This window comes from Cryptomeria japonica, chromosome 7 (genome assembly GCF_030272615.1).
Source record: "Cryptomeria japonica chromosome 7, Sugi_1.0, whole genome shotgun sequence".
Lineage (NCBI taxonomy): Eukaryota > Viridiplantae > Streptophyta > Pinopsida > Cupressales > Cupressaceae > Cryptomeria > Cryptomeria japonica.
The window spans coordinates 130,266,590-130,410,768 of record NC_081411.1 but is presented as its reverse complement, the minus strand read 5'-3'; positions in this window follow the sequence as shown (position 1 = coordinate 130,410,768).

Here is a 144,179-nt window from a genome sequence, read left to right as displayed (position 1 = left end):
CATGCTCTCCGCAGTAGTGAAGAAATTTTTTGATTTTGATGCACGGATGTTTCAAAAAATGCAGTTTTTGGTGACTGTACCTGAGTAATCCCAGTTTTTGCAACTTCCGAGGCTTCGTTTGGGGTCATCCAACCTCCTTTTCAGGTGCCATTTTTTTGAAAGTGCGTATTTTTTCATCTACTTTCACATGATGCTATCAGATTGATGCCATTGTAAGTAGAAATTGTACTTTTAGATTTTGGCCATTTTTGGTTCTTTTGGTACTTGTATATTTGCTTGAATCTCAGTTAGATTCATTGCACTATTGTTGAAGTCTCTTGTATCTCACTTGAGAAGTTGTAAAATTTGCATCATAAGTCCACTTTGCCTTGTTTTGCAAGTGGCTCATTGTAATTGTACTAAGTATAAAGTGCCAAAATCATCACTTTAGGGGGGGGTACTTTGATTGAGTGAATTTGTGGGGGGTGTCTCTTGTGATTTTGTGCTCTTGTGTTCCTTCCTTTTTGCTACAATGGGTTCTTCTAAGTTTCCTCTCTTAACTCCACATAACTATGCTACTTGGAAAATTGATGCAAGGAGTAAACTTATGGAAAAAGGACTCACTCATTGCATTGATGGAACTATTGTTTCTGTAGCTGATCCTAAGGCTAATCTAGTTGGTCACTTAGATTGGCTCTCTAAAAATATCATAGCAATTGGTACCTTAAGAAAGTATGTATCAAAGGATCTCATTTTTCATATTGAGAAATGTACTCTAATCAAGGATGCTTGGAAAAAGTTTCAAGACTTGTATGGTCAAGTTGATGAGATTAGGAGATATCAAATTGATAGTGATCTCACCATGTTAGATCCCAAGAACTTTGATACTATACAAGATTATGTCACTAAGGCAAATGAGTTGAGGGCACAACCCAAAAGATTGTGGCATTGATAAGAAGGATACTCAATTGATATTCAACTTGATAGGCAAGCTTCCACAATAATATGCAACATTTGTTTCTAGTTTCCAAACCCATAGGATGACAATGGGTTCAAGCTACACAATGCCTACATTTGATGCTTTCAATGAAATGTTGATGATGGAACAAACTAAGTTGATAAGCATGGGCATTCTTAAGGCTTCTAAGTCTCAAGCATTAGTGGCAAATCAAGGGAACAAAGGAAATCAAGGAAAGGACAACTCAAACAAGAAGAAATGGCAATCAAAGCCTAAGGAAAAAGCACCATCTTCTCCAAAACAAGGAGATTCATCCTCTTCCAAGAGAGACAATTCACCAAAGAGGGAAAGACCTACTTGTGCTTATTGTAAAAAGATTGGTCATGAGGAGCATCGTTGCTATTCTAAGAAGATTGATGAGCTTACACATATCATCAAAAACCATAACATTGATTTCCCTAAAGTCTACAAGAAGGATGATTCATCAACTTCCACTTCCTCACATTCAAAAGGAAAAGGGCAAGCGTTCATGGCTTCTACAAGTGGGAAGACTCACTCTTTTGGAACAAGAAAAGGAAAAGCTCTATGTGCTACTATCAGTCATGATTCAGAGAGATGGCTTCTAGATTCAGGGGCTTCTCATCATATGGCATCTTCGCAGTCTATGTTCTCTACATTTGAGCCTTGCACCATGCCACAGACTTTGATGGGCAATCATACATACATGGATGTGATTGGGAAAGGATCTATTGACATTGGGGATAACTCCTTCACTGATGTGTTGTGTGTACCCCACTTGACAAACAATCTCCTTTCTATCTATCAAATCACACATGGCGCAACTAAGAGAGTTGTGGAGTTCACACCTGACTCAGTTTTCATTAGAGACTTGGAGACTAGAGCTATCATTGCGACTGGGGTGGTTGATCATGCATCTCGGTTATACTCCTTTTCGGATTTTGTTGATGATGATGATTTCACATTTGATGATTCTATACATGATGATCACACTTCTTGTGATGATTTAGATTTTGAGGAGAACTTTGGGCACTTGAACATGGGGATTCTCACATGTGACCCCATTCTTGAGCCTTGTATTTCATCTCCTCATATTGATATCACATCACCTATTGCACTTGATGATGCTGATAGTGCGACAGTTTTGCCTTCATGTAATTCAGTATAGCAGGATATTCATTGTCTTCCAGCTTCAGATTCATGGGATGATTACTTGACAGACATTGTAGGTTTATTTGTGGAATCCTACATTGCAAATATGGGAGACATCATTGATGATATTCATCTTCTCTTTGATGAAGGTGATCCTTCTTCGACTGTTGCGAGGGAACACTCTGACCCTCTTGTTCATTCTCTACATGATCATTCTTTCGAGGTTGACATGATTGTGGATACTTATGTATAGCAGTTGGAGGAGGTATCTTTATGTTTTGAGGAGACATGTGGGTCTTTGGGACATGTTCTACATCCATCTCCACTAGATCTTGGAGTGCCTTTTTCAGCAGTGTGGCACAGTTTACCACCTTTGGAGGGGGTATCTTTCAGCATTGACATGGGGACACTTGAGCAGTTTTCAGAGATTCCTTTCATCATGAGTTTTCTTCCTACATCTTCCCTTCATGATTGGGGAGACTTCATGGATACACCTTTGGTTTTGTTTCTTCCTAAGGGGAGGAATGTTGTTCGACGTTCGTGGAGCAGTTTCTTCATACATCGAGCTTCTATCATTGGTGCAGATTCTTCATTGAGGGAGGATCACAGTTTGACTTCTCTTCTTCTCTCATATTTGGGGGACTTTTTCCTCACATGGGGTTTTGTCCTTCACATTCTTCTATGAGAGTTCTCTTCTATGTTTTTCATCTCTCTTTTGGGGGAGGGTTTTTTCCCATTGGTTTTTTCTCTCTTTCCCCACTTTGTGAGAGATTTCATTGCATTGGTTTGCATGCATTTGCATTTGTACATGGGTACCTAACATGGCCTCGTAGCCGGGACCCATCTTGAATTGCTTAGTTGCATTGTAGACTTAAGTGCATTCCCCTAAGTTGCACTTAAGGGGGAGTGTTGGTGTAAATAATTATTCATCATGGATATTATTACACTTACTTAAGTTTACTTAGGATAATGCATTTCATAGTAGTTTGGGTATGAGACACTTGGGTGTTTGTGCCACATTGGGATAGTGTGTGTAGAGAAATTCCACCTTTTATGGTGTTGATCTTGTTATTACACTATCATATCCACTTATTGTGGAGTGATAATTCCACCTTCGGTGGGTGATCCACCTCATGTGGAATATTATATTATTTCTCCTACCTACCCTTGTTTCTTATTGAGCCACATGTCATGTTTGTGTGCTCATACATATCCCTAGCCTTGCCTAAATAAGTAGGCTCATCTACATTGTATGTAACTATTGAACAGCTATGTTATTGATCATTTCTATTGATGAGAATATAGTTTATTCTTGTCCTATATTGTGTCTCTATTTTGTACATTTCATTGAGCTCTTGATCTTGGCAAAATCCAACAGAATCATATATGGATTGACGAAAGAGTGGATGTATTCCATAGGGGGAGCATCAACATCATAGTGAGAGCAAAATTACATGTTTTACTTTCACTTTGGCATTGTTGTGAAAGGGGGAGAAGAATTATGTGATTGGGAAGAAGAAATATGTGTCTGATTATGTGAACCAGTGGCAGGCTGAAGACAGACAGAGCAAGGTGAATATTTGGTACTGTAAAGCAGGATTCCTATTCACCAATCTCATCAATCTCAGCAACAATCAAAGGCGTTGATATTTGTATTGCCATCAATGCCAAAGGGGGAGATTGTTGGCATTTTGAGTTTGTTGGTATTTTGCATTAAGATTGCATTAATGATATGTTGTCATTGATGTCAATTGAATCGGTAAATGGTATTCATGTTATTTCTGATATTGTTGTTTTTTATATTGGCTAGTAACCGGTAAAAAGAGATTTGTGGAAGTTGTCGTAAACCTATATGTTAAGTTTGTGAGTTGAACCAGTGTAAAGGGTTAAACCTTTGTATGTAATGTAACCGGTGAACCCTATCAGTTGTTAAACCCTAACCGACCAAGTTTGATGGTTTGTTATCTGATAAACAATAATGATGAAGACACGTGTAATCATCCAATTAAGAAGATATTCAAATCATTTTGGCACATTTTTTCTTGTCTAGGGAGGCATCAAAGTGGATTGCATCCAATGCACAGTGCATGATGAGATACAAAGTCTAATGGAGTGGTGATCATGGAGTAGTTGAAATTGCCTTGAAGAATGTGAAGATATTGTCATAATTTCTAACTGTCAAGATTATACCGACTTGTTTGTAATATCGATGATGAGAATTAGGTTTTTGTTGTGTTACTAACCTAATTGATTTCTATTTAAGGTCGATGAATTTTTTTTTTAAGGTTGTTGGTAAGGTTGGTAGAAAACCTGTTGAGTGTATAGTTGCCAAACTGATGAATGGATTTGCACTTTGAGTGAAGGAAGATTGAAGGTTATAGAAGGTCCTGATCAAGCAAAAGTAATGCTATTCAGACAGATCAACTAAACTATTGTTTTCTAACAATTATAGAAGAAGTTAAATCCCTTAACCAGGTAAGCTCTAACAAGCTTGGTTACTCATTAAATCCTCTAACAAGGTGGTCCATTAGTTTGGATTCTTAAATCCTCCAGAGAGGTTACTCCTAATAGGGTATTATGCTTCTGACAAGGCATATTTGTAAATCCCTTAACCAGGTGATTCCTTACCGGAATTAGTTCTTAACAAGGCGAACTTCGAAAGAGTTTAGATAGCTATCCTTGTGAGTCTCATCTCACTGTGGTTTTAACCTATTTGGGTTTTCCACGTATAAACATTTGTGTCAAGTGGTGAATACTTTTGTGGTTGTGATCTTATTTGTTGATTTGGTTAATCTTTGATAAGGCATGTTAAGTAGAAGCATTAAGAGATGAATATGTTGAGCTATGATTAAGCATTGTTGTTATTCACAAGATTGAAGTTGTTTACTGTTAAAGTTGTCATAAGAGTTAAACCGGTTGATGTCAAGTATTCTTATGAATATTGATCTTGACTGAGATATGATTACATTGTTTGACTGAGTTTGAGTTTAGGAACTTTGTACCAGTTTTTCAGTATACTGATTCACCCCCCCCCTCTTAGTATTCTACCAAATACTTATTCTTTCATCATACCACTAGTAATCAATTTTTAACCATAATGCGTTACTAAAAGAATTTTGTCTTCTGATTGGCTCAAATTATTTGAGCGATATGGTTGCCTTCATGTGAAACAAGAATTAGAAGCTACTTATTAGCTAGTTTTTCAGTCACTGTAAGATTGCAGAGGGGAGTAGGTTGATAGGGACATATGATCATAGGTAAAAGAAGGCATGAAAACCTAGTTTTACATATTGTGAAATGTGTAACATTGTAGTAGTACATTCCAGGGCTCTAATTCATATGGCTGACAATATTTAAATAGGGCTTGTTTTGAGTGCTAGATGGGATTTATATAAGTGTCCACATGCCCTGACTGTGCTTCCACATTCTGGATGTGGCAAACGATGACAAATAGGGAGTTATTTGTTGTTTAGCCATCTTACATAATCATAATTTTGAACACAATCATGTTTTGAGAATATATTAGCTTAATTTTGGATTTAGCCACTTGAGTCCTTGCACATTCACAATGGTTGGATTTAAAAGTTGTGAATTATGGGCTTGTGAGTTGATGTTTTGTATTGACAAAAGAAATACATGGACTGCATTGAGGTCAAAGGTATGTTTTTAAAATATTTCAAATATTGATTTTATACTTTCAATTATTCACAAGCTCCAGGTCATTATGTCATTTCTAATAAATTATTTGGCAATAGTTTTGGATGTGCGATTTCCATTGCCATTTAACTTTTATGGTCATTGTTTATGAAAACTCTTTTCTCAAAACCATACTTTAAATTAAATAAAAGTTAAAACTTTAATCAATTTTTCTTGTAATAAACAATCTCCTTTCTCTGCTCATTATTGGTGTGTGGGGGAGAAAGTGTACATGTAACCATTCTAAACCATACTTTTAATCTCCAATGCAAAAAAACTAAACTTACTCTGTAAAGCTTCTATATCTTCTATTCCTCGTACTTGGAGATTGCCAAACACTTTTTCAGTAAGCTACTCATTTTAATACTTGTATTGTACTATAACTTTCTTAGATATCTTTAGTGATTTTGTACTTTCAACATTTATGAGCTTTCACCTACGAGATAAAAGATTGTTTGCATGACTCTTTGTAAAGATTAGAACTCCTAAAGGATTTTTGAAGCCTTGTTATGGGAATTACCGTTTTCCTTGGAATGACTCCTGCACCATTATCTATATTTTATCTTCTTCTCAAATTGTACAAGACAAAGAAAATAGTATACATGGTGGAGGAAAACTTATGTTCAAAGAAATAAACTTCCATATTTCTACAAGGTGCAAGTCTTGCCCATAGACATTCCAATTGAACATAAGCAATCAGCAACCAATTTTGTAGCACTGGGCAGGAACTATGCTAACCTATAGCCCTTGTTTAAGATGGATATTTTCTTGGAGAGAAAGGTTTGAGAAGTATAATCCATATGTAGAAGTGGAATCTAACACCCCATGTTGATGTTCAACCCGTATTTAAGTAGTTGCAAAGAAAGAAAAAAGAAGAAGTAGAAATTACTATCTAGTCTTTGTGTCTATGAGCTTAGAGTAGAGTTTATCGTGTGCTCTAGAAAATTCATCCAAACTTCCTTTTGAATTGTCTCTTTTTCAACAAGAGGAATAATTAATTGACCTTGACAAGAGAAAATGTTAGGCAATAAGAAATGTTAGTTTGCATTACATGTGTGTGAGTGGGTGAATCAGCTAAGCTTTATTAAATTCAACACACACTTTCATGTTGGTATTTTAAATGCTCATTTGCTAACATGTCATGTAAATGTGGGGTGATTGGCACGGTCTATTTTCTAAGGCACTAGCATCGGTCGAATTTTATTGCTAGGAAATTAAAAAGTCATATAGATTGCTAACAACGAAAAAGACATTACCAAAAGTAGTGTGTGGTTGTTACAAGTTTAATGATGATGAGAGTATATTTATGAGAAAATTTAAAAGCATTAAAATATAGCAAGTAAGCTAAGTTGGTTTAGAAATTGTTAATTTTTTTAGAGTTGAAAGGATAGGGAAAATGAAAATAAATATAAAAATGAAAAAAGAAAAATGGGAGAGGTGATTATTTTGAAATCATATCTTCATTGTTGGAATTTTGAAATCCCATCTTCATTGTTGGAGAGAAATTAAGTGGAGCCGAAAACAATCTGTGCACTTATAACTTTATTAATTGTACAAACTAAATTATTTTATGTTTTGAATGAATGTTAATAACCATTCACTCCTTGCACACCCAATCTCCCAAGTACTAACTTCATAGAAACCAAAATAAAAAAGCTAGAAGCCCATTAATAAATTTTAAATATACCAATAGTCACCCACTTTTTTAGCATTATTGGACCATAATTGACCCATTTGTGCAACTTTATTGGTACCCATAGCACACAATTACACAGCCATTTTTCCATAAGTATTCGCAAATTTGAAGTGCACAATTATTGGGGCATCTTTAAGTAGGTATCGGACGACACTTTGAAATGCGTACTTTTGTTACCCTTGTGCACATAACAAATCCCATAGTATATCATTACTATCCAGAAATCAAAACAATATCTATAAATAGTTAAGTGATAAGAAAAACAACAATTTTCTTTTTATCAAATCCGTAAATGCACAAAATGAACTATAACAACTACCTATTGATACATCTCTCCTAAAATACAATAATATTTATCAAGGTGCTTGCGAAATCATGACAGAGAAAACATTGTCACTAAAATCTAGTAAAAGTCTGTGTCTGTAGTTGGGTGGTACTGGTGCATACAAATCAACTTGCCTGTTTTTCTCTTAATGACTTGACTTTGTTTCAGAGTTCACATGATAAGCAATGGAAATTTGTCTGTCAGTGATGAAACTGTAGAATAAAAACATTGTTGTAACTCATGTCTCTTATTTGCACAGATTTCAATACTCTATTTTTAGTAGGTCTTTTTATTTGGATGTGTCTATTCTGGCTTCAAAATGGAAATACAGATTCGTTTTACATGGTCGATTTTACAATAAACTACTACAAAAGATCTGTTTTGAAACCAGAATAGCTTCAGCCTTTATTTTCACCATGAACTGATAAATTCCAAAGATTGGTAGGGATTGGTAGGCTTGTCATGTGAGCTCTGCCATGAAGTAAAGTTGTGATGAGAAAAACAAGCATATGCACTGCCCAGCTACTGAGTTTTGTCAGCGTTCTCACTGTGGCGATTGGCTGTAGCAGAGCAATAAATAGTACATTGAATATTGCTAGGTGTTTACACCTTTGGATTACCTATGTGAAGTAGGCCTAGTTGAAATTCATCAGTTTTGAGTAAACGCGTTCTTCACGGTTTCAGGCTGTCCGAATGGATGCGTGGTGAGAGTGCTAGCACTGGTACAGAAGTAGCGGAACCATCAATGTCAATCCACTGTTAGAATCTTCTCCTCACTGCCTGCCTACATGTGATGTACTGTTAATCGCTCCATGCCGTGAATTATAGAAAGTTCCATTTCCATTGCAATTTTATTCTATTTATAAACATATCTTTTTAATTGCATATAATTAATTTAAAATATTAAATTCACTTTCAAGGTTTAAAATTTTGTAGATATTTTATAATAAGATTGTACTATATCTCAATAGAAAGTTTATTTCCATGAAGTAATTAAACTATAATGATAAATAAAACTAATTTAAAATAAAAGAATTAAAATTGAAACAAAAAATATAAAATATATTTATTATATAAGATAAATTAATGTAATATGAAATTTATAATTTTGATGGAAGAGTGCATTATTAAAATATAAGAGAAGTAAGCACCGTCATTAACTTTTCTTTTTATAGGAATTAATTCAATCAAACAATAAATATATAAGAGATAAATAGTTTAGAGGAGATATTAAGAGAGAAGATTCCTATTTGTATTATTTTAGTTTCTATTTTTAAAAAAATTTAAATGATATAACAAATTTTAAGGAAAATTTGCTACATATTTATAGGTGAATAAAGAGATTAAAGATGTAGAGATAAAACAAGAAGATAGAAGGTAGACTTACCTTGGTAGAGGAGGTTGTACGGCCTCATCCACACCCACGATGTTGACCACTACACTGGGATCTAAATATTTATTAAATCTATTTTTTAAATATTATATTTTTATATACTAGAAAATATAGATATATTATTAACACAATAGTATAAAATTATATATATGTTAAATATATTTATTTTATATAGTAAAAAGTGTATAATCATTCTTTATTATTTGTATTGTTTATTTGATCCTTACTAATAATTGTCCTTAGCAATTTTTTCTCCATGCAAAATTAATTTGAAAATGTGAGATATTATGAACTTATTAATTTTTTTACTTTTTTTTAAGAGTGACATATATCATCACATGCATTCATATTTGCTATACATAATATTTGAAAAGTATATTTGAAAAATTTGTGCTTGCCCTACACACTTCTTTAACTTGTACACATGCATACCCTCTAATAAAAAGCAACACATACCTATTGCAAGGGTTAATGTACATCCCATTATTCTTGTGACCTTTGCATTGATTTTTGAAGCGATGCTTGTATTGAATACCATGGAAAAAGAAATAAAATCCCTTAAACCTAATACATTTAGATCAAATTTTAAGATCTAAATGAAGGCCAACTTTAAACCACACACGCTAAGAAATATATTATGCCAAGAGAATTTCAGTCAACTTTGAGTGTTTAACTCTCTTAAGCATAGAAGTGTGAGCTTAGTGTGTGAGATTTAAGTCATATGCTAAACAAGTACATGACAAAACAAATAGTGCAACAAAAATATACGTGAGTTGACCACTAATTTATTAAGATAGAAAATAGGTTGTACAATATTAATCTTTGCATGCAAGTTGATGCAGGTAGAGGATTGCACGATGATCCATGCAAGTTGGCACAGGGAGAGGATCATTGGTATCCACTTGTAAAAAACAATGCATAAGTATCATGTTGCACTCTACAAAAAAATGATAGGTATGGGAAGAGAACCCCATGTTCCAATTACTGTTCACTTCTTGGTCACAAAAATTCTCAATTATTAAGTTTAAAAAAACCTAAAAAATGATAACTAAAAGTTTATTAATAAATTTCACATGTATTAATAGTCACTCACTTTTTAATTGTTTTGCTCCATAATTAGTCCATTTGTGCATAACTACTAGGATATTTGTTCATGACTACTAGACAATTTGTGCATAAGTATTGGCAATTTTAAGTGCACAGTTATTGGGGCATCTTTAAGTAGTTAATAAACAACACTTTGAAATGTGTATTTTTTTACCGTTGCATGCTTAATGGATCCTATAGTGTGCATCATTACTACCTAGAAGTCAAAATAATAGCCATAAGTATTTAAGTTGCATGCAAAGACAACAACAAAAAATCATCAAAATCTAATATACTGTTTAGAATTTGTGAGTGCATGAAGTTAGCTATAATAACTACTGTTGCTCTTCCCCTACGAAAAAAATGGTGACACATAAAAAAGAAGGTAAAAAGAAAACCACAAAAATTAGATGGTGAATGTATAAATGAATAATATCATCTTGATCGTCTTGCATCCATCTTCCTCCAATAGACACCATAAACACCATAAACACCATAAATAAGAAACTACAAATTGTTCACTTCAAATTAAGAAACGCCATGACATGTAAGGTTTGATAAAATCCTAAATTGAAGAGCAAAACGATGCCATATCTGATTATGACAAGGTCTATCTACCCTTTGCTTCCGATTCCTTTCCATCGAAAATCGATTCTCCTGTATTTTATTTTTCCACAAAAAGTCTATTCTAAGAGATGTGGTGTTGGCTAGAGGATGTAAGTAGCCATTCTCAATGTATCTCTGACTTTATGAGTCGACCTGATACTTGATAGGACAGAGGAAGGTAATTGCCTGGAAGGGTCATTGAAAGTGACATGAGGAAGATTGCCTCATAGATAGAAAGAGGAGGAAAATTGATTACAAGAGCGATAAAAAAATGTCAAAATCTAATATACTGTTTAGAATTTGTGGGTGCATGAAGTTAGCTATAATAACTATTGTTGCTCTTCCCTACAAAACAAAATGGTGACATAAAAAGGAAGGAAACAAGAAAACCACAAAAATTAAATGGTGACTGTATAAATGAATGATATTAGCTTGATCGTCTTGCATCCATCTTCCTCCAGCTACAAATCGTTCACTTCAAATGAAGAAACGTCATGACATGTAAGGTTTGATAAAATCCTAAATTGAAGAGCAAAATGATGCCCTGTCTGATTATGACAAGGTCTATCTACCCTTTGCTTCCAATTCAGTTCCATCAAAAATCGATTCTCCCGTATTTCATTTTTCCACAAAAAGTCTATACTGAGAGATAGTGGTGTTGGCTAGAGGACGCAACTAGACATTATGAGTCGACCTAATACTTGATAGGACAGACGAAGCTAATTGCCTGGAAGGGTCATTGAAAGTGACGTGAGGAAGATTTCCTGATAGATAGAAAGATGAGGAAAATTGAGTACAAGAGCGATAAAAAGACAGAGGAAGGAAATTGCGTGGAAAAGTGATAGATAGAAAATACTAGGCTTAGTGAAGTAGCCATTTCCAACCTATCTTTGCCGGCATCCCTGTCTTATACGTTGAGAAAAAGATAATGTTCGACTACCTGTGATGTGTTAACACAACCAAGTCCATGAAAGGACAGCAATATACAACAACACAGGCAAGCTTAAAATATCATTTCGAACATTGTTTTCGAAAGAGCTGTCCTCTCGAAGTTTCCGACTTCGACTCAGTCAAAGAACTCAGACTTACCAAATTAATCTATTCATTGGAATAGAAAAACAATATTTATTTTAATTATATTAATATAATTATATATTGGTAAATGATAGAATTTTATAAGGTTATTTTTCTTTTATTTAAATTTATTTTTATATATGTTATCTATTTATGTATATCTATTAGTTATTGCAAATATTTATCTATTTACATTCATACATTCATTTATCACTTTGATATTAGCTCTCTTATACTGAAGATCAATATCACGTGTGGAATTGATCTTCAACAATGTAGAATTGATTTATTAAATTAAAAAAAATTAAATTCAAAATTAATCAGTTTTATATATTTGTTATGATTTCACTTAATATAATTTTCACATATGATTAGTTGTTATTTCTTTGTAAATAAAATCATTTAATTTATGATTTCATTTCATTTGATTCATATCCATAATTCCTATGCGTTAGAGAGAATAATTCTTTAGGAACACTTTGTTCAAAGTCATAAAAGAAATCTAAACTATATTTATTTCTTACAAATATTTGTAAATATCAACAATCCTTGACTATTAGCAAAGGGTAGACGTCATAAAATTTTTTGTCACATTAATCCACTATTAGTAAGTTCATTCTTGTGAGATATAAATTACTTCCACATGATAGTTTAACATATTGCAAAATCTAACTAGAAAATTTTTCTTTCATTAAAATAATAATTAGAAACATATTCCTTATTATACATAAAATAGACACAAATTATATATAAAATAAATCTACGACAACTAAGAAAAATAAGTCATTCAATACTTAATATTATAATGTATGAAGTATTACAAACCTTAATAATAATCATATTAAGTGTAAATAAAATAAATGACAAACCACCAAATAAACAAAATTGGATTCTCATAGTAGTTGATACATTGGTCTCTACCTTTAATTTGTACGCTAATCCTTCCAATATCCAATTGTTGACGTGGAAGGCATTAAAACTATTAAATACTATTATTAATCTATTAGTTGTTGGCCGACCATTGAAAATTCTAAGCAAATGAGAGGGGGTGGTGGGAAGTTGCCTTGGAAGGGCGATAGGAAGACGGTGGGGCAAAATTGCGTAGAACTTATTTATCATCTTGAAATTATTGTTATTGTCAATATTATTTTTGGTCAATCTTATAGTATTTTCATGTGATCTCGCATATTGTAGAATTTTGATTTTTAAAATTTAAAATTTAATTTTTTTAATTTATTTATATATTTGTTATAAATTGATTTGGTCCTATAAGGCTACCTGTTATCTCTTTTTCTATATATATTTAAAATAATTTAATGTTAAGAGATTATCATATGATTCATGCCCTTTTAAAACTTTTTATTTAAAGTACTAAAAAAATAGCTAATTTGCAATGTATCAAGGATGCTTTCATGTATGATTGTTGGCATTGATATTCTTGCATTGCCACAAACATATGTCTAATCAAGGCAATCAACTTAGAAGAATTTGAACCTTAATCTAACTATTTCTAAAGGATATTTGTACATATCACTAATCCTTGACATGATAAATAGGAATGATTTAAACAACACGTGTTAAGATTTGACTTAGTGTGTGTATTGTAAACTATGGGTCTCGCCTGTAAACTATATTTTTTCATTTTGGATGATATGTTCCTATTGTTAGATAGCATAAACATATTGACATTGATGGATTTCAATATAATGTTATTTAAGGAAATATCTTTAAGTCGTGTCAACATGTGGTGCATGAATAGTATATTTTGAAACAATAAGTTGGGAAGAAAGTTTTACAAAATAATTTTATTTTAAAGATGACTTATACATTGATGAGTGAGCAAGCAAATTTTAGAGAAGAAATGTATATGATAGGACTGAATCTATGAAGGAAGCAAAAATACTAGCACAACAATTTTGAAGAAACATGATGATTGTTCTAGAGTGATATCAGAAAAAGGGGAAGAAAAGAACAAGGGAAAATAGTTGCTAATTGTTACCCTCATGCACTAGAGCACATGGCTTCTTTTGTCTCCTTGGGAATCTGATGTAGGAGCATTGAACCAATGTTGATTTTTCTGGTTGGCATTGTTTAGTTTTGTGTTTCATTTCTCAGTTTTAGGTTGTTGAGCTATCAAGAAGTAGGATATTATTTACTATCATATTCAGACATTTGGCAATCAAGAGAGTGTTAGTTAAATGAAAAATATTGTATGATAGATGTGTTAGTCTTGTGCAAGAAATAATTATGGTGTTCGGGTGGAAATGGTGAGAAAATAAAGAGGAAATCAAAGTGGAGAGGCATTGGTGGGAGGAAAAATGGGAGAAGGTTGAATGTGAGAAGGTAAATATGTTAGCAACAATAAAGTAGGAAAAATGAGAAGTGGGAGGTGACTCATTTTTCACGGAATCTACAATCTTAATCAGAAATACAGATCTGATAAACTACAACAGTAACAAAGATAAACAAATTGAAAGCACACCACATGACACCAAGATTTTGATGTGGAAAACCGGGTTAAGGGAAAAACCATGATGGGAACCTACCCACAGTAAGATGATACTCTGCAATAGTATGTGCAAATATTACAATGGGGAATGCACATGCATCCGGGCACATTACATAGAGATCACTGCTCAAATGATAATGATCCAGAAGGCCACAACCCTCAAGGAAGTCTCATTGACTTACAACAAGATTTGGACTACAATCCAAAAGAAATGAACTGCAATAATAGCATCTCCAAATGCCAGATGATAGTTCTGGTTAAGCACAATTGTCTACTCTACAACACTAATCTCTACTCAAGGAAAATTGCCTAATCTATAGAAAGAGGGGGAAAATTGTGTAGAAGGGTGACAAAAAGAAAGAGGAAGGAAATTGCATGGAAAAGTGATAGAAAATACCACGCTTAGCGATGTAGCCACTTCCAACGTATCTTTGTCAGCATCCCCATCTTGCACGTTGAGAAAAAGAATTTTTTTGACTACCTTTCATGTATTAATATAATACATTAACATATCCCAAGTCCAGGAAATGACAACAATATACAACAATACAGGTAAGCTTAAAGAAATCATTTCAAACATTGTTTTTGAAAGAGCCATTCTCTCAAAGTTTTTGACTTCGACTCATTCAAAGAACTAACCCTTACCAACTTATTCTATTCATTGGAGTAAAAAATCAATATTTATTTTAATTATCTTAATATAATTGTATAATTGTAAATGATATTATTTTATAAAGTTAGATTATCTCTATTTAAATTTATTTATTTATGTACATCTATCAATTATTGCAAATATTTATCTACTCACTCTCTTGTCTAAGGTCAAACCTACAATGTGTGGAATTAATCTTGAACAATGCAAAATTGATTTGTAAAATTAACAAATAATTAATTTCAAAATTAATTAATTTTAATATATTTTATGGTTTCACTCATATAATTTTCACATATTATTAGTTGTTATTTCTTATTAAGTAAAATTATTTAATTTATGATTTCATTATCATTTGTTTCATATCCATAAATCCTGTGCATTAAAGAGAATAATACTTTTAGGAACATTTTGTTCAAAGTTGTAAAAGAAATCTAAACTATAGTGCATCTAGAACACTTGCATGTTTAATTGTTATCATTAACATTCTTACACTACCATTAGAATAGAAAAATATTCTAAACAAATTTAGAATAGGAATTTCTTATAAATATTTTATATATTTTTGTTATGCAAAATAACTTCCCACCTAATTAATTAGCTTAATAACTAAGTAATTATATGTAAATCTTAATTTTCTAACATATATTTTTATGTTGTTTTTCTTTGTATTAGGGTTCCTAACGCACTAAAAGATTTCTATGTTGCTTTTTTTTGTATTAAAGTTCCTAACGCACTTAGAGATTTCTCTTTTGCCTTTTCTTTGTATTAGGGTTCACTTCTTCTTACAAAGTTGGAGTGAAGTGCTCTCATGTAATAATAAAATTGTTGAGTCAATATGATTATTGATAAAGGAGGAGAAATGCATGAAGATGCCAATTAAGAAGAATTGGCCAACCACCTAAAATTTTTTTATTAAGATTGTTAGCAATAATAAAAATTACTAACTTATAATGAAATAATTATTTATTTTAACACAACCTTCACCCACATTTTAGTGACTCTAATCAGTTCACACCACCACATTGAATATTTCAAATACATTGTCACGCTTTTAGGTTGCAGCTTAAATGTTGGAGCTCATTTTGTCTCCTCTTGGTATTCTCATTCATCATAATTTGGTCATTAATGGATTTTAGTATATTTTATTTATTTCATTCTTTTCTTGGATGGTAACTATAAGAACTCTCCATACTGCCCCAAGAAATCAACTTTCCTTGCACCTTAAGGGTTGTACAAAATTCAAAGTAAATAATACTCAGCACTGGTGATAGCCATATCCTCCTCTGCCCAACTTGCATGTTCTTAGATACTTTATTCCTCCTTCACATCATGTTAAATATATTGAGGATTTCTAGAACATTTTATGAGACAAAAGTCTACTTAAAAAGGCTCATAAATAATTAATGTGTCAAGCAAGTTGTACTATGCATTAGATGTCAGATTCCACTCTTACAACATTTGAACCAAATCGCGAAGTTCAAGCAAGAAAAAAAAAAAAAAAACTATTAAAGACCACTTATGTTCTTTCTTTAATGACATAATTGAAAGCAATGGGTTTCACGTATTTATTATTATCTATTTAAAAATTTCTACATTATTTAAAAACTTATCAAGCTATTTGAGATTGAATGTATTGCCTCTATAATTCATAAATGGAAAAAAAAAATGCTTACATAACTATCAGTGCTCCTGCTTTGTCGTCAACCATTAGCCAATTTCAGTATTGTATTGATTATTTTCTATCACACTTCTAAACCCTTTAACTTGATAAATGATTCTTTAAACTCATTTCTTAACATAACTTGAAATATTAGAAGTGTAAGGAAGCAAAGGTGTGCGGAAACGCTTCCTACGCTAATCTTGAGAGGATGGTTATGCAACTTTCAACTTAAATATTACTAAGATATCAAGAAATACACAATAAAGCATAAACAATATAGCAATGAACACATAACATAGTGATTACTATGGGGAAACCCTTCTGGGAGAAAAACCCCACCCTCCAAAACTCGCACAATGTATTATCAAATCAAGCTGATTACAATACACTTGCAATGCAAGTTCTTACAGGAGCACATCACCACAACTTGAACTCAGAGAGACTCCTTCTAGCATCCAGTCTTGCAAAAAACTCAATTATCAAACTCCTCCCCAAGCCCTCCTTTTATAGTGATTTTACAACCTGGAAACCACTTGTGGTTTTACAAAACCATGGGCTTAACCACCATGCCACATGGTGCCCTTTTTTGACATTTACATTTCCAAAAAGGAAAAGCAACTAGGTTAAAATAGTAATCCCGTCTATAATTTTGTCCCCTAGCTTAGACCCTCTTAAAAGTCACAAAATGAGTCATTAAGGCTCTAAAAATGGCCCACCTATATTCTACTATGGACAAGACTCATTTTTAACAACTCGCTAACCATTTTCCAATGCATAAACATGTGGAAAACTACCTCAAACAAATTCTGGAATTTTCTACAAAAAGACTGCAAGGTTGAGACACATGTTTCTCAACATTCTCCCACTTGTCGAACACCTTGCAAGAGTTAGGGGATCCAAAATATCATGGACTTAATTGCTAGGGGCCGAGAGGCCCATAAACTCTGAACACCATCTAAATTTCTTTGTGCTCACGGGCTTAGTTAATGCATCAACAACATTCACCAAAGTTTTTACCTTTTGTAGCTTCACCTTGCCATCCTCAATCATATCTCTCACAAAATGATATTGTACATCAATTTGCTTGGTCCTGGCATGAAAAGTAGGGTTCTTCACTAGGCAGATTGCACTCTGACTGTCATTGTAAATTGTCACTGCACCCTGTTTAAACTCTATATCTGAACACAATCTCTTTAGCCAGATGTCTTCCTTACAGGCATGAGTAGCTGCCATATATTCTGCCTCAGTAGCGGACAAAGTGACCATAGCCTGTCGCTTGCTCATCCAACTGATTGCACCACCGAAAAATGTAAACACATATGCACTGGTGGATCTTCTTCTATCAACATCACCAGCCCAGTCTAAATCCACAAGCCTTGAATATCTAAGGAATGCTCATTTCCCGTTCCATGAAAACATATCGAGTACTCTGAAGTACCCCTCAAGTATTTGAAAACTCTTTTTACTACATCCCAATGTGCTCTTCTTGGATTAGACATATAATGAGAAAGAACTCCCACTGCTTAGGCAATGTTTGGTCTTGTACAGACCATAGCATACATCAAACTTCCAACAGCACTCTGATATGGTACTCAACTCATCTCTTCCATCTCCAATGGGGATGTAGGACACTGTGAACTAGAAAGATTTGTTCCCATTGTAATAGGAACACTCAATGGTCTTGAATCCTGCATATTGAATCTTTTCAAAATAGTACCAACATACTTGCTCTGGCCTAGCCAAAGCTTTCTGTTTTGTCTATCTCTTACAATCTCCATTCCCAGAATGTGCCTAGCTGCACCAAGATCTTTCATTTCAAAATTTATCGAGAGTTGAGATTTTAACTCTGCAATCAAACCTTTTCCTTTGCCAATAAACAACATGTCATCGACATACAGGGCAATGACCAAGAAACGATCACCATTAGATTTAAAATATATACAATGATCAGATTTAGATCACACAAATCTCAAACTCAACACATATGTATCAAACTTCTGGTACCACATCCTAGGACTCTGTTTTAAACCATACAAGGATTTCTTCAACTTACAGACCAAATGACTTTTACCTTTCATCACATAGTGCTCTGGCTATGTCATGTAAATTTCTTCCTCCAAATCTCCATGAAAGAAAGTTGTTTTCAGATCCATTTGCTCGATCTCTAGATCATAAGCTCCTGCAATAGAAAGTAAAAATCTAATGGATGTCATTTTGGCTACTGGAGAAAAAATCTCACCATAATCTACTCCCTCAACCTAAGAGTAACCTTTTGCAACCAAACGTGCTTTATACTTCTCAATGCTTCCATCTGAACCCATCTTCTTCTTGAACACCCATTTACAACCAACATGCTTTCATCCTTTAGGCAATGGTACAAGGTCCTATATTTCATTCCTCTTAAGAGATGCCATTTCTTCATCCATGGCTATTTTCCAGGACTCTGAATCATTCATACCAAGAGCCTCTTCTACAGATCTTGGTTCATCAATGTTAGCATTCAATGCAAATATGCATCTCCAATCATCAGGAGAATACCCATACCTTTCAGGTGGTTTCCTTTGTCTAGTAGACCTTCAAGCAAGATCTGGTTCAGGTTCAGCTTCAGGTACCTCTTCTTCCTCTGATGATTCAGAACTCATAGAGCTCTCCTCGACTTCTTATCTTTCTAAGGGCCTCAATTCAACTTTCTTTGGTGTAGCAAGTAGTTGAATCACATCTTTCTTTTGTTCTGTTTGTTCTGGCTGCACTGTAACAGAAGAAGGCTTAGTTTCTCTAAAAATAACACTTCTTGAATAAAATACCTTTTGTTCAACAGGATTCCAAAGCTTGTATCCTTTTACACCATAACTGTATCCGATGAAAATACATTTAATAACTTTGTTGTCCAATTTTGTCTGCTTCTCCTTTGGTACATGAGCATATGCTTCGCAACCGAACATTTTTAGATGTCTAAGTGAAGGCTTGTGGCCCGACCACACTTCCATTGGCATCTTATCAACAAGAGCTGATGTAGGAGACCTGTTTATCAGGTAGCAGGCAGTGGCTACAGCTTCAGCCCAGAACTTTTGTTCTAGTCCAGCTCCACTCAGCATACTCCTAGCCTTCTCCATCAAGGTCTTGTTCATTCTTTCTACATCTCCATTCTATTATGGAGAATACAGAGTTGTCTTCTCTCTTTTAATACCACAATCTTTACAAAATGTGTCAAAATCATTGGAGCAAAATTCACCACCATTATCAGTTCTCAAACATTTTATTTTCTTTCTAGTCTGCAACTCAACCATTGCTTTAAATTCTTTGAAACGACTGAAAACTTCAGTTTTACTCCTAAGAAAATAAACCCATGTTCTTCTACTGAAATCATCAATGAAAGAAACATAATAAACTAATCTACCAATAGAAGGAACATCAACTAGACCAAATACATCCGAATGGATTGGATCCAAAATACATGAAGACTTATGAGAACTTGAGTAAAACTGAATGCGGTTTTGTTTACCATAGATACAATGCTCACAAAAATCAAATTCAAGATTGCAATCATTCAACCCATCAACAAGGTTCTTATTTTTCAAGGTCCGTAGACCCTTCTCACCTATGTGGCCAAGTCTTTGGTGCCATAACATGGTCTTCTCTATAGGCAACTTTGATTCGGTAGACAGAGTACCCTTGGGTACCCAAAAACCATGACCATCTATTGAAAGAGAAACCCTCTCCTTTTCCAACTGAGTAGTCTTTTTCACAATCTTATCAGAAGTACTATTGCACTCAACTGTGCATGCATCAAGCTAGTATAGTGTACCCAATTTGCTTCCTCTTGCTATCACCATAGCACCTCTTACCATTTTCACACCTACTTCAGAAAACTGTACATGCACACCCACATCTATTAGCTTGCTAACAAATAACAAATTCCTTGCTAGTCCTAGGATATGCAAGACACCATCAAATCTTCTAATTCTACCATCAGAAAATTTCACATGAATACTTCCATGACCAACAATATCAAGTACTCAGTTATCACCCAAATACACCTTACCACCATCAAAATTTTCATACTTACTAAACCAGTTTCTATTAGGAGTCATGTGGAAAGATGCACCTGAGTCTATTAACCATGCATTGTCACCTGCACGAGTGGCCAAGGCTACGATGAAAGCATCTCCATCTTCCTTCTCGGACTCAGAATCAGAATCTTGCTTCTTCTTCTTCTTTTTCTTCTCCTCTTTGTAGTCCTTTCGAAAGTGTCTAGGTTTGCCACAGTTCCAGCAGATTGCCTTGGACTTCGCAGGAGATTTTGATCTCCCCTTATTCTTGGACTTAGAACGGCCATGCTGCTTTTCGTTCTTGCCTCTTTCTTTTGGTCTTCCTCAAACACTCAGAGCGTCTTTGGCATTCAAAGAAACCTTCCTTCTCATCTCCTCAGAAAGTAGAGAACCAACAACATCCTCCATCTTCAAGATGACTGCAGTGCTCCCTATGGCCATAACAAGGCTGTCCCATGAGTCTGGCAATGAACATAGCAAGATTTGGCATCTTTCTTCTTTATCCATTGGCACCCCAATAGAGGTCAACTGAGTTACCAACATATTAAAGCTTTCCAGATGCTCAGAAATTCGTCCACCTTCTTCCATTCTCAAAGAATACAATTTCTTCCTTAAGAAGATCTTGTTCACAAGTGATTTCGCTTGGTAGATCTCACTTAGCTTCTTCCAAAGCTTCTTTGCAGTAGATTCTTCGTGGACATTAATCAAAATTGAGTTTGCAACGCACAATCTTATGACACCTTTAGCTTTTCTATCCATTACATCATATTATGTAGCTAAAGTCGGATCTGTGGGCCTATGCTTATTCTCATCAATTGCATCCCATAGATCTCGATCAATCAACAAATCTTCCATCTTTAGCTTCCACATCTCAAAGTTTGTGCCAAAAAACTTCTCTACATCAATCCTCCCTGATATACTTGCCATCTTTATGATCCTGCAATACAGAAATGAAAAACTCTGCACAAGCTCCCACTCAAACCTTGATTAGCTTAAAAAACCTTGTACCCAACAAATAGAACCAAAACTAGCCAGGCTCTGATACCACTTGTAAGGAAGAAAAGGTGTGCGAAAATGCTTCCTACGCTAATCTTGAGAGGACGGTTATGCAACTTTCAACTTAAATATTACTAAGATATCAAGAAATGCACAATAAAGCATAAACAAAATAGCAATGAACACATAACACAGTAATTACCATGGGGAAACCCTTCTGGGAGAAAAACCCCACCCTCCAAAACTCGCACAATGTATTATCAAATCAAGCTGATTACAATACACTTGCAATGCAAGTTCTTACAGGAGTGCATCACCACAACTCGAACTCAGAGAGACTCCTTCTAGCATCCAGTCTTGCAAAAAACTCAATTATCAAACTCCTCCCCAAGCCCTCCTTTTATAGTGATTTTACAACCTAGAAACCACTTGTGGTTTTACAAAACCATGGGCTTAACCACCATGCCACATGGTGCCCATTTTTGACATTTACATTTCCAAAATGGAAAAACAACCAGGTTAAAATAGTAATCCCGTCCATAATTTTGTCCCCTAGCTTAGACCCTCTTAAAAGTCACAAAATGAGTCATTAAGGCTCTAAAAATGGCCCACCTATATTCTACTATGGACAAGACTTATTTTTAACAACTCACTAACCATTTTCCAATGCATAAACATGTGGAAAACTACCTCAAACAAATTCTAGAATTTTCTATAAAAAGACTGCAAGGTTGAGACACATGTTTCTCAACAAGAAGTGAAAGAAATTAATTCATTCTCAAATAAAACATTTTTGAAATATGAAATTAGAAATCATAAAAAAGATAAAGATTGGTAAAATAAAGGAAAGAAGTCCCAGAAAAATAAAGAAAGAAAGAATAATTTTTTTATAGTCTACAATATCAAGCCATCTGTATACAGATGGTTTATAGAAATATGGGACTACCCAATACTCCTTGTAGAAGGCATCTAACTATGCTACAAAGAGGTATACTTCTTGAGGAAAAGAAAATGAATAAGACTATGGAATTAAAACAATATCTTTTACAAATCCATGGAGCAAGATATAAGGACCACATACAGCTTTCCTCAAAGCCTCTTTCACTGAATCCCAACAAATTTCAGATATAATATGTTACAATAAAACATACATAATATTTATAAATTCAAAATCATTTATTTTCATTATGCAAATGTATTGTACTCCCTTTCAAATTAAAAAACAAAAAAAAACAAATTCCATAAATGCTAAAATCATTTGTGATCATGGATAATATGTTAATCGATCATAGATATACTATATATCTTCAAAACCATTTTCATTACTTTGTAAAATCATGCACACAATATTTTGCTTCAAGATTCTCACCTTCCAAGTGGTATGCTCGTTTTCAAACAAGCAGAAAAGTTTTGTTGCTATTATTTCCCTTCTCACGAAAAGTTTACTCACTTAAGAACAACAGAATCATCACTAGCTTGGTTTACCCAAAATTTTTCCAAATCTATGTCTCTATCTTAACAATAACCCTTAATCTTGATATTTATATTCCACGTATTGGAATACCAACTCCTTTTGATCATGCATCATTACTTCTTCCAATTGCTCCATTGCCATGCAGTTAAAAGGCATTTATTTTCTTTTATTTTACAATAGAATACATTTTCCTTTAGCAATCACCTCATTCACCTTACCATGGAGTAACAACATCATTCACTTTATTAATCAAGAACACTGCAATTTTCTCATCCTTTTATATCTAGCATTTCTCATGCACAAAAGTTAATTCCTTCTTTGTTGCATAAATTTTATTATGTGTAATGTTCCTATTTTTTCATCATACTATCCTGTGAGCATTGGTCAGTTTTTAGATTTTTTATTTTTATTTTAAGTGAGTTGGGAGAGTTTCAATGTGCTTGGAGAGTTTAATTTTGGGTTTTTTTTAAATTTTTGGTGATGGTTTGGAGTTCAGTTAACTTTTAAGTTTGTGACGATGCTCTTTGTAGCAATTTAAATCTTTTAGATTGTTCTCCACAGTTCTTAGAGGACGCTGCTTTTTTTAGTAAGTGCCCTTTTTGACACCTAGTATCTTTCTTCAATTTCCAACATGTTTAGGCATCTAGATTAACCACTTCTAAGATATCAAAAGGTCCAACATTTCTAGGTACCAATTTTGAGGACTTCCCAAAGGATATGGAGCTCTTCTAAGGTCTCACCCTCAAAATGACCTTATTCCCTTATGAAAAATTGTTAGAATGTCCTATTCTTATTTGCATAACTCTTCTATTTGTCAACTACGTCCCTAAGTCTAGCCTTTATTGACACCATCTGTTCTTCCATTTCCTTAAGTAGTTCAGGACCAACTAGAAGTTTGTCTTCTACTTTGTCCCAGTTGACAAGTGTTGTGCACTTACGCCCATAAAGATCCTCAAACTATGTCATACCTATAGAGCATTGATAGGAGTTGTTGTATGCAAACTCAACTAGGGCAAGAAAATATTCCCTCTTGTACTGTTGGTCCATATAGTACATCTTTATTAAGTCTTATACTACTTGATTCACCCTCTCTGTTTGTCCCTCAATCTGGGGATGGTAGGTTGTGCTAAAGTTCAACCTTGTTCCTAAATTTGCATTCAAAGTGGTCCAAAACCATGAAGTTATTCTCACATCCCTATTTGAAATTATTGTCTCAGGTACCCCATGTAATCAGAAGACTTCCTTAATAAATATTTGTGCCATAACCACTGACCAATCCTTAAGATTACCGAGTATAAAATGAGATACTTTAGTTAATTTGTCTACTACAACAAGTACTATGTCATGCTTGTGCTTGGACATAGGTGACCCTTGAGTAAAATCCATACTGATCACTTGCCATTTATAATTTGGCACATGGTGAAAAAATAATAACCATGTCGAATGAATATGCTTAGCCTTGACTCGGTGGCATTCAAAACATTGCCTCACATAGGCTATCACATCTTTCTTAAGTCCTGACCAAAAATATAAGGGTCTCATATCTGCAACCATCTTATTCACACTAGGGTGTCCCTAATAGGGAACAATAAAAATTTTCTCTATGATTAAGTCCCTTAATCCTCATTTGTTAGGAACATACATCGTCCTCATATATCTAACAAGTCCATCTAAATCAATGGTGTATCCATCAAATCAATGATTGGAAGGAAGGATTGGTATCTAAGGCATTGTTCACTAAGCCGTGATGTTCAGCCCCTTGGAGATTATCTAACACCTATTGTCTTAAGGTAGTTTTCGTGGCTACTATCACTACTAGATGCCTTCTTTTGCTTAGAGCATCAACCACTCTATTTTCCTTGCCCTTGATGTAGTTTATCCCAAAATTATACTCACTCAAACATTCTAGCCATCTTCTCTGCCTTGCATTCAAATTAGGCTGGGTAAAGATGTACCTTAACCCATATTGATCAGTCTTTAACTGAGATGGCTTATCCAAGAGATAGTGTCTCCATATTGGTAGAGCATGGACAATAGAAGCTAGTTCTAAGTCATGTGGTGCATAGTTGACTTCATGTTGCTTCAATTTCCTAGATTCATAAGCTACCACTTGTTAATTTTGCATCAATATCCCTCCTATTCCTTCTCCTAAATCATTAGTGATAACTGTGAATGGTTCATTTGGGTGAGGTATAATGAGTATGGGTGCTAAGGTCAACTTCTATTTTAGTAAGTTCAAGGCTTGCTCATATTTTTTTTCCAATCAAATTTCTCTCCCTTTATTTGGAGTGCAGTTATAGGAGTTACAATCTTACATAATCCTTCTAAAAATTTCCTATAATATCCAGCTAACCCCTTTAAGCTATGGACCTCATAAACATTTTGAGGAGTTGGCCATTTTGTGATTGTTTTGATCTTTTCTATATCAACATAAAATCCATCTTCGGAAATAATATGCGCTAGGTAATGGATTTTTCTTTGGAAGAAGGTATATCTGGACAATTTACCATAGAGTTTATGTTCCCTTATTCACTGCAAGACTAGCCTCAAGTGCTTCTCATGCTCCTCTATAGAATTTGATTAGATGAGGATATCATCTATGAACATGAAGACAAAATCATTTAGACAATCCCAGAAGAAACTTTCCATAAGATTCATAAAAGCTATTGGAACATTTGTCAATCCAAAAGGCAACACTAAGAACTCATAATGTCTATAGCAAGTTTGAAAGGCAATTTTATGTATATGTTTATCCCTTATTCATAGTTGGTGGTATCTTGACCTGAAATCAATTTTTGAGTGTAAGGAAGTTAAGTACCGGGACCACTTCCTACACTAACCTTGAGAGGAGGGTAATGCAAAAACTTTTACAAATCGTCACAATAGTTATAGAAAATAGAAATAGATATTGTTGGCTTGATGATGATGTAGAGTTGTAATAGGTTTATTGATGACTTGATTTGTGTTCTCATTTATGGAAACCATATTTTGTTTGTCATCTAAGTCATTTAGACAAATTGGTAGAGTCTAACTAGTAAAGGAAGTAGCTAAACAGTGAATCGGTAAATACGATAGCAAACCGGTAAACAAGAACAGAGCACTGATCATCAGGCTAGTACGGATGATTAGTGAAGAATTAAGTGTTTCAGTTTGGAACACATGTTTATGACATTGGGATGAGTCTATGACTACAACCGCATCAAAATATTCGATGTAGGGAGCAATTTATAAGCGGTAGAACAGTGACAGTCATGAAGAACACATAACTGGTAAAGAAAAGATAGTTTGATTTGTCACCAATAGTATTTAAGTTATATTTTGCAGTTGTGTTATGTTTTTCCAACATAAGGAAAGAGTATTGTGAAATATGTCTAGGTTCATTGTACCTAGGGAATTGTTCCAACGTACTTAACCGACTAAACAGGGTTGATTATAAAATGATAAAAGTTGTGTGATGATGTATTAGATGAAGGATCTAGAATGGGAATTTGATTGTGCGGTTGAAGAAGGAGTTAGGTTTTGATGTTTAGTCAATGGTAGAAGTAGAGTTGAAGCATATCTAATTAGGCACAGAGGTGCTAGCCACAGATTAGTCAAACTTGTTGTTCCCTAACAATTTCAATAAGAAAATCCTCTCACAAGGTCACTCCTAATAGGTCTGAAGGTTAAAATTATCTAACCAGGTGAAACATTAGCTTGTGTTTTGAAAGCCCATAGCTGGGTAGCTCCTAATAGGGTTGGTCCTAACACGCCTTATTGTAAGAGCTCTTAACCAAACTAAGACAATCTTAACCGAGTGTGCCCCTAACAGGGTATTGTATGACCTTAACCAATCAGATCTCTATACCGTAGATAGTTGATCTTTGTGGCTACTAATTCCCATCGTGGTTTTTCCCATTGGGGTTTCCACATGAAAATCATTGTGGTATGGTTTGCATGTTTTCTTATGTGGTTATATCTCTTGCATGCATATTGATTTTCAAGTTGATAAAAGTGGTGATCAGATTTATAACATTTTTTCTTGCATTGATTCACCCCCCTCTCAGTTTCTTATAAGTTTATCAATTTGTATCAGAGCCTAATTCCCTTAAGGCTTAACCTCTTGGGAAGGATGTCTAAGGCTATCATGGGGGAAGGTTTAATGAGTTACATGGAGCTATCTAATAGGCTTACAAAATCTGAAGAAGCCTATAATGCACTAAAGGTCAAGTATAAAGCTTCATTGGCTAAGAGAAGAGAGCTAGCTAAGTAGTTGATGTAACTCACTAAAAAAAATTCATTTGAGGAAGAAAAAAATAACACCTTATCTAATGAGGTGGTAAAGTTGAATGATGAAAACTCTAATTTGAGGAGAGAGTTGGAAGCCCTTACCATCAGGATGAGTCAAGAGTTGGAAGCCAAAAGAACAACTAAAGACAAGATAAGAGAGAAGGAGCATGATATCTTCAAGCTGAACCAGGAGGTTGGTACCCTGACTACATATCTTCATGAGGAAAAAGAAGAAAAAAAGAGAGATACACGCTAATCTAGACATGGCTATGTCCCTTAGAGAAAGTCTTACAAAGAAGAATGAAGAGCTTACCAAGGAGTTGGATCATGCTAATGAGTTATTGGCTAAATTCAATAAGAGCACTGCTATTCTTAATGAGTAGATTGAGTCACAAAGGCAGAAAGGAGAAAGACAAGGCTTGGGATACACAAATTTTTGAGAAAGTAGAGCCTTTCGATAACAAGGACACCATGCATGAAGCTAAATCTACACCTAAGATTCAGAAGATCATTGGTAAGAAAATATATAAAACAATATGATTTAAGAGTCACAAGGTAGGTCATATTGCTAATGTTTGTAGAAGTAGATCCAATACTTTTGATGGATATAGACCTAATTCTTATGAAAGATATAAGCCTAACACTTTTGATGGATATTTATTCAATTGCAACAAGTATGTGCATAGAGCTATTGAGTGCAGGTCTAGAGTGAACAATCAGAGATATTACAATAACTAGAGAAACCCTACTTGACAGAGACCTTATGTGAACCTGTCTAGTCCTTATGAAATGGAGTATAGATAGAATGTGACGTTCAATCTGTCACAACTATGGTCATGTAGCTTTGAATTATAGGAGAAGAACTGGTAGAGGCAATGTTAGACCCTAGAGAGCTTCTGGAATGGCGTCCTTTTATTCTCACAAACCGCAACACATTGTAGGGTTTTGTGGAGCAAGAATAAACAAACCGGTAAATCAGTCTACTGAATAGAAAGATAAGAAGAAGGTTGATGTAGAAGAAGTTAGAAGTGAGATGAACAAGACATGGAGGAATAAAAGTGAGGAGAAACCATCGAAAGACTCCAATTCTTCACCTAGTGTGGAGAATCCCTCACTGGTAAACTAAGTTGTGTATAAAGCTTAGGGAGAGCTTATTGTTAGATCCATTTTTAGACCCCCTATATAGTGTGTAGTAAGTCAAATCTGCATACTTTGGTGCATCATGATATTATGAAGAGATTTTGTGGTGAAATTGGTATATTAGATATGTTATTCGAATCGATAATAAGTTTTAAGGTTGAATGGTGATTAGGGTATGTTCAACTGGTATATCTTTAAATGCAGTTTGTAAAACATAAATAAAAGTGTTTTATAAGTTTCATTTGTACCTTGCAAACTCAAGAACATTTGGATAGCGACTTAAGGAGAGAAGAAATTTCAGGTCCTGCATTGGTGAAGTTGACAATGGATTGAGGAGATTTGCAAAGAAGTGAATCAGTGAAAGTGCATTTAGTTTAGAAATGCTAGTTGTGAAGGAGTTTAAAGGTATTCTTCTATGATCTAATTCTGTGTTTGATATTTTGCAATGGATACACCACACATTGTTGATGTTACCATAAGGCCTCGATCGGAATTTATGATACACCCTTTTAAATCAATCGAAACCGATCTAGCTAGAGCCCTATCCAGCATTCCCTGTGGAGTTTAACATACAGAGGATATCTGATCCTACATTCATTGCAAACTGGAAGATTTAGGAACTTTTTCAATCTTTACTCAATATCGAACACTATGTGATAAACAAGGAGTTATAAAGGATCAATTCAGAAGGGTTACCAACAAGGGTTTTCATCATGCTATGAACTTTCTTGATGAATTTGAAGAAGACCATATCAGATATGTTTTGAGAAGAATACATGATTAATTTATGTGGTTAGATCGATCATATAAGATTACAAAGAAAGCCATCCATGCTCTCACCAGATTGTGGTCCACCAGTGAAGTTCCTGTTCTTAGACCAATCCCGAAGCATGAAGTTACCAGATTGACTAAATTTAAGCGGCATGGTTGTGCAATGACTATAAATGAGATCAATGATCTAGAGGTAAAGTTTTCATCTATGGTCATCTCTTATAGGGTTTATCATTTGAGAAAAATGAATAGCATTCCGGGAGATGCAATCCACACAACTTACTAGATGTTGAAGGACAATGCCGACTATGATCTTACAGAAGCATTGAGAGAATAGTTAATGCTAAATCTTGAGTCCATCAAGGAAGATAGAGACAAAAATTCAAGTTTGGACAATTGATCATTGGTTTATTTTTCTATTCCCAAAAATTCTTTCCTAGTATCGGTGATGTACAGTGGTTAGAGGATACAACGATAATGTTGCAGATGAAGAACAACATCAAGATGCTCCATAATAAATTCACAAAGGTTATCTGGGGATACTTTAAGGATTTCTAGAAGAAAATGTATAAAAAAAGAGAGAATACCACAACATATTGTGAAGAACTATGAAGATTCAATCCGTTTCATGGTTGATAATGACACTTGTTAGATGGAGGCAGCATATCCTAGGCCTTCATGGGTGATGCCCATGGGATATGAGGTAGAAGCTAATATTTTGACTATGTATGTTGATCATATTCTATATGCACCTATAGATCCTAGTGCAAACATGTTTGGAACATTCAAGGAGAAATCTATAGAAGTACATTCTGAGTTGGCAAAATCGGTAATTGCTAAGAAAGTAAGAAAATAAGTTGAACAATTTGTAGTTGAACAAGGCTTCACTAAAGAAATGAAAAGTTTGAAGCTAAACCGAAAGGAACTTCTAGTGCTTCAACTGGTAGAGAAACAAGGAGCACAAATGTGAAGTAGGAGAAGCCCCCTCCTCCTCCTAAGTTCCAAATTAGAAGAAAAGCTAAAGAAGAAAAGCCTCAAGCACCAAAAGTGAAAGAAGTGTATAGAAAAAGGAAGAAACAACAAGCTCAAAAAAATCTTGAGGCTATTGCAAAGGATATGGAAGAAGATACTGATTCTGAAGGTGAAAAGAAAGAATTAAGGGCTAGTGGGAAGAAATCCAAAGTGGTTGGAGCACCTACTATGAAATCTGTAAAGCAACCAGTATGTAAACTTACTTCACTTGAAAATATGTTGGAGAAAATAAGAAATTATGGTATTTTGGTTCATGAAAAGAAACATTATAACAATTTTGGTGAAGATGAGAAAAAGCAAATTGAACATATTGTTCTTTGGTTTATGAACAAGTATAGTAAAGCATTTATTGAGCTGCAAGTTTAGTACCCGATTCTTTGTATAATAAATTAGAAGCAAGATGGAAGATTGCTATAAAGAAGGACAAAGAATTAATTGAGTTTCCATTGATGCATTTGCAACCGAAGACCTCTAGGGAGGATATTCAAGAAATTATTTCTAAGTCTAGACCATCATTTCTAACAAAGAAGAGGTTGACAAGATTGCTTGTCGGTGAATCTCAATCAATGCATGTTGAGACTGAGAAAGTTTTGAAGAAGTTCTTAGGATTGGTACTTGAAGAAGAGGAACTAGAGAGAATTAAGGGAGAAGATCTCCTTGACACTTTGAATATTTATGATATCATACCTGAGGAAATTGTGTTTGATGACACACCAGTTGACACACACACTAAGAAAGAACCAATAATTATCACTGATGAAGAGATAGTGTTACCAGAAGCTACTTCAACCGGTACAGGTGAAGAGAAAAAAGAAGCAGAGAAGAAAGATGAAGAAAAGATAGATGAAGAAATGACTAAGCAATAGGTGATTACACAAGAAAATTTGCAAACCATTGAGCAACCGGAAAAGACAAAAGCAAAAGAGCCACTGGTAAAGATAGATAAAAAGAAGAAGGAAGAAGAACTTGAATAGAAGGTGACATGCCAATCACTTACATGAAAGAAGATCCTTGATGATGATGAAGAAGATGACACTGTATCCATTCAAGGACCAATCAACATGGATATGTTGAGTCCTACTGAGATGATGAAGATTACATCTGCTATGCAATCTAGGGCACAAAAGAAAATAGTGAGAGCTCAGAGGAAAGAGGCACAAACTCTACAGGTTGGTGTTGATATATTGTCTAGTTTGTTACCAGAAACCAAGATAGATAATTTCACATCTCCTATTGACAAACTAGAATATTTGGTTACATTAGCAGGTGAGCAGATGAAGAGTCTTGAAGAAGCTACTATCAAGAATGTGGAAAAGAAATATGAAAAGAGGAGAATTGAACAATTGATGAAGGATATTGATAAAGACAACATAGGTCTTACTGTAAACATGGACCTAATTAAAGAAGCATTGCAAACCAGAGGTAAAATCCTTTCCACAATTGCCAACTTTTCATTGTTTTGTGATGATCTTGAGAAGAAAATCTAGGAAGCTTAGCAGGAGCTAAAAGTTTTGAATGAATCATTTAACCCCTTAAATGATTGAACAATCACTATTGCTAGATCGGTTAATGCATTATAGTAGAGGCTTAAGGCATATGAGGCTGAATAGGAAAAAAGGACAACTTCATTGTAGGAGTTACAAACTCTTTTAGTCCCTAAGGTTGAAATTTTGCAAAGAGGTTACAAGGAAACATAGGCCATTTTGGCTACACTAGAGATGAGCACACTTGAGGGAATGGAGGAGCTTGCATCTCAGATCAGTACACATATTGAGATCACAGGGACACTTTTGGAGACTTGGCATAATGATTTGAAACTTTTGAAGTGTAATTTTGTAGATGTATTTCTTAAGATAACATTGTAAAATCTGTTGAACTCCTATATATATATTTGGTAATGAAAATTTTGATGTATATTTTATTCATATTTTTCATGTATTTGCTTACCTTTGTCATTGCTATCAAAGGGGGAGTAGTATAAGGTCAAAATTTTGTAAAGGAGAGTTCAGTATAATTTTTGTAATAGCATGTAATTGTTGAGGGGGAGTTTTTCTTATAAATATTTTGTATTTGAGTCATGTTGAATCATAATTTTTGTAATGTGACACTTAGACAAAAAATTTCCTAAGTGTTGTCATCAATGCCAAAGGGGGAGATTGTTGGCTTGATGACGATATAGAGTTGTAATAGGCTGATTGATGACTTGATTTGTGTTTTAATTGATGGAAACCATGTTTTACTTGTCATCTAAGTCATTGAGACCAACTGGTAGAGGAAGCACTTAAACAGTGGACTGATAAACATGACAACAAACCGGTAAACAAGAGCAAAGCATTGATCATCAGATCGGTATAGATGATCGGTGAAGAATTAAGTGTTGTGGTTTGGAACACATGTTTATGACATTGGGATGAGTTTATGACTAACACTGCATTAAAATATTTGATGTATGGAGGAAGTTATGACTGGTAGAATAGTGACAGTCATGAAGAACACAAAACCGGTAAGGAAAAGACAGTTTGATCTTTCACTAGTAGTCTTTAAGTTATATTTTTTAGTTGTGTTATGTTTTATCGACATAAGGAAAGCATGTTGTAAAAGATGACTAGGTTCATTGTACCTAGGGAATTGTTCCAAGGTACTTAATAGACTAAACAGAGTTATTTTTATACTTAAAGAGCAAGCTCTTCATAGGAGTACCACTAATCAGAGATTTAGAGGTAACTCAATAGCCATAAGAATTTCACACAAAACCTCTACCTCATGCACATCATATATAGGAGATACAATACAAGAAAGCATCAAATGATATTACAAAACTATCGGCTAAAACCACCTAATAAGGTGTAGCTGACCTTATCTACCTTCTAGATGCCCTATGACGTGTCCCTCCCTTTTATAGCTCATTTATGTGTTTGATGTATTTTATATTTCTAATTTCAGGAATACAAACTTTCAAAGGCCATAACTTGTGATACGTGTGTCCGATTGACAAACCGTTTGAAGTGCTGAAAAGCCCCCAAAGTTTTCTATTGACTCATAAATCATTACACCATTGACACCCAATTTTTAAGGCATTTAGTGTTGGCAATAGAAACCCATCAGATTCATTTTGTTGTCATTCATGGTAACAAGATTAGATGGAAGTCATATACCAGCATTGGAGTATCTAGGGTTACATCGGCACTAGCACCGACATCGACATTGACATCAAGTACTTCAAGAAAGCCAACATCAAGGAAGATTTATTTAGAAAATCATTTTTTAATTATTTTCAAGGACAACATTGATTATCTTTTGTAATGTATTGTAAGCCGACATAAGGCATATTGTTTGTAAGGATATATAGGCCAGTCTGCTAGGTCATTTTTGAATAAGGGTGACATAAGAGAATATAGCAGAACTATATAATGCGAAGTATATGTATGTAGATCAATTGTGTGTGAATGTTATATAATGAAATGATCTATAGATAGTTTAGAAAGCATTCTTGGAGGAGAAGAAATACCGGTAGAAGTGTTCAGGGTTTATGAACCGGTATAGAGCAGAACTATATTTGTAACTCTTTTTGACATAGTAGATACATTTTGTGAGTTCATTATTATGGTTTCATTTCAGTAGAAACTTGTAGTCAGCGAGACACTTTTTGTGGTGAACAGTGTGCCTTCCTTAATGTGCAGGCCCCCATTTTATGTAATATCCTTTCATATGGCTAGTGAAATGATATTGTAAGGAATATCCTTTCATATGGCTCCAGTACTACAAATGAAGATTAGATAACTGGTATGTAGAACTCATCAGAACAAAGGAAACCCGTAAGGCAATCTAATGCTTATAAATTTAATGGTAGATGTTTTATTTGCAATAAATTTGGGCATATGGCTAAACAATGTAGAAATAGAACAAATCAAAACTACAATTTTGTTCCTGGTCAATGCATAAATTGCAAGAAATATGGTCATAGATTAGAAGATTGCAGAATGAATGTCAAATGTCATGCATGTGGAAAGTTTGGACATTTTGCTAATCATTATAGGTCAAGGAATGACACCAAATATGTCAAATTAATTCAAAAGAACAATATTACATGTTATGCATGCAACAAAATACGTCATATTTCTACGTAATATAGAAGCAAGACTCAACCGATTAGCAATGATAAAGATAATGAGAAAGAGAAGCAGAAGGTAGATGAAATACAACAAGATCACACCAAGAGATGGGTTAGAAAATCTGAAGAACCAAATGGAAATGCAACAACATCGGTAACTCCACCAGTAGAATAGAGCATTCTTGCATCAGTAGGAAATTCCACTAGTAACTGAGGCATAGGCCTTAGGGGTTGGAAAATTCATTGCAAATATTGCATATCCCCCTGGAGGAGATCAAAAGATATCTAGAGAGTTGAGTTCATCATTGTTGAAGGTTCACCCGACATAAGATTGTGAAACTGACATCTGGTAGGGTAGATTGCGAAGCATTTATAACAAAGAGAGATTAGGGTTTTATTCATTGATAAAAAGGGAAAGTGGATTCATTTTCACTCACCCTACATTCAAGCATTAAGAGCGAATTAAAAGCAAATTTTAGGCGAATTAAGAGCGAGCAAAGGCATTTTGAAAGGATTTTGAGCAGTTATTTGAGAAGCACTCAATCTTCCACCAGTGTTCACTTTCAGGTATTCTTTAAAAATGGTATCTGGATATTGAGCTCCTAATTTTATTACAAATATGACCATTGTCAAAGTTAAGAATAGGCTAAGGCTTGTATTCAAGGAGGTTCCCCTGATTGCTAAGAAAGAAGACTCTGTGGGAGCATTTTCTAGGGTTCCTGATGGCATGATGTATGTTGAAGATGTAAGCTCATACATTCACTACACCCTGAAGGATCTAGGCACAAAGGAAATCAAAGGCATGTACCAATCTATGATACTGGGCAACTCTAGAACCATCAAGCCAAAATACAAAGCAATTGAGGATCTAGGGTTAACCGATATTATGTACATACCGAAATTAAAAGATGAGATCATTAGATACATTTTGAGTAGAGTTCATAACGAATTCATCTAGTTGGATCGGCCTTACATGATCACCAAAGAGGCTATTCAAGTAGTCATCAACTTACCCAAAGTTGAAAAAGAACTTGACAAGAAAATTTCCAACAATGAGGTTGAGAAACTCACCGGTGCAACTCATGATAGTAGATCAATGAGGATCAACAAAATCACTAACACTAATGTAAATTTTGCAAGCATGATAATAGGTTGTAAGGTAACTCAATCTAGCTGATTGAATTCTATTGCTAGTACTTGCATTCATGCTGCATATCAGATGTTGAGGAATAATGCGAACTATGATTTATGTGATTGGCTGAGGAGTGAATTGATGTTGAACCTTGGAAAGATCAAGGGAGTTAAGAAAGGAACTTTTAGATATGGAAATTTGATTGTTTGTTTAATGCTTTACTTCCTCAAAGGGCTACCTGGTCTACGAAAGAAGCATTGGGCACATGACATATTGGTAGGTATGCAGATCAAGGAAGAAATCACTGGTCTTGGTACCGACAGAGATGAGAAACTTTGGGGTTATTTCAAAACATTCCAAGAAATCATAAGGTAGAGGGAGAGGTTATCAAAGAACATTGTGGAGAAGTACTCCACGAATATCTGTTTCATGGTGAAGATGCATGAAACCCTCATGGACGTAGTTGAACCAAGGACCATATGGGTTACAAAACTTGGATATGAGGTGGATGATAACATTGTAGACCTCTATGCAAAAATGTTGCTAGATGCCCCATTGGATGACAATATAGAGCATTTTGGCATGACAAGAGAGAAGGCCTTTGAAGTCAAAATTGGCTTCAAAAGGAAGAGAAGGGAGAAGAAAATAGAAAAGATGTCTACATTTGTGCATAATGTCATTCACAAAATAGATACTGAAATGGGTTCTGGATCAAAACCGATAGTGGCTAGTATTGCAGAAGTAAAGAATCCTAAAGATTACATTTCTACCATCACCTTGAGGACAATGAACCTCTAGCTTTTAGAAGGGTACAAAGGAAGAAAGTAGATCAGCCACTAGTAGAGTAGAAGAAGGTGGAGCCTAAGAAGAGACTTGTTAGAAAGGTAACTAAACCTACTGCACTGCCACCTTCGGCAAGGAAGCCTATATAATAGAGAAAACCGATTACATCTACTCCAACAACCCAAAGCAAAAAGAAGAAGAGTGATGATACTGAGTCCGGTAAGACCAAAATGACCTGTGCTGAATTAATTGATGAAATTACAAAGGATGGAATTTTGAAAAATGTATCTATGTATTATGCGGATTTAGAAGAAAGTGAGAAGAATGAGATAGAAGAGGCAATTTGTTTTATATAGATATCTATAAGAAAGCCTTAGTAGAAATTTTGAAGGAAATACTCTGTCATTGTACAATAAACTAGATGCTAGAAGACTTGACGCAGTTAAGAGAGATAGGGAGATCAAAGAGGTAGAAATTTTGACTTTATGTGGTGCTATTAGTAATGATGAAATGAAGAGATGTATTGATGTTGCTAATAGAACAATTTTTAGTAGTAAAACCCGACAGATAAGCCGAATGATGGGCAGAGTTAATGAGGTGATAAATGAGACCAGTGAGGGGTAGGAAAAATTCTTCCTAAAGAATCTAGACTTTCTTACATCTCATGAAGAGTTTGTTAAGGCAACAACTTCCACCATTTAAGATAAGTCAAAAGGGAAAGGTATTTTGGGAAGTTCAACTCCAATTTTGACTAAACATACAGTAACTATAGATATACAAACACAACCGATAGTAAAGGAAAGGGTACAGTCCGTACTGGCACAAACTATTTTTGAGCAACGCAATGTACATGATATTGTGAATATTATGGATAATACTCCACCAAAAATAATTGACACTACACCAAGTGGTGAAGCCACCGATGCTAGAGCAGATAAGGGTCAGTGCAAGAAGGTGATTCCACTTTTTGGCCAAATAGTGGAAGTGTTTTCCCTAATTTTTCAGGTTTTGTCTCAATTGAGCTTAAATTTTGAAACACTTGGAGATTGAATCTTGGAAAAAGACAGTAATATAAAAGATATCCCTCTGAGTCTACTTTCCAAATATGTAATTAATTTTAATACCCACATAATAAATAATAAATTTTTGAATGGAGTTCTAAAAACCATGTTTTAAAAATGCCTGTTTCAGGACCATACCATGCATGTGTACGACCCACACTTTTTGACAGAATTCAAATTATTTTCTCAAACCGTTTTGGGAAATGGTTTGTAATACATTAAATATTGATGAATGTTTTATTCTATATTTTTTTTTAAATATATTTTTTTAATTAATTTTTTAATGACCGTAATTATCTTTTTAAAAATTTGATGTGTACAACCCACATAATTTGACGTAAACTTAACATTTTTTGATTTTTTTTTTAAATAGAAAAGAATTTGGTGTAGATTGATGATATATTATTTTTTTTCAAAATTTATTAAAATAAAAAGTTATTAAATTAACAAAATTAGTTAATATTTCAAGTTTATGGACCTGATTTAGTATAAATTTAATGAAAAATAGTTAAAATAATCAATTTTTTTAAAAAAATTACATATTTAGAATCTAGAGAGTATAATCTGAAATGGGTTTTCATTTTGTGTTAAAATTATCTAATTAGAGGCACGTAAACTATTTCAGAAGTTCATATTTGTGCTTTCACTCATGGAGATTTGAATTTGTAGGTCCATGTCTCAGGTGTGGCCATCTTAGGCCTATCTTGAAAATAATCCCGAGGCAAGTGGTGGGTTTTGAATCAAATTCCACAAAATGGGCCCCGTTTTCAAAATGGGGGCTCGTTTATGAAACGAGGGCCCGTTCGGAACGGGCCCTTGTTTTTAAAACGAGGGCCCGTTATTTAAAAAATGGGGGCCTATTTTGAAAACAGGGGCATGTTCCTAAAATTACCGTTATTGTCTAAAAATGACAAAATGCACTTGAAAAAAATGGGTAACATCGGATTTAAAAATGGGACCTCGTTTCGTTTTCAAGCGGGCCCCTGTTTGAGAATAAAATGGGGGCTCGTTTAGTTTCGCCTCAGGCCCCCATTACTTGTTGCCTCGGGGGCCCGAAGCAAATACGAGCCCTTGTTTCTAAGAGCACATTTTACAACACGCAAGACTTCCACCAATTTGTGACCCATTACCTTGCACTTACCCATAAGGTAAAGGGAATTGAGTCTACATTGGTAGTTCATATTGATTCCCTGGCAAAGGTTTTGGCAATTGACACTTCTCAAGTTGAGAAAAAATGAGTCATTGAGATGAGTTCAACTGAGTTAATGATGATGGCTACTCAGAAAATATTAAAGGAGGGATCTACAAATAAGGGAATAATAGATCAATCAATTACAATGTTGCATAAATTAATCCTTGATTGTCAGATTGAGAATGAAGCAAGCCCTTCTGAAAAGCTTAAAACACTAACATAGCACATATCTAACAATTTTCAATCACTGCAATAGATATCAGATTGGTAGGCATTACAAATATTTACTGTCACAAAAAAAGTCACCTTTGATGGGATCATTGAAACAAAGAAAAAGAAAATTGAAGCTAAACTCATTCTTATTGAGAATTGTTTGAAACAATGTACAAATATCTACAGGGTATGTTGTAAGATAGAAATTCTTACAACAAATGTAGATAGTAGATTAAAGGAATTACATGATAAGGTAGCTATCATTGCTAATTCTTTTGATGGATTAACCTCAATAACAACATCTATTGATGGACAAATTTTTTCCTTGGAGAACCAAATTTTTTCTTTTGAAAAGGAGAGAGATAAAATCATTCGAACAATAAGGAGTCTTAGAGGATTGGTGAGTTCTAGACTGGATTCACTGGGTGTACATTAAAGAGAGTGTATGGACATGATTGCTAGACCCACACAGATAGAAGTCAAAGAGAGGGAAACACTGGCACACTTACTAAATGGATTAGCATCCATATCTGAAACTTTCAAAACCTGCTAAGATACATACCTATAGTTGTTAGACAAGGCTTACCCAAATATTTTGAAGTTAGTCAAGCTCCAGTAAAACAAATGGTATTTATTCATGCTTTTGTTCTGAATTCTTTCAATTATTTCACCAGTCTTTGGCATTGATACCAAAGGGGGAGTGTATATATGTGAAAAATATCAGAAAAATATCAAACAGAAACATATGGGAAGGTCATTAGAATATCAGAAGGAGTGTATTTCTCGAGGGGGGCATATTTTAGTTGAACCGACAAGGAATCCATTTTTCACATTAGTGTTGCCATCAATGCCAAAGGGGGAGATTGTTGGCTATTGACTCTCATCAGATCCCTTTTGTTGTCATTGATGGCAAGAAGATCAGATGGAAGTCATATACTGACATTGGAGTATCCAGGGTTACATTGGCACCGACACCAACACTGGCATCAAGTACTTCAAGGAAGCCAACATCAAGAAAGATTTATTTAGAAAATCAATTTGTAATTATTGTCAAGGCCGAAATTGAATATATTTTGTAATGTATTGTAAGCCGACATAAGGCATATTGTTTGTAAAGATATATAGGTCAGTTTGCTAGGTGATTTTTGAATAAGGGTGACATAGGACAATATAACAAAATTGTATAATGTGAAGTATATGTATGTAGATCAATTGTGTGTGAATGTTATATCGTGCAATGACGTGTAGATAGTTTGGAAAGCATTCTTGGAGGAGAAGAGATACTGGTATAAGTGTTCAAGGTTTATGAACTGGTATAGAGCAAAACTATAACTAAAACTCTTTTTGGCATAGCAGATGCATTTTGTGAGTTCATCATTATTGTTTCATTTCAGCAGAAGCTTGTAGTTAGTGAGACTCTTTTTGTGGTGAGCAATGTGCTCTAGGTAGTGTGCCTTCTTGCATGTGCAAGCCCCCATTTTATGTAATATCCTTTCATATGGCCAGTGAACTGATATTGTGGGTCACAAATCCCATCATGGTTTTTCCTCTTTGAGGTTTTCTACGTATAAATTCTATGTGTTATGGTGTTCATTCATGTGGATGGTTTATTTGTTTCAAGTTATATGTTTATTTGTTTACCAGTTTATATGTGTATGGTATAAAAGGATAAAATCTTATCTTACTAGTAGAACACTGATTCACACCCCTCCCTCTAAGTGAAAGATCCCAACATTTAGAGGCCTCTAAATTCCTCAAAATCAAATTTAAACCTTTCATTAGATCCCTCCAAAATAGAAAATTTAATATCCTCAAAATTAGTTGTGATCTTGCAACATAACTTTATCAGAATGCTTATCTAGCCAAACAGAAGCTTCGGGGAGAATTTCATACCATTTCATGCTCAAATAAAAAATTACTATAAATAGTAACCTAATGTAAATGCAAGGTTGAGACACCATTTTCCCAACATTGAGAACATTGTTGCACCCTTCATCTAGTCTAACAACTCATCTATTCTAGGGAGTGGTTACTTGTTCTTAATGGTGACTTTATTCATCATCTTATAATCAATGCATAACTAGAGTGTGACATCCTTGTTCTTGACAAAGATCAGTAGTGCTCCCCATGGTGATTCACTTGGTCTGATTAGTCCTTTATCCATTAACTCTTGCAGTTGTACCTTTATCTCATATAATTGCATGGTTGCTATTCTATAGGGTGTCTTGGATTGAAGTTTAATTGTTGGATGTAGATCTATAGCAAATTCAAATTCCTTCTTGGGAGGTTATCCTGACAACTCCTTGAGAAAGACATCTTGGTGCTCTTGAAGGATAGGGTGTGAATCAAGTCTATTTTTATCATCCTCTAAATCCTTGATGTGGACTACATAGATTTCACAACCCTTCATTTGGCCCCTCTTAAGTTGCATTGCAAAAATTTGTCTAAGTTGTAACGCGGGCCCGATTCACTAGCTAGGAAATATTATATAACATGCATTCATATTGGAGGGTTTTGTGTGTGTGAAAAGTGGATCTGTATCTGTATCTGAAATACACAACACTTCAATTAAGTCATTAGATGCATGGTTAGTCAATCAATAATCAGTGAATAATAAACCATTACAAAGTGACCCATTGTCTTCTAGTAGATGCAAGTGTAGATTGCTCTCAGATTGCTAAGCTATCCAGTGACTAGATAACACCTAAACAAAGGATTTTTAAATCTATATGAGCATGAATATGAGCTAAATGGATGCAAGATTTAAGCTAGATATGCAAGATCAATCTAACATGATTTAAGCAATATATATGAATATTTAAGCTAAATGATTTAAGCAATATGAAATAACTAATATGCAATATCTCAATGCAAATTCTCAATGAACATAGAGAAAAAACAACATAATAACAATATATTCTCCAGGATTTTTTAATGAGAGATGAGAGCTTGAATTTATAGAAAATTCAGAAAGAAACCAATGGCTGAGATCAAATGATGATGAGTGGTCAAGAGTTTCCAAGAGGAAGTACAATCAAAGTGAATTGATGTGATTGGATGCTTTTCTCAGTTTTAGAGGACAGTGAACTAAAATTAAGATAAAATCAGAAAAAAATTGATTTATTCTCTATTTCATTCAATTTTAAGATTTAATTGTTTTAATTGCTTTCTTTGAGATTATTTATCAATGTTTAATTTATTTTTTAAGATTATCGCCAATTGATTTCTTTTCTCAAATTTTAATTCTTTTTTTGTCAATTAATTCCTTTTTTGATGGTTTAATGGCAAATTGATTTATTTAATTAAATATGCTAGGATATTGAATAAAATAAATAGGATAATTGTTTAAAATGATTTACTTGGAATTATTTAATTAATATTGGTTGATTAATTTGCCATGTGACATTGATGATTTTAGAAATTAATTGTGTGCTCAAGATTTAATTAATTCCCTTTGGTTAGGACCTTGGTGAAATTGTTGAGATTGGGGGCTCATGGTTTAGATGACCATTTTTAGTACATTTTCCCCTCTTTGAATTAATGTGAGAGCAATGCGTTGGTTCAAAGAAAATTTGATGTCTACGAGATACCAGTTAAACTTGACTGATCATGAACTTGATGAAGAGCAAGGTGTTTAGCTTGATTTGAAGCAATGAAGCTAATTAGAGTTGATTAAAGCGATATCGATCCTGAACTTGATTGTACTAGGAATGATCGAGAGCGAAGATACCAAACTTGAACTTGATTGATCAAGAAGTGAATCTTACTTATCTAGAACTTGATTGATCTAGACATAGTGAGATAAGATAAAATCAACCTTGAACTTGACTGATCAAGATATGATGAACGAAGATAAACTGTCCAGCTTGATTCGATGCGATGAGACTGAAAACCTGCTTAGATTGAGTGTCTGATTGAAGATACTCTTTAAACCCTTGATAGAGTTTAAATGAATAATCAAATTGATGAAAAACTATGAAACTGATTCAGACAAAGACAATATCAACTTGATTTGAAGTGATGAAACTGATATGCCCCTAGAGATTGATTTGATGAAGCTTAGCTGCTCGACTTGCAATGAAGATTTTTGAAATAAATTCATGACTTTCAGGTCATGAGTATGTCCCCTCGGGAGTGAAATCGAAAGATAGTGAGGGTACACAATTATAGGCAATAGCTTTAGCAATGATGATGATTTGAGCACGAAAGTGATTTAGAGGAATAAAATTAAGATTCAGCATTGATTCATTAGAAATTGAGTGCAAATTTGAGAAAGAGTGAGCTTTTAATGAGAAGCACTCAGTGGTCCAAATTTTGGAAATTAACTAGCAAAATGATCTTGGATTTCAATTTCGATCCTAAAAATGGAATCAGTATGGGCAAATTAGCTAAGGGTACAATTTTCATGTCCATCGAAGCAAGTTCAAAAATTAGGGTTTTGGCTATATAAGGGGTAAAAGTGTCATTTTCAATTCATTTTAACTCTCGAAGTTTGAAAAATTAAAAAAGCCTTCTGTGAAGAAAAATGGTGGTTCCCACACATGAGCATCGATTCGAGCGCCAGAGATGATATAATTGACCGTGAAACTATGAGCCAATGGTAAGTGATCGATCTTATGCTTGTTAATCATTTCAAAATTGAATTTTTTTGTTGAGTTTTTCATGTTTTTCACATGTTTAAGTCGGGCAATCTCGTTTTGTCATGCGAGACACGATCCTGTCTCGTATGAAAAACTGATTAAGTTTGTTTAATCATTTTAAGTTACTAGTTTTTTCATTCTGCATACACCCTTCTGTCATACAAGAACCTTCAAAGCAGCCATTTTGTCATCCTAGGGCTAGTCCTATGTCGTATCAGACTGTTTTGTCGTATGAGACCAATTCTTGACTCGTACAAGTTGTTGCCTCTATGATGTTTTATCGTTTAGGAAACAGTGAGAATTTTTTAAGGTGTAAACTTGAAATTTTGATTTTGCAGTTGATGGCATTGGATTTGCATGATGTTTTGCTTCCTTTATAGGCTAATTTTGAATGTTTCTTGATGAACTTTTGTGTGATTTTGCAGGTTCAATTGCCCCATGCATTATTCAAATGTGTATATCCACCGACTATGACATTAGTCCATCATTTATCAGATATAGATTTGGCCCATATTGATGCATGTGGATTGACTCATCTTCTCGGGTTGCTTGATATCCGTGTGAATCATGGTATGCTCACTACATTAGTGGAGAGGTTCCATTCAGAGCATAATACATTTAATTTTCTAGTTGGGGAGATGACCATCACTCTCAAGGATGTATACAGGATTCTCCATATCTCTTGTTGGGGATAAGGTAGATTATGATTCAACACAACATCCTGGCCTTCTAGACCTGAGGCAGATATTTCATGATGTGGACATTCTGACATGGTCCATCAGTTGGGATGAGATGATGACCAGATACAGTGAGGACTTTCCACTGGCTTGCATCTTGGAAGGTTTCATCGATTGTTTTCTTATGCCAGATTGGGGACAGAAAGGTTTTTTATGTGGATGGGGTAGGATGTTGGAGAGACTCATTGAGAACCCCCAAAGATTAGGATGGGGTTGATGTATATTGGCACACATGTATCATGAGATACATGAGATCATCTACCAGGAGGGGAATAGTATGGTTGCTGGGGTATTGATTTTACATGTATGGGCCTGAGAGCATCTCCCAGTATGTAGTCTGATTGTTGATGAGGCTAGAGATCCACATCAGCCCATAGTTTATAGATATGTTGGATATGTGACGCAGCCCCATTTGGGCAAGACCGATTATTGGAGACGATAGCTAGACAATCTTATAGTTGTCACATGGAGACCTTACAAGGGTCTGGAGCATTGGGATGATTGGAGAGTTGTGCACAAAGACCTATTCATGAACCAACTTCTTATTGGTAGATCAGCGTGAGTAGTTGAGCGTTTTGTTGTTACTCAAGTGATGAGGCAGAATGGCAGACCTCAAGGGATCTCATAGGAGTTTACTGCATAGGCGCATTATGTAGATGAGGAGAGGAGGGAATGGGGACCGAGGCTATCATATGCCCTGGGCATGTAGGAGTTGACTGGGTTGTAGTGGCTCAGGTGGGATTACCTGGATGATATTGTAGATGCGGGGGTATTTCCTGAGTATAGGGATTAGTTTCAACAACACCATTTCACTAGATTTACTGATCTAGTAGAGCAGGCACCTCGCATAGAGGAAGTAGAGGATGATGCCCCCACACAGGGACAGGGACATGAACAAAGAGTCGAGGCTCTGAGGTGGGCAGGTGGTGATCTTAGTGCTAGTAGCAGTAGGGTACCAACTGGTGGTAGGTAGAAGCAGAGAGGAGAGCGTGGATCCCTAGGGACTATTGGAGTGAGGCTGAGCAGAGTGAGAGTAGTGGAGGGTGGTGGAGAGGAGGAGAGAGCAGCTCCAAGACATGTTCCACAGAGGATAGAGGAGCACGGGGGAGACAAAGGCAGAGATGGAGGAGGTGAAGGAGGTGAAGATGGAGGTGGAGAGCCTGCGAGGGATCAGGGGCCGACACAATGCGATCGGCCGACATAGTGCAGTCGATGAGAACACACTTAGCGAGTTTGCAGTCACAGTTGGTAGTGGCACAAACACAGCTGATGGAGGGAGAATGACAACTAGTAGAGCTTAGAGCAGAGAGGGATCGTTAGTTAGCTGAGCTTAGAGCTGAGCGTGACTGTCAGGTGGTGGAGCTTAGGGCAGAGCAAGATCGTCAGGTCGTAGCGATGAGGGGAGAGCGAGACCCTCTTTAGCAGGAGGTTCTCCATCAAACGAGTCAAACAGCTTATTATGTTGCGGCTTACAGCGTATCAGTTCTAGTAGCACAATAGGTTGTATCGTATTCTCATTATATGGCACGATTGGAGGGAGCTCGGGCACCTAGGCAGGATCTGGGTCAGGAGGCTCCACCTCCTCCACCACCTGGCAATGAGGGAGAGGGAGCAAGCTAGATCATTTTGTGTAGCTCTTAGATTCTTTATAGACACACCCATGTTTTGCAGCCCTTACGATTCTTGCTTCGATGGGAATTTGTATATGTCAGTTGACATTATTTTGGACCCTGAGACTTGATCATTATATATATGAGATCTTGATTTCACTTCATTGTACTTGTGTCGATCAATTTATGAGATGCTTTTCTATATGCTTTATTCTATATGTATGCATATCTTTGCAATATGGATGTATGTAATGCAAATGAATATGGATGTTTACTTTTGTTTCTTTTTTCATGCAAATAAATGATGAAAATGAGTAATGAGGAGAATGAGTAACTAGTAATGCAAATTTATTTCATTTTTCAATGCAATAAGATGAATGAAAATGAATGATCGTGAATGTATGAATCAATATAAAATGCTCATGTATGCAGCTAACATCTAAATACACAAGTACTCGATCGGAGAAACGATGATGAAGAGACCACTTAGCTAAGAAATGATGAAGCTTCCAACTCTCATTCAGAAGAGATCATTTGTTATCATACCAGAATCACTCTAAATTCACAAAATGCAGCACGAAATGCAAAATGAGATGCAAAATGCAATGCAACCTAAACCTAGTCACTAGATTTGAAATGATTAAGTTTCATCACTGAGCATTTTACAAACACAACAGGCAAATGAAAGTTCCTTTCCTTTCATGTGCAATATTAATTATCTTGTCCACAATGACCCTTTTTCGTTCATATCCTTGGACAAATTTCGTAGGGACCTAGATTGCATGAGAAATAAACTCCCTCAAAAAAGACAAAGAAATGATGGCAACCTCCATGTAGCATTCAAATAAGCAGAGTCAAGGTATGTGGCGATTGCACTTTAATTTGAAGGCTCTTATCACAAACACCCAGCTAATTAGATGTTTCAAGATCATTAGAATCATTCCTACAAGTAGAAAATAAAGAAAATGTTATACCCCCAATCCTTGCTCCTCTTAGAAAAGATAGAATTCCTCGAGTTACTCAGAGGGATAATAAATGAAAACCAATATAAAAGACAACACATAAAGAAAATTCTCATGCATAGCTCAAACTGTTTAGTGATTGTTTTCAGTAATGTTGTTTGCTTGTGTACTCGGTGATAAAACTCTTTAGTAGTCAGGAGATGGGTGAGTGACTTGGAGTGGATGACCAGGTTTTACTGACATTAAGACGACTTGGTTGATACTTCTTAGGACATGTAATGTGCTCTGTCGATTACCCTTAGACTAGGACATTGATCAATTTCAAGCCACGAGGGTTCCAATGAACTAGGATGTCACAAAAGTGATAGAAATATGTACAGGCGAAAGCGTAGATGCAACATTTCAGTACAAGAGATAAGACTAACCTGGATAAAATCTAGCAGCCATATTGGTCGATGTCATAGTTTTGATTTGTTGACCATTGATAGGAATGTCTGGTTTCAAAGAGTAAGTACCCCGTATAAGACCGATCTATCTGGTTTCGAGTGTACCCTTCCTTGTATAAGACATGTTAATGTTTGATAGAGTTTTGATAGATTGATTAACAAGACATGTGATAAGTTTGATTGTGGACTTTGAGAGTTTGTCTAATGTTCATTTAGTTTGATGGATAGTCTATGCTTTCTTGTTGTGATGTTTTTTTTTTTCAGTTTTTTATTTTGTGAGTTTTTTATTTTTAGGATTTTTTCAAGACATTTTATGATTTTTAGGATTTTGTTCAAGACATTTTATGATTTTTAGGAGTTTGTTCAAGATATTTTATGATTTTTAGGAGTTTGTTCAGAACATTTTATGATTTTTTATGATTTTGATGTTTTCTCCTAGTGTCTAGCAAGGCAAAACGGATTTTTAGTACATGAATGGATAAGCGAATTATGGCAGATGCTTTCAAGGACTATCTCACAACATTAATCCAAGCATAGGGTCTAGATATAGCAATGTAAACCAAGGATTTTAGCAATGTAGAGCAAGGATATAGCATAGTGAAGCAAGGATATAGCATAACGAAGCCATATGGTCCAAATAAGTGGCCATGCCAAGAGGTTTGTGGAAAGCATGTTTTTGCATTTTATCCATAGTGTTGATCAAGATCAGGGGATAGATTTGGATAGGAGGCATATATGATAAGCAAGATCAAATGGTAGTAATGAAGGATCTAAGCGAGAAATGAAGAGGAGCTAAAGGGTCTAGATCAAGTGTAATAGATAAGACACATGAAGCCCGCAAAGATCCTTAACCTTGTCAAGATCAAAGGTGGAAAAGGGATATGAATGTAGATAGAGCAAATGAGAGATAATGGAGGATGAAGGATAATAGATTGATGTACATGGATGAAAATTGCCCCTAGTGTAAAGTGAAAAAGGATAATGGACTACGCATGACGCCTGTTTGCCAGGTTTTCATCATGGTACTTGCCCAAGGGGCCACAAGAAGTGGTTTTCACCCGTGGACAAAATTATTTCTCTTTACTTCTTTTTTTTGATTTTTTTTTTTCATCATTTTTTTTTGGAAGATAATAGAGGCATGACAGGGGATGGAAGAAGGACCCCAACATCTCACTTCTTTAGATGGTACCCTTGGAATATGATTTGCAAAAGACCATGTCTATGAAGGTATGCTTAAAGATGTTGGCAGGATAACGAAATGAAACTAAGGCAAGGACTTATGCAAAGGATTGGATAAGAGGGATGGAAGGGTGGAAAAGAGGTGCTGGATAATGAATGGGATGTTGGAAGAATTGTGTATGGCTAGATGGAAATGTTAGAAATATCAACATTGGCACACACCTTGAGGGATGGTGGACATGTGGAAAAGAAGTGAATCTTAGATTTTGAGATTTCAATGGAGGAAAGGTTACAGATTTTGGGGCATAAGAACCCAAAATAGATGAAGGAGGTGATGGAGGAATAAAATCAGAAGGTTTGGATGGAGGAACAACAATTTTGGAGGCCAATTTTAAATTTTCTTTAGAATGTTGTGCTTCAAGGAACCACTTAGGGATCCACATGGTTTTTGATTTTTCATGCTTTTGTAGTTCCTTAGAGCACATTGCTTGTACAAGTGCCTTAGGAACCCATATAACTTTTGACTTTTCTTCTTTCTTTGTTGGCCTTTGTGGCATTTTGTATTTTTCTTTTTCTTTTTGGATCATATTTTGCTTTGTTTTGACATGTCCATTAGATGGGTCATGTTGATCCTTGAATACATGTGGATTACTTGACTTATAACTTTTATGCTTGGCATCCAAATTGCTTGAAGGGAGATGCATGGATAGATAGGAATGATATGGATGTCTTTTAGATGGATTAAAGGTACTCAAAGATGTGTGCCTTTATTGATCCTGCATAAGGGATGGAGGGATATAGGGACCTAGAATGGATGGAAGTGATGTTGAGGAAAGCGTATATTTGGATTTAACTAGAGATATGTAGGATTTATGAGAGATACCAACATCTTGAGAAATGTCCATAAGGCCATGACCTTTAACATTTTCATTAATATGGAGGAGTTCTTACTTGTGGAGATTTACCCCTTTTCCTTTATAAATATTTTGACTTGTAGGATACACTTTTCTTTGGAAAGAGGGCATGAGTCCATTATGAGATGGAGGTGGAATGTAGGGAATGAATGGATCATGAGAGGGATTTGTAGACATGATGGATCCTTGAGGTTAATATGGAGGATTATGAAAAGGAGATGAAGGGATACTTTGATCTTAACATGGAAGAGGATCATTGGATAGAGTAGGAAGGGTGTTTGACTCTTCATTTATAATAGGACCATTTGAAAAGGTGGAAGAGGCATCATGATATTTCTTAGGAAGTGGATTAGGAATGAGAGTTGGAAGGATGATTTTCTCTTCAGATGGAAGGAGTTCATCTTGGAAGAAATGGAAAGGTATAAGGGGATCATCATGGGATTGAGGAGTTTTGGTGTCTTGATTTTAATTTATGATAGGACTTGTTTCTTCATTTTTTAGATTATCCTCTTGACATGGAGTCACTTCTAAGGAAGGGGTAATATTGTTGATATGCATGGAGGATTCTTGGAACGTGTTCATGTTTTGGCATGTTGGGGAAGCATTTTGAGTGGGACTCTCTGGACTGGGTACGTTTGGAATTAGAGTGCATGATGGCATAGGATCAAAGATTTTTAAATCTTTAGAGGAACGTGTATCAATATTGGCATTAACTTGGATTTCCATAGGAGATAGCCCTTGAAGGTAAACATGAGAAGTTTTATTGTTTGAAGGAGATAGTATGGATTGTTGCTGAGAAGTTTCAGGAGATGAAGGCATCATGGAAGGGATGGAGGCCACATATGGAGCCTAGCTAGACATAGGTTCATGATTTTGATCATGCTTAGAAGTAGATCCTTCTTTTTCTTTATGTGAGTCATTAGGATCTTCAATTTTAATGACACCATTATCAATGAGATCTTGAATCTTATGTTTTAATTCCATGCATTTTTAAGTCTTATGTTCATTTGGTCTATTATATACACAATACTTACTGACAAATTCACATCCCCATGTGGTCGTTTTAGGAAATATGATAAGATTATATGCTCAAGAAGCTCTTTCAAAGTTGGCTCAATAGATTGCCCCAAAGGTGTAAACTGTCTATCTAGAGGATATTTGGAGGAAATCTCTTTATGTCTTGGTGAAGGTGTCTTGTGACCTTGTTTGAGATTTGTCTTTTGATGTTAATTATTTGTTGGTTTTTGATTGTCAAATCATATAATCATTTAAGCATTCCTTGAAGCTTCTCACTCTTGATATCATGCATTTGTTTCTCAAATGGAGTCATTGATTTATTTTATTGGATTTTCATGTCATATATTTCTTTCTCGATATCTTGAGTCATTTGAGCCAAGGTAGCCATGGGAATTGGAGCTAAGGTAGCCATTTATAGTTAATAGTGAGAGGTGTTATAGATGTCAAGGTGAGATCAAAGCTAGTTTTTTGTTGAGGCTAGAGGTTGATGTTCAAACTTATGCAGGCGAGATACACTAACTCCAATTTTGAGTCAAGGCTAAGTAGCCTAAGTGATACTCGAGAGTGAAGTTTGGACAATAGATTGGTTGATTGGATTATGTTGATTGAGCTAGCTAAGAGGTAACCGACAAAATCATGCAACGCAACGATAGGGGTACACTATCAAGATTGTTTATGCTCATAATTATGATGTCTAGTTTTATACTCATTGTAGACTGATTTGAGTAGGTTTAACTATTTTGACTGACAAGAACAGGAATTTGTATGACAGAGTTTGTAGACCCAGACGATAATTTACCTGTTTACAGATGATAAAGACAGTATTTCGTATGAGTGGCTGGTTGATTTTGTACAACAGTTGGGCAGACTCTAGACGATAATACGTTGAATGCTACATATTTTTATATGACAAAGTTTAAAAGGAAAAATGAATTTTTATGAGACTCGTACAACAGAGTTTGTAAAGCTAGATGACAAACTATGAGGATTAATGAAAGCTCGTATGACAGTAGATATGAAACAGGATGATATTTTAGAAGACCCGTACAACTATGTCTAGACAGAGGTTAAATTCTGAGTTTCCAATGACTAAGTATGATAGGTTTTGAGGTGGACTAAGTTTTCGATGACCGTCGAGGACTAGTTTTTGACACTAATAGAGTTTATCACTGAGTTATTTGGTATTGTTTTCTCCATTTTTGGTATTTCAGTTTCAGTTTTAGGGATGAAAACATAGAAAAAATGTAATATGAATAATAACTCCAATCACATCATGAAAACCCTATGGAAGTTGGCTTAGAGAAGAAAACCTTTACTTGCTGACCTAGGTACACACCCAATAGCTATTCATAATATGGCCACTGAGTCTCACGCAATGGATTCTCAATGTCGTATTAGCTGACTCCAAATGCTAATGGGCGCACAATATGGCAAGTGTCTTGGGAGAGTTACTATATCTCTTGCACAAAGATTATCAACCTTTCAGAGGTGAATCGAGTAGCTTCTAACTTGAATTGGAACTAGTAAGGGGTTCATTCGACATGTCGAGGTATAAACTCAACTAAGAGGTCTCCTAGCCTTGAAAACCAAGGTTAAATATACCCAAAGGTATAGAGGAGAGCTATTCTTGGGCACTGTCATTGACTTGATTTTCATCATCACGTTTGTTTTATAGTGGGTTGGAGTACTTGGCATTTAGCCATTCCCACTTGGGTCATTCCTCTCTCACTGACTGTAATGGCTATAGAGTTATTAGCTCCTCAAGAGGGCAGGCCCACTAAAGATATATAAATCTCAAACTTAAAGAAAACACCTCAAGGGTCTGGATTTTTGATTGTCTATACAGACAAGAGCATACTCTCCTACCTCTCAGAATTTTCTTAAAATACAAAATACAGATTTGTTTTTTAATCAGATAGCAATTTAGGTGCCTAAAAATAAATTTAAAGAATATACGATGTTTGGTTGATTCTCTTAGGCAATCTGTAAAAGCAACACATTAGTAGTCATGTTGTTTTTATTCTTTGACATGCGTATGTTTGATTGCTAAATTCTTTGACAAGCGTTCTGGAAGAAACTGGTTAGGCTGTAAAAATCTCAAGCAGACAGAAGACAATTTAGGGTTAGAGTCAGTGTAATCAAAATTGAACAGAAAATCTGAAGAATGAAACTTGCTTTAACCTAATAGAATACAGAATCGTATGACAATTATCATAGAAGCAAACAACAAAATCCTTTTCTCGTACGAGTTAGAACTGAGCATAAAACGACAAAGTATAGAATCAGATATTTAGAGCAGAAATTCGTACGAGCCTATTTCCTGACTCGTATGATAAAATAGAGACTTTGACAGAATTTCATACAATGTAGTGATAACACTCATCCGATATTTAGTAGTGACTATATGGACGAGACCTGTAGGATAGAAAAAGTAATTTTGAGGCTGAAAAGAGTAGTCTTCTGCCCCACAGTGGGTGCCAAAAATGTGTGTGTGAAAAGTGGACCTATATCTGTATCTAAAATACACAACACTTCAATTAAGTCATAAGATGCATGGTTAGTAAATCAATAATCAATGAATAAAAACCATTACAAAGTGACCCATTGCCTTCTAGTAGATGCAATTTTAGGTTGCTCTCAGATTGCTAACCTATCTAGTGACTAGACAAAACCTAAACGAAGGATTTTTAAATCTATATGAGCATGAATGTGAGCTAAATGGATGCAATATTTAAGCTAGATATGCAAGATTAATCTAACATGATTTAATAAATATATGAATATTTAAGCTAAATGATTTAAGCAATATGAAATAACTAATATGCAATATCTCAATGCAAATTCTCAACGAACCTAGAGCAAAAACAACATAATAACAATATATTCTCCAAGAGTTTTTAATGAGAGATGAGAGCCCGAATTTATGGAAAATTCAGAAAGAAACCAACGACTGAGATCAAATCATGATGAGCGGCCAAGATTTTCCAAGAGGAAGCACAATTCGGGTGAATTGATGTGATTGGATGCTTTTCTCAGTTTTAAAGGAAATTGAACTAAAATTAAGATAAAATCAGAAAAAAACTGATTTACTCTCTATTTCATTCAATTTTAAGATTTAATTGTTTTAATTGCTTTCTTTGAGATTATTTATCAATTTTTAATTTATTTTTCAAGATTATCTCCTATTGATTTCTTTTCTCAAATTTTAATTCTGTTTTTGTCAATTAATTCCTTTTTTGATGGTTTAATGGAAATTTGATTTATTTAATTAAATATGCTAGGATATTCAATAAAATAAATAGGATAATTGTTTAAAAAGAATTTACTTGGAATGATTTAATTAATTAAACAAATATTTAATTAATATTGGCTGATTAATTTGCAATGTGACATTGATGATTTTACAAATTAATTGTGTGCTCAAGATTTATTTAATTGCCTTTGGTTAGGACCTTGGTGACGTTGTCGAGATAAGGGGCTCATGGTTTAGATGACCATTTTTAGGGTATTATAGGTTTAATATCGCAAAAATAAGGGTACAATATATTCCCTATCAATGAAAATTAGGAGATTTTTAATTCGGGATATGAAAAAAAGAAATATTTGTTGAAAATAGGGTGACTTTTAATTCAACTTGTGTATTGGGAGGGGGTGACAAAAAAGGAGTTTAGGACAATATTTTTTTAAAATAGGGGAATTCTTTATTATGCCATGAACACACATGTTATAACCCAGGTTCACTGAGTGAAGTCCCCTTGAGTTGTAAAGGCTTCTTAATTCCTTGTATCTCCACTTGATTGCTTGAATAATCAAGGCATATTATAAGTTTGTCTTCACAATTCACTATGGCCTTATAATCAAATAACCAATTGATTCCTAGAATGGCATAATAACTCTCTAATGAAGCCACATAAAGATTTACTTCTGTTAGGAAGTCGAGAAGATGTAATTTATAACCAGGCTTAATATTCAATCTAGATACAATTCTAGGATCCAAAAAACATTAAGTAGCACCCGTGTTTATAAGAATGGAAATAGCATGACCAAAAAGTTTGAATCTTGAAAGTCTTCTTGATGATTGTCAATTGTGGCATGTATTTGGTGTTGTAATTTCTTGTTTCCCTCTTGTCTTAGTTGTGCATTGATTGCACTGATTCGCATAGTGGTTTCCTCCACATATGAAACATTTATCCCTGGGTCCCTTCATATATTATAACCTATCCTTCACATTATTGTTCCTATTGTTTTATATGTTATTTCCATAGTTATTGTTGTTCTCTCTATTTTTATTCCCGTTGACATTTTTCCCTTTGTTGTCCCTAGTGTTTCTCTTTTTCATGTTCTTGATATGCTGAGTTTGGCCCTTTTGATTGTTGTTTTGAAGTTTTCTCTTCTTGAATTATGAGTTTTTGTTCCCATCTTCATATATCTGTTTCAATTTCTATTCATGCATTGTGGCCTTCTCAAATGTTGTTGCCATGGTTTCAGGACTATGCATTTCAACTTTCTCTCTTATCTATGGTATTAGTCCTAATATAAACTTATGGACCCTGAAGTTCTTATTCATTTGATATTGTGGTACATAATTTAGTAGGTGAGAAAACTTTTCCCAATATTGAGTTAGTGTCATGTCTCCTTGTGTCAATTTATGAAATTCATTTATCTTATTATTAAAGAAGTGTCATGGAAGCCATCTCCTTCGAAAAAGTTGGAGAAAATTATCCCACGTGAGTTTCTTGGGTTGAAAATTGTTCTTTGTCTTTTCATTGTCCCACCATGTAGCTGCTTCTCCTGAAAGTTGATATGCAACCCAAATAGTTCTAGTCTCGTCAGATAGGTTCCTAAGCTCAAATTATTTTTCCATCTCAATAATCCATGCTTCTGCTCCATCACCTATGGTCCTTTCATCAAATTTTGGCTAGGTAACTTTCTTGAGGTCTTTTCTTAACTCTTATGATATCTTCCCTTTGTTAGATTCCTCTTCCACCATAGGTGTCCTTACTTCTTCTACCTAGCCGCTTCACTGGTAGGTTATTCAATGGTAGTTGGTTTATTCCTAGGATTCCAACTAAGAGCCTTTTGCATTTCCTGTTCCAAGTTATTCATTTAGGTCTCTTGATGGTTGAGAAGCTCAAATATTTGATCCAGCCTCTCACTAGGGTTATTGCTAGGTCCACCTTTGTTCCTTGTTTACACCATATTTTCCTATTTCGTACCCTAAAATTTTAAGAAACTAAGTCTTAGCGTAGAAGGCACAAGGCCCTGCAGGTCAAACCTATGGCTTTGATAGCAAAATGTAAGGCCCTGCTAGTCCTAACCTTAGAATAACTAATATAATTAATTATTAATTAAATCTAACAATAATTTATAATTAAAGCCTACATACATTTATCACAATTGAATAACAAATTGCCATTAATATAAGTGTAATATTTAACATTCAACATAAAGTAAGAACTATAAGTTAACAAGTATGAAGGAATAGGAAATATCATGACAAAATGGATAAATATTTCAACCAATTAGTTAGCAAATATATGAATAAGATAAATTAAAGATAACCAAAAGTTAATGTGCATGAAAACTACGTAATACTATGCGAACTTGATGACTATTTAATGAGCACATGAATAAGGAAAACTTATAAAAAATCACATTATTACCCTCTATCCCTAGCATTCAGCATTCAACATTCATAAATGAAATGATAGAAAAACTAATCAAAGAAGCACATAAACAATGATTCAAGCATATGATTGAAGTAACTTAGAAATTTTAAATAAACATGATCATAACCATGCATTCATAAAATGGAGGATAGAAAACTAAGCATGAAAAAATATAATCCATGATTCGTGCACATGTAGGACACATGTTAGTAGGTTAGTGGGTTAGTAGTTTTCTTTAATTTTTGGTTAGTTACATCTCACATGGAGACTTCCTATAGCATTTACATCATTAGACCACATAGGTCATTTGCATGACTTAGCCTAAAATCAAGAGACCTCATTGGCCTATTACAATGAAACAATAATTTAATATATACCAATGCATAGGAATTTACAATGTCATGATATGAATCTCTATCTCCGGATATAGTGCCATCAGACTAACCTCCATCTCCAACTCGAAGACAGACATATGACCTAGGCATTTTATCTGCCCAACCAAACAAAGCTTTCACTTCTCAGTGCCCATGATAAGCTCCTGTCCCTCACGACAAATTTTTCTAGCAAAGTGGCATCAACTGTTAGGAATGGAACTTGTACATGCATGTAGTATCTAACAACCAAACTATTGAATTTAGCTACATGCGTTATGACAGGGTGTAAATTATGTTATTTGACCAAGTTAACCCTTTTAGGGTAGGTGAAAATACCCTTCCCTGTTTAACCCATAATCAAGCACATATTTCCAATCCATCCATAATAGACAATAAGCTAAAATCACCCTCTCGGATAAATTTTTATTATTATTTTGTTTCTTGATGATATGTTAAATTTATAAAATTTTATAAACAATCCCATATATTTATTTTTATATATTTAAATATATATGCACTGCTGATAATTTTGAACCAAATTGATTATTGTTAAAAATCTATTCTTATTGACCATAAAAACTAAAAGCTAACCAAATAAAAAAAACTATGGAAATAGGAAAAAATTATCAGAAGAAAATTGGTCTTGCCTAAGTCTGTGTCCAGAAATAGACTAATACACCAAGCCCAATTTTTGTCAGCCAAACTGAAATAGAAATTCAATAGCAACCCTAAGAAGCTCGAAGTAAAACGATTTTGAAAGCAAATTTCAACAGCAATAATTTAAATATCATGCAGATCACCTGTTCAATGAGTCACAGAGGGAAAAGAAGAGAAAAAAAAGAAGTGATTTAACCATATAGAGGGTCGAATTTGCCTATCAAATCGAACTCTGCCAGCAAACACTCTTAGGTAAGGCATATTGAAAGTAAGCAACCTATTCTAAACCACATTGGAGTCTAAACGATTTCTAAATGAAGAAGACAAAGACAAATTCAGCGACTTTAGAAAGGCAGTAATGGTGAATGATGAAATGACAAAGGTTTTCCAGTAGGCTGATATAATTTTCCAGTAATCGACTTACTTCAAATTGGAGCAACATATGTATTCACATTGATGCATACCAATGATTTTCAAAATCTTCAGGAAAAGAAGATGCACTGGAAAACAACATTTTCCAAAAGCACTACCTCGCAAAACGTGGAGAGCTGTGATGTTGGTCTTTTCTGGCAATACGTGGTGAGAGGAAATGAGGTAAGGCGTGGACCTTACTGGCTATTTGACCCTCCAAGACACCTTCTAGATGCCTTAACCTAGTCGCTTTCCCACCCAAAATCTCGCTTGCAGACCAAAAGATAGCAGAGAAAAGAAATAGAAAGGGGGGTGATACAATCTAGAGTCAGCTTCAGCAAGTTGATGTGGAGAAAGGAAAACAAGAGGCCTAGTCTTCTCTCCAGCAATTCGACCTACCCAAAAATATCAATATGCAGTCAACGGATTCACAGAGAAAGAGGTGAAGATGGGAAATAATATGGGGTGCCAACGTGCAAGATTTGAACTTCCCAAACCACACTGGCAGGCCTCTTCTCAAGTTTCCTCTCTCTCTGGTTTTAACTCCTTTTTGCTAAGAGTTCTATCAAGAAAGTATGGACCTAGATTGGAGAAATTTAGGAGTGAATGGGGAGTTGTAGTGGAGAAAACTAAATTATATTAGCCAGTTATGGAAGCAAATTGAGTGTTGGACTGGAGTCAAGGAGTTCATCTATGTTTCAAATTTACTCATGTGTTAAATTTTAAAACATGGTTAATTTCAAATTTTAATAATTTTCTTTTAAAAATTATATTATACTTTTATTTATTATGACTTTCTAAATCGATTTTAATATGTAATTCATCTTATTTAATCATTATTATTTCTGTGTGTTTGTGCACAGGTTACATTCCGTAAGTTACTGCCACCGAGCTAGGAGACCCCTCCTCAGCCATTTATTTGACTTCGATGGTCAACCCTGCATCAACCTCATTCTAAATGAATATGTTACATCATCATGATACATAAAATTTCATAACAAAATTAACATTACACTATGTTAATAATATCACAAAATATCTAAAGGGAACTGTGGATTATGGTTTATGGTATCTGAAGAATGATGATTTCATCTTGTGTGCTGACACTGATGCAGATTGGGCTAGTGATGTTGAGGATCGGAGGAGTACTACTGGTGGAGCATTCTTTCTAAGTAAGAAGTTGGTTTCAAGGACTAGCAAGAAACAAGATTTGGTCTTTATCTATTGTTGAAGGTGAGTACATTGTTGCTGCTAGTAATTGCACTCAGATAGTTTGGATGAAGAAAATATTGAAAGATATCAGAGTTATTCATGTTGAGCCTACTGTTATATAATATGATAATTCCAGTGCTATAAACATGTCAAAGAATCTAGTACAACATTCAAACTCTAAGCATATATTCATCAAATATAACTACTTGAGAGAGAAAATCAGTGAAGGGAAGGTGAAGTGGGAGTATGTATCTACAAAGGAACAAATTGATGATATTTTCACTAAACCTTTACCTATAGATACATTTGTCTATTTAGAAGACAAGTTAGGGGTATCCACCCCTCCTGAGGAGAACTAGATGCATTCAGTTGCATTGATCCAGTGGAATTCAGAGCCTTATTCTTTTGTTTGGATTGATGAGTTGGTGTTGCTCCTTTGTTGGAGTAGTTTGTTGATCTGGTTGTGTATCCCACGGGGAGAGATTCATGATTCATTATTGGGAGAAAGTTTGGTTTTCTATTTTGGATATCTTTGGCATTGCTTTCAAAGGAGAAGAGAGATCATGTGAAAAATTGCTTTATCTATCTTGATCTTAGGGATTTTGTTGGTGATATCTTTTCTTTCTTTGCATTGACTATTTTTCACATTCATATGTTGCCATTAATGCCAAAGGGGGAGCTTGTTGGATTGTTGGAGATATCGTTGGATTTGGTTGTTGTTATTTCTTCTACTAGGATATTTTATTTTCATTGATGTCAACATATTCCTGTGATCTATTTTGGTGTGTTTGGGAAGAGTTTCTGATTGAGTTTTGAAGTTTGGTTTTGTTGATCACTATTTTGCAGAATCTGTTATTTCCTCTGGTGTATTCTAGTGTGATCAGATCTTTTGATGAGACTTTGGGATTTTTTTTAGATGGTCTTGTGTATCTTTATTTCATATGGTTCATGATTTGGTGCTCCACAAGTTATCTTTCTTCATGACAGTTGCCAATTGGTTGTGTTCTTGAGCTTTCTAGATTATGATCGATGAAGATTTCAAAAGTGTTGTTGGTGTAACTATTCCGAATGGTTCTAATATGTTTGGTGGTTTTTCCTAATCATATACTATTTTTTTTGGTGATTTCTATGAATCGGTGATGACTTTCATTTTATGTGATATTTCTGGTGGTCTAGCATGTTGTGGTTGACCTTGGAGTGATTTTCGGTGGATGTGATCATTTGAAAATTTGAATTAGGTCCATGCTATGTGATGTAAATCATAATATTGGTCTGATGCTTAATCTTTGTATCGTGTAATGTAATTTCCATAATTATGAGTTGAGGGTTGAGGGTTTAGCTGACCTTGTTATCAAGGTTGATGATTTATATTTATAGGTGATATACTTATATAATTTAGGTGTCGATATTGTGTCTGTATTATCAGAGAGAGGTGATTGTCTGAATAAGAGAATTATCATTCAGTGGAGTGTTGAGGTGAGATTGGTGTTGCAGAGCAAACAATTGTGTTTAACTAGAACTGTCATTAGGCATTTGTAGATGCTATTATTGCAATTCATTTCTTCCAGATTCTAGACTGAATCATATTGTAAGTTAGTGAGACTTCCCTAAGGGTTGTAGCTTTTTAGACACATATGTTTTGAGTAGTGAACTCTAGGAAGTGTTCCTAAATGCATGTACATTCCCCATTGTAATATTTTCACATAGTACTGCAGAGTATCATCTTATTGTGGATAGGTTCCCACCATGGTTTTTCCCTTAACTGGGTTTCCATGTAAAAAATCTTGGTTTTGTGTGTTGTGCTGTTAATTTTCTTATCTACTATTGTTGCAGTTTGTGAGTTTATGTTTTGAAGTTTAATTTACTTTCTTCTAGAGAAGATTGATTCATCTCCCCCTCTCAGTCTTCTTTCTTGATTGCTACTAACAGGTTGTTTTTGATACTTTTTTATTGTTTCCTTTTTCAATTTCTTTGATGTTGCCACTATTAATTTTCCTTTCTCATCCTCAATTATATATTCCATTCATGATATTCTTGAATCACCTTTTAGAGTTTGATTAAATATAGCTTAGACCAGCAAGGTTTTGAAATGTTCTCTTTTCCTTCTTTCATTAATATGGCATAATTATCTCTATCAATCCCATAAATAGGAGCTAGAGAGTGAAATTTTATAATATGTTATTTATTAATTTTTTCTCATTTTCAAATCAACATTAAGTTATTATTGATAATAATCACAAGAATTTAGGACACTAAGAAAAATAGTAAATAATGCCCACTTTTTTTAAAGTAACCTTACATTTAATATTGATGTCTTTATCTAAGAATAGAAAATTTAATTATATCCACATGCAATCTACAATAGCATTATAGAGTCTCAAAGGTTAATAAGAATTTGAGCCTTCTATTTTAGTAGAAAGGGATGATGCACCAAAAACATCCACAATACAAAGTTGATGCCATTATTATTAGTCCAACAGAAAGAGAAAAAAATTAAACTGAAATTTCAATTATTAGTTAAATGGTTAATAACATATAAATGTGTCAACTTAGAAAAATAGTAAAAAAAAGATATTTTGTTAAGCATTATTAAAAAAATTGAATACAACATTGTCTTAGTAAAACATGCTTAGTTATAATTCAATGATACTTGTTTGGATCCTGCATAAACTTGGATAGATAGCCGACAACAAAGCATAAATTTGGTCTAGTATACGTTAAGTAAATGAGGCTCCTGAAAAGATACCTACAAAGAGTTGCATCAACTTTAGTCAAAACCTAGAAGGGAGAGAGGTGCAAAGCTTTTCCATTAGAGTAGACAAAGGTTTACAATTAGACATTGCAAACCTTCCCATGAGTGTATTGGCATATTCCATCAGGGAGATAAAAATATGATGCTCCTTCTACCATATCTCAAAGCCAAGACAATGGTGGAGTATATCTAAATATATCATGTCCAAGGATTTTTTGAGATCATCTTTCGCAGTAAGAATGAGATTGTCTTAATTCCTTATGATCATAAGATCATCCACATTAAATATAATAGTAACCATATTTGTTCTTACCTTCTTAATATACAAATTTTGATTGGAAGGGATACAAATGAAACCATGCTATAAGAGGTGACTATATATATTTATGTATGATTCTAGAGGGGATTGTTTAAGCCCATAAAGTGACTTAATCATATGGCATACCTTGTAAGGGTTGAGTTAAGATTGATGAATCCTTCGAGTTGGATCATTTAGACTTCTTCTTTGAGATTTCCATTCAATAAATCCCTCTTGACATCCATTTGGTGAGGATTCCATCCTTTCTGTGTGGCCAATGCACAAACAAATTTAAAGGTTTTGATCTTTGTGGTGGGTGCAAAGTTTTCCTCATAATCAATTCCCTTCTAGTAAGAATATCCCTTTGCACCAAGTTGTTCTTTATATTTGTAGCTAAAGGTTTCCTTTCCTATAGGAAGATTGACAAGCTCTCTTGTGTGATTCTTGATTAGATTGTTATAATCAACATCCATTTCTCTCTTCTAGTGTGGCTAACCAAGAGCCTCTAGAGTCATATCAGGTTTATTACTATTCACAACTAAACTCATCAAATAAAAGTTGACCTCATTTATTTCCTATCTACACATCCTGGCTCTTGAGGAGAGGTCAGGAAGAGAATAGAGGTGGGAGTCTCTGATGGTGGTTTGAACCTATTTTGTATGTGAATACTATTGTTGCTATGTGAACCCATTTTGGAAGCAAACACTATTGTTCCTTTGAAGAATGATCTCCAAAATGCCAAGATCAACAAATAATTCTCTCTTAAACTCATCTATTTTTTAGATGAGTTTCCTATCTTATTATATAATTGTGAAAGCAATATATGGGTAGTGGATGAATCTCCCTTATTCACCAATGTGTCAGAACATGACTCATCACATACAATATCTCTACTCTGATAAATATTCTATCTCAAGATGTATCAGATAATAAGATTTTGAGGGAATGATGTTTCCCAAAAAGAGACAATAGAGTGTCTTCAAATCAATCTTCTTCCTTTTGTTAGTTGGGAGATGCATATATCCAGTGCAACCAAAAACTCTAAGATGAGAGATTGATGGTTTATAACTACTCCACACTTCTTTCGATGTCTTATCCTCAAACAATTTGGTGGGAGATCTATTGAGTAGATACATAGTTATCTAGACTTCTTCTACCCAAAATTATTCTCCAACTTTGTTGTGGCAAGCATGCACTGAGCCATCTCCATGATAGTTTGATTATAATGCTCTACAATACCATTTGTTGAGGTGTATATGGATCACTCAAGTTATTTTTGATTCTATGACACTTTAAGAATTCTAAAGTTTTATTAGAAGTGAATCCCTCCCCTCGATTTGAGTGGAGGATGAGAAGAGGCTTTCCTATCTCATAGATAACTTGATGGTAGAAGTCATGAAAATGCTTCATTCTTCATCATGACAAAATGCATCGATGTCTTATGAGAGAATTCACCCATGAATAACTATAAGTACTTATGTCTTTGAAAGGAAGTATGAAGTGGATTGCACAGATTGATATGCACAACCCTAAGATTCTCCTTGACATGGAAGGTTCTTGGATCAAACAAATCCCAATGTTGTTTTCTTGCAAGATATCAAAAAAATGTGGGTAAAAAATGTGAAATATGATGAAAGCCTCTTACCGTTCCATCATAATTGAGCTACTAGAGGGAGTGGGTAGAGAGATGTTAATAGTATATGTAAGTAGAAATAAGGATTTTAGCAACTTGAATCTTGCTAGCTAAGGATAAGCATTTATTGCCAAAGTTGAACAATTTCTTTTTTAGTCTATTTAAGAACCAAGCCCACATTTCTAGGAGTCAGACTCCCACAACAAAATGAATGCCAAGATATCTAGTTATCTCCCCACGTATGATTTGCCTCCATTATATTAGAATCCACTAAGAGACAAGGCCATGTTGAGACATAAAAAAATCAGTCCTATTATGAGCCAAATGAGATCTAGAAATCATAACAATATAGGTTTAAGATTTCTAAAGTATTATTCAATTGTTCTTTAGAATTTCATAAAAATAACATGCTATCATTAACAAAGTGGGAATTAATAACCATTTTTTTTGTGGAATGGAAATGCCTTTGATGAGATTAATTTGATCATCTCTTTGGAAATTATATCCTAAAGAATCAACTATATATACATATAAGAAGGGAGACACAAAACATCATTGCCTTTTAGAGTGTTGTAACTTGAAGGGATAAAATATAGTCTTATTTATAACAATGTGCGCATTAGTATATTTAAACAACATCTGAATATGATTTTGGATGTTTGTTACAAACCCCAACAATTGTATCACTTTAAGAATGAAGCTTCTATGAATTTTGTCATAAGCTTTGTCAAAAATCTAACTTGATCACCAAAACATTTTGGCCTAATTGTTGATCCCATTCAATAGTTCCCATTCCAATATTATATTTTTAAGTATATATCTTCCTTTCAAAAACCGTTTTTGTTTAGCCCTCACAATGTTCTAAAAAATATGTTTGAGTCTGATTGTCAAGGTGTTAGCAATGATCTTGTAGGAAATGTTTAATAAAGTAATTGGCCACCAACAAGAAATAATATCCTCATTTCCCCCTTAGTAATAAGCTTGATTATGAATTTATTAATATTTAAACCTAAGGAGCCACTTTGAAGAGCTTCCAAATATAGCATATACAAGTCATCCTTAATATTCTTTTGTATAGCTTGGACCATCAATGTCACAAATTTAATAAGGTTTCATAGATAAAAGAGCACATTCAAGTTATTTTCAAGTCAGAATACAATCTAAAAAAGATACTATAACCTAAATTAATATTATTAGGAATTCATACTTGGACATCTTCTTCCAAAATTTGTTGAATATCTAGCCAATTACCTTTTTCTTTAAACAACTTCTCATAAATTTTATGAAAAAAGTTAGTAATTTCAGTAGGATATATATGGCATCCATGTTTTTATCTCTAGAGTATTTAATACCAATTTTCTCTTTTTTGTTTTTGCAATTAAGATTATTAATTAAGAACTTAAATCCTTTGTTCTCTTCCTTAATCCAATGAATCTTGCCTCTAATTTTGGTGCTCTATCAGTGAGATTAAAGGTCCAGTTGATAGTTATGATACTTAATATAAGTACACATCCAATAGCCAACAAGATGAGAGGGGGGGGTGAATCATACAAACTTAATCACCAAAAAAACTTCAGATTCAACCTTGGTAACATATATTAGTCATATAATCAAAAACTGTCAAAGATGCAAACTCAAAAGCATATGAACAATATAAACCTCATAACACTATATTTAACGTGGAAACCCAAATAGGGAAAAACCACTGTGGGATTTTGGACCCACTAAGAAATATACTCTTCTAGAGTATGCTCGGTTAAAAGAAAATCTTGTTAAAGATTACAAAACACATTGCTAGATGTGACTCGGTTAAGGGATTTCCCTCAGATCTGTTAGGCTCTTCACTTTGTTAGAAGTGACCTTGTCAAAGGATTTCAAACACTCAATCAGAATGTCACCTTGTTAGAGGATTTACATATAAGACTGTTAAGTCCACTCAGTTAAGAGATTTCCTGTCACTTTCACAAAATAATAGTAATAGAATCTATCTACAACTTCACATCTAAAATGCTAAAGTAGATTCCAATTTGGTCAATACAATCTAGACATAGAATTAATCTTGTCTATCTGCTAGGCATCAATACTTTATTTTTCTAATAGATCTTCAAGCTTCTGTGCTCGGTAATCACTATGTAACATCCCTGTGCATACACTTGCCCGCATACATTGTTTATCAACAGTTGCTTATTTATAAACAATCTTCTAACCACTTAATCTCCTTGATCACATTTCTCATGATCAATCATAGCCATTAGATCTTCAATCTTGTCCAAGTTCATGGTATCTTTCGATCTGAAAATGTTTTACCCTCCCTTGGAACTTGCACATTCACCTTGGAACTTGTGTTAGGGTAATGCGATTCAATCTGAGCTGTAGATCTTCTTGCCAACTTTCTATTGCCTTAGATTTGTTAACAAACTTCTTCCACGGCTTACCAATCATTGATCCTCTCCAGCTCATCAGCATCTTTCATTAAATATCACATGTAAACATTTAATACATTCTATTATAGCTCGGTTACAACTCAGTGAATACTAAACTTTACTCGGTAGACATTCTGTCTTCATTAACTGACTACGATAACCTTAGGGTTTATCGACTAGGTTCCTTAGGGTTTACCGACTAGGTTCTTTGCATGATAACATAGTATAGTATTAACCTTTACATTTTACAATATATGTATGATGTTAAAACAATCTAAAACATCAAGATCTCATCATTGTCTAACTAGGTAGAGTTGCCCATTGAATAACTTATCCCCTTATTCATCATATTCTTTCCTGTGTCTTTACCGACTTCTCTATAATCTTCATATCATATTTCTTAAGATATGGCAACATCATACTGAATTAGAAAATCAATTTCTTGACATCAATGAAAAAATAATAATATCAAGACAATAAAACATCTTTAATCAGTTATGTCCATAATCATCAACAACCTTCTCAATATCCTTGTAATATTGCGAACAATCTCCCCCTTTGGCATTGATGGCAAAACCAATTGATTTGACCTTTAAAAATTCGGATTGTTGTGATTCTGAAATGCTGAAATGCTCTCCCCCATACATCAGACTTCTCTTTTGTTTTCAGTCTTTATTTCAATCTGTAGTCTTCTCTCAGTCTTCTCCCCTTTTGGTAGATCTTCTCCTTCTAGGTTCTTCTTCTTGGTCGTCTCCCCCTTTGACAACAATGCCAAAAAAAAAAATAGAACTAAAATATAATTTCTTGCTGTAAGAAGTTATTTCCTGCTGTTGTGTATCAACTAAGTCTCGGTTAGAGCATTTGTTTACAATTCCTATTCCCTATATCATTTTCTAGATTATCCCAATATTATTTCCAGTACACTTTCAGAAAAAATTTCTAAAGTGTATCACTCCAGCATCAGCTCCCCAAAAGATATTCAATAGAGTCATCAAAGTGATGCTTCCAGTGAACTCGGTCAATGAGTAAAAGATAGGGGTAGGACCCCTAACTTACTTTTGAGATATTCAAAAGTGTCCTTAGGTAGTGGCTTGGTGAAGATATCAACTATCTGCTCCTTTGTGTTAATATATTCCAACACCACTTTCTTCTCTTGAGCTTCTTCTCTAAGATAATGATATTTGATAGATATTTGCTTTGTCTTAGAGTGCATAACAGGGTTCTTTGAAATATTAATGGCACTAGCATTGTCATAGAATATAGTTACTGGCTTGGTAACTTTCTCATTTATACCTTCCAACAGTTGTTTGATCCATGCAATGTTGGTACAATTCAGTGCTGCTGCAACATATTTAGCTTTGGCTGTTGACTGAGAAACACATCCTTGTTTCTTGCTAAGCCAACTCACTAGTCTTTCTCCTAAGAAGAAAGCTCCTCCACTTGTGCTTTTTCTGTCATCAATGTTGCCTTCCCAATCACCATCAGTATAAACTTTTAAATCAAAATCATTTCCTTTCTGATATACTAAGCCATAATCTTCAATGCCTTTCAAGTATCTGAAAATTCTTTTGATTGCTGTCATGTGTATTTCCTTAGGATCTACGAAGAATCTTGCAACAATACCTACTGCATGTGCTATATCTGGCCTGCTGTGAACAACATATTGTAGTTTTCCAATCATGGATCAGTAGAGTGTCTCATCAACAGATGCAAGTTCATCATTCTTTGATAGTTTGTAGTTTGTAGTCATAGGAGTACTTACTTGCTTTGAATCCTCCATTCCAAATTTCTTCAAGATTTCCTTTATGTATTTGGATTCAGTAATGAAAATCTCATTTTTCATTTGCAGTATCTGTAAGCCTATAAAATACTTTATCTCACCGATTAATGACATCTCAAATTCTTTGCTCATTTCATTTCCAAAGTTCTTGCATAAAGAGTCATTTCCACAAAATATAATATCATCAACAAATATGGCTGAGATTAGTATTCCATTTTCATCATTCTTCATGTACATGTTGTTGTTCTCACTTGTCCTTATAAAACCAATCTTAATCAAATAAGAGTGCAATCTTTCATACCATGCTCTAGGTGCTTGTTTCAGACCATATAAAGCTTTGTTCAATTTACATACCTAATCTTTATTATTGTCTTCAACAAATCCTTCAGGTTGTTCAATGAAAACTTCTTCTTCTAATATTCCATTCAGAAATGCAGATTTGACATCCATTTGATATACCTTGAAGTTTTTGAAAGCAGCATATGCCAACAATGTTCTAACTCCTTCAAATCTAGCAATAGGTGCAAAAGTCTCACCATAATCAATTCCTTCTTCTTGGGCATAACCTTTGCAAACCAATCTTGCTTTGTTTCAAATGACCTCACCTTTCTCATTTAGCTTGTTTCTGAAGATCCACTTTGTACTGATTACATTTTTGTCCTTCAGTCTTGGGACCAATGTCCATGTGTCATTCTTCTTGATTTGATCAATCTCTTCAGTCATAGCATTTATCCAATCTTCAATGTTAAATGCCTCTTTCACTATTCTTGGTTAAAATTCAAATATCAAACATGTGTTCTATCTCAATTTGTTACTTGTCATCACTGGATCATCCTTATCTCCTATAATTTGACTTGGTGCATGATGTCTTCTGACATATTTGGCTAATACAAGCTCAGTAGGCTCTGTATGATACTCTTCATCACTCAGTAACTGGATATCTTCCTCATTTCCTTCAACAGTTATCTCAGTAGGACTTCTCAGTTGCACATAGACAAATTCATCATAGTCTTCTGGTTCTTTGGAATTCCTTTCATCAGTTATTTCTACCAATTCATCAATTTTCACATTTGCACTTTCTACTATTTTGTTAGATGATTTGATTAGACATTTAAATGCTTTGCTTCTAGAAGAATATCCTAGAAATGTTCCTTCTTCACTTTTCTGATCAAACTTGCCATTTCTATCATCTTTATGAACATAGCATTTACTTCCAAAGATCTTAAAATAACTTACATTAGGTTTCTTGCCATACCAGATTTCATAAGGTGTCTTCAGAGTACCTTTCTTCAATTGAACTCGGTTCAAGGTGTAAACAGTTGTGCTTATTGCTTCTCTCCAAAATGTTTGTGGAACCTTCTTCTCAATCATCAGTGTTCTTGCACAATCCACAATAGATCTATTTCTTCTTTTAGCTATTCTATTCTGCTGTGGAGTTCTCGATGTAGAGACCTATCTTTTAATACCATGATCATTACAAAATAGGTTGAACTCATCAGAGTGAACTCTCCTCCTCTATCTGATCTAAAACATTTTAGTTGTCTTCTTGTTTCATTTTCAACTCTAGCCTTGTACCATTTAAACATTTGAAAAGCTTCTGACTTTTATTTTAAAAACATTACTGACATCATCCTTGAATAATCATCCACAAATAATATGAAATACTTATCACCATAATAACTTTGAACTTTCATAGGACCACAAAGATTAGTGTGCACAAGATCTAAAATTCCCTTAAAAGTGTAGGACTTACTTGTAAAGCTGGATCTTGTCATCTTACCTATCTGGCATCCTCAACACATAGCATTCTTAGGTTTTTCAAGACTCGATAGACCTCTTACTTTTTGCTTCTTACTTATCTTGATCAAATTATCAAAATTAACATGACAAAACCTTTTAAGCCATAACCAGGTGTTATCAATCCTTGCATGCAAACACTTGTTGTGAGTAGAGTCAAGGTGAAATGTATTACCTTTTGTTTTTGTCCTGGTAGCAGCTAACTTTCCATTCTTGTCATGAACTTTGACAATTCCTTTCTGAAATTCTATTCAGTAACCTGTGTTGTTTAGCTGTGCTACACTCAACAAATTATATTTCAAACCTTCAACCCAATAAACATCATTGCATCTTTCTTTATCAAGAAGTGTTATGGATCCTTTACCTCTTACCGGACATGGTGCATCATTACCAAATCTAACATAGCCTCCATCATAATCTTCTAACATAACAAACTTGTGTTTATCTCCTGTCATATGATGTGAGCATCCACTATCTATAATCCAAGAATCATTAGTGTTTATGTGAGATATTAGGGCTTTTTCTTCATACCTTTCTTCATCTGATCCATCCTTGATGGCCACATAAACAACTTCCTCTATATCAGTCTCATCTGATTTATCATCTTCAGATTCCTCATCAGCAATTAAGCATGTCTTTCTATCTCTTCTTCTGAAGTCTCGATGTCCTCTGTAATGATTATCTTTTTGTCTGCCATCTCGGTAATCTCTCTTTTCAGTGAAATCTTTGTCAGGATAGTTAGAAGCCATATGTCCAATCTTATCACAATTGAAACATTTCAAAGGTAGTTTTCCTTTATACTTACCTTTGCCTCTCGGTAACCTTTTGGCCAATAGTGCTTCAAACTCTTCTTGCTTTTTTATTTCTTCATATAGTTTGTGTGCCTCCTCCATGTTCTTCTGAAATCTTTCACTTGCTCCACTATGATATCCTTCAAAGTACTTATACTTTCTTTCATTGTAATCATTAGATTCATTCAGATGAAAAGAACTAGATGCAGATTCAACTTTATTCACTGATGACCCACTGTTATCAAAATTACTTAATTCAAATGCATGTATCTTACCAATAGTAGCACCCAAGGAAACTGGCATATTAGGTACAGACCTCAATTCATTGATTGCAGAGACTTGGATTTCATAGGCAAGTAGAAGGGTTCTTAACCATTTACTTGTCACATCCTTTTCTTCAATAGTTCCTCCTGCTCCTTTGATTTGATTTACAATCTCCTTTAGTCTTGTACTATACTGGGCTATGTTCTCACCTTCATTGATCCTCATAGATTCAAGTTGTCCTCTTAGACTATCAACTTTTTCTCTTTGAACATGTTCATCTCCTCCATATACAAATAAGAGCTTAGTCCACATTGCCTTTGCATCATTGCAGCCTTCTAGATCATTAAACTCAGAATCGGTCAATTCAGATGTTATTTCAATCATTGCTTAAATATGTTATTGCTTTGCCTTTATCTCTTCCATAGTCAATGGATAGGTGCTCGGTGTAACAAAATCATTCTCTAGATAGTATAAAGCATATTCTCCAACTCTTGATAGATGTAGCTTCATCTTTTTCTACCATGTAGAGAAACTTGACTTATTCAGCTTAGGTGCATCCCTCTTATACATCTTTGGATCTTTCACTCAAGTGCCTTTAAACTTTCCTTTTGGAGTCCAAAGCTCTGATACCAATTGATAGTTCAGATACTTAATATAAGTACATATCCAATAGCTAACAAGATGAGAGGGGGGGGGTGAATCATACAAACTTAATCATCAAAAAAACTTCAGATTCAACCTCGGTAACATATATCAGTCATATAATCAAAAACTGTCAAACATGCAAACTCAAAAGCATATGAACAATATAAACCTCATAACACCAGATTTTATGTGGAAACCCAAATAGGGAAAAACCACTATGGGATTTTGGACCCACTAAGAAATATACTCTTCTAGAGTATAATAGGTTAAAAGCAAATCCTGTTAAAGATTACAAAACACATTGCTAGATGTGACCCTGTTAAGGGATTTCCCTCAGATCTGTTAGGATCCTCACTTTGTTAGAAGTGACCTTGTCAAAGGATTTAAAACACTCAATCAGAATGTCACCTTGTTAGAGGATTTACATATAAGACTGTTAAGTCCACTCAGTTAAGAGATTTCCTATCACTTTCACAAAATAATAGTAATAGAATCTATCTACAACTTCACATCTAAAATGCTAAAGTAGATTCCTATTTGTTCAATACAATCTAGACATAGAACTAATCTTGTCTATCTGCTAGGTATCAATACTCTGTTTTTCTAAAAGATCTTCAAGCTTTTGTGCTCGATAATCACTATGTAGCATCCCTGTGCATACACTTGCCTGCATACATTGTTTATCAATAGTTCCTTATTTATAAACAATCTTCTAACCACTTAATCTCCTTGATCATATTTCTCATGATCAATCATAGCCATCAGATCTTCAATCTTGTCCAGGTTCATTTTATCTTTTGATCTGAAAATGTTTTACCCCACCTCGGAACTTGTACATTCACCTTGGAACTTGTGTTAGGGTAATGCAGTTCAATCTGAGCTATAGATCTTCTTACCAACTTTCTATTGCCTTAGATTTGTTAACAAACTTCTTCCACGACTTACCAATCATTGATCCACTCCAGCTCATTAGCATCTTTCATTAAATATCACATGTAAACATTTAATGCATTCTATTATAGCTCAGTTACAACTCGGTGAATAATAAACTTTACTCGGTAGACATTTTGTCCTCATTAACTGACTACGATAACCTTAGGGTTTACCGACTAGGTTCCTTAGGGTTTACCGACTAGGTTCTTTGCTTGATAACATAGTATAGTATTAACCTTTAGATTTTACAATATATGTATGATGTTAAAACAATCTAAAAGATCAAGATCTCATCATTGTCTTACTCGATAGAGTTGCCCATTGAATAACTTATCCCCTTATTCATCATATTATTTCCTATGTCTTTACCAACTTCTCTATAATCTTCATATCATATTTCTTAAGATATGGCAACATCATACTGAATTAGAAAATCAATTTCTTGACATCAATGACAAAATAATAATATCAAGACAGTAAAACATCTTTAATCAGTTATGTCCATAATCATCAACAACCTTCTCAATATCCTTGCAATATTGCCAACAATCTTCATGTTCGATGTTGATTCATGAGGGAGATTAAAGGTCCAGTATCTGGTGATTCTGGTAGAGTAGAGTTATCTTTGGGTGTGATGGTGTAATGTGTGATCTGGAGTTTGTGGGATGATTTCAGTTGTTGTTTTCAAGTTTGAGATGATTGTGTTGATGTGTATGAAGCTTTTTATCACATTTTTTAGGTCTGCATATGAATTTGTGGACAGATTGAGTAGACGAGTTAAGAACATGTATTATATTTTGTTGTTTTATGAAGACGACTTGGTTGAGATCTATTTTGTTTGTAATGGATATATATCCAAATGATCATTTTTAGGGATATACATGGTGTGTAATATGAAAATATTAGTGTGTGAAGTGTGAATGAGCATCAGAATGCCGAATTTGTGCTTCAATGGATGACTGTGCAACAGAACATGGTAAAAAGGCAGCATGGCAGCTGACTATCAAATTGTGCATAACTGGAACTAATTTTAGGCATTTGTAGATGTTATACTCTATTTTAGACATTGCAATTTCTCCTATATCTCATTTGTACGATAGTGAGTCTTCCGGGGTTGTTGCCCTATTATTTAATTGAGCAGTGATCTCTAGGCAGTGTGCCTGAATACAAGTGCATTACATTTTGTAATATTATCATACTCTTGATCAAAGTATAGTAATATTGTGGGTACTCAATCCCACCATGGTTTTTCCCTTTCCGGGTTTGCATGTAAAAATTCTGGTGTTATGGTTTTATGGTTGAGTAGTTTATGTTTCTGCACTTTATTTCCATTTATTTTTATCTAGTGGTTGAAGGATGAGTTTAATAAGCCTATTAACTGCAGAACATTGATTCACCCCCTAGTGTTCATTGATTCCAACAATTGGTATCAGAGCTTAGTTCCACGGAAGAAGCCTAACATCTTGAGGAAGATTCTGAAGATTGAATCAGTGCACTCTAGTTTGCAAAAGCATCTTACTGTGGCACTTGAGAATCTCTATGAAGGAGGAGTATCCTGAGGAGAAATATGGAAGTAGCTAAAAATTTCATTGAATATTTGAAGGAATAAGTCAACACATCAAGAGATAAGAGAAGGGAAGTAATGGACAAACTGAAGGAGAAAGAAGAACAAAGCATTGACAATCAAGCCCCACAAGACAAGACAGATAAATGTGAGAAGCTTCCTAGAGAGAATGCAGTCTTGAAGAATGAGATGCAATACATTGTGATGAAGTTGACAAAGGAGATTGAAGAATGGAAGAAGAATGAAGAAACCTTGACTTGGCCATTTATGAAGGGATCTGATGAATGTTGCAGATTGATCTATGAGAATGATTAGTTGAATCTTGAATTGGTGCAATCAAAGAATGATGGACAAGAAATTGAAAGGCAAATCATAATTCTAAATGATGAGCTTTCTACTACTAATTAGTACAAGGAGAAATTCAAAGCTAGCTCAGCAAGGCTAGATGAGATGTTGGAAAGTTAGAGAAATGGAAAAGACATGGGAGGACTTGGATATGAAAAGGGAGAATCCTCCAGTTCTAGACAAAGCAATCATCAGCAAAAGAACAAGAGACCTTTGGTAAGAAAACCTAATGCATATAAATTAAATGGTAAATGTTTTTTTTGTCATAAATTTGGTCATATGGAAAGTAAATGTAGAAATAAGATGCATAATGGGGTGAACCCACAATAATGGGTTACACTTTTTTGCCAATTTTGACACTGCAGTATTCATTTTCAGAAAAAACTTCAGATTCAGACACCTATTACTTCTTAACCATAAGGAATTTGTAGATGATGTGAAGTAGTGATTTGTGTCATTTTGTATGTATATTATAAAAAAAAAAATTTGATAATTTTTTATTGAATTTACTTCAATTTTTCTATATCCCTTGAAAACTATTTTTTTCAAAAAATAATATTTTTAAAGAGGGATACTCACTCTATATAGCATAACTTTTTTCTATAATAGATATTAATTTGATTCTTTTGAATTTTCTTTTGTAACATTCTTATCTAGTGTTTGCAATTTTAGCTTTGTAATATTATCTTCAATATTTCATATTTTATTAATATTTGAAGTCAATTTAACTTTAATTTTGACGTATGTCCATTTGATATTGTGTGCGGGAAAAGTGGGGGGATGAAACTAATATTTCAGTTTCTAGATAAGTCCACACACCAATGGGACTCTTGGTGCAAGTTATGGAGTTATATTGAATAACTTAACTCTCAAGGGATGTTCCATTGTTCTCTATCTCACAGGACCCCTCAACCCAATGCCTTTGCTCTCAGATCACTAAGCAAAGTGACTTAGGGATGACAACCATGAGAACGAGGGATATTGATCAATCTAGCATGAATGCATTCCTAGCTATGCATGATACTAAATCTTGTTAGGGATCCCACAGATACTAAGAGGGGGGGGTGAATTAGTATCTAACCGGTAATTAGTTTTTCTTGACTTAAAACATGCAGAACATAATATAACAGAGTACCGGTATGCAAGAAATAATGCAATAAAGAGAATCAAGAACATCCACATGAAAAGCACACCATAACACAAGATTTTAACGAGGAAACCCGGTGTGGGAAAAACCTCGGTTGGATTTGTGACCCACAATATTCACTCACTGGCCAATAAGAGAATATTACTTACAATAGGGGCTTGCACATGCAGGAAGGCCAACTGCCTAGAGCTCACTACTCAAAATGGGAAGTCTCACTGACTTACAATGTGGATTATATAAATCCAATAACTTGTATTGCTTTACAATAGCATCTTCAATGCCAGATTCAGTACCGTTTCCTACTCTATTCTTTATATATACCCCTTAACCTATATTTCACATAATAGGTCTGCCTAATATTTTCCTTAAATGCTTCTTTTCTTCCATACAAAATGTCTACAATGATCTCTTTTATATATAAGAGTCATTTTACAATTTTCCAAGTCAACTTACAAAGTTTTACAATAATAAACAAAATATTATATAACAAAATCTTGTCGGCCTCTGTGCCGGTATACTTCCTTTCTTCTGTGTCGGTGCTGGTGTCCTGAGTGCCAGTGTAGAGTGTGATCTCTTGATGCCGGTGCATGCCTTTCCTGTGCCATAGGATTGCAAGGTTGCCATCAATGACAAAACCTTCAATCACATACAATGTCTCATTGGAGTGTGCATATGCCAACAATCTCCCCATGCCAACAATCTCCCCCTTTGGCATTGATGGCAACACTCATGAGAAAATTCAAAAAGTGTATCCAAAAATGTGTGTGCTCCCCCTAAGCATATGATTCCAGTGATTTAAATTTTCTCATCTAACTACTCCCCCTTTGGCATCAATGACAAAGGTTGTCAAGATGTTAGTAGAGTTTGTAGTTTCAACCTTGTAGCCGGGTTGTTATAATTTGAAAAAGATCTCCCAAAATCAAGTTTATGTTGTCCATAAACTTTTTGCTATCCTTTATTGTTGTCTCTATTCTCTTCATTGTATCAGTGAGATGTTGCAAATGCTCTGCCAGTGTTTTCTTTCCCTGTATTAGTGCCTCAAAAATTTCCTTCTACAGAGATGCTAGATAGTCCAATCTTGGACTTAGTTTTGATCTCAAATGTTTTGCCTTATTTATTATTCTTTCTTTCTCTCTTTCCAATTTAAGCAGTTCTTCCTCAAAATTTGTTATCTTCTCTTCAAAAATTGATAGTGTATTAGGTGAGTTGACAAAACTATCTGCAAGTTTATTGATCTCATCCTGTACCTTGCTCATCTTTTTGTCTATATCTATAGTCAATAAGTTTGTTTTACAGGTATCTTTGTACAGATTTTTGTACTCTTTCAACAAATTACATAATTCCGATAGAAGTGTGTCAAAATCTCTGTTACACTTCTTTATTTGCTCATTAAAGAATTTTTGTTTTTCAATTTCTACCTTATCCTTCACTGACTCTTCTTTTATTTTCTTAATGCTTTCTGAGATATATTTACACAGTGTATCAAGTTGTCCTAAAGAATCTTTGTTGTCTATATTACAGTTAGTAGCAATGACCTTCAAAATTGGTATGGTATCATCAATTGCCTTGTAAGCTTGTGAGCTGCAGTCAGTTATTTTCTTGATAGAATCTAGTAGTACCTCAGTCACATTTGTTGATTTATATCCTGATGATGTTCCAACAATCTGAGTACTGATGGAAGTAACCAAGCTAGTATTGACCTCTAGGAGGTCTGTTTGTGTTTGCATTTCTTTAAGCAATGGTTCTCCTACTTCACTAGTTGCCGGTGGCACTGTTTCTTTATGTACCTATTCCGGTTGTTGTTGTTCCGGAGCCTTTAGCTCTATTTGTTTCTCTGTATGTTGCATAGCCTCAGTCTATTTCTCAGTCTCTACCTTTTTCTCTTTATCTTATGCCATTTTATCAGTTTCCCCTGCTACCAGAGGCTCACTAGCCATATCAGTCTTATCTGTTGTATCTTTGTCTACCACTATGTTGATCTTTTGAGTATCAACATTCACAGTATATAGGACTTCAGAATTAGGATTATTATCCTCTACATCCATACTCTCAGCTACCGGTTGATCATCTATGGCTATTATTTTTACCGATGAAGTAATTAAAGGAGGTGGGGGTAAGTTGTCTCTAACCTTGATACTAGGTGGTCCACCAACTTTACCTTTCCCTTTGTCTCTATCTTTCTGATAAACTTTTATGGGTTTGGGGTTCCTGTACTCTTCTTGTTTTTATTTCTCAACTAGGAATATATCCCATCCATTTTCTGTCTCCTCAGTCACCTCATTAATTCTCCCAACCATTAGAGCAACGTGCCGGTGTGCAGTAGAAAATACTGTCTGGTTGGCTTGAGCAATTAGATCATCAATTTCTTTAGGAGAGTTTACCGAATATACAACAAGTAACTTTTCAATTTTTATTTTCTTATCCAATTCTATTACTGCTTGTCTTCTTGCCTCTAGTCTTTTGAATAATTCATCTGGTATTTCATTGACTACTTCCATCAAAAAATTCTTGTACATATCCATGTGCAATATAACACTATTTTCAACTTGCTCTTTTTCATCAACTGTTAAGGTGTCATATATTTTCTCTATATTCTTTAGTTTACCTTCCTCTATGATTTCATTCAGCAGTATATCAAGAGGGGCCAAGTCTTTGTTTGTCCTCTTCTTCTTCTTGGGTGTCAGTTTCTTCTTTGGTGTGGCCTTTCTTATCGGAGATCTCATTGCTTGTTGCTTTTGCCTTGTCCTCCTAGTTGAGGGTGTGGTTGCTAATGAGGGATCTCTTTTCCTTACTACTCTTTTAAAAGTTGTAGGCATGTCACTCCCTGAAGAAGTACCTACCGGTGATAGGTGAGTTTCAGGTTGTGGAGCTATTAACTCATCCTCTGTTATACTGGTTTTCTTCAATGCATCTTCTTTGATGGCTTTTGCTTGTCTGGAATCTTTCCTTACAACTGCCTCAACCTTTTTCACCCTTTTCTTTGATTGTATTTGTCTTTCAATGGTTTCTGTATTACCAAATACTTCTTCCTTAGGTTCTCTGGGGGCTTCCAGAAGTGCTTTACGATATGTTTCAGCTATGTGATCATCTATTTCATAGCCCATCTTGGTTACCCAAACTGTCCTTGGGATGACCGCTTCCATCCAGATTTCATCTTTCTTGATTACAAAGCATATTTCATCTTTGTATTTGTCTATAATCTTCTATGATAACCTTATTCTTTTCTTCATTTTGGTCTTTAATGCTTGAAAGAAGTTATTAATATTGTTTTCCTTCTTCTCACCCATGTTACTGAATAGTTCTATTAATTGTTTACCTATCAGTATATCATATCCAAGTTCTTTGTAACCTATACTGGGAACCTATTTTTTTATATGTAGCATTAGACATACTAACAGATTTCCAAACCTGAAAGTTCCTTTCTTGTCCTTCTTGATCTTTCCAAGGTTGTCAATTAATTCATCCTTTAATCACTCACATATGTCAATTTTTGCATTATCTGTGACCATATCATAAGCACTCTTAATGCATAAACTTGAAACTAAATTGAGTCTATTAGCATGAGTAGCTTTATACCCTAATATCATACTAATGAATCTCACATTGATGTTTGTTACATCATTAACTCTTAGGGACCTCTTGTCGAATGTTGCACCAGTTAGGTTTATAACTAGGTCATTGGAAACTTTCTTGGTTTTATCTGGTCTTTTACAGGTGGTCGGTAACCCTGTGACAACTTTCACAGCTTCCTTAGTGATTTTGTGGATTGCATCTAACCAGAAAAATTCACCATGTACCCTACTTAAGACTATCCTAATCACATCCTTTGGAAATTTAGGAATGCTAAGGATTTCTGTAAATCCTAGGGTCTCAATGATCTTGTGTTCATCTTTTACATTGCCGGTATTATCACATATCACAGTTTTATACATGGTTTTAATTTCCTCATCTCGTAATTCCTCAATGTTGCAGTGGATGTACATTCTGGGGTCTTCAACATAAACAACTCCCTTAGGAATTTGAGAAAAAGCACCTAAGGTATCATCCTTCTTTGCTATCTTGGGAACTAACTAAAATACGGGCCTAGGTCTTTTTATCACTTCAACAACAATAGGGTTTGCTATATATTCAATTGCAGAGGTGGATGCCATGATTAAATACCTTTTACTGCCTTTAGGATGGATGATTGCTTGTAGTGTTCTTGCTTCTTGCTCGAAATGCCTTAGCTCAGAATCTTCGTGCTCTTCAAAAATTTGAAATCTCAGTGAAATGAAATGGAGCCAAAACCTTAATTTTATAGTGTCTTTTCGCCATCTACCACATTAATTGCATGCTGGTTAAGTATTCACTTAACATTGTTTGCCAGTAATAAGTAATTTCCAACTTCTTATCTCTAATCGAGGGAATAATAGCACATGTGTAATTAGATTGCTAAACCCTCAAGGAAGCTTTCTTCAATTAGATGAAGAACTTCTTGCCAGTGAAGCATTGGTTTGTTCTACTAGTGGAGGAGTATTCCCAATATTTAGATCAGCTTTTTTAATCCATTGTTTTGCGAATTCTTGCTTAACCTCTTCAACTTTTTCTTTACCTTTCAAGCTAGAACTTTTGTTGTCTACCGGTGTTCCTTTACTTCTACAGAATTTAGCAATATGCCCAATCTTGTTACATGCATAATAAGTTACATTATTCTTCTGAATAGCTTTCCCATAACCTATGCTGGTTTCTATTCTGCATTGATTAGATAAATGTCCAAATCTTCCACAAACATAACATCTCATATTCATTCTGCAATTTTCAGAGTTGTGACCAACTTTGTTGCATTTAGAACATTGAGCGGTGGGTGTGTTGATATTCTGATAATTTCTAGATCTACATTCATTTGTTCTATGACCATACTTATTACAGTTAAAGCATTTACCATTGAATTTATAAGCATTAGGTTGTCTTACCAGTTTGCTATGATCCTGAGTATTTGTAGTACCAGAGCTTTCACCAACTTGAAAGCCAATTCTATAAGTGTCACCTTTAGGTTTTTGATTCTTCAGCAAGGTGCCAAGTTCCTCTAAGCTTTTCTTGAATTTTTCTTTGTGTTGATTTGCAGTTTCTAGTTCTCTTTCTAAGACTTCTTTTTGTCTCATCAGTTCATTTGAGTCATTCTGAGTATGCATCAGATTTGTCTTCAACATGTCATTTTCATAGCTAAGTCTTGTGTTCTCATTTGCTGCACCACTTAGTCTTTTGGTCAATTCTTCTTCATTCTTCTTCCTATCCTCAATCTCTTTGCAAAATCTCATAGTCATATCCTGCATCTCATTCTTTGTTGTCATGTTCTCTTGTTTCAACTTGCTTATCATATCATTAAGTGATTCCTTTTCATCATTCTCATTTTGCAAATTTTCAAAAAGTTCTCTTCTCTTATTTCTTGCAACAGTAAAATTTTCTTGAAGTGCCTGAATGATATCTTGAACTGCCCTTAAATCATCTTCTTGTTTGATATTTTTCAATTTTTCTCCATCATAGTCTATAAGAGCTCCTTCCAATTGCTTCATCAGATTTTCCATCTTTACCGGTGTCAAGATCTTCCTCAAGCTATTAGGCTTCTGAAAATAGAGGGCCAAGCTCTGATACCAATTGTTAGGGATCTCATAGATATTGAGAGGGGGTGGGGGTGAATCAATATCTAACTGATAATTAGTTTTTCTTGACTTAAAACATGCAAAACATAATATAAAAGAGTACTGGTATGCAAGAAATAATGCAATAAATAGAATCAAGAAGATCCACATGAAAATCACACCATAACACAAGATTTTAACGAGGAAACCCGGTGTGGGAAAAACCTCAGTGGGATTTGTAACCCACAATATTCACTCACTGGCCAATAAGAGAATATTACTTACAATAGGGGCCTACACATGCAGGAAGGCCAACTACCTAGAGTTCACTGCTCAATGGGAAGTCTCACTAACTTACAATAAGGATTATACAAATCCAATAACTTGTACTACTTTACAATAGCATCTTCAATGCCAGATTCAGTACCGGTTCCTACTTTGTTCTTTACATATACCCCTTAACCTATATTTCGCATAATAGGTCTACCTAATATTTTCCTTAAATGCTTCTTTTCTTCCATACAAAATGTCTACAATGATCTCTTATATATATAAGAGTCATTTTACAATTTGCCAAGTCAGCTTACAAAGTTTTACAATAATAAACAAAATATTATATAACAAAATCATGTCAGCCTCTGTGTCGGTATACTTCCTTTCTTCTGTGTCGGTGCTAGTGTCCTGAGTCCCGGTGTAGAGTGTGATTTGTTGATGCCGGTACACTAACTTGCTGGTGTAATGCTTTGCCGGTATAATGCCTTGCCTGTGCCATAGGATTGCAAGGTTGCCATTAATGACAAAACCTTCAATCACATACAATGTCTCATTGGAGTGTGCATATGCCAACAATCTCCCCATGCCAACAAATCTAACATTATTTAAACTAGCATAGATATGATAATAAGATGAAAGGGTTTGTAAAACTATCCTAGCATGCTTATACTAGTCTGACATGATTATTTATGTGTTAATACAAATGCCTATTTAAGATTATATTAAGATTATTTCTATCAAAGAGAGGCTAAATGCTTGATAAAATGACTAGATATGAAGATGAGATGCTTAGTAAAATGTCTATAAGTTTGATACTAAAGACTTGGATATGAAAATGGAGGAATGAGGGCTCTATTTATAGGAAAAATAGGGCAATGGATTGTCAGGATTGGATGATCTTATCAAGGGACAGGATTGAAAGTTATCAATCCATGCTTACAATTCTAACGAATAAAATGGTGACAATTGTCAATATAAGACTTCTTGAGAGGAGATGTAAGAAGAATTAAATGCTTGAGAAGAACTTATGGTTACCTTAGGAGGTAAGGGTTAAGGTTAGGTTAGGGTTATTCAATGGATAAAGCTTTTACCCAAAGGATAAACTCTTGTGCAAGGGTTAAAGGAATAACCATGGTCAAAGCAATGAATGCTTGATGAGACCCTTGGGATAGATAAGGGTTGAGTTAGAGAGAAAGTCTCTAATCATGCAAGAGGGTTGAGTTAACCATTAATGGTTTGGAAGACTTTCAAGGTTAACTTGTTGGAGACATAAAGCCTTTAATGGTTTTCAAAGACTTTGAGGGTTTGAGAAGTGACTTCCCTTTGTTTAGGGATGTGACCATATTTAGGGGATGGGTTAAGTAAAATTAGAAGGGATTAGAAGAATCTAGAAGGGGGTTTAGAGAGGCAAGTGGGAGATGTAGGAAAATGCAAGTGGATCGAGGGTAATTTTAATTAAAATAAATTACTTTATTTCAACAAAATAAAAGAATCTTGCATAAATACAAGTGGATTTAAATAAATAAATTACATTTATTTATTTGCATTGAACAATTTAATTAAATGTAAATTTAATTAAAAGGGGAGAAAGAGTAATTAATTAAATAAAGTGATTTATTTAATTAAAGGCTATGAGAGACTTAGGTGAACTTAATTAAATAAATTGAATAATTGATTTAATCAAATAGATGAATGTGAATAATTTAATTAAACAAAATTTAATTAAATAGGGGAATGAGGTTTAAAATGAATATTAAATATTCACTCAGGAAAGTGGTCATTTTTATACGTCTACAGATATTACATAACTTGTTGTATATGTAACAAAAATCAATTTATTTTTTTGTTGGAAAGAGGACTTCAATACCTAGTGTATGAATATTTTTCAGAATTTTTTGGGTGACATTTACTCTTTTTCCATAAGCATTGAACAAAGAAGTTCATGTTCGATGAAAACCCTACATTCATAAGAAATAAAATAAAAATATATTAATGAAATTAAATATATTAAAAAATATACTATTTGGAAAGCTTATAATAAGGGATAAATACTTTAAAAAACACTAAATGAATTCATTTGACCCCCAAAAGTTAATGTATAATTGGCTTTTTATCAACATTTGATAGATGCAAAGGAGACTCCATTGCAAGTATGATTTAGAAGTAGAGAGGTTCTATCAAAGAAATTTTGATCTAAGAGCCCTTGATCTAACCCTCTTCAATTAATTACTTCAAATCGGACCTCTTAAAGCTTAAATCATTGTATTTTCTAAAAAATATATTATTTCAGCAAAAATCAGGATGTATGAAAAAGTGAGAACCAACATTGTGAGTTCACCCAATGGGATGATGAATAATGGCACTACATTTATCGTTCAATGTTTTATATTCAACAATTTTGGTCATAAGTCAAACATGTGCAAAATAGTGATGAATAACTTTTAGCATAAGAGATGTTATGCCTGTGGAATATTTGGACACATTGGCAACCAATGCAGGATGAGACCAAATCAGATGAACTTCAAGCCTATGCAAATGAATGTTGTCTATTATGCATGCAACAAATCCACTCACATAGGAAATTTTGTAGAAGTAAAACGATGAGAAAAAATGGTCCGGTAAACAATAAATCAGATGAAAAGGGAAAAAGCTAAGGTGGAAGAGATCAGAGATTATCATAAGAGGATGTGGGTCAAGAAGAAAGATTCAAATGTGCATAATGGCTCCACACTTAAATCTGGTGTTGGAACCTCATCCGGTAACTAAGGCACTCTGTCCTTAGGGGGAAGTTTGTCATGCAGATCCTTAGAACCCTCGCTTAGAGACTTGTAGCTAGTTGTGGAAGGTTGTAGAAGATCAAGATCAATCATGGAGATGATATCTAGAAGAATACATGGCAATTTGAGATTCCAGTGAATGAATTTATGAAAAACAAGGTATTTGAAAATCTTTTAGGGTTATGCATTTATTATGACTAAAAGTTTGGTTTTCATAGGATAAAAAGGTATTCTTCTATTAATTCTTCACAATACAAATGAAGAGAGAGAGAGCAGAGTAGAAAAGCAATTGAGATCTTGTAGTGAAATCAAATCCTAAGAGCGATCTGATAGTAACTTGTTTCTTCTAAAGCTATTTGTTCATACCTTACTTTTTGAAATGGCATCATCTTCTAGCATTGAAACTCCAGTTATCATTGAAATCATTTAGAGAGCAAGCTTGCGTTTAAGAAACATATGTTTAAGTCCATTGAAGACGATTTGAATGAAGTGTTTTCCACTGTACCCTACAGTGTATTGCATAATGAATATGTTAGGGCATACATACATTGCAACATTAAGGAATTTGGTAATGTGGATATGTTATCACTGTACACTAAACACATGATGAATGATTTTGGGAATTTGAAATATGACTTCAAGACATTAGAAGACAAGGGTCATTTCTCGATATTTTATGATCCCAAATGGGTGAGATATGTGTTGGGCTGAATTCATGATGAATTTATATGGTTGGATAGTCGTCACACGATTATGAAGGAATCCATTTAGGAAGTCACCTATTTGAATGCAACTGTTAAGGTCCTTGAACATCGACATGTCAAGAACACAACTATAATGGAGGTAACTAGATCAAAACATGATAACTGGTCAATGACTATTAGGGACATTGTTGAACATGATGTGAGATTTTCTTCTATAGTAATAGGATACAAAGTCTACGAGTCTAGTAGACAAAATTCAGTTTCTGATATTGCTATTTATGTATCTTATCTGGTACTTAAAGAAGATAAGAGGTATGACTTGTGTTAAGTGCTTCTTAGTGATTTGATGAGAAACTTAAAGAAGATAAAATAAGATAAGAAGCATGTGTTCAAATTTGGCTCTTTGATTATCTGTTTAGCACTATACTTCTTGAATGAGATACCCAATGTTGGTAAAGTTCAATGGGATTATGATAAACTGGTGGTAGTCCAAATCAAGAAAGGGTTACAAGGATTGGGTGACATAGTTGCACAAAAATCTTCCTTCTGGGGATACTTCCAGTTATTTCAAGCAATGATGCAAAGAAGAGAGAAGATCCCAAAAGAAATTGTGGAAAATCATGAAAATATGTATGCTTCATGGTTGAGATGGATCAATGTCAAATGGAAGTAGTCAAACCCAAGATAGTTTGGATCATGCCCATGGGGTATGAGGTGGATGCAAATACTCTTGATTCTTATGCTCGACATCTTCTTAGTAAATAGGTGGATGAAAAGGAGGAAAGATTTGGTACTTTCAATGAAAGAGACTTGGACCTACATAAGAAATTCACTATGCCCGGTAGGAAGAGCAAGGTTAGAAAGGAGGTTGAAAAACTTGCATAGTAGATGGGGATAACCAAAGAAGTTGAGAGGACTATGGGGCAAAACATATTGAAGAAGGAAGACATGGTGAAGCAACAAACTAAATCAGTCTCCACACCTTCCAAGTAGACCAACCCTAAATAGAGGAAGTTAGCACCTACCTACGATGTGCAAAAATATGTCCCTCCACTTAAGCCTTAGTTGTCATCAACTAGTGGAGCAGAGAAGAGGCAGAAGTAGGAGCCCCAAAGGAATAATGGGCAGCCACTATAGAGGAGAAAACTAAATCTGATGAGGCAGTGTGTGAGGTGAAGAAGACCACTACCTATGCTAAGGTAGTAAGAAATTCCCCATCCGGTGAAGCTCAACCTGCCAAAAAGCCTAAAACACAAAGTGAGTCATCCGATAAGGCCAGAGCGAGCAAAAATAAAAAAAAAGAATTGGATGAGGCTCTCAAGTCAGGCAAACTGGAAGATAATTATGTAGTTATTCCTCCAAAGATAGTAAATGAAATAATTGATGAAGTGATAAAAGTAGGGAATTTGAAGAATCTACTTGTATATTATGAGAATTTTGATGATAAAGATCAAAGGGCTATTGAGGAAGCTGTTGTACAGTATATGAACATTTTTAGCAAAGCCTTCATAGAGTTGTCATCTATCATTCTAAAGTAATTATATGACATTTTGGATGCCCAAGGGCACACAACCAGTTTAGAGGATGAAATATTAAAATAATATAACTTAGTAAACCTGTGTCCTATTGCATCAAAGGATGAAATAAAAAGAATCTTGGGGCTTGCAAAGGAAAAGTTCCAAAGCAAACATAGAGTGAATAAAATAATGTTTGAAAAAGTTGATAAAGTTGTTAAGGAAACAAAGGGTATATTGAAGAAGTTTTTGAAGGAAAATAATTATCAGATCAATACTGAGGAGAATGATCTCCAACTAGAAGAGAATTCAAGCAAAGACATTTCTATTTTGGTAGTTTAGGTTCAGGAAGAGGTTCCTCATGAGCAGAAAGATTAGACAACTAAGCAAGATGATCTGATAGGAACACATGAGCAAGTAGTTGCAGATGATACCATTGATAACCAGGCAATTGGAGACTTCGGCGAAGCTATACAAGATCCTCTATTATTAGAAGTTCATTCTGAGCATGGAGCTAAGGGGTTTGGAGATTCTAGTGTGGAGAAGGAGAAAGGAGAAGAGAAGGTTGATGAGGCTCTGGTAACAATGGCAAGAGCCATTGTATCTGATAAAATGAAGCAAATTACTACAAATTAAGATGACTTCTCTCATTGGTTAATTGATTTAAGTTTTCTATCTCCCATCCAACCACTAAAGTTATCCACCCTTGCACAAGATAGGACAAGTGAGGACTTGATCAAGTCTCATGTAGAAGATAAGCAACTGATAGCTCTTGTTACTGATGTTTTAGAGAATATTTTGCCTACATTTTAGTATGATATTGCTGATACATCCTCTAGTAAGATTAGGAATATGCTACATGCAATTGATTCTCATTTTGTGTCCTTGGAGAAAGCAATAGATTAAAAAGTTTTCAACAGATTCAATGCAATGAGATTGCAATCCTTTTTGAAAATAGTTGAGGAAGATAAAGCTATTTTGCAAACTAGAGTGAAAATTATTAAGGATGCTTTAGACGAAGGTGGTAACATATATAAGTCATGTCTTATTTTTCTAAAATTTACTTTAGACATTGAAAAAAAGATTAAGGAATATGAAGGACATTTAGTTGCAATTTCACAATCTTTTCCCCTAATTCAGTTTTTGCCAATAGTTTTGAAGCTCAATTTATGGACCTAACTGACAAAATCAAGAGGTTTCATAAGGAAAGGGACCAGATTATAAGAAGAGTGGGTGATTTAAGGAGTCTTATCACTCCCTAGTTAGACACTTAACTCAACAACTAGTAGGATGCAGTGAGTGCTCTGGGTAAGATTGTACGCTCAGATTTCAAAGGTGTAGAAATACATGCCTACATGTTCAACACTTTGATAAATGTTGTGGATTATTTTCTAAGATGATGGAATGAGTATATGAAGTCCCTAAAGACAAGTTATGCAGGCATTTTCAAATTTTTGTAAGTCATTGTACATATTTCTCATAAGATTTGGTGGATTCCTACCTTTTCCATTGATGTCAAAGGGGGAGACACTGAAGTGAAAAATGATGCATATTCTTAGGGGGAGCTAATTTTATAGATCTTGTAATTGGTTTTGGAGTTTTGCAGTTTTGAGTTCTCAAGTTCATTTTTCATAGTGTTGTCATGAATGCCAAAGGGGGAGATTGTTGGAAAGAGTCATTATACCAGTGAAGATTCATTCATGGAGATTTTTTAGGGATTGTCATTGATTACAACTCAGTCAATAAATCCTATTTGGTTTATGTAAATTTGAGTTACCAAAAGACTTAAAGAGTTTTGGCTATTCATTAGGCATAAGTTTGGACGGTGGAACATAGTGTGTAGATTCATTGAGTGTATCCCATCTCTCATTGTATAGTTTTGGTTGTGGTATTAGAGATAGGTGATTGGATTTTTGAAGTAGCATACTTCGTATTCTTGACCTCCGGTGTTGATTAATGAGTGAGATTAAAGGTCTGGTATTTGGTGATTCTGTATGAATCTTGTTATCAAATTGTTTAGGTACACATATGCATTTATGGATGGATTGAGCTGACATGTTAAAAATAGGTTTCATATTTTGCTATTTTGTGAAGTCAACTTGGTTGAGATCTATTTTGTTGGTTCAGATATATAATCTAGATGATCATTTTGAGGGATATAAATGGTGTGTAATATGTGAATATTTATGTGTGAGGTGCAAATGAGCATCAAAATACAAAATTGGTGCTTTGGTAGATGACTAAGCAGCAAAAAAGGAAAAAAGGCAGAGTCGCAGTTGACAGTCAAATTGTGATTAACGAGAACTAATTTTAGGTATTCGTAGATTCTATACTCTAGTTCAAATATTGGAATTACTCATGTATCTCATTTGTAGGGCAGTGAGCCCTCTGGGGTTGTTTCCCTCTTATGTAATTGAGAAGTGAGCTCTATGCAGTGTCCCTAAATGCAAATGCATTCCATTTTATAAATTTATGATCCTCTTGATCAAAGTATAATAATATTGTGGGTACTCAATCACACCATGGTTTTCCCTTTTTGGGTTCCCGCATAAAAATTCTAGTGTTATAGTTTTGTGGTTGATTAGTTAATATTTCTTCACTTTTCTTTCATTTATTTTTATCTAGTCATTCAAGAATCAGTTTAGTAAGCCTCTTAACTATAGAACATTGATTCACCCCCCTCTCAGTGTTCATTGATTCCAACACCATCCATTTCAATAAACTAGATCCTTGAATTAAAAATTTTTATGAGACTGAGACAACCCTCTAACATTCTTGGATAAAATCTTGTGATTAATGATTCACGAACAAGAGTATTCTCATCCTCTTGTAGTAAGACTTAAAAATGGTTAGCAAGGGATATGACTTGTTCATTATTTCTTCATTTGAGCTTGTTGGTGGAGACCTTGATCTTTGTCTAGGATTATGAGAGGAGATATGGATCTATTATAAGATTTCACTAAAACTTGAGAGTGGGTGTTGCATGGCTCTTTAGTTGTGGTATAAATAGAAGAAGAGGAAGATGGCTCCTTCCTCTTTCTAATAGTTCTCCATTCATTAACCATAATGGTGTCTCTATAAGAAGGTTGTCACAAAGGAGAGGACTTAGAAGGAAAAGATTTATTAGAGGGTGAAGGGGAGAAAGTTTCAAAAAGTTTGAAGAAGATTGAGGGAACAATTTAATGACAAAGTTAATTACCACAAAAGAAGTGAGAAAATATAAACTTATTTCTCCTAGAAGGGTAGTATCCAATCAATTGGCATTCTTGTTGATAGAAGAATCAAGAATTTAACTTATTCAAATAGACTATTGGTTGATCTAGTTCAAAGCAAATGGTTTAGTAATTGTTAGCAGTGGGTTGTCTAGATAAATTTTCACACACACACACTCTTAATTTGGAAAATTTATCTAAACTTTGTTTGCACTAGCTAACTTTACCAAGTCAAGCCACAATATCTTTAAGATGAGGTATAAAGGCTAGATTTAAGAAAGGAAATTCCAATTACATTTGACAATGGGAATGAGAAGACCCTTCTAGATGAAATCAAAAGTCAAGGTTTGCAAATAATAAAATTGACCACATTTAACCCATGTGTCATACTATAGAACTGTTTTCTCGTATGTTGTGCAAATCTAAACATACAAGAAACATTGGCAATATACTTGTGAAACATACAATAAAACTACTTTTTCAAAGTTCAAGAAATTCCCCTTCCGGTGAAACTCAACCTGCCAAGAAGCCTAAAACACAAAGTGAGTCATCCAATAAGGTTAGAGCGAGCAAAAAGAAAAAATTAGAATTGGATGAGGCTCTCAAGTCAGGTAAACTGGAAGATAATTATGTAGTTATTCCTCCATAGATAGTAAATGAAATAATTGATGAAGTGATAAAAGAAGGGAATTTGAACAATCTACTTCTATATTATGAGAATTTTGATGATAAAGATCAAAGGGCTATTGAGGAAGTTGTCGTACAGTATATGAGCATTTTTAGCAAAGCCTTCATAGAGTTGTCATCTATCATTCTAAAGGAATTATTTGATATTTTGGGTACCCTAGGGCACACAACCAATTTAGAGGATGAAATATTAAAATAATATAACTTAGTAAACTTGTGTCCTCTTGCATCAAAGGATGAAATAAAAATAATCTTCGGGCTTGCAAAGGAAAAGTTCCAAAGCAAACATAGAGTGAATAAAATAATGTTTGAAAATTTTGATAAAGCTGTTAAGGAAACAAAGGGTATGTTGATGAAATTTTTGAAGGAAACTCATTATTAGATCAATAATGAGGAGGGTGATCCCCAACTAGAAGAGTAGTCAAGAAAAGACACTTCTATTTTGGTAGTTCAAGTTCAGGTAGAGGTTCCTCATGAGCAGAAAGATCAGACAACTGAGCACGATGATCCAGTAGGAACACATGAGGAAGTAGTTGCAGATGATACCACTGATAACTAGGCAATTGGAGACTCCAGCTAAGCTATATTGTTGGCATTTTTGATGTTTATGTTGTGATTGTCATTGATGGACACACACTTATATTGAGATCCCCTTTATATGTATGAGCTCATGCTCAACTGGTATTTGTTCCAATCGGTATGTTGTATTCGAGTCTTTAGACTAGTGGCGATTTTGCAGAATGTGTTTCCCAGTTTGAAGTGGCATGTCGACCCCAAGCAATTAGCAGATCACAAGTGGTACGAGGAAGCAAAGTGGCACAACACATTCTTACCGGTCTTCATTTTTGTCAAACCAGCAATGGGCATTTTGTATGAACCGGTAATACTCTGTGATGAGTTACCAATCCACCGATTGTTTGAGGGTGTCAAGACATGATGGTGATTCTTGTGTCGTGTTGCTGAGTATGTCTAGATTCACTGAACCTAGGAAATTGTAATGTAATCCTATTGGACCGACATGAAATCAGATTCCTTTAAAAAGACATCATGTCTAAGGTTTTTTTGAAGTTGTTGAAGAAGTTGTGAATAGGGTTTATGTTGAGCTAGGGTTTAAGGTGGAAGTGGAGAGCGATCTTATTAGAGAAGATTGAGTTGTAATTGAGAGAAAGATAGAGGAGATTGAAGTAATGCTGGAATGCATTAGTTGTGAGCAATACTAGATCTAACCAAGCAATTTGTGCTAGTAGATAGATCAAACACTTGTTGACTACTCACATCTTTGACAAGTCTATAGCCCTTAACCGGGTAGGCCTCAAAGCCTTTGTAAAATCCACTAACAAGGTGGTTCACACATGTGAATCTAAAATCCTCTAACAAGGTAGTCTTTAATCGGACTTATCTCCTAACAAAGATTGAGATTCCTAACAGGATCTGTTCTGGTGAAGAACATTGTAAGACCTTAACCAGTCTGACCTTAACTAGTTTGGTTTCTATTCTATAGATAGTGACTTGTGAGTTCCATCTCACCGTGGTTTTTCCCAGTTGGGTTTCCACATCAAATATCTTGTGTTATGGTTGTATTGCTTTTGTGGGTGAATGTTTTATTCGTAGTTTGGTTTGTTTGTGTGATAACCTATTTGATTGTCAAACTACTTTACTGATTTATCTTTAGACTATGTAAGTGCTTTAGTGCAAAGATTTTTGGCATACTAATTCACCCCCCCGTCTTAGTATTCATCAATTGGTATCAGAGCCAACCTTTCTATAGGTTTAACCACTTGGAAAGAGATATGGGGGAATACACATTGAGGGAACTTACTCAATGGCTCACTAAGTCTAAGCAAGCCTATGATGATCTTATGGTCAAATAAAAGGCATCTCAAGCAAAAAGAAGAGAACATGCAAAGAGGCTGATGGAACTATCTGAAAGTAGTTCTGAAGATGAAGCTAACATGGAAGCTATGATTGCTGAAGTGAATAAGCTGAATGATTCAAACTCCAGTTTGAGAAAGGAGTTGGAAGGACTGACTATTCGGTTTAGCCAAGAGCTTGAGAACCAAAGAAAAGCTGAAGATCTGGTAAAAGATAGAGATCATGAGATCTCCAAGCTGAAACATGAGATTAGTGCACTGACTGCTCGCCTTCATGAGAGTAGAATGGAAAAAGAAGACATGCAAGGAGAACTGAACATTGCCATCTCTGAAAATGCAAGTCTTATGGAGACAAACATTGCTATTTCCAAAGAACTCTTTGAATCAAAGGAAATACTAGCTAAGTTTGGCAAAAGTACAGTCAGGATAGAGTAAAAGCTTGAGTCATCTAGACTGGCAAAGAATACCAATGGCCTTGGTTTTTCTGGACATGAGGAAGGAGAATCCTCAGGAACAAATGCTGAAGCATCAAAGAAGCAACCAACACTCAAAGGAAAAGGTAAGCAAAAATTCAAACCTGTTTGCTTTAACTGCCTTAAAGAAGGACACAGTACCAATGTATGTAGGAGAAAAGCTTACAATAATTTTCCTTATTTTATCAACAATGTACCTAGATCTAATAAGTTCAATGGTCATTTTTATGCATGCAACAAGTTTGGGCATAGAGCATTTGAATGTAGGTTTGTAATGGATAACACTAGAAGATATCCTTAGAGGACCAAAGGAACTGGAGCTTGAATCTTTTATGAACCGGAACCACAACCGGTTTAATGTCTTCAATCATTAGTCAAGAAGCGGTGGTTATCAAGCGGTAAATGAATGGAGAGAAAGTTGTATGATCTGTCATGGTCATGGTCACACTATTGCAACATGCAGAAGGAAGAATGGAAACATGTATAATGGACCTTGGAGAGCACTTGGACTTGTTTGCTATCACTGCAACAAACCGAGTCACATTGCAAGATTCTGCAGAAGCAGAAAAAGTATATCTAATGATATACTGGTCACTCAGGAAGGAGAAATAGATATTGAAAAAGTTAAAGGAGACATGAAGAAAACATGGAAGAAGAAACCAATATTATTGCAGAAGGAACCGGTTTCAACACCTAGTGTGGAAATATCAGAACCGGCAAACTAAACCTCAAAGGCTTAGTGGGAGAAAACGGTAAAATGCTTTTGAACCCCTGGTTAACACCAGTAAAAGACCTTAACTGGTATGCTACACCTGTCGCTTGGCAGAAGACTAGAAACGGTAAAGAGGCAAATTAGGGTTTACGCCCTAATATAGGAGCATTCATGATGGTAGGTGAGAGACATGTATAAATGCATTTTTCAAATCATTTCTCACTATCTATTTTCGAGCGAAGAAATGTTTTCAAGTGCAGAGCGAAGAAAAGGAAATATGAGCTTAGATTTTGAGAAATTGGAGAGCTTTGAAAGAGATTCAAATATAGTTTGCAAGCGGTAGTGCAAAACACAAAGCGGTGATTTGGCATCCGATGGAGAGCGAAGTAAAGTAGAATCAGGAAGCCCTAAATTCACGTTTGAAAGGTATTTTTCATGTTTTTGAAATACTATTCAATGGCTTCCGCATCTCATACCAGTTCAAGCACATCCATTGAGTCATAAAATTTCATTCAGAGGAAGTCCAAGTATAATGCTTTGTCACAAGTTCTAGCTGGAGTCATAGTCGAAGAAGGAATTTCAGACTATATTGATTGCAAGATAGAAGACCTAGGGTCCTTAGCCATTCATACTCAATTAGGTCTATTTTGCAGAAAGGACAAAAGGATCAAACCGGAGTTCAGTATCTTAGAGAAGAAGAAACTCCATAATGCGGTGTATTTTCTAGAAGATTTCACAGAGGATCACATTAGAATCATCTTGAGCAGAGTCCATGGTGACAAGATGTACCTGGAGAGAATGCATGATATCACGCCTGAGGCAATTCATGCAGTCACCAGTTTTTGCAACACAGGGGAAGTGCCAGCCATGAGAACAGTAAGCAAAATGAAAATGACCAAGCTCACCAGTTTGACAAGTGATTCACGAGGTATGACAATTAATCCTATCAAGGATGAATTGGTAAAATATGCTTGCATGGTGATAGGCTACAGAACATTCTCAACCAACAAGATTAATTTTGTATCTGTTGTAGCGGTAAATGCTGCTTACCGGATGATTATAGAGGATAAATCATTTGACTTATGCACTAGTATGCAGAGGCAACTCCTATTAAATCTCAAGGTAATCAAAAAGGACAACTCACTGAGATTTAAGTTTGGACAACTACTGGTAGGGTTGTTTTTCTATTTCCAAGGCTACTTTCTGGGTGTAGGAGATGTCCAGTGGTCCCCTGACCAACCAGTAACCAAGCAGATAAAGGAAAGTGTGCAAGCCATTGGAACCGGCTACCCTGGGATACTGAACAAATACTTTGATGAGTTCAGAAGAAAGATGAGTCAGAGGATGCAAATCTCAGGTGACATAGTGAAGAAGTATGAAGATGACATCTATTTCACTATTCAGGTGGACAAATGTCTAATGGAGGTTGTTGAGCCTAGAATGGAGGAAGTGGAGCCTATGGGCTATGAGGTCATGTTTGACATGCTGGAAGGGTATGCTTCAACCCTTATTGCCTCGCCTCTTGATCCAAAGGTGAAGCGAACCAGAACCTACTTGGAGAGGATCACACCGGTTGAAGAACCCTCAGTGAAAAAGGGAAAAGAACCGGTAGCCAAGAAAGCTAAGGCAGTGCCTGCGGCATCAGCACCAGCTACCACTAAGACTCCAAGAGTGACCAAGCAGTCACCGGAAAAGAAGAAACCAGAGGTAACACCAGCAAAAGTCTTCGAAAGAAAGAGGAAGACTAAGGCAAATGAACCGGACTCTGAAGAAACTGAGTCTAATGAACAGCCAAAGAAGGCTAGACAGACCAAGAACGTGAAGAAGAATGAACTGGCAACATCCGCACTGGTAAATATAGATATCTCCTCTTACAAACCATTGACACATTGTCAAAGAACAGTAAAGAATATTAGGAGAAAGTTACTTCATGATTTAATTAATTATTATGATGATTTCAATAGTGAAGAAAAAGATGAAGTACTACAGGAAATCATTCTTTTTTTATGCAAAAATGACCGGTCACCATCAAAGATTAAATCTTAGACACTGGATTCATTGTTTAAACCATTGAATAACAAATGGTGCATTGCCATTGAAAAGGAACAAGAGATTAGGGAGAAAGTATTTTCACATTACTTCCCCGAACTCTCAAATTTAGAATTATTTGATGTATTAGATCAAAATAAAGGTCTCTTCTTCACAAGGAGAAGAAGACTCTGGTTGTTGGAAGGGAGAGTTGATGATGTAGAAAAGGATACACATCAACACATGGCCTATCCTATTAGCTCACACAAAGCTCGAATGGCCAACCTCCAAACGGAAAAGGAACCGGTTATTTCCAAACCAGATGAAGTTTTTGATGAGGAAGGAAACCTGGTGGAGGAACCAATCAACACCATAGATGTCGATGCCCTGGATATAGAAGATGTCACTCAGGACATACCTTCTAAGGGAATTGAACAAGGGAAATAGGCCGATTAGGGTGGTGAACATGCTGTGGACACACAGCAAGTGGCAAAAGACAAGGAAGAAGAGAAAAAGAAGAAGGATGAAGATGAGAAACAGAAAAAGGAAGAAGAAAAAAAGAAGAAGGATGAAGATGAGAAACAAAAAAAGGAGGAAGAGAAAAAGAAAGAGGAAGAGGAGAAAAGAAAAGATGAAGAGAAGAAGAAGCAAGAAGAAGAAAGGAAAAAGAAAGAAGAAGAGGACATGGAAGAAAAGAAGAAGAAGGAAGAAGAAGAAAAGAGGAAGAAGGAAGAGGAAGAAAAGAAGAAGAAAGAAGAGGAGAAGAGGAAGAAGGAAGAGGAAGAAAAGAAAAAGGAAGAGGAAGAAAAGAAGAAAAAGGAAGAGGAAGAGAAGAAGAAGAGGGAAGAAGAAGAAAAGGAAGAGCAGAAGAGGAGAGCAGAGGAGAAGAAAAAGGCAAAAGAAGACAAGGAAGAAGAGAAGAGAAGAGAAGTGGAAAAGAAGAAAGCTGAAGAAGCCAAGGAATGTGAAGTGGCAAAAAGCTCTCAGGTGGAGACTCCGAAGGCAACCAGAACTCAACCCTCACCTATTGATCTTTCTATTCCTATCGATCTCCAATTTGTAAGTGAGTCAGAGCTTATGTAGAGCATCAAGTTTTCTCAAGAGCGCCTTGAGATCATTCGCAGGAAAAAGGAACAAGACATCATTCAGGCAGCTCTAGACACACTTACTAGTTTAATCCCTGGTTCTAATCTTCTTGATACTGATTCATAAATAGCACAACTCAAACTTTTGTGTACTATAGTGGATGATTAGGTGCAGAGCCTAGAAGAAGCAACTGAGGCCAATGTAAAGAAAGAGCACCAAAAGGCTCTTAATGCTGCTCTAGTGAAGAAACTGAATGAGCTTAGGACTGAAATGTCAAAGGATCAAAAGGACATAAGGAGTGCTTTGGATGAGGGAAACTTGCTACTCAGTAAAATCTATCAACCTCATATGTTCTATGATGATGTGCTAGCCAAGAAGCAACAACTTCAAATGGACTTATAGTCCTACTTAAGCACATTCAAGACACCTTATGACTCCTTTGCAGCATATGGGCAAACCATTCACCGGTTCCAGATCTAGTCAGTCAAGATAGAGCAAGAAATCAGTACAAGGTCTAGGGATTTGTAGGAACTTCAACTGGTATTACTTCCACGACTGCAAATTCTCCATAAATGCTATCTGAACCTAGATGCATTGATAGTCACCCAATAACTAAGCACAATAGATGCCATGGAGGAACAGGTATCACAAATGCAGACAGAGAAGGAAGTGGCGACCTCCCTACTCGAGTCCTAGTCTCTTTCCATGAAACAATTTTTGCAGAACTACAAAGCGGTTTTTGACAAGTATTATTCATTTTCGTCATAAACTCTTTTATATATATATGGAAACAGGTTTTTGCAGCGGTACTTTGTCATTGTTGGCAAAAGGGGGAAGTATGGTTTTAAAATTTTGATGGTCTTAAAATTTTGAAATTTTGATATATCAGGGGGAGAAGTATATCAGAGGGAGAAGTATCTGTTTTGAAATTTTGATATATCCTATGATATATGCTATATGCTCTGATGATTATGCTCTGAATGCAAAATTTCTATACACTTTGTTGATTAAGGGATAGTCTATATGCTGAGGGGGAGCAATTTTGTTAATGGTAAGTTTTTGTTGTAAAACACTTAGATATCAAAATTTTATTTTCCGAAGTGTTGCCATCAATGCCAAAGGGGGAGATTGTTGGCATTTTTGATGTTTATGTTGTGATTGTCATTGATGGACACACACTTGTATTGAGATCCCCTTTATATGTATGAGCTCATCCACAACCGGTATTTGTTCCAACAGGTATGTTGTACTCTAGTCTTTAGACTAGTGGTGATTTTGTAGAATGTGTTTCCCGGTCTGAAGCGGCATGTCAACCACAAGCGGTTCACAGATCACAAGTGCTACAAGGAGGCAAAGCGGCACAACACATTCTTACCAGTCTTCATTTTTGTCAAACCAGCAATTGGCATTTTGTATGAACCGGTAATACTCTGTGATGAGTTACCAACCGGCATTTTGTGATGAGTTACCAATCCACCGATTGTTTGACAGTGTCGACACATTGATGGTGATTCTTGTGTCATGTTACTGAGTATGTCTAGATTCACTCAACCTAGGAAATTGTAATGTAATCCTATTGGACCAACATGAAATTAGATTCCTTTAAAAGGACATCATGTCTAAGGTTTTTTTTAAGTTGTTGAAGAAGCTGCGAATAGGGTTTATGTTGAGCTAGGGTTTAAGGTGGAAGTGGAGAGCCATCTTATCAGAGAAGATCGAGTTGTAACTGAGAGAAAGATTGAGGAGACTGAAGTAATGCTGGAATGCATTAGCTGTGAGCAATACTGGATCTAACCAAGCAATTTGTTCTAGTAGATAGATCAAACACTTGTTGATTACTCACATCTTTGACAAGTCTGTAGCTCTTAACCAGGTAGGCCTCAAAGCCTTTGTAAAATCCTCTAACAAGGTGGTTCACACATGTGAATCTAAAATCCTCTAACAAGGTAGTCTTTAATCGGACTTATTTCCTAACAGAGATTGAGATTCCTAATAGGATCTGTTCTGGTGAAGAACATTGTAATACCTTAACCGGTCTAACCTTAACCGATCTGGTTTCTATTCTATAGATAGTGACTTGTGTGTTCCATCTCACCGTGGTTTTTCCCAGTTGGGTTTCCCCATCAAATATCTTGTGTTATGGTTGTATTGCTTTTGTGGGTGAATGTTTTATTTGCATTTTGGTTTGTTTGTGTGATAACCGGTTTGATTGTTAGACTGCTTTACCGGTTTATCTTTAGACTGTGTAAGTGCTTTAGTGCAAAGATTTTTGGCATACTAATTCACCCGCCCCCCCTCTTAGTATTCATCATATACAAGATCCTCTAGTATTAGAAGTTCATTATAAGCATGCTGCTGAGGAGTTTGGAGATGCTAGTGTGGAGAAGGAGAAAGGAGAAGAGAAGGTTGATGAGGCTTCGGTAATAATGGCAAGGGCCATTGTATCCAATAAAGTGAAGCAGCTTTTTAAAATGAAGATGACTTCTCTCATTGGCCAATTGATTTAAGCTCTCTATCTCCCATCCAAGCACTAAAGTTATCCACCCTTGCACAAGCTAGGACAAGTAAGGACTTGATCAAGTCCCACTTAGAAGACAAGTAGTTGATAGCTCTTGCTACTATTGTTTTAGAGAAGATTTTTCCTACATTATAGTATGATATTATTAATACATCCTCTAGTAAGATTAGGAATATGATACATGCAATTGATTCTCATTTTGTGTCCTTGGAGAAAGCAATAAATAAAAGAGTTTTGAACAGATTTAATGCAATGAGATTGCAATCCTTTTTTAAAATAGTTGAGGAAGATAAAGCTATTTTGCAAACTACGGTGAAGATTATTAAGGATGCTTTAGACGAACTTGTGGTAAGATATATAAGGCATGTCTTATTTTTCAAAAATTTACTTTGGACATTGACAAGAAGATTAAGGAATATGAAGGACAGTTAGTTGCAATTTCACAATCTTTTCCCCTAAATTAGTTTTTGTCAATAGTCTTCAAGCTCAATATATGGACCTAACTGGCAAAGTAAAGAGCTTTCATAAGGAAAGGGACCAAATTATAAGAAGAGTAGGTGATTTAAGGAGTCTTATCACTCCCCAGTTAGACACTTAACTCATTAGCCAGCAGGATGCAGTGAGTGCTCTGGGTAAGGTTGAACCCTCATATTTCAAAGGTGTAGAAATACATGCCTACATGTTCAGCACTTTGATAAATGTTTTGGATTATTTTCTAAGATGATGGAATGAGTATATGAAGTCCTTGAAGACAAGTTATGCAAACATTTTCAAATTTTTGTAAGTCATTGTAAATATTCCTCATAAGTTTTAGCAAATTCCTACATTTTCCATTGATGTCAAAGGGGGAGACACTTCAGCGAAAAATGATGTATATTCTTAGGGGGGCTAATTATACAGAACTTGTAATTTTTTTTGGAGTTTTGAAGTTTTGAGTTCTTGAGTTCATTTTTCACAATGTTGCCATCAATGCCAAAGGGAGAGATTGGTTGCAAGAGAAATTGTACTGGTGAAGATTCATTCATGGAGATTTTTTAGGGATTTCATTTATTACAACTAAGTCAATAAATCCTATTTGGTGTATGAAAATTGAGTTACTAGAAGACTTAAAGAGTTTTGGTTATTCATTAGGCATAAGTCTGGATGGTAGAACATAGTGTACAGATTCATTGAGTGTATCCCATCTCTCGTTGTATAGTTTTGGTTGTGGTATTAGAGATAGGTGATTGGATTTTTGAAGTAGCATACTTCATATTCTTAACCTTTGGTGTTGATTAATGAGGAAGATTAAAGGTCCGGTATCTGGTGATTCTGAAAGCATGGAGTTATCTTTGCATTTTTTGGTGTAACATGCGATTTGGAGTAGGTGGGATGATTTCGGTGGTTGTTATCAAGTTTGAGATGATTGTGCCAACATGTATGAATCTTGTTATCATATTGTTTATGTACACATGCATTTGTGGATGGATTGAGCTGACATGTTAAGAATAGGTTTCATATTTTTCTATTTTGTGAAGTCGACTAGGTTGAGATCTATTTTGCTGGTTTAGATATATAATCAAGATGATCATTTTGAGGAATATAAATGGTGTGTAATATGTGAATATTTGTGTGTGAGGTGCGAATAAGCATTAGAATACAAAATTGGTGCTTCAGTAAATGATTATGGAACAAAATAGGGCAAAGTAGCAGTTGACAGTCAAATTGTGCTTAACCAAAACTTATTTTAGGTATTCGTAGATTCTATACACTAGTTCAAACATTGTAATTATTCGTGTATCTCATTTGTACGGCAGTGAGTCCTCTGGGGTTATTTCCCTCTTATGTTATTGAGCAGTGAGCTCTATGCAGAGTGCCTAAATGCAAATGCATTCTATTTTATAAATTTATGATACTCTTGGTCAAAGTATAATAATATTGTGGGTACTCAATCCCACCATGGTTTTCCCTTTCTAGGTTCCCACATAAAAATTCTAGTGTTATAGTTTTGTGGTTGATTAGTTAATGTTTCTTTACTTTGCTTTCATTTATTTTTATCTCATCGTTGAAGAATCAGTTTAGTAAGCCTCTTAACTATAGAACATTGATTCACCCCCCTCTCAATGTTAATTGATTCCAACGTCGTCCATTTCAATAAAGTAGATACTTGACTTAGCTTTCTTTATGGGAGTGAGACAACCCTCTAACATTCTAGGATAAAATCTTGCAATTCATGATTCACCAACAATAGTATTCTCACCCTCTTGTGGTAAGACTTAAAAATGGTTAGCAAGGGATATGAATTGTTCATCATTTCTTCATTTGAGCTTGTTGGTGGAGACCTTGATCTTTGTCTAGGATTATGAGAGGAGATGTGGATCTATTAGAAGATTTCACTAAAAATTGAGAGTGGGTGTTGGATGGCTCTTTAGTTGTGGTATAAATAGTCCAGAAGAGGAAGATGGTTCCTTCCTCTTTCTAATAGTTCTCCATTCATTAAACATAATGGTGTTTCTATAAGAAGGTTGGCACAAAGGAGAGGAATTAGAAGGAAAAGATTCATTAGAGGGTGAAGGGGAGAAATTTTTGAAAAGTTTGAAGAAGATTGAGGGAACAATTTAATGACTAAGTTAATTACCACAAAAGAAGTGAGAAAATATAAACTTATTTCTCCTAGAAGGGTAGTCTCCAATCAACTGGCATTCTTGTTGATAAAAAAATCAAGAATTTAACTTATTCAAATAGACTATTGGTTGATCTAGTTCAAAGCAAATGGTTTAGTAATTGTTAGTAGTGGGTTGTTTAGATAAATTTTCACACACACACACACACACTCTTAATTTGGTAAATATATCTAAACTTTGTTTGCACTAGCTAACTTTACCAAGTAGAGCCAGAATATCTTTAAGATGAGGTCTAAAGGCTAGATTTAAGAAAGGAAATTCCAACCACATTTGACAATAGGAATGAGAAGACCCTTAGAGATGAAATAAAAAGTCGAGGTTTGCAAATAATAAAATTGACCACATATAACCCACGTGTCATACTGTAAAACTGCGTTCTCGTATGTTATGCAAATCTAAACATACAAGAAACATTGGCAATATACCCAAACCCCTTAGATTTCCCACCCTATTTTTTTCAAAGTTCATTTTAATGCATTTATAAAAAAATTCTTTAGTAGAATTTCCTCTCTATGCTTTCTACAATTTCACTAGAAATTTGAAATTCTAGGACTTTACAGTGACAATCTATTGTAGAATCTTAATTTTTTACTTCTTCCATATTTGGGTTCTCAATATTCTCCTCTTTCATTTTTTTTTCCATTTCATTCATTCTTTAGGGGCAATGTCATCATCTATTGTCACCAAATCTTGAGAGGTTTCCACTATTATGTTTTTTTTGCTATCTTAGCCTTTGATTTCAACTGCATATGGAAATGGACACTCTCACATGAAATATTTTCTTTGTTTAATTTGGCCATTTTCTTAGAGAGAAAGGTTGGAGAAGGGGAAACCATACATTGAAGTAGAATCCTGACACCCCTTATTGATATTCAATGCCTATTTAAGTGGTTGTAAAACAAGGAAAAAGCATAAAAATTATTGCCTAGCTACTGAATCTGTGAGCTCAGAGTAAGGTTTACTGCATGCTCTAGAAAATTAATCCAAACTTCCTTTTGAATTTATCTATTTTTCCAAAAAGGGATGAATAATTAATTGAAATTGAGGAGAGAAAATAGTAGGGAAGAAGAAATGTTAGTTTGCATTAAATGTGTGTGAGTAAGTCAATCAGCTAGAAGCTTTATTAATTTCAAGGCACACAATCATGTTGGTTTTTCAAATGCTCATTTTCTAACATGTCATGTAAATGTGGGGTGATTGACATCTCTATTTTTAAAGGACTACACACCCTCAAATTTTATTTCCAAGAAATTAAAAAGTCATATAGATTGCTAACAAGGAAAAATATATTACAAAAAAGTAGTGTGTGGATTTTACAATGTTAATGACGGTGAGAGTATATTTATGAGAAATTATTATAGGATTAAAATATAGCATGTAAGTTAAGTTAGTTTGGAAATTGCTAAGTTTTTTTATAGTTATAAGGATATGGAAAATGGAAATAAATAGAGAAATAAAAAGAGAAAAATGGGAGGTGATCATTTTGAAATCGCATCTTCATTACGTGATTGAAATTGAGTGGACTAAAAAAACTTTTTTTATATCTAGAACTTTATTCATTGTGTAAACTCAATTATTTTATGTTTCGAATAAATGTTAGAATCTTAACTCTAAACTCAATCATATTATTAATTATTTATTTAGAAAATTGTTAAAAAATTACAAATAGTTTTTGTGAAAGATAAATATATTTTATTAGAAAAAATAAATGACATTTAATCAATTCTAAAATGTAATTCATAATAAATAAATTATTAATTAAATAATCTAGGGGAAGGGAAATAGTTATCATCCATGTTCCAGTGACCATTCACTCCTTGAACACCCAATCCCGAAATTACTAACTTTATAGAAACAAAAAAATAAACTAAAAGCCCATTAATAAATTTCATAGGTTCCAATAGCCACCCATTTTTTTTTTTATCATTTTTGGATTATAATTGGCCCATTTGTGCACCTTTATTGTTACCCATAGCACATGATTATTGGGCCATTTGTTTATAAGTTTGGCAATTTTAAGTGAATAATTATTAGGGAATATTTAATTAGGTATTGTGCAACACTTTAAAATGTGCACCTTTTGAATCTTGTGTGCATAATGAATCCTATAGCATGTATCATTACTACCCAAAAGCCAAAACAATAGCTATAAGTAGTTTTTTATTAAGGAAAAAGAGGGTTTTACAAGGACCCAAAACCACAGAGTTATAGGATATATGAAAATAAACATCCAAAGTTCACAAAACTAGAGATGTTGTCATGAAGGAAAAAAGGACAGTATTCCAAACCAAAAGACAACAAAAAGCTAAAACCAAACCAACACTAACCTAAGCACTTTAAAGTCTCTACAATCTCAGTTTTGAGGATGTTCATCTCTTGAGACACCTTCTTCAGGTCCTAGAACTCCTGAGTGGAAGAAATCGCCTTTCTTTTAAGGTTGGCTCTGGTTCTCTTAGAGGGACAAGAATCCTCTTTTTTAGCTTTTTTCTCTTTCAGCATCCAAGTCCACGATTAGGGTACCCTGCTGAGTTTTATCCAACTTATCAACCAATGTACTCATAGAGGCTTCAAAGTTCTTCACAATTATATGGATTTTCTTCATAATGGTGTTCATTGTTTCCCCAATTTTACCAATTTCTCCTTCAAGTTGCATGGTATTTTTCTCGTTTTCCTTTTTCATTTTATCCATTAGTTCCATGGTTCTTTGGAGACATTTTTCCATCGACATCTTCTCTTCTTCAGTCCAAACTACCCCTTCAGTATTTTGAGGCTGCCATTTTATGTTATTTCATCCAGTTTGCTAGACACGACCCTGTTGTTTAAGTTAATATCTTTTATTTTATGAAAAACCCATTTAAAACCCCTAAAGAAATCTAGAACACCATTTTTGGCATTTACCAAAATATCATATGAAAATTCTTGGTTCAATTTAAAGTAGTGGTCTTCATGTTTGAGGTCTTTGGGGAATATAGGCCTATTCTCTCTATCAGTGGTAGGGTGAGAAGAGTAGGATCCTTCAAAGGGATTAGTAATATCAAAGGAGTCTTTTAGCATGTCCTCAGAGTAAGAAACCAATTTCTTCTTAGGAGGGGCCTTGACCTTGTTTTTAGATTTATAAAGGGTTTTCATAGAGAGATCTTTATTACCCGAAGGCTTACTCAAAGGGGTTTTCTTAGGATCCTTCTTAGAGGGAGCGTATTTTCCCCTTCCCAATCAGAATCTCATTCATCATTTCCCTCAGACAAACTAGTTTCAATATCATACCCTTTTGAGGCCAGGGCTGAAATGGGATCAGATGAAGATGGCATGTTAGCAAAGTGCTCATGAATAAGCTAATCAAGATTAGCATGCAGGACATGATAATTCTGAGGGATATTATAGTGTTCTTAAAGGCAATGTTTCAGAGAGCACAACAAGTAGTAGGGGAAATAAATCCTAACCTTGTGTTGGAAGTGATTGAGGAGGATGAAATGGTAGCCATAGACTTTGGTAAATCTACCATCCACGGTGATTTATTCCATTAAAACCTTGAGCACCTCACTCCAAATCTTCTTAATGGTATTGACCTTAAAATATTCAAAACTTTAACAAGTGCTTCCCTTTCCTTGTTAGTTTTCAGAAATTTGATAACCACTCTGTCTGAGATCTTTCTATCATCAAAGAACTTCATCCCCTTTGTAGTAATGCTCATTAACTCTCCAATAAGATTCCCATCTATCTTCACCTTCCTCCTTCCAATTTTTGGCAAAATACTTCACTATATCAGGGTTGGCATCATGAAGTTTCTCGAGGAAAGGTCTCAGCCCTTCTCTATCAATTTTCCTCCAAACTTGCTAGTTTTTATTATGCTTCTCATAGTTTTTTGGCTCCACCCTCTTCCTACTTCCCCCCATATTTTCACAGACTTCAGTTTTCTCAATAGCAGAGAAGATAAAATTAGCAGAAAACCAACAATGAAACCAAGGCACCCATAAAACATGCCACTCCTCACAACTCGTAAAGATAATGTGTCGCTATTGTATTGAATGATGAAAAAATATCCTTCTCTTATCCACTTAAGCATTATTTGAAATGCTAACTTTACCATGTGTGACATCATAGTTGAATAAGGTTTTGACATCCACTTCTAATTCATTATATGTATGCCACGTCCACCGACCTATACACATGACCCCTTCATTGGCAAAATAATCAATCACCACATTAGGTTCCCTAATTGCATGGGAAATTATAACCTTTCCAAAGTTGGATAAGAGGAATTTGACATCATTAATCCAACTTTTTATGGTCAATGATGGGGGGGAGTTTCCTAGAAGGCATTCAATAATGTTTTTTTAATCCCCCTCAATCCATATATTTCTTATATTTATTTTACTAGCTAGATCAATAAACTTGAAAGATCTTATGGCTTTGGCCATGTGATTGGACTGAGAGCCCAAGGAGAGTGCCATAGCCGAAACAAAATTTCCATAGTGATCTCTTAATAGTCTCCCACTCTCAGCCAGCCCAGGGTTACCCTTAGCCACCCCATCAAAATTATCTTTTATCCATCCCCTTGGTGGATGAATCCAACTAACACCTTCATGATCTTTTCTCCCTTGTCTAGAACCCTTAGAAATATCACCTTTGATATGCCAATCTCTCGCCATCTTAAGATCGTAGGCTGTACAAATGACAGTCTCCATTTTATCCGAATTAGAAAGGATGATATTTATATTCTCCATAATTAGTCTGTATATTATCTTAAACAAAATATTCTTTGGAGCCTCCTTATCCTTAAATAATCGATTATTCTGCTCCTTCCACACTTCTCAGACAATGTGGGGAAAGGTAAAAGGCCATAACCTTTGAATAGTAGGATTTATAGAGAGGGCATTCCATTGGAAAAGAACGTCTTGTAATGATCCAGGAAATACCCAAGATAAGTTCCAGAGAGGAAGAAATCTTCCCCAGATAGAAGCCACATACAAATAGTGGAGGAAGAGATGATTAGCCAATTTTACAACTTCCTTGCATAAGTAACACTGGTTGGGGATTTTGAAAGCCACTCTTGCAAAGATTATCAACCATCAACACTTTATTCTGGAGTAGAATCCAAAAGAAGATATTGATCTCAGGAAAAACTTATTTGATCCAAGCTTGAGCCAAAACAGGAGGATGGGCAGAAGAAAAGGATAGCATAGAGATAGTCGAAGACACCGAGAAGCAACCTAAATGGTTTGGCCGCCAGACTAAAAGGTCCCTTTGCTAACTCAACCCTATTTTTTATAGCCAACAAAGAAGATTGAATAGGAACAAGGTCTATGCTGACCCAATAGAGATCCATCCGGCAACCATTCCCCAAGTAATTATTGACATGAATACCAAATAAATTCTTGTAGCTATTTACCCCAGCCGAGAAGCTCTCACAAGAATTTAATTGCTCCTTCAGAATCCATTTGTCTTCCCAAAACCTAGCATGATTCCCACCTCTTATACTCCAGCCCATTCCCATCTCAATAATTTTCCTTCCTATAACCATATCATTCCAAAGAGTTGACCCATGAGGTAGAATAGTGGAATCAAGAAAGAATTTAAGAGATCAATTATTGGCCAAATATTTACTTTGTAAGATACTATTCCATTCACTATTAGAAGAAAAGGTTCTCTAGATTTTCTTGGCAAGGAGAGTCGTGTTCATGGTTCTAATTCTCCTAAGACCTAGACCTCCAAAATCTTTGGGTCTATAGATAGAATCCCAACCAATAAGCGGCACTCTTTTTCTTTCCACTCAAGACCAAAGAAAGTTTTTTTGAATTTTTTTAATGGCCTTCGCATATTTAGACTAGATTTTAAAGATACTCAAGGCTTAGATTGAGAGATTATGGAGATTTGCTTTAAGAAGTTGAATTTTACCTACTTGACTAAGAAGAGCACTCTTCCATCCATCCATATTTTTACCAAATCTATCAATTAGTGCATTCAAAAAGGAGTCAAGGGGATTAAGACCCAAGGGAAGACTAAGATAAATTGAGGGTAAAACTTCAACTTTGCATTAAATAATTTGGGGAATTTTATTCTACCTAGGCTCTGAAGTGTTGAAGATAAATAACGAGCTTTTATATCTATTCACCATCTGACATGGAGCTGACTCATAATCATCAAGGGCATTTTTCAAGTTCCTTTCCTTGTCCACTATATTGATCCTCCCATTAAAATGATATCATCCACAAACTATTGATGAGTGTAAACCATACTGCTTGAGGAGGGCCTCAAACCCATTAAGTAACCATACTCAACCATCCTTTGTAGGTTTCTACCTAGGCATTCTACCATGATAGTAAAAAGAATAGGGTAAATGGGATTGCCCTATCTTAGCCCTATTGAATTCTTAAAGAAATGTGAAGGAGATCCATTCACTACGATAGATATAGAAGCCATAGAAATAAGTTGACCAATCAATTGGAGGACTCTATTACTGAAGCCAAAATCCTTCATGATTTTGAGAAATAAATCCCAATCTACACGATCATAAGCTTTCGAGATGTCCAATTTGAGAAGAAACCCTTCAGTTTTCAATTTTGTGAGAGAATGGACATTTTCATGGATAGTAATGATGGAATCAAGGATGTGTCTTCCATGAACAAATTTGTTTTGTTGAGAGATTAGGGAGGGAAAAATACTCAATAACCTTGAGCTCAAGGCCTTAGAGATGATTTTTTAAAACAAATTATAGAGGCTTATAGCCCTGAATGCTTCAAAGTTCGTAGCTCTAGGACATTTTGGGATGAGAACCAAGAAGGTAGAATTTAGCTCCTAAAGAAGACACCTTGATCCAAAGAACTCTTTGATAGCATCCATGACTTCATCAATGACTATCTCCCAAAACCATTGAAAAAAGAACATAGGAAACCCATCTGGCCCTAGAGCCTCATTACATGTGAAATAGAAGACAACTCTTTTGATTTATTCCCTTGATGGAATAGATGAGAGCATCTTATTATCTTCTTCGTTCACAAATCTAGGGATGGCCTCTGATAGGATATCTTGAACATCATTATTAATACCATCATTCGCCTTAAGGAGATTGCTAAAGAAAAGGACAATATTTCTCCTTATGTCTTCATCCTTCTCATACCACCTACCATTGTACTCAATAAATGAAATTCTATTAGCAGCCTTGTGTTTCAATGCTATCATGTGAAAATATCTAGTATTTTTATCCCCAATAGAAAGCCACAAATATCTAGATCTTTTCTTGCAGTAGTTTTCTTCTTTGGATATGACGGCATGCATCTTCCCAAGCAAATCATTCTCCTTCATTTTGTAATCAGCAATTTATCCTTCCAGCAAAATTTTTTCTTGTATATCCTTAATTTCAAGCTATAATTTTGATTTAATTCCAAAAATATTACCAAAAGGTTTCTTTACTCCATCTTCTAACCTTGTTTTTAGCCTCCCACAATCTTTTAGCAACCCTAAACATAGTGGTCCCAGAAATAGAGATATTCCACCATTTTTTGACTTACTCAAAGATTTGAGGATGAGAAAGCCACACACATTCAAATCTAAATGGAAAATTCCTTTGAGCCTAGATAGGATCCACCACAAAACTTATAGGGAAGTGACTTGAACCTATCCTTAAGAGGGCTTTTAAAGAGAATAAATAATTTAAAAAACCATTGATCAAAAATTAAAGTTCTATCGATCTTGACTTGAATCAAATCCTTACCCATTCTCCAATTTGACCAGTCGTAGGAGGCTCCTTGTTATTCAATATCTGTTAATACTTGATTATTAATAAAGTCTAGGAGGTCCATTTTGATTTCCAAATTCACTTGGGAGCATCAAAAAAATTTATTTTTCCTGGAGCGGAGTATTGCAGTCACCCATTACAATTCAATTTTCATTATTAAACTTTCTACGAAGAGCCACAAGAACTTTCCAGAAATGCTTTCTTTCTCCTCTACCATTAGGGGCATAGATATTGGACTGAATCCAACAAAAAATGTCTCTAATATGGGTAAAATTTGGTGGCCACATGATTGACACTTTCAACAAATGGTTTGCCTCTAATAAGGCTTAGATTCCAAAAGGTTACAAATCCCCCTGATTCTCTCTCATAACTCTTTCCATGCACCCCACAAAACTTGAACATTTTTATCTTTTCAAATTTCTCTTTTGACATTTTAGATTCTTGAACTAGTAAGATGTCTAGTCTATAGTCCGTAGCTAAATTATGCAAAATATCTTACTTATGGAGGTTGTTCAATCCCCTTATATTCCATGACATTATCTTCATATTTTACTAGGAGAATGGATTCTACAAATCTCCATAATGGTTTTCTGAACACCGTGTACTATATCTTGAAACATTTATTTCTCCCTATTCCATCTCAAAGATATTGTTCCTTGACTACCCTGTGTGGCTCCACAACCTGCCTTAGATCTTGATCTTGTAGAGACCCCTATCAGAGTATCTTGTTGTTTGTTTTTTATTTTCTCCTTGCTAGTCTAAGAACATTCCTCATCTCTATCTAAAACTTTAGGTTTGTGGTTCCATTTTCCTGGTTCCCAATCTTCATCTAGAAGTCCCTTCTAAGACAATGAAAGGGTATCCACACATCCATTAGGATTCTGATCAGTATTCTCACTGGAATCCCCTAGATTTTTACTTGAGTCACCATATGTATCCTTTACAATTTCCTAAGAGTCCATTGAGACATGGATCTTTGCCAAAACTTGGCTTGAGGAGCTCTTAAATCCTGATATAGAAGGTTTACAGGGATCCCAATATCCACATTCAAATTGACTTCCTTGAATGGAACAATAGATCCCTGACTAGGGATATCTTCTAGACTAATCACACCCTATTCCTTCGCACTTGATTCAAAGTTTGGCTTTTTTATTACTGGCTCTTAGATCTCTAGGTCCACTTGAGTACCTGGAACATCCACCTTGTCAGAAGGCTCTGACACAATGTATGTACTCTTACTATCTTTCTCTCTATTTTATTGGTCTTTTCTTCCATTATCATCCCCTCTAGTCTTTATTTTCTAAATTTTCTTGGGCTTGGGCTAAAGATTCTCTTTCTCCTTACTTGCATTAAATGGGCATCTCTTAGCCCAATGTCCCAATTTCCTACATTTGAAGCATGCAAAAGGGATCGATTCAAACACATAGATTAAACCCAACAACCTAGCTTGCATTGTATTTTAATAGAGGACGACAAGTCCACATTCACCAAAATAATTAGCTAGGCCACTAAAGACATCTTCATTCCAATATTCCATAGGGAGGCTAGGAAGTCTAGCCTAGGCTGGAATATTTTCAAAAATGGAATTAGAAAGGTCCAAGTTTGTGGTCCATTTCTTAACAGACAAGGAGGACTTACCAATAACCTAGGGACTTCCACTTCTAATAGCTTAAATATTCTCCTTATAGGAAAACTCAAAGGCAAAGTAACCCTTAGGGAGAGCAGAGACAAGAACCTGGCCATTAATTCTCTGCTTCCTTTTTACAAAGGCCCTAACAACTTCTATGTTAGGCTTAGGACCCATAAATTTTCCAACCATCATTCTATCCATAAGATAAATATTATGATCAATAACCATATCAGGGACAAAATTGGCAAAATTACCCTTCACCAAATTAGAGATATTGCTGACTAGAGGGAACACTGATTTTCCCCTGGGTTTCATTCCAAACAAAGACCTCCAAGGTTTTTGTCTAGATACATCGCCTCTAGCAGCCCGCACCACTTTTTGTACTCTCTTATCGACCCCCTATCCTTTAGAGAGATCAACAGGAACTTCACAATTATTGGGAATAGGGGAAACCACCTAAATAGGCTTTTCCTTTTCATTCCCCCTTTGAAAATTGCCATCAAACGAGTCACCCTTCCCCCCGGGTCCACCTGGATATTTTTTCCAGGGTTAGACTCTTTTGACTCCACCTTACCTTGCTTATCATTTGATCTGTGCATTGATTCTGCCTGTGATTCCTCAAAACGTGCACCACCACAGCCTTCTCCCATACTAAAAAAATCAAGATTCTGATTCTCCCACCCATTCTCCTGCTTCTCCCTCTCCATTTCTCCTCCTGTTCCATTAATAATAGTAGCTATAACTAGTTAAGTGGCATGAAGAGACAAAATTTTTTTTGTCAAAATCTAATGATCTAAAAAGATCATTTTGCTCCTATGAAGACAAAACCCCAAAGAAATTAATAAGCATAAAATAATAATCATTCGATGCTACTAGATTTCCACAATCATTACTTTGATAGACTCGAAAGATAAAAAAAAAAACATTTTGATCTTTGCAATGAATGAGGAAGAGAGGAAGAAAAAGTTCATGCTGAAGAATTAAAATAAGGTTGAAAGGTGAAGGAGATAAGAACCTAGTGGGATAGTGATGAGAAGATGGAAGGAAACAAAAAATTTCTAGCTATGAAAGATAATGTAATCCTTGTACAAAGAGGGTGGAACAAATTTGGAAGGAGTTGATATAGAATTGGGGTTTTATTGAAGAGGTAATGACTTGAGATTGGACTAGTGGAGGAGTGACCTACTAGTTGGAAATTTTTGAGAAGTGACCTACTAAGGAAAAAAGTAGATTAATAAAGGTAGTGGGATGGTGTCATATTGACTTTAGTATTTTTTATAGGAAAATCATTTAATCGAACATTCATATTTTTAGTAGTAAAAACACTCTTTTTATCTAGTTTAGATATACTATCACTTGGCCTATTTCAAATTATGAGGCTACTAACTTAAAGTTTTCTTGTAAAGACCTGGACAAATTAGTTTCTAGACACACACAAGAATGGATATTTAGGCTTAAAAATGTGTTTAAGATAAATCTGCATCAAAAAATTCTATCAATTTGGGCTATACTATCCTTTAGAAAGGGACAAAATAGTAGGTTAAACTAGGGTAGTTCTATCCACATGCGATAATGATACTAAGTTATAGCTATAAGGGGTAGTAAGAATGATTTAGATTTCATGGTGTGACTCAAAGTTCAAAGCTTGAAGGAAACATACTTGTTCATAATTAATAACTTATTAATTAAATAATCTTAGCTAGAACAATATTTATCAAGATAAAAGATGATACCCATTGTCATTAAAATCTAGTAAAACTTTGTCTATAGTAGGTTTAAAGGTTTTCTTGTTTGATCTTTTTATCTCCTTCATAGATATTGTGCAATTTATCCCATACTTCATAGTCTTACAATATATTATTTTTTACAAACTTAGATAAACCACATAAAATAGTATTTCTTGTGTTGTCATTATTCTCACAATGCTTCCTTATAGTCTAATCTCTTGTGGTATTATCAAGGAATTCATAGCCATCCACAATTGCTTCCGAAATATAAAATTGTAGGGCGATCAAAGACGCTTCCATCATTACACTCCATAATGCATAATTATACCTATCAAAAAGTGGTACACCTTGTTTGAAGACATACCTTCTTTAGAAACTAAGTGTACCATCCAAAATCTACCTTAAGTTATTAATCTTCTTTAAAGGAACTTAGTTCTAATACCAATTGTTAACCACACAAATATATTGATGGGGGGAGAATTAGTATATGTCAATTCCTAAATAATTTAACATTAATTACCATTAATAAATGTAGACACATATTTTTGTCCACCTGATTAAATGAATTTTATATTTATTTAATTATCATTCATCCAACTATTAATTAAATTTACATTTAATTAATCTTTCATCATTTTTCAACTATTAATTAAATTAATATTTAATTAATTCATCCCATTCCTCTTCCCCCATTAATTAAATAAATAAATTATATTTGTTTAATTAAATCTTCTTTCACATTTAAAAAAATTAATATTTATTTAAATCCCCAAAATCCCATCTCTCATATTTAAATAAAGTAATATTTATTTAAATCCCCAAAATTCCCCTCTCACATTTAAATAAATAAACATTTATTTAAATAACCTTTATCCTCCACCCACTTGCATTTTCCTACAAATGCAAGTTGCACCACAAGTTTAAATAAAACTTATTTATTTATTTAAAATCCTATTTATCCTCACCCACTTGAAACCTTGAATGACTTCCCTTAAACTCTTCAAGCCTTTAATGGCTTCCTTCTAGAGCCTTCTCAAGCCTTTAATGGTTTTCCTTAAGATATTTAAGCCTTTAGTGGTTTCCCTCAAAGTCTTCAAGCATTTAGTGCTTTATCTCCTTTTTCTCATTTAAATAAATAATTTGTTTTTAAATAAATCTAAAATTAACATTCACATTTAAATAAATTAATATTTATTTAAATATCTATCCAAATGCAAGTTGCACATTTAATTGAAATAAATGAATTTTTCAGAGTGTACCTTCTGGATTCGATTGTGTGTAAGATTTTTACATCAATGTTTTGGATCACACTCCATGATCCAAAACGTTGATGCAAAAAACTTACACACAATCGAATCCACAAACTACACTCTGAATATGATGGATTGTGGAAATCTCTTAGAACTAAATGTAGTTTGTTTGAAATAAAACCCTATTTATCCATCCCACTTGCATTCTCCTACAAAATCCACTTGTTCCCTAACCTCCCTTCTAGATTCTTTCAATCCCTTCTAACTACCCTAATTCCCCCTCATAATCATTTGCACATTCCTTAAGAAAAAGGTCACTTTTCAAAAACCTCCAAAGTCTTCAATAACCATTAAAGTCTTTGTGTCTTCAAATAGTTAACCTCAAAAGTCTTCCAAACTATTAAAGACTCTTACATAACCATTAATGGTTAACTCACCTTTGACCTCTGGTTAGAGACTTTCCTCTAACTTAACCATCCATTTAACCATCATGTCCCCTCAAGCATTTAATGCTCTTTATCTCTCCTCTCAAGCCTCCTCATGGTGATACTTTTCAACATGAGATTTGTTTTAAAATGTCACATGGATTGAGGATCATGCAATCCTAGCCTTTGTTAAGATTATTGAATCTTAACCATCCATTTCCCCATTTCTTCTATAAATATGACTCATTCCCTCATCATCAATCATCCTAGGTTTTTGCATCGAGGTTATGTTGTTTTCTTGTGTTCAGCTTACCAAGGAATCTCATTTGCTTCTCTTTGCAAGTTTGAACATTTAGGGGCATTTAAGTGTTGAAAATCATCATGTTAGCATATCATATCATGTTAGGGTAGCATATCATGTTAGCATAATCTTTATTTTAATATCATCATCTTTATCATATCATAGATCTTAGTTGCAATTGCGCTTAGATCTTTTATCATTTGTGTCCCTCATTCTTTAGGTAGTCATCCTAGAGATCAAGCGCTCATATAATCTAAGAGCTATCTTGATTTGAATGATCTTTGGAGATAGAGAATAATGAGACGCTTTTAGATTTTTGATTGATTAACATGTTTTGTTCTTATTGAGTCCTCTAATATAATGTTTCATTGGCATGCTTGATGTGCTCACCTTCATTTTGTAGGTTCTACTCTTTCTAGAGTACAATAAGTACTCCAAGGATAACAATTAGTCTCAAACCCAAATCATAATTATTATTCTTTATTAATTTTTACGTTAATGATGAAACAACTTATCATATGATAAACGCAAACACACTTTGACACAAATGAACATTACATTTACATGAAAACTAGGAAGGGACAAACCATAGTGAGAATAGATGCTTGGATCTACTGCCAAAATCTAGCCTCACAAAATTACAAAGAACTTACTATATGAAGTAGGCACAAACATACTAAAGATTACAATCCCCAATTACATTTTTAGGCATGAACATACAAGATACACCAATCTCATAATCCTAAATTGTAGCACCAACTTAGCATGTGCAACACTAATCTCAATAGAAAATAATTGATATGTAATGCAAACCTTCAATGCTAAATATTTAGCATATTCCCTATTTGATCAACTTTAGAAAATCTCAACATTGTGTGTATGATTGAGTAGATAGTTTGTACAAGTTGAGTTATCATCACCCACATACTCACACATCGATGACCACCTCAAGCCATCAATAAATACACTTTGAAATAAATTTGACCCTCAATATATAAAATCCAACATTAATTCTTAAGTTGGTCTAGAACATATCTACAATGCCTACAAGTCATCCTCAAGATTAAACCTTAAACCAAACATATAATAGACCAAATCCAAAAATTAACACATTTCTCCAAGAGTAGGGACATGCTATACATTACCCAATATATACTCTACTAGCCCCAATGAGCATCCACACACTTCACATAGCTAGCACATATTAGAATATATTAGTAGATTCATTTGAAACATTATTAAAAAACTACGAACAATCATAGAGATCATTTTTTACTTGTATATTCTTGAAGCCTAAAGCTTAGCTTGTACAACTAGGAATTGAGACACATCACACTCAACTCAGATTTACTTCCATGTCACAAGACATAACATGTAACTACTATAAAATGTGGAGCTAAATATTATGATAGTGTATATACAATTTTTCAGTAACAGATTTTAGATCATAGCACAAACACTTTCAAATCATCTTCAACAACTATAATATTTGTATGATGATATTACTAACATCTCATAAAAGAGATATCAAAATAGATTATCATTATCCTTGTATAAGTCAAGCTCCTGGTCATTTCATTTCAGAATTACAACTAAAATTTAAATAGCTACCAAACACTTCAAAATAATGTACAATTGCATTCAATTTTTTTTTACTCATTTGACATCAATGACAACACAATGTTCAACACCCTCATGATTCCTTTTGTCATTCCTAGGTCAAGGGTTGTGTTAATAGTGTTCTTATGGTGTAGGTACATCTCAAATCATGATGGAGATAATATATGAATAGCATGTGTTAAAGCTTAAAATTCCTACCAACCAAATAACTGAAAAAAATTGTGCATCTATCATAAGCCTATTTTTCACCCACATTGTGATCTTTAGTTCCTCAATTGTAATTGTGAATCCTTGAGGTGCTTGAGTTGATGTGAACTTTATTGGGAAAAATCATGGAGTTGTGTCATACTTTGGGCCAATTGAGGGTAGTCTGGCCGGATTGGCCAAACTTAGTCCAGTCGGACAACCCCCAAGCCACGTGGCACCTATGTGGCACCAAAATGGCATCAAAAGTCTGGTTGGACTGAACTCAATCGGACTCCCTTAGTTCAAATGCTTTCATTAAAAAAAATTCAATTTTTTTTATTGTTAGAACTAAGGTTAGTCCGACTAGACTGAGTTCGGCCGAACTAGCACATGTGTCATGTGATGTGGCACAAAAAAGGTGAAAAAATTTGTATTTTTGAAACTTTTCACTTCTACTCAATTTTTCTTCAAGATGAATATTTTTTTACAAAAATAGAAAAATAACCTTTTGTAGAGCTCAAAGTCACAAATCTAGACATATTTTATGTTTTTACTATTTTGATTAATTTTTTATATTTTTTATTAATTAAACATTGCAAATAGCTTTTTAAATTTTAAAAAGAGGCTGATTAGAAATTTTAAAAAATATATTAAATGATATTAAAAAAAAAAATCACTAGACAAGAGAATCTTCTTGAAAAAGGTTTTTTTGGGGGATTAATGATAAATTTAATAGTCAAAAGATGACGCCAAATGAAAACTGTCAAATATTGGACTTCAAAATATTATAATGAGAAAAAGATACATCAAAATTATTATTAATTTTCTTTTAACATACATATATATGTTCTCTATTCAGAAAAAATAAAGAAAAGAAAAAATTTCATTTTCATTTTTTTTGGTGACGCCGAACTATAACCCCTAAATATTTCAGCATTTTTTAGCAATGAAAAATCTCTTTAAATTTATAAAAAAAATATCAATTTGTTTAAATTTTTTTTAAAAAAATAATGGACCCAAAGTTCATTAATATTTCTACATTTGATCAGTTTATATCATTTCAAAATTCAATTTAGAAATGTCACTTTTATGCAATTGAAGTTAAACAGTTTTAGTTGTGTTGAATGTTTCCTTTTAAAAAGTGTGACACAGGTTTGTGCTTTTACCCTATTATAATTTCTATTACATAGAAGAGAGAGAGATGTGGTAAAGTTAATCATTATAATTTATGAATTAGTGGGGATAGAGTGGAATTTACTTAGTTTAGATTTAGGAGATAAAATGGGATGGGAGAATAAATGCCAAGTTGCATTAAATGTGAATGACTAAGCCAAACAACTAAATTATTAATAATTCTAAAGTGCACACTTTGGTATTTCTTTTATAAATGTTTGTTAATGTGTTGGTTAGGTGTGAAGTGATTGTGCATTTTATCTTTTAGGGTATTAGATGGGGCTAGATTTATTGCTAAGATACATAAAAATCATATGGATAAGAAAAATAATTTTTCATCACTAGACGTAGTGGGTGGGCATTAGAAGGTTAATGCTAACAAGAGATAGATAGAAATTAAAATTTAAATATTTAGTTTGTAATCTAACTAGTGTGGAAATGCTTGAGATTTTTATAATTGGAAGAAGATGAAAAAGATGAACTAAAAATAGAAATGGAAGGGAAATAGCAATCATTTTTAGATCACATCTTAATTATTACAAGAGTGGGTGGATCATATATAATATCTCTATATAAAATTTTATTGATTGTATATCTATTTAAATATTATATTTTTTGAATAAGTATTAGAGTGTCAACTCTACAATCAAACATACTAATGATAATTCACTTTTAAATATCTTTGTGAAAAGAAAATACACATAAATATGTAAAATCAAACACATTCATAACAAGGTCATCAAAAGCATAAATGAAATGAAGAAAATTGAACAGTCAAACCATTAAAGCTCATTTCACAAAGGCCTCATTGCTCCTTTCCCCTCTAATTTTGTTGGTATGTCAGCTCAATCCATTATGCATCTCATATGAAGCAAGGAGAAAAGCATGATAGGCGAGAATACTAGAAGATTTAGAATGATAGCGTAAATGTTAACTGATAAGATGTCAAAATGAGGAAACAAGAGACCAATTTATAGACCTTGAGATTACATTAAACAGACAAGATCAACTCAATTTAACAGTTGAGATTTCGTGCAAGAATGAGCTAAAATATAAATTACCATTAGAAGTGAAGAAAAAAAAAGCATTAAATCAAAAAGAAAATGGAAACTTCTATTTGTACTTGAAATGTTCCATTTAAGCAAGAATGAGATGGAATTAATAATTTTAAATAATTAATTTTTCCTCATTTCTAAAATAGCCAATTAAATAAATAAATAATTTAATTGTGAACTTAGGATAAGAGGAGTAAATGAATAAATTCATTTACCTAGGAAGAAATATTAATAAAGATGACATGACTGAAATGAAGAAATTGATGAAATAATTATAGGATTTCAACCCCAATATCAAATTAGGCCCAAATTATGACTGATTGGCAATATTGACAAAATTGATGACAAATGACCATAATCCAAAAGTGTTTTGATAAAACCAATAAATTGATAATGATGATATTGACAAGATAATTGAACGTAATAAAGGCAAATGAGATGTCAAAATGATTAATACTAACATTACTATTGATTTAAATTGATAATGTTGATTGACAGAAGACTAATGGAAATTAATTAAAGATAATCGAAAAAAATTTGATAAAAAAATTAAAGAGATTGATAATTAATGGATGATTAATTATCAATAAAGGTTGATTTAGGACCAAATGATCAAATGATAAAATTGCCAATCATGATGATTTAAGGCCAAATATGATTGAATAGGTTTGTTAGTGTTGGAAAGGGATTAGATAGAAGAGGAAGAATGACCCAATGTGCACACATGATGAAAATCAAATGTGACATAGAAGACATGTTAAAAATTAAGGTTTAGCGACGTAGGCGTAAATGAATTTTTAGTGTCTACATTTTGTCCCTCTTTGAGACAATGCAATTCTGAGCATTTTTTCAAAGAATAATAATGTCACCCCAGTGATAACGAGATATATGGGTGCCTCCTCGACAAATTGGGAAAAAAATCCAAATGAGAGACCAATTTATCGACATGTAGATAGATTGAAGAAATATTAGATGAAGAAAAGTTAGTAAATGATGAAACCTTGCTTCTTGAAGTGCACAATATGGAATAAGAGCCTTATTTTGATTTAGCAAAATGGATGCAGTGCACCTAACATGGAAGGTCAAAGCGATAATGTGATCCCTTTGCATACACAAACACATCGCAAACAAGGAATGAGTAAAAAAATCCTAAGACATTATGTGTGTCAAAGGTCGAGGTATGTTTGGTCTTTAGAGAGCAGACGTACTTATCATAGACACTAAAGACATACATGCCCCAAAAATTTATGACACTCCGCAAATAAGAAATGAAACAAAAAAATGATCATGAGCCATCTCGACCACTCTAAATCACTCTGTGACATCATCGAGTAGCATAGGAACATGAACAAAGATAAATTCAAGAAAGATAAGACTCACAAATTCAAATAAGTCAAACAAACATCCTGGTCTTCATTGCCAAAAAGTGATAATGTTATGTTTAAAGGACAATCATGTTGTTTGGTTTCAGGGGATGCAGTAACCTATCTAAGATAGGACATAGTCTAGTTTCGAGTATACCACACCCTGCATTACACCTATGATAATATTGACAAAGGACTGATAATGTTGATATTATTTGATTTATAGGATAACTTTGATTAGTTTGAATGCTTCGTTAGTTGAACAGTATGTTTGTTGATGCATGATTTGCGAAGCGTAATGTTTTACTATGTTTTTTCATTTGATGTCTACGTAGATGTCTATCTATGTACAAAAGGGACATTTTATTGGTGAAATGAAATGTTTGTTTTTGGATTTTTCATGTTTTCAAATTTTTAGGGCTTTTAAAATTTTAATTTTTCTTGTTCTTTTTTCAGGACATTTTATGATGTTTTTTTATTACTTCAGAATATTTTATGATTTTTTTGTAATTAGTTCAAGACATTTTTTTTTTTTAGTGATTTTTTTAGGACATAAATTATGATGTTTTTGGGATTATTTTAGGTCATTTTGCAAAATTTTAATTATTGACTTTTTCAATACATTTTCTTTGATTTTTATTGAATTGTTTCAGGACTTTATTTGATTTTTGTGGATTTTTTCAGAACTTTATTTGATTTTTAGAGTTTTTTTCAGGACTTTAAAAGTTATGTACATGTTTTATCCTCTGATATGTTCACTATGATAACTTTGTCAATTGATAATGATAAGGGATTTGCCCCCAAGTAAGGTCTAGAATATGTATAATGACCAGGTAAGAAAATATATGTATAAGGATTGGCAATTGACGGAAAAGACAATGATGTCGATTAATCGCAAGGTTGGAGAAGGACATTGGGTCAAATCAAAATGGATGGGAGTGATTACACTTTGTGCTATGTACATAGGGAATCATGATAGACGGTGAAGCCACGACCTAACTACAAGTGGCGCCTGTTGGCCAGGTTTTCATCACGGAACTCACCTAAAGCGCCTGTTTGTTAGGTTTTCACTAGAAGGCGAATGATTTTTCTTTACTATTTTTGACATTTTTTCTTCTTTTTCACTATTTTTTCTTTCACACAAGGCACCTGTTTACCAGGTTTTCACCAAGGTGATTTTTTTTTTCACACATTTTAAAAAAAAAATTTCATTTTTCAGGATCATATTGAAGAATTGCTAAAAGAAATCTATGTATAATACTTCTGGAGGTGCATGCTATTCATAGGATTTGATAGTGGTTCTCCCTCCAAGGTTGCAAGCTGATAAGCACCTGAACCATATGTTGCAGTTACAATGAAAGGGCCAACCCAATTAGGTTCAAATTTACCTTTGATGATCTCAGTAGACTGTGAATTCTTAGGGTTGGCTTTCTAGACCAAGTCACCCACTTCGAAGTGTTTCCCTTTGACTTTCTTATTATAGGTGTGATGGAGACGGTTTTAATATGCTTGCAAATGTGTCAAATTTGTTTCGTGCCTTTCATCTAGCATCTCAACTTGATGCAACCTAGAAACTCTGTATGCTTAATCATCTATCAAGTGTTGTAAGGAGACTCATAGGGATAGAATCTCGACCTTCAAAGGTAAGATAGCTTCCACGCCATACACCAAAGAATAAGGTGTTGCACCAGTAGGGGTGCGGATAGAAGTGCAATAGGCCCATAAAGCTGGATTTAACTGCACATGCCAATCTTGACCAATGTCATTTACAACCTTTTTGAGTATCTTGATAATGGTTTTATTGGATGTCTCATCTTGGCCATTAATCCATGGATAATATGAGGTTGAGAAGTGATGCTAAATGTGAAACTATTACAAGAGGAACTCCATATCGACTTATGATATAATTCAAAATGAACTTAGAAATTTGTGTGCCTGTGATATAGGTCATGGGTATAGCCTCAATCCATTTTGTAAAGTATTATGTGGCAGTTAAGATAAAATTATATCTATTTGTTGATGTCAAGTGGATCTTTCCAATGAGATCAAGCCCCCATTGAGAAAAAGGCCATGGAGAAATGATAGGTTGAAGTTCTTGTGCTGGTGTGTGAATATAATCTCCACGTGTCTAGCATTTGTAACACTTCTTAGCAAAGTCATGGGCCTCTTTTTTCATTGTCGGCCAATATTATCTAGCTCGGACCAACTTTTAGCTACGCTAAGACCATTAAAATGGCTCCCAAATATACCATCATGAACTTTGTGTAAAATCATTTGTGCTTTGTTAGAATCCAGACACTTGAGGAGGGTTTGGTCAAAGGATCGATGGTAGAGGGTATCATCAATGATGACATATTTGGTAGCTTTTCTAAGAAAGGATCAAAGTTGGTTGGTAGAAAGGTTTGGCGTTATGGCTTGGGATTTTAGGTATTCATATATTTCTTTGTACCATGGGGAGTTAGGACCAACGAGGACACACACCAGATCTGATGTCAGAATTTCAAAAGATGGGACTAGCAACTTCTCTACTCAAAATTCACATTTGTCCATATTCTGACGCATATCCAACATAGAGGTAATAGTCACCATAGCATCTGCCAATTTGTTCTAAAGGCAGAGGACTTGATTAAATTGGATAACAGTGAATTTTGTCTTGAAATGTTCTACCATGTGCTTATGAGGGAGCAACTTTTCATCTTTTGTTTCGTAGTCATTATTTACTTGGTGGATGACTAATTGAGAATCTCCATAGACCTGTAGATGTGTAATATGCCACTGAATTGCTATTTTGAGTCAAGTAACCAAAGCCTCATATTATGCAATGTTATTGGTACAGTCAAAACTTATTTTGTAGGATTTTGGAATAGCATCACCTTGAGGGGTAACAAATAAAATACCTGCCCCTTAACTGAATCTTATGTGGGATTGGTGAAGGAGCACCTAAGGGTGAGCAAAGACCCTTGTTCAATTTTGGCAATTTTGGCATAAGGACTAGTTCTAGTCCATTAGGTTGTCTGTTCGGAGCTTCAAGTGCATTTTTGTTTTCTTTTCAAAAATTCATGTGTTGGCTATACTTACCCCGATAACCCGATGAGGTGCCTTCAACTATTGGCGCAAGTGTTTTCACATGCCCCAATAACCCAATAAGGTCACCAATGGGTTGGAGCAAGTCGAAAGGAGCCATTGGCTATCGATGGGAGTGTTTTCCACCTACCCTGATAACTTGATGGGGTCACTAGTAGATTGGAGTAAGTGGAGTGAGTTTGATGTGGAGCCATCAGGTATCAGCAAGACTAGTTTTCATGTCACCCAATAACCCAATAAGAAAAGCATATTGTGTGGAGTGCATCATCGGCTATCGGCATAACAGGTTGGGAGCTACACTGATAAACTGATGAGGATCATTGGCTATTGTCATACCAGGGTGGGAGCTATGTCAATAACCCGATGAGGAAGTGGAGTGCACCATCGGCCATCGGCAAGAATGTTTTGTTGCTACTCTAATGACCCAATGGAAACCGATGAGGAAGTGCGCAATTCATTAAATGTCATCGGACATCGGAGTAAGTGTTTTGATGCTTCTCTGATGACCCAATAGAAAAGAAAGCAAGTTGTAAACTGTCATTGGTCATCAGAGCAAATAGAAAGTCAGTTACAGTCAGAAAACAAATTGTGTCAAGTTGAATCTCATCTATTAGGGATGATTCAAGACATGTCTAGGAAGCTATAAAAGACCCAATGGGCATTCTGTAAGAAGGTTGGATTGGGATTGTCAGATGTGTTGATTCCACAGGAACAAACTTCTTTTGAATAAAAATGTGAAAATCATTTTCTTGTTTCTTTTCTCAGAGTTCAATTTGTGTTAGTAAATTGTAAATAATGGCTTAAAACTTTAAATGCTAGTGTGATAGAGTAGATGTTAATTTTCTTTGTTTTGTGACTTCCAATTTTGAAGTCATTCCAAGCTCGGCTCTGTAGATAAAATTATATTTCTGTTTTTGTGTTCTGTTGGTAACAAGTAGTTATAACATGGCTCTGTCTTGATTCTCCATTGTGGGATCCACACAACCATTGGAGGTTGTCAAGAAGAGCCAGCCATGTACAGTAGAGTTCTAAATGGAGCAAACCAAGGAATGGCATCAGCCATTTCAGTAGACTAGCCCTAGGCGAGCTTGATGATAGCCTGACTAGGTATCAGTGACCAAGAGGAATCACTTGTAGGGTAGACTGGAGTCTAGCTTGTTAGCCTCATACCAGGGGAAGATGGGATCAAAGGGAGAGAAGATCTAAGCACGAGGAGGAAAACAACGTAGGATAACTTGTAGGTATAACCCATGGTAGAGAAAACCCTGCAAGGTGTCTGGTAAGATCTAGTGGATTAGTGAGTTGGTGGACTTACGAAAGTAAATTCACAAAGAGCAGAGTATCAAACCTTGGTAGTGAGGACCTAGAGAGGATTACGGGAATAGAGAGAGGAGCATTCTTGGGTTAGGCTAGGAATAAAGCCTTGGAGTGAGTCAAGCTGACTCAAGCAATCTAGGGTCCTCCCTATCAGATTGGTATCAGAGCCACTTAGAGACTTGGGGTGAAGAGTACAAGACTGATCTGTATTAGAGGAATGAGTAAAGATGGTGACCAATGCAGAATTGGCTAAGAAGGTCGATGACTAAGAAGATGGAAATCGATTGCTCAAGGAAAGGTTGGAGCAGGTGGAGTAAAAACTAGGTGTGGTGGAAGCCAAGACAACAGAAGTGATTGGGAAGATAGATGAGAAGGGTAAAATGGTGGTGATAGAGGATGAAGTCCTTGCACTGGACCTTGTTGTTGATCAAGAACCATTCTTGAAGTCTTTGAAAGCAATGAGTGGAAAATCTTTGGAAGGAGTACCATTGTTTAGTGGCAAAATGGAAGTAGAGTTCATAATGGAATGGATAGAGGGAATGAAAAATCATTTTGAGTGTGAAGGTGTGACTGAGGCCCAAAAGGTTAAAGTGGCTAAGTCAAGAATAAGAGGTGTTGTTGTTACTTGGTGGAAGTTTATACAAAATGAGAGAGAGAGAGAAGGTAAGATCCCCATCTCTACTTAGAAAGGGATGGTAAGTAAAATCTAAGAGACTTATCTTCCTAAGGATTATGAAGTATAGTTGCATAGGAAAAGATAAAATCTGAGGAAAAAGGAGTTAGATGCAAGTACCTACACTGAAGAGTTCTAGAAGTTATGTCTATGGTCAAAGGTAATGGAGGATGAAAGCATTAGAGTAGCAAGATAGTGGAACATGGAAGCTTGTGCCTCCACTTTGGCATTGTTGTCAAAGGGGGAGAAGATTTGAAGTAGAGAAGATATCTGTAGTATTGAAGACATATAATATGGAAGATGTAGAGATATCTTTGTGTATTTCCATCAATGCCAAAGGGGGAGATTGTTGGCATATGTGCAGAGTTTGATGACATGATGATAATGTATGTTGTCATTGATGTCAATATGATGAAGGGTGAACCAGTATGATGAAGTGTGAATCAGTATAAGTGAACCGGTATGATGAAGTGTGAACCGGTATGTTGAAGTAAGTAAACTGGCAAGTGAACCAGTATATGCAAAGTTTGTATCGGGGTTTCACTTGATATGACTACCGGTTGGTAGTCTTAGCTTCATGGTTTCCGGTTGATGCATTCCAAGTCTGTGTGATTTGACCGATGACATCTTGTGATGAGTTAGCATTGAAATGAAGATTAGATAGTGTTGCCACATCAGCCTTGTTCTTGTGAAGGATTTCCTTGAGGATCTTGCATGAGAAGATTGATTCTATCTACCTTGAGAATGTGTGAAATCTCAGTAAATAGTGGGGAGCGCGTGATGGGTTATCAGCTTCCAGAAGTGGTGAAGAACGGACGATGTAGAACATCTTGATATTTGTTCAAGATTATTTTACCCTATGTATTGTGATTAAACGGTCAGGATTGGACCGACTATATTGTTAACCTAGATGCTTAGGGTTTTAGGTTTTGGCCACTGACCTAATTGTTGTCTATAAGGTTGATGATGTTTGTCATTTGAAGTTGTTGGTAAATGAATGTATGTGAGGTGATTCTTGCCAGATCGAAGAAGTGAGTAGAGACCTGCATAGTGTGATTATAGATGTAAAGGAACTGAAGTGGATTTACCTTGGCATTGAGTGATATTATCAGATTAGTGTATTATCTGTTGACATCTAACCATTTCAACAGTTGGAAAATCCCTTTATTGGGTAGCTTTAACAGGGTGACTCAAAATCATTGAGTTCTTCAAATCCTCTTGCAAGGTAACCTTTAACAGGGTTTTAACCTCTAACCAGGTATTTAACCATCCCTTAGCCAAGTGATCCCTAGCATGATCGGTTCCTAGCAGAACCTGTTGTAAAGTCTTTAACCGAACTAGGTTCCTAACAGAGTGAACTTCAGAAGAGTTGAAGAACAACTTGTGGGTATTCATCCCCACCATGGTTTTTCCCACTTGGTTTTCCATGTGAAAAATTAGTGTGTTATGTGTGATGAATTTTCATGTGATGATTTAGTGTTTTCTGCTAAGTGGTAATGCATGCTGATCTAATAGTCATTGTATTTCTGATGTATTACTTGCTTAAGCATATGGGTGAAGTTGAGATGAGATATTAGGTTATGAGAAGTTCTAAGTGTTACCGGTTTATGTCTTTACAATCTTACTATGTTTTACCAGTATTGCCTTGGCTTAGGTTTGTGATGTTGTTTGCCAGTTAGTCTAGTCTTTGCAGTTTAAGTTGTGAGAGAAGTTTTTATCAATATTGATTCACCCCCACTCTCAGTACCTATTGGGTATTTACTATTCATCATTATTCATCAATTGGTATTAGAGTGTCCTCCAGGTCCTTAGTGCTATAAGCTTAACTGCTTGAGGAGAAGATCCTATTCTAATGATGAAGAGGGAAGGTCCTAAGTTCAATAGAGATAACTTTAAGATATGGAAGGACATAATGAAGATCTACATTAAAAGCATGGGTGCTCAACACTAGAACTATGTTGAGAATACTTATGTTGTCCCTACCGATACTCTGACCGATGATCAAAGAAGAGAGATTCAGGAGAACGAGCAAGTCATGGAAGCTCTTATTAGCAGTTTATCTGATATTGAGTTTATAGATGTTCAGGATAAAGACAATCCCAAAGATGTATGGGATACTCTAGAGTCTATCTATGGTAGTGATGAGCATGTGAAGCAAGCTAAGGAAGAGAGCCTTTGGGGAAAATTTGAAGACATGTGGATGGTTGAAGGAGAGACCATTCAACAATAAGGGATAAGAATTAAAATTATTGTTGGAGACATTAAGAGTGTAGGAGGTACAATGGATGATTCCACTTTTGTTAGCAAAGTTTTGAGATCCTTGTTACCGGTCTATGCAATAAGGGTTGCCGCTATTCTGGAGTTGAGATCTATTGACAAGACAAAGGTATCCCTAGACTCCATCATTGCTAAGTTGACCACATATGAGCTAAATAGTTATGATGGCAGTGTTCAAAAGACTGAATCAGCCTTTAGAGCATCTACTACATCATCTAGAAATGGAAAAGAAGTTGGTACTATTGGAAAATGCAAACTCCAATGAGAAATTGTAGGTGGTTGAAGGTATTGTCATTGATGGCAACCTTACAATCATATGATATCAGCAGGCATTGGCACCAGCATTGACAGAATCAACACCGACATATAGTTTACCAACACCAAAAAGGAAGATTACTGGCACCATGGCCGACAGGAATTTTATTTAATTGTATTATGTATTTAATTATTAAATCCTTTTGTAAGCCAACTTGGTGAATTATAATAAGACTCATATAATTATGAGATCTTGTAGATCATTTAGGATATAGAACATGGAAGGATTATTGTAGACCTAATGTGTGAATTGTAAGGCAGATTTTGGATAAGGGTTTATGTTATTGTAGAGCTTAAACCGGTACTGAATCTAGCATAGTAGATGCTGATCTGAAGCAATACAAGAAATTGGATTTATACAATCCATTTTTGTAAGTTAGTGAGACTTCTTTTATAATTGAGCAGTGAGCTCTAGGCACTTGGCCTTCTTGCATGTGCAGGCCCCTCTTGTAAACCATAATATTCCCTTATTAGCCAGTAAGCAAATATTGTGGGTCACAAATCCCACCGAGGTTTTTCCCACAGTGGGTTTCCTCATTAAAATTATTATGTTATGGTGTGTCTTTCATGTTGTGGTTTTCATTCTTATTTACTTCATTAATTCTAGTTTACCGGTACACAGTTTTGAATTGCTTTTCATATAATAAACTTGGGAAAATCTACAACCAGTTAGATACTGATTGAACCCCCCCTCTCAGTATCTTTGGGAATCCTAACAATTGGTATCAGAGCTTGGTCCTCTATTTTCAAAAGCCTAACAACTTGAGGAAGATCTTAACACTAGTAGAGATGGAAAACTTGAGAAAGCAATTGGAGACAACTCTTTCAGACTATGATCTAGAAAAAGTGAAGAATATCAAACTTGAAGATGATCTGACGGCTACATAGGATATAATTCAAGGACCTCAAGAGAATCTCACTATTGCAAGGAACAAAATAAGAGAACTTTGTGAGAAGATGCAGAATGATGATGATGATAAAGAAACTCTTAATGATCTGGTGAACAATCTAAGACAAGAAAATAGTACACTGAAGAATGAGATGTAGGATATTACTATGAGATTTTGTAAGGAAAAAGAAAACTGAAAGAAGAATGAAGAGGACTTGGTAAGAAGACAAAATGATACCGAAAATCAAAATCTAAGACTCAACCATGAAAATGATATGTTGAAGACAGACTTGATGTATACACAAAATGACACAAATGAATTCATGAGACAGAAAGGAATCTTGGAGAGTGAACTGGCTACTGCAAATCAACACAAGGATAAGTTCAAGAAAATTACAGAGGAACTTGATGACATGATAAAGAATCAGAAACCTAATGGTGACACAAATGGCCTTGGCTTTGAAGTTGGTGAAAGCTCTGGTACTAAAAACAATCATGATCATAGAAAACCAGTAAGACAACCTAATGCTTACAAATTTAATGGGAAATGCTTTAACTGTAACAAGTATGGCCATAGAGAAAATCAGTGTAGATCTAAAAATTATCAGAACACTAATACACCCACCAATCAATGTTCTAAATGCAACAAAGTTGGACATAATTCAGAGAGTTGTAGAATGAAGTAAGATGTTATGTTTGTGGAAGATTTGGACATCTATCTAATCAATGCAAAACACATACCAGCATAGGATATGGAAAAGATATTCAGAAAAACAATGTGACTTGTTATGCTTGTAACAAGATTGGACATATTGCAAAATTTTGTAGAAGTAAGACATCACCGACAAATAACGAAGGACCCATTGTGAAAGGTAAAGAAAGAATTCTCAAAGCAATGGATTAGAAAGTCAGATTAGAATGTTGATGGGAATACTCCTCCACCAGAAGAATAGAGTATCACTCCACTGGCAGGAGACTCTTCATCTAACTGAAGGAAAATCCTTTGGGGGTTTGGCAACAAATTGAAAAACAAGCTAAGGAACCCTCGGTTGATGGTGAGAAGGTGAATTCCTTCTTTACCAACAAGATGAGTTAAGTTTGACTTAACCAGCAGGCATTAAATGTGATAGTTGAAGATTATAACACTATAAAGCAAGTGTTTTGGCTCTTTTTTATTCACCAAGCGTTCAAATCTTTGAGAGCACAAAAATTCCCGAGCGAAGGCATCCTTAGCAAAAAGAGAAGCAGTTCATCCAAGCAATCATCCTAAAGGAAGATTGAGGTATTTATAACTATGGCTTCTTCATTTGCTCCTAAATTCATAGCAAACTCGACTGTGATTGAAGTTATCAAGCACTCTAGACTCATATTCAAACTTGTTCCCGAAATAGTGAAGAAAGATGATACCCTAGGTGCATTCTCTTCAATTCCTAAGGGAGTAGTATATGCTGAATATCCTAAGATATACATACATTGTCATATAGAGGAACAAGGAGATGATGAAATCAAGGACATGTATAGGGCAGTGATTTGTGATGCAAATGGTAACATTAAACCAGAACATAAGATAGTGGAACCCTAGGTTTAACTAAAATCCTTAATATGCTGAATTTTCCTAGGGATGTTATAAGGATTGTGCTAAGTAGAGTGCATGGCGAATTCTTTTGGTTGGATTCCATCCATAAGATATCTAAAGAAGTAGTTAGGGAAGTAACAAGACTACCTTCCACTGATAGTAGGCTTGACAGAACTAAAAAGGTCTCTAATGACATAGTAATAGACCTAACCGGCACAACATTTGACAACAGATCACTTAGAGTCAATGATGTGAACGATATGAATGTCAGATTTGTCAGTATGATTCTTGGCTATAAAGCCACACATGCAAATAGGTTAAACTCAATATCCAACCTATATATTAAAAGTGCATATGACATGGTGAACAATAATAAAAGAATAGATGTGTGTGAATGGCTTAAAGATGAATTGATAGACAACTTGAAGAAGATCAAAGGTGATAAGAAAGGAACTTTCAGATTTGGAAATTTGCTTGTTTGATGTTGTACATTACCAAGAAAGTACCCGGTATTGGTAAGAAAGACTTTGGCTTTGATATACCAGTAGGAAAGCAACTATTGAAGATATTAAACAACATGGGAGATGATAGAGAGAAACACATAAATTAACACTTTCAAGCAATAAAGGCTAGAATGAAGACAAGAATAAGGCTATCTCAAGCAATTGTTGATAAATATCAAAATGAGATATGCTTTGTAATTAAGAAAGATAAAATTTGGATGGAGGCAGATATCCCTAGAACTCTTTGGGTAACTAAAATGGGATATGAAACAGATGATAACATAATTGAGACTTATGCAAAATCCCTCATTGAAGCACCAAAGAAACCAAAAGAGAAAGTGTTTGGCAATGAAGAAACAATTGAGAGTGGTATTCAATCTTAGAAAAGAGTCAAGAAGATTGAACAAATAGTGAGGAAAGGCACCAGGAAAGCTAAAGAAATCAAAGAAGATGTACTAAGCAAAAATGGTATCAAGGAAAGTGAGTTGGAAGGACTTCAACCGGAAGCTCATCTTTCACCGGTTGCAACTTCTTCTGAAAGTGATATACTGACAAAATTCAAAAGGGTAGAAAGGAAAAGAAAACCCTCACCGACACCATCACCTTCACCAGAAAAACAAGGAAAAAGCAATAGGTAGTTAGGCCTCCAGCTAAGAAGTTAACCCCAAAGAAAAAGAAGGTAAAACAAGATATTTCTCCACTGGACAAACTTCTAAATGAAATAACAGAGGATGGAAAACTGAAAAATATTAGCAAGTTGTATAACACACTTTCTACTGATGATAAAGAGAGTGTAGAGAATAGTGTAATTTTACACTTAGATATATACAAGAAATTTTTGATGGAAATTGTTGATGAAATACCAAATGATTTGTATAGAAGACTGGAAGCTAGAAGGGTAGCTATAGTTGAGTTAGACAAAAAGATAAAAATTGAAAAATTGCTTACAGTTCACCCAGTGAACTCCACTGATGAGATAGATCAATTAATCACTGAGGCCAATAGATCAGTGTTTTCAACAGCTCACCAACATGTAGCACTAATGGCAGGAAGAGTGAATGAAATCTCTAAAGAAACTGCAGATCAATGGGATATATTCTTTGTTGAAAAAGAGAAATAGGACAAACTTAAAAGACCTAAGAACATCAGAGTCTACCAAAAGGACAAAGATAAGGGGAAAGGTAAGGTAAGTGGACATCCAAGCCTAAAGATAACTGATAACTTTCTCCTACCTTCTTCAATTACTCCACCAGTACATACCATTGACAAACAACTAGAAATAGAGAGTATGGAGACTCCTCACGAGGATACAAATCCTGAGTCTAAAATTTTGTGCACTATGAACATAGACACCTAGGAGGTAAACATTGTGGTGGATAAAGAGACCACTAAAGATAAGAAGAAAGATGTGGCTACTGAGCCACCGATAGCAGATGGTGAGAAACCGGCAGTGAATACTGAAACTTCATGAGAAAAACTGGAAGTAGAGAGTACAGAGAAACCCATTGAGGCACAGGTTGAGAAACTAGAATAGAAAAAGGTTGAGGTATAGGTTCATGCAGAGACAGTGCCACCGGCAACAACTAAGAAACCCAAGCCTTTGCTAATTGAAATGGAAACACAAACTGACCTACCAGAGTTCAATACAAGCAAAGAGGTTACTGACACCGGTAGAATGCAAATTGTTGGCTCTTCCATGATAGGATCCAAACCAACAAATGTGACAGAAGTTTTATTGGACTTAGTTAAGAAAATCATAGAGTATAGGGCACAAGCATTTAAGGTTATTGATGATACAATTCCTATTCTAAAACTGATAGCACCCAAGTGCAATGTGGAAAATAAATACTCTTTAAATCAACTAGACACATTGTCTAAGTATATCACCGATAACATTTTGACAGTTGATCAGATAATTGAGGAAACAATCAAAGAGAAAATGGAGAAAGAAAAACAAAATTCTTTTGATGAAATAATAAACAAGTGCATGGGTCACATTGATACCCTTTTACCAGCACTAAGTAAAACAATAAAGGATTTTAAGGAGTTATATAGAGACACATGTAAAACTAACTCTTTGACAGTAGATATGGACAAGGAGATCAGTAAGGTACAGAAAGACATAAATGATATAGCTGATAATTTCATTGATTCATCTAAACCAGTATTAGTTATAGAGCAGAAAATAGCAGGTTTTGAGGAGAAACTTGAAAAATTGGAAAAAGAGAAGGAAAGAATAAAAGGAAAGGCAAAATATCTTAAATGGAGACTCGGTCCCAAATTGGACTACCTCGTCTCTTTGAGAAAAGAGATCTCAGAGGCACGTGTTCAAGGACTGAAGACATCAAAACAACAAATGTAATACCTCATTGGTGAAAATTCAAAGGATAGAGGCCACTTTGAAGGATAGTGAAAGGTTCATTGAGAGCCTGAATCTTGTAATGGAAGACCCTTTCTAGATTGTAACCCACCGGTTACAAGGATCATGCTGAAACTGCACTCAATTCATATTTTGAAAATCTTTGTCATTGATGTCAAAGAGGGAGTAGTGGAACTAAGAAAAATGATTAGAAGAAAGACATCATCAGCTCAGGGGGAGCACACTTTTTGGTAACATAGTTTTTGGTAAGGCAATTTTTGGGAAACATTTTTTGGATACACCTTTTTGGATTTTTCTCATGAGTGTTGCAATCAATGCCAAAGGGGGAGATTGTTGGCAAATGCAAACTCTAATGAGAAATTGTAGGTGATTGAAGGTATTGTGATTGATGGTAACCTTACAATCATATGATACTGGCAGGCACCGACACCGGTAGACTCAACACTGACATACAGTTCACCGCCACCAAAAAGGAAGATTACTGGCACCATGGCCGATAAGAATTTTATTTAATTGTAGTTTGTATTTAATTATAAAATCCTTTTGTAAGCCGACTTGGCGAATTGTAATAAGACTCATATAAGTATGAGATCTTGTAGATCATTTAGGATATAGAACATGGAAGGATTATTGCAGACCTAATGTGCGAATTGTAAGGCAGATTTTGGATAAGGGTTTATGTTATTGCAGAGTTTAAACCGGTACTAAATCTGGCATAGTAGATGTTGATCTAAAGAAGTACAAGACATTGGATTTATACAATCTATTTTTGTAATTCAGTGAGACTTCTTTTGTAATTGAGCAGTGAGCTCTAGGCACTTGGCCTTCCTGCATGTGCAGGCCCCTATTGTAAACAGTAATATTCACTTATTGGTCAGTAAGTGAATATTGTGAGTCACAAATCCCACTGAGGTTTTTCCCACACTAGGTTTCCTTGTTAAAATTATTGTGCTATGGTGTGTCTTTCATGTTGTGGTTGTCATTCTTATTTACTGCATTAATTATGGTTTACCGATACATAGTTTTGAATTGCTTTTCATATAATAAACTTAGAAAAATCTACAACCGATTAGATTTTTTCACCCCCCCTCTCAGTGTCTTTGGGAATCCTAACAAGTACCAGCTATGAACCTAGACAAAGTAGAGATATGGATGATGAGGAGATCCTGATGGAATTTGAATCCCTTCTTGCCAAGAGACATCCTAAGGGAACTAGAAAATATAGAGGTAAGCTCCTTTTGAAATGTTTTTCTAGCAATAGGATAGGACATATTGCTATCAACTATCCTAATAGTGATAATAAGGACAAACTGAAGAATTTTAAAAATTTCAAAGGAGGAAATAGGAGAAATTGTCTTGTTGCAGTCGATGAAGGTGTCACTAATGATGAATCAGAAGATGCAGAAAGCAAAGACATAGTGTTTGTAGCCATTAAGGAAGATGTGTCAGACAAGAAGGCTCTTGTCTCTCGCTTTGCTAATTCTAATGAGTGGATTATTGATAGTGGATGTTCTCACCACATGACTAGTGACCGGAGAAAGTTTTTGTCTCTAGAAGAGTATGATGAAGGTGTAGTCCGATTTGGTAATAATACACCATGTATGGTAAAAGGCAAAGGCTGCATCTCACTAAATGGAAAAAGCAGTGCTGATAATGTGTATTGGGTAGAAGGTCTGAGGCATAACTTTTTAAGTGTTGCCTAGCTGAATGATAATGGACTCACTCTGGAATTCAAAGATGGAGTGTGCAAAATAAAAGGAAAGAGTGATGAATTCATGGCCATCAGTATGTAGACCAAAGGTAACTTATTTCTGTTGAATACAAATATCAGTCAATGTCTAATGGCTAAGTTTCATGATAGTTGGATATGGCATAAGAGACTCTGCCATGTAAATTTGATAATATTGTGAAGGCCACTAAGATCAAGGCAGTTAGAGGATTGCCTGTGCTGAACAAACTGGGGAATCCTTTGTGCAGAGAATGTCAACTAGGGAAAATATCTTCCTCAATCTTCAAAGGTAAATCTTTCATAGCAAATAATTTACTTGATCTTGTGCATATTGATTTGTGTGGTCCTATGAAAACTAGGAGTATTCAGGGAGATAGGTATTTTATGATTCTTACTGATGACTACTCAAGAATGATGTGGGTCACATTCTTGAAAGACAAGTTTGAAGATTTTGGAAAGTTCAAACACTTCAGATCATTAGTAGAGAACGAAAGTGGGCAAAGGATAAGTGCCTAAGAACTGATCAAGGAGGAGAATTCATTTCTGATGAATTCAACAAGTACTGTGAAGAGAATGACATCGAGAGGCAACTTTCTGCCCCCCAAACTCCACAGCAAAATGGCCTAGCAGAAAGGAACAATTGAACTATAGTTGAAGTAGCCAGAATGATGTTAATTCAAGGAAAGGTTGCTCACACTTTTTGGAGAGAAGCAGTGAGCACTATAGTCTACACTATGAACCGGGTACTCATCAAGAAAGGTAAGTGTAGACGTATAAAAATGACCATATTCCTAAATGAATATTTTATGTTCATTTCTCTATTTAATTAAATCCAATTTAATTAAATTATCCACATTCCTCTATTTAATTAAGTAAATTACTCAATTTATTTAAATTAAATTCACTATACCCATTTAATGAATAAATCATTTTATTCAATTAAATTCCCCCTACACACTTTTAATTAAATTCAAATTTAATTAAATAATTATTCTAAATTGAATAAATCTAATTTATTTAATTGCAACCAAATTGAATGAAATTCTTTAATTCAGTAAAATCCTATTATCCCTCCATCCACTTGCAAAATCCTATATCTCCCACTTGCCTTCCTAAACCCCTTTCTAATCCCTTCTAGACTCTTCTAATCGCTTCTAATTAGCCTAACCCATCTTCTAAACTTTGTCACATCCCTAAGCAAGGGGAGGTCACTTCTCAAACCCTCAAAGTCTTTGATAACCATTAAGGGCTTCCAACCTTCAACCACTTAATTCCTCAAAGTCTTTGATAACCATTAAAGGCTTCAAGCCTTCAACCACTTAATTCCCCAAAGTCTTCATAACCATTAATGGTTAACTCAAACCCTCTTACATGGTTAAAGAATTTCTTTTAACTCAACCTTTATCCAACCCAAGGGTCTCATCAAGCATTTAATGCTTTGACCATGATTATCTCTTAATCATTTGCACAAGGGTTTATCCTTGGATTAACTCTTAATCCAATGGGTAATCTTAATTTAGACTTGACCCTTACCTTCTAGATAACTTTAAGGTCTTCTCAGACATTTAATGTCTCCAACCCCTTCTCTCAACCCAACCCTATGTTGACACTTGTCACCATTTCATTGGTGCAAATTGCAAACATGGATCTCCAACTTTCAAACTCAACCCTTGATAAACTCTTTCAATCCTGACCATCCATTGCCCTATTTTTGCTATAAATAGAGCTCTCATTCCTCCATTTTAAACATCCTCCAAATTTTTAGTATCACACTTATGCTCAAATACATTCAAGCTTTTATATATCATTTTTATGCTCATCATTTTAGCCTCTTTTAAATCAGGAATTAGTCTAAATATGCATGTTTAGAATATTTTCTTTATCATTTAGCTCAATCATAGACTAATATATCATGTTAGGATAGTACTCATACTAACCTTGTCATCTTATCATCTAGTTTATTGCATTTCTAAGATCATTCATAAGTTAGGATGCATTTCATTCTAAAATCTATCAAAGCATCCCTCGTTCTTGCATTTGCCATCCCTAAACCATTTTTCTTAGTGATCTGAGAGGAAAAACATTGGTTTGAGGGACATTGTAAGATAGAGAACCATGGGACCCACCTTGGGAAGCTGAGTGATACTTTATGACTCCATAGCTTGCACCAAGAAGTCTTGTGTGTGTGTGTGGACAAGTCTTTTGGAATATTTTCGCATATTGAGTTCTATCGACCCGATTTTCTTGCATACATTTCAGGTGCCCACCGTGGGGCTCAACCCCATATATCAAATCAGTTTTTAAAATTAACCACTTTTGTAGGTCTGTGGGAAACAGAAATCAGCGCGTGGGAAACATTCCCTAGCGCATCTGGTTAACAGTCTAGCATGTTCCACCTACTATTTAGCGCGTGGGGTCTCTACTCTAGCGCATAAAGTCCTTTCTTTAGCACATAACTCCCACTAAACTTTTCCTATAGGTCTCAGCATGGAAGAAAAAATAGAGTAGCACATCTGCAAAATAGATTGGTGCTTCAGGTTTGTTAGATATCGCATCTAGTTTACCATCTAGCACTTTAAGTCCATCATCCAGCGCGTAAAAACCATCTTTTAGTGCATCAAATCATCACTTTTCTTGCAGGTCTCAACGTGGGAGAAAAATAGAGCAGTGCTTCCAACGCATAGAGTAGTGCATCCAGAAAATAGTGTAGCACAGGGAGACATAATTTTAGCGCATCTAGGTTATATTGTAACACGTGCAGTCCTTTCTGTAGCGCATCATAGACACTGAGCAAGAAAATTACAATTGTAACCGAAATAAAATCTAGACTTGTAGAAGTCCACCAAAATCTAGAGTTTATAACTATTTGATTGAAATTTTGCAGGACGTTGACAATTTCTTGCTGGTGGAGCAGAAAATTTTCTTTCATCGATTTCTTTTGTTGACCACCAAGATCGAAAATTTGGTTTTGTTGACCAATTATTTTTCATAGATCAGATAACATTGCCTTAAAAGGATAAAATAAACACCATTTTTTCATGGAGCAACATCTTCATATAGATTTTAGTAAATCACTGAATTGAAAGGCTAAAAAGAACCAACTTGATTGCTTTGTCTTGAAAGTGGAAGGAATATGCTCTCCCCTCAACTGGGTGATCAAAAATCCAGACCACTCTTAAAAGTTTTATTTACTTCAAGCAATACAACCTTTAGCAGGCCTATCTTCTCGAAGAGTTGAAATCAACTCTTAAAGTCATTTATGGCCGGTGTGAAGGGAATGACCTAAGTGGGGAATGACTTTAACACCAAGAATTCCAACCCACTATAATCAAACGTGAAAAGTGACGAAAGTCCTTTTCAATGGTTACGCACAGCGATTAGCCTTCCCCCAGTATCCTTGAGATATAAAAAGTCTTTGTTCTAAAGGTTGGGAATTCTCCCGAGGGAGTTTATCACTAACGACCGAACGGGAAGCCTGATTACGAACCATAGAAATAGAAGCTTTGAGCCGAGTCAGTAACCAGACATTTATAACATCATAGTGCAAGGGTGGGGAAGAATCCGCCCCCAAGATTACTCACCATATATCTCCCAACATAACTACTCAACTGTGGAGCGATTCACTTTGGGTTAATTTCTGGCGAAAAGCAAAAAAATGGGTGCCCTCTAGGGGGTGACACGGCTGTTTGAGCTGACGGTGTATCCAGACTAGTGGGCTATGATGTTATTTATGACCCTTGACTAAAGAGTCTTTCTGAAGTATATTATCTGTATCCAAACTTGTTAAAACATTGGGGATTTGAATACATCCTTGCAGAACATACACTTTTTGTTAGATTAGGCAAAATGGTTGTACTTTTTATGCCGTGCTTGGATTTATTACTTTAGAAAATCATCCATCAAACTTGAAAAATTCACAACAAAAATTCAAAATTCACAAAAAAAAATCTCAAACAAAAGAAAAATCAGGGCAGATTAGTGCATAAGAGCAACTTCTTAGCGCTTAAGGTACTTATATTAGCGCATCCAAACATCTAGTTAGCGTGTCGGTTCCAAACAGCAGCGTTTTATCCCAGGTTAAATTAGTGTTGAAACATTTAGCGCATCAGAAAAACAGTATAGCGCGTGGAAGCAACAGCTTAGCGCATGGAATCCAAACATTAGCGCATAAAGTTCAACAATTAGCGCATGATAGGCCCAGAATAGCGCATATCTTTTTCAAACAGCTAGAAAACAATTTCAAACAGTCAAAACTTTAGTGCGTGTCTAGGGGCAGCCTAGTTCGTGTGGTTATTATTTTAGCACATAGAGGCATTTTAGTAGCGCATGTAGTCTCTGTTCTAGCGCATGATCAAAAACAGAAAAACAAAGGGAAAAACTGGGAAGAATTTTAAAATTTTCAAAAACATTTTTAGAAACCTTCTCCATCAGACATCAGTTTTCATCAACACAGAGTGACAAAAACAAAACCGTTACAACTATTTCTTAAGCTAATTTGTGTCAAAACAAAAGTTGTAAAATCCTAAATGAATCGCACAATAAAAGATGTCTCTCTTCTCATAATCCGAAAACCTCATCATCAGTATCAACAAAATCCTTTACCAGCTTATGAATTTTATCTCACTAACACCACTTGTTTAAAATTTCCAAATTGTCAAATCAAGTTTCCATATCGGGAGGCTTCTATCCATATCATTTGACACACTTTGTCATGAAGGGGCATCTAAACCTTCACTCTGATAGAGTAAGATTTCAAATTTTTCAAACAAGATCAACTGAGTCTAAACCAATCAAAGGAAACCATTGATCACTCATGCATGACTAATCCTCATATTCTGAGAAGAAAGAACCTTTATCGTAACATCACGTTGAAGAAACAACAACCTAGTTTTTCCAAATTCATCAAAAGAAACAAGTTCTTATACATCAATCGTCAACTATTCAAATCTCATCAGGTATTCCTTCATCACGTCAAACGTTATATCCAGAACAAATCTAGCGAATTTGACAAAGAACCCTTGAAGAAAAGAGCATACTATCAAAAGTCTGCTTTTAATCAAACCATAAACCGTAGTGGAAGAATCAATCCAACATTCTTGCCCGACGAGTGTATCACTTATAACACATCTCGATCAGAACCACTCACCCTCGAACAACATATCAACTAGGCTTTTGTCCCTTTCATCACTGAGAGTTTCTACTAAAATGCTTGTTACTTGCTCTCAAAGAAACAAACAAAGCGAGACACATGCTGAGTCTAGTATGAATCGAAGATTATCAAATCCTTTTGAAGTTCCACCCTTAGAAGAACCTGAAATTACTAAACCACTTCTTTGGGAATGTCAAGAAAACCCTTCATTCCAAAAGCTTGTAGAAAAGCTCATGGAAAATGACAAAGAAAAATATCTGCTCATGCTTACAAGTAAAGGCGTTAAACTTCCTGAAGATTTAGACCCAAACATTTTTAAAAATGGATCTCAACAATATGCATATCAAGAACAACAAAGGGAAGAAGAAACCCATAACTTTGAACAACATATACCTAAGCAACACATTCCAGAACAAGGCGTACCAGAAATGTGTATACCTGAGCTAGAAACACCAGAGCAAAATGTACCATTTACCACACTTTTTCAGTTGAGAACAAATACAAGGGAAGAACTTTTCCCTCGACAAGACAATATACCTTTGGCAGCCCTTACTCAACATATGCAAATGTTGCAAAGGAAAATACAGGATATGCAATAAGGGACAACAGTGCGATACTCTTTAAACAAAATTTGTCCTTATCCATTTGATAGAAGATTGAACATGGTGCCTTTCCTCCAAACTCAGACGTCCCCAAATTTGATAAATATGATGGGAAAAGTGATCCTTGAGATCATGTTCGATAATTTTGCACACTGAGCCTTGAATTTGCTCATGATGACACCTATTTGATGAGGTTATTCCCTAGAAGTTTAGGAGGGCAAACCATGGAAAGTTATCCAAAATAACACCACCTGTTAGATCATTTGATGAATTGGTTAACAAATTCATAACCCACTATTCCTACAACATCCAACATGCCATAACCATGCTAGATGTTTGCAACACCAAACAAAAGAACAATGAAACATTCATGATATTCCTTCAACGTTGGCAACGTATGGTATCCAGATACCCTCAAGATATTCCTGAGAAGGAGAAAATGGAAATCTTCATCGATAACTTGAATAGTGAAATGAGTTACAGACTAAAACTTCAATGCATACCATCTTTCGCTAAATTAATTGAGAATGGCATTCAAGTAGAAGAAGCATGTGTCAAAAAGGGAACACTCAAATTTTACAAGGAGGGAACAAACTCATCAAACTACAATAACTAGAACAACACCAACCTTGACAAATCTTGATTTTGGACTTGAAACAAAAACGAAGGCAACAATGAATCATATGATCCCAAATCTAAGCAACCAGTGCTCGCATTGTCTGAAAATCCTCAAAACACGAAAAACCCTAAAAATGCTAATCCAAATGCTAACACATATGCACCTAACACCGATCAAGGACAACTCAACACAAACAACACCAATGATACTCAAAGCAAAAACATGAATCCAGGACCTAACAACAATTCACGCAACAACACAAACAATTTCCAAAAGCATATCTTCACACTACTGGGGCAATCACTAGAATCAGCATTCAGAGAACTTTTGGCACAAAATTCTTTCTTTACCTCCAATCAACAACTATGAACCCCAAATCAAACCACCTTGGTGGAATGATTCACACTATTTGATTACCATCGTAACAAAGGTCATCAGACAAACGATTGCATGAGGTTAAAACATGTGGTGCAAGATATGATTGATCGAGGTGACTTAACAATAGATGGTCTAAAAACAAATAGTGATCATGGAGCCTTTAAAAATCCTCTTCCAAATTACAACAAAGATGGAGCTTCAACCTCGAATGATACACGCGGAGCTCGTATCAACCATATCTACAACAACACCATAAATCACATATCAGCTGAAGATCATCAAGTAAATGTCATCACCATCAAAGATCAGCATAATCATGAATCTGTCAATGTAACAACCTGAACTTAGAAATATGTCTTGAAAGGACATACTGCACCTACAACTACCACACCAAAAATCTAATATGACTTGGTCAGCCAACTACATACAACTCCAGCACAAATATCTATACTAGAATTATTGAAACTATCACCAAAGCACAAAGACATATTAGAACAAGCGCTATTGGAAACCAATGTACCTCAAAATTTGGATACAGACAAATTTCAAGCCATGGTCGCCCATATGACTGGACCTCATAACCTCACCTTCTCAGAACATGACGATGCTTCATTAATCCATCCGCATAATACTCCTCTCCATATCAAAGTCATTGTTTGCAAACACCGAGTAAAAAGAGTCTTAATAGATGGAGGAGCTGGACTTAATATATTTACTTTAAAACTTATCCATGCATTAGGCTTCTTAGAAGAATCTATTGATCCCTGCAAGAAGATTACCATAAAGACATATGATGATGAGGAAAGATCCTCTAAAGGAACTATGATATTACCCATTCAAGTGGGACCAATACAAAAGGATACTGTATGTCAGGTCTTGGACATAGACCTTACCTACAATATTTTATTAGGGCCACCCTGGATACATGAAATGCAAGCAGTACCTTCCACATATCACTAGTGTGTAAAATTTCCTTATGATGGACAAGAAGTATCCATATCTGCTGATAACAATCCATTTCAACATTGCAACACAATGGGGGCAGCCCAAGATAGTTTGGTTCCTCATAATACGGAAAAGCAGCGATCTTCAACATCAGATCAACAAACAGCAAAATCCAACTCCTTATGGTGAGACTTCAAGCAGAAAATGCAAATCCAAGACCAAGGTATGGGAGAATACTCTTTGGAGCCTTTATGTTTGGCTAAATTGCCAACATCACCTAGATCTCATGGATTGCCTACTACATCAACACATCTGGTCACTCAGCCTATCACCAAATTTGATGGTACCTTCATCCAATTGGGCACTGTGGCACATGAATCAGAAGACAAAGATATTCTTAGCTGGTTTTACAAAGATGAGAAAGAAGATAATAGAGCAGCTGCTCTGGACATTGTTCTACCTACACACCTATATGGAAAAGGATACTTAATCATGCAGCAAATGGGATATGATGGTAAATGACCTATTGGGAAACGTAAGGAAGGAGTCACTAAACCTATAAATCTTCCTTCACAACCCAATAGAAACAAAGTAGGATTGGGTCGTGAGCTCACCTTCCTATTAAAAAGGCCACCCCACCTAACTACAAAACCTCAATGGAAAGTAAAGAAGAAGTACAAAGAAGAGTCCTGGCAGGAAGCACTCTTTGAATCAGCAAAAACAATTCGCAAGGCACGGGAACATCAGGATCAAAAGTTACATCAGGAAAAGCTTCTAAAACACAAAAGGGCCATATATGCAGCAGTAGCTCATATTCAAACACCAATATCTCAAGAACAAATAAAATCATCTCTGGATACCTTTGTTTTTCCCTGAAGAAGCATAGTCTATGAACCAATACACAAAATAGAAGACGGATCTGACACAGAATCAACAAAAACTATCAAAATGGTATCTATCGTCAAATATTTGTTTTCACCATACAACATACCAGTTTACAACACTGATAGAATCTAGGATGATGCCTCAAAGACTGATTCCAATGAATATGAATGGGGTACCTACTCCAATGCTACTATAGATATCCCTAATGATACTGATTCTACATCTCTTTCTCAAGAAAAACATAGCACAAGAGATAGACCTCTTGAATTAGGACCGCAAAATATCTATGATGCCGCGGAAAGCAAACAGGAACATTATGAACAAGTCTATGTAGAAGATAATACCATTGAAGACCTCGATGAAATCTTGAACTTCTTTAAAACCAAGAACAATCACGATGAAAACTCTGTCCTAACACTCACAGTAGCCAAACTTGATCCACCTAATGATTCCTTACCGCTTGTCTTTCCTGACCTCATCGACTGGGACAAACTTAAAATCCATGATATACCAATTTTTCCAGATGATGAATCTATTATCCATTACCTATGTACCGTAAATTCGAAGACAGGCTCTACCAGTGAACAAAATAACAGTGTCTATAAACCAGGGAGTGCCAAGTCTCTCAGTCACAAAAATGAACCAAACAAAGGATCTGATGCTGAAAACCAGTCAATGGCAGCTCTAGATCACAAAAAAGTAAAAATAAAAGATGCATCTATGGGTGGAAAACTTTTTAAGGCACCTAATGATGGGAGACTTGACACTCTTCCTGAGAACTTTCATGAGTGATCACCCATATTGATTGAGCCTACTCAATCAATCAACATTGACACCCTAGAAGCAGTTAGGAACCTACACCTTGCAGAATCTCTGATAGAAGAAGAAAGATCAGCATTCATCATTTTCTTTAAAGAGCAGCAAATTAACTTTGCTTGGTCATATGCTGATATGCCTGGAGTAGATCCACACTTAATCATGCATCCCTTGTCCATCTCTTCAGGCATTAAGCCAGTCAAGAAAAAG